At 38.5% G+C, this 134,798-nt stretch overlaps 4 protein-coding genes across 5 annotated transcripts; 3 read left to right on the forward strand and 1 right to left on the reverse strand.

Moving 5' to 3' along the window:
• The first annotated feature begins 45,574 nt into the window (after positions 1-45,574).
• On the forward strand, positions 45,575-78,705 carry LOC110942474. The gene is made up of 2 exons (XM_022184250.1): positions 45,575-46,294; positions 78,592-78,705. The coding sequence occupies exons 1-2, from the start codon at positions 45,575-45,577 to the stop codon at positions 78,703-78,705; spliced, it is 834 nt and encodes a 277-aa protein (XP_022039942.1).
• A 395-nt stretch (positions 78,706-79,100) lies between these two features.
• Positions 79,101-80,750, forward strand: LOC110939708 (50S ribosomal protein 5, chloroplastic). The gene is made up of 2 exons (XM_022181283.2): positions 79,101-79,275; positions 80,247-80,750. Exons 1-2 carry the CDS (start codon positions 79,185-79,187, stop codon positions 80,600-80,602), a joined length of 447 nt encoding a protein of 148 aa, XP_022036975.2. The 5' UTR covers positions 79,101-79,184; the 3' UTR covers positions 80,603-80,750.
• A 1,531-nt stretch (positions 80,751-82,281) lies between these two features.
• On the reverse strand, positions 82,282-88,467 carry LOC110939706 (alpha-L-arabinofuranosidase 1). Of its 2 annotated transcripts, none has more exons than XM_022181282.2 (18): positions 88,194-88,467; positions 87,616-87,785; positions 87,466-87,520; positions 86,723-86,922; positions 86,485-86,606; positions 85,783-85,930; positions 85,351-85,420; positions 84,815-84,960; positions 84,694-84,739; positions 84,565-84,617; positions 84,345-84,489; positions 84,151-84,269; positions 83,983-84,054; positions 83,788-83,891; positions 83,655-83,711; positions 83,173-83,371; positions 82,797-82,940; positions 82,282-82,636 (listed from the first exon to the last, which is right to left on the reverse strand). In XM_022181282.2, the coding sequence occupies exons 2-18, from the start codon at positions 87,775-87,777 to the stop codon at positions 82,481-82,483; spliced, it is 1,998 nt and encodes a 665-aa protein (XP_022036974.1). In that variant the 5' UTR covers positions 87,778-87,785; positions 88,194-88,467; the 3' UTR covers positions 82,282-82,480. The 2 variants fall into 2 exon arrangements, with proteins under 2 accessions (XP_022036974.1, XP_035831557.1); XM_035975664.1 differs by having other exon boundaries at positions 87,616-87,812.
• An 18,173-nt stretch (positions 88,468-106,640) lies between these two features.
• Positions 106,641-107,154, forward strand: LOC110942472. The gene is made up of 2 exons (XM_022184249.2): positions 106,641-106,733; positions 106,810-107,154. The coding sequence occupies exons 1-2, from the start codon at positions 106,704-106,706 to the stop codon at positions 107,152-107,154; spliced, it is 375 nt and encodes a 124-aa protein (XP_022039941.2). The 5' UTR covers positions 106,641-106,703.
• The last annotated feature ends 27,644 nt before the right edge of the window (positions 107,155-134,798 follow it).

Below are 134,798 nucleotides of genomic sequence, written 5' to 3' on the forward strand. Positions count from 1 at the left end.
TCATCAAGAACGGCGATGAAGCTTGTGTGTATAAGAAAGCTAGTGGGAGCACTGTCACTTTCTTAGTATTGTATGTCGATGACATTCTACTATTTGGAAATGACATTCCAACCATGGAAGGTGTAAAAGCATGGCTTGGAAGATTTTTTCCATTAAAGATCTTGGAGAAGCTGCCTATATTTTGGGAATAAAGATCTATAGGGATAGATCAAGGCGCTTGATAGGTTTAAACCAAAGTGCATACATTGACAAAGTCTTGAAAAGGTTCAAGATGGAAAACTCTAAGAAAGGTTTGGTACCTATTCAAAAGGGGACAATATTGAATGTAACTCAATGTCCAAGCTCAAAGGATGAGCAAGAAAGAATGAAAGGAATCCCATATGCGTCTGCTATTGGATCCATAATGTATGCAATGATATGTACTAGACCGGACGTGTCATGCGCTTTAAGCATGACAAGCAGATACCAGCAAAATCCAGGTAACAGTCATTGGATGGCTGTTAAGAGCATATTGAAATACCTTAGAAGGACTAAGGATATGTTTCTAATTTATGGATCTGGTGAAGAGGAACTCGTTGTAAAAGGTTACACGGATGCGAGTTTCCAAACTGATCGAGATGGTTCACGATCACAATCTGGGTATGTCTTCATTTTGAATGGAGCTGCAGTCTCTTGGAAGAGCTCGAAGCAGGATGTTGTAGCATTGTCCACTACAGAATCAGAATACATCGCCGCCTCATTGGCAGCACAAGAAGCTGCGTGGTTAAAGAAGTTCATTGCCGACCTAGGGGTAGTCCCTACCATTCAAGACCCCCTAGAGATCTTTTGTGATAACGAGGGTGCAATTGCTCAAATCAAGGAACCTCGTGCACATCAAAAGACTAGGCACATTGAGCGGAGATTCAACTACATAAGGGATGAAGTTGAAAAGGGAAAGATATGTATTCGCAAAGTTCACACCGATCAAAACATTGCGGATCCACTCACGAAGCTCCTTGAACGGCCAAAACATGAGGGTCATACTTGTGCCTTAGGACTTCGATATTCTAGTGATTGGATTTGATCTATTTTGTATTTGGATATTGGAACAATTGTTATTTTAACTCTTTATGGTATTTTGAGTTATGTTCCATTTTAGCATGTTTAAATCCGTGAATAAATTAATTATTCTAAATGTCCGTAGTCGATCATACTTGTGGGAACAAATATGAATGTAAGACTATTATGAACTTGGATTGGTGGATATTCATTAGGTATGAATATAGAGCAAAGTGTTGCTGCCAAAGTTCATAGATATTTGTGGGATACAAATATTGGACTGACCCGCTCTCAAATGTTACTGCATGGAATCATTCGTGATTGATCATAAGTAAATTTGAGCAAAGGCGAATATCATAGTATCCTCTGACCTGAGATACATATTGGGTCTTGATATTCACTAAATATTGTACCTTGACTTAGTTCTTAGCTGTCTGTAATAAGACAGTACACAAGGCTAAGCTCAGGTGTGGTACGAGGTGATTGTGAGAGACGTATGTAGTCAAGAAGGGATTTGTTCCTCTTATTCGTTGAGAGTAAGATGTCTAAGGCCTGTTAAAGTTAAATCAACAGAGAATGATCATACTGTGTCTCTGGATTTGACATGACATCTGTAACGAAAGGATAAATGATAGATTCACCTAAATCATTTTCAAGTAAGGGACTTGAAGGGGATGATGTTATTGAATGGCACTTCGTCATACGTATTAGGGGTAGTGAACCGTTGTTAGGCGTTATTTACTACTTGCATCAATCTTCTATGTATCTTGTGCAAGTGGGAGATTGTTGGACTCTGTATGCCCAAGACACATATTAAATTGATGTGGCTAGTACGTTATGATCCAAGTCGGGTCATACCCAATAACAAGCTAGACAAACACCTATAATATTTGTTTATGATATGATCGAACAAATGAATATTAACACTTACAATATTTAGAAATCGGTTTTCTAAATAATTGCACTTGAGAAAGCAATAAATTATATGGATAATTTATTTTTGAGAGAATATTTATTTTGTTATTTAATGGGTTAAATAACATTATAAAAGCTATAATTTGTTGCATAAAATCTTATAAAGATGTCATGTAATGTTTTATAAAAGTTATAAAACTAAACAAGAGACATAAAAATAAATAAGAAAAATTTTGATTGGATGAAGTGGGAGGTGGCTTTGGCCGCCCACTTTGGGTCTTCCCAAGGTGATCTTCCACCAATAAAATTGCATGCAATCTTTTCAAAGAACAAGGCACTTGATTTTCCTTTTAAATGTTTGCAACATCTTCTCTCATAGTCACTACTAATTTTCAAGTTGTAAGAACTCAAATAAAAACTCCTCAAAATTTCGGCCAAGGTGGGTTGATCAAGAGGGTGTTTCATTTTGAGTTTCAAGTGTAGAAATCCTAGCAACATAAGGTGTTCGTTGGAAGCTTGGGGTATGCAAGCTTGAGGTCTTCTCCTTTGAAGATTTCCATTCAAGAATATCATCTTCTTCATATCACCTTGCTCTTGGAAAGGTAGTATTCTAAAACACCCTATGGTTGTATTTTGATAGCATGCATTTCATATATGGATCCGATTTTGGGTTTTGCATTTAAAAATGGTTTTAAATCTTACAAAGTAACATGTTTTAAATCCTTATTCCGCTGCGTTTTAATTTTATTTGGATAAAATTACTTTGATAAACATGTGAAAAACCCAACATTAATTAGGGTTTTCTTAGTGGTTAATGATTTTAAATTTATGGGCATTACAACTATTACCCCCTTAAAAGAAATTTCGTCCTCGAAATTTTTCAAATAAGAATATAACCTATTGCATAAGTAACAGAAACGAAACTTTCGTAGCAGGGTTACTAACTTATATAATCAGAATCTCCTAACCACATATGTGTATCTGAAATTTATAACTAAGGTCATGACTATACTGGTCAACTATCTTATATATGTGCCCTAATGGTCCTTTTATAACTTATCTTAATAAAATATCTTACCATACGAAAAGTCAATAGAGACTTACAGATACTTAGAGTGACTATTAGTACTGACATTTTCTACATAGATAGCTAAAATATCTTCTCATAAGGTAAAGCATAAATGACCGTAAACAGAAACAAATGAACATATCTCAAATAGCAAGATTTACCGTTACTCGACTAAAATTCTATTGCGAGAATAGAATAGGGTATAGAGAACGAATTGATTCTTCAGATTCCCATGTTGCTTCGTGTTCAGAGTGATTTTTCCAAAGGACTTTAACAAACGGAATTACTTTCCTACGCAAAACTCTTTCTTGTTGATCTAAAATGGCTTCTGGTTCCTCTTCGTAGGACAAATCTTCGTGAATTGTAAGTAACGGATAACTAATGACGTGGAGTGGATGATAATTATATCCTCTTAAAGAGGATACATGAAAAACGTTATGAACATGAGAGAGTTGAGGAGGTAAAGCTAGTCGATATGACACTTCCCCAATTCTTTCAAGGATTTCAAACGGACCGATGAAACGGGGACTAAGTTTCCCTTTAATTCCAAATCTACGAACACCACGCCAAGGTGATACCTTTAAGAATACGTGGTCACCAATTTTAAATTCGAGGGGTCGTCTATCTTGATCTGCATAGCTCTTTTGTCTACTCTGAGCTTCTTTCAGTTTTTCTCGGGCCATAGTGACTTTTTCATTTGTAATCTGAATTAATTCTGGCCCTTCAATAATCTTTTCTCCGACTTCATCCCAGCATAATGGTGTGCGACATTTCCGACCGTACAAAAGCTCAAAAGGTGCCATGCCAATACTTGCTTGCCAACTATTGTTGTAAGCGAACTCAACAAGACATAAATATTCATTCCAGTTTCCAGACCATTCAAGTGCGCATGCTCGGAGCATGTCTTCCAAGGTCTGAATCGTACGTCCTGACTGCCCATCTGTTTGTGGATGGAAAGCTGTACTAAACTTTAGTCGTGTCCCCCAAGCTGCCTGAAAACCTTTCCAAAATCGTGAGGTGAAACGTGGGTCTCTATCGGAAACAATGGAAGATGGTGTGCCATGGAGTCGAATAATTTCTTGAAGAAATATTTCGGATAACTTATTAACCGAAAATACTTGCTGAATTGGTAGAAAATGTGCTGACTTTGATAATCTATCGACAACAACCCATACAACATCATTCTTCTTGAATGTCTTAGGTAAACCAGTAACAAAATCCATTGTGATCTCATCCCACTTCCAAATGGGAATATCCAATGGCTGCAACAGACCGCTTGCTCGTTTGTGTTCAATTTTCACTTGTTGGCAAGTGAGACATTTACTTACGTATCGAGCAACGTCTTCCTTCATGCCATTCCACCAGAAGTTCTGTCTTAAATCTCTATACATCTTGGTAGATCCTGGGTGAATCGAAAATGGTGAGCTGTGAGCTTCGGCTAACAATGACTCACGAAGGGTGGAGTCATCGGGTACACAAAGTCTTTTGCCGCACCAAATCACCCCCTGATGGTCTATACTAAATTCAGATTGCTTACCCACCTCGAGATTTTGCACAATTGCCCAAAGTTCTCCATCTTGCTTTTGTGCTTCTTTGATCCGGGATATGAGGTCGGGTTCAATCTGCATTCTAGCTAGATATCCATCAGATTTACTAACCTGAAGCCAAATGTCCATCCTTTCGAGATCCCTCCTAATATGAGGTTGAATTTGTAGGCAAGATATAGTCCCGGAGTTCTTTCGGCTTAATGCGTCAGCTACAACATTGGCTTTGCCTGGATGGTATTGAATATTTGCGTCATAATCTTTTAAAAGTTCTAACCACCTTCTTTGCCTCATATTTAGCTCCTTCTGCGTAAATATATACTTGAGGCTCTTGTGGTCGGTAAAGATGTCACAACTTTCACCATACAGATAATGTCACCAAATCTTAAGTGCAAAGACGACTGCGGCTAGTTCTAAATCATGTGTAGGATAGTTAACTTCATAAGGCTTCAACTGACGGGAGGCATAAGCGATAACCTTCCCATGTTGCATTAGCACACAACCTAATCCTTTCTTTGAGGCATCACTGTAGACTTGGTAACCTCCTGATCCAGAAGGGAGAGCGAGTATCGGAGAGGATACAAGTCGTTTCTTTAATTCTTCGAAGCTTTTCTCTTGTTCCTCATTCCATGAGTACTTCACCCCTTTCCTTAGGAGTTTTGTGAGTGGTAAAGCAATTACCGAGAATCTTTCAACAAATCTTCGGTAATAGCCAGCAAGACCCAAGAATCTTCGTATTTCGGTAACAGAAGTGGGTCTTGGCCATTTTGTAATAGCTTCAACCTTTGTTGGGTCTACCATAATTCCCTCTGCTGATATGACATGACCTAGAAATGACACTTGGCTAAGCCAAAAGTCACATTTGGAAAACTTCGCGTACAACTTCTCATGTCGCAAGGTTCCAAGTACTACATGTAGATGTGCTTCATGCTCTTCGCGACTCTTAGAATATACCAGAATGTCATCGATAAAGACAATAACGAATTTGTCTAGGAATTTGTGAAATACGCGATTCATCAAATCCATAAAGACTGCGGGTGCATTAGTTAGCCCAAAGGGCATAACCAAAAATTCGTAATGACCATATCGAGTACGAAAAGCGGTCTTGGGAACATCATCATTCTTGACCTTTAACTGATGGTACCCAGACCTTAGGTCGATTTTTGAGAAGAACTGAGCCCCTTGAAGTTGATCAAAGAGATCATCAATGCGAGGCAGAGGATACTGATTACGAATAGTAATCTTGTTCAGCTCTCGGTAGTCAATACATAAACGCATACTACCGTCTTTTTTCACAAATAAGACCGGAGCACCCCAAGGTGAAACACTGGGTCTTATGAATCCTAAATCTAACAATTCTTGCAATTGTTCCTTCAACTCCTTCAGTTCCATCGGGGCCATACGGTATGGAGCTTTAGAAATAGGTTCGGCACCAGGGATCAAGTCGATGGTGAATTCCAACTGACGGTCGGGTGGTAATCCCGGGAGTTCATCCGGAAATACATCAGGATATTCACGAACAACGGAGTGGCTATCGATACTCTTAATACTAGCAGAAGTATCCTTAATCGATGCTAGGAATCCAGCACAGCCGTTTGATATGGATTTTCGAGCCTTAAGTGCAGAGATAATTTTAAGAGATTTATGGGCTTGAGTTCCCTGATATATAATATCAGGATGATGAAGATCACCGAAAATAACTCGGCGAGAATGACAATCTATAGTTACACGATGTCTAGACAACCAATCTATTCCTAGAATAACATCAAAGTCACACATATGTATTGGAAATAGGTCTGCCTTACACACAATAGATTCAATACGGATCGGACAATCTTTATATACGTAAGTGATTATGGATGAAGTTCCTATGGGAGTGGAAATGGTGAAAGTGTGATCTAAGAGAGTTGGTCTTATCGGAAGATACTTAGTAAACGAGTGGGATACTAAAGAATGGGTCGCTCCTGTCTCGAATAACACATAGATACTACGTTCACCAATCTGAAGGGTTCCAGATACAGTACCTGGAATATTAGCAGCGTCAGTAGCAGAAAGTGCGAAAATTCTTCCTCCAACATTGGGTTGATTATTCTTCTTAGTATCTTTCTTAGGACATTCCTTGATCATGTGTCCAGTTTGGCCACATCTAAAACATGCTCCTGTACTTCGGTGACATACGCCCTGATGTCTCTTACCACAAGTATTACATAGAGGATATGTAATCTGATTCGGGTTTACTTGTTGATTCAGTGGTTGAGCTCTAATAGGTTCTGCATACAACTGAATCTGGTTTTGAGCAGGCCTCGGGTTTTGAAGTCTAGGTTGCCATGGACGTGCTTGATTTCCAGAGTTTTGATTTCCTTGCACTTTACGATCTTGATGCTGTGGCGTAGTGGATGATTGGCCGATTTCTTGCTTAAATTGGCCTTCTCTATTTCTCTTCTTATTATCCCCAGTTCGAGATAGGAATTCTTTCCTATCGAATTCAAAAGTTTTGATTGCATCAGCAACTTCGGTGATATCCTTAAATTTCATGTACATGATCGATTTCCGAATTCGATCATTAACTGCCCACTTGCATTTTTCTGCCTGGACTTCTGCTGATCCTGCAACATCTCCTACAATACTAGCCAACCTTGAAAATCGAGTAATGAACTCAGAGGCTGGTTCATCACTCCCCTGTCGAATTATTGCATACTCCCTGATATAAGCTTCTTTATCAGCGGTCGAAAAATACTTATCGTAAAAGATATTACGAAAGTCGACCCATGAAATATTAGCGTCAAAATCATCCCCTCCTTTGACTTGCTTATATCCTTCCCACCAAGTTTGTGCGTCATCTTCAAATTTGTAGGTAGCCAGTCTAACTTTGTATTGCTCCGGAACTCCAAGAACTCCGAAGATCTTTTCAACATGAGCTATCCAGTTTCTTGCTTCGACTGGATGAGTAGCGTGACTAAAGGATTTCGGCTTTTGTTATTGGAATTTACTAATCCATATGTCTATAGTATAAGTAATATTGTTAGTGGTATTCTCACGAGTTTCACCACCAGAGGTTGGATTAGTGTTAGTGCGTTCTGGATGAAGAGTTTGTTGAATAACGGCCTCAGCTGTTTGAGCAACCAGGTTTGGAAGCAACCCAGCAACAGCCTGGTTGATAGCATTAATTATGTTTGGATCAACTGGAGTCTCATTCGAAGAAGTGTTGTTACGTTCATGGTTAGTACGAGTATTCCTACGTGGCGGACGACGAGGAGGCATCTATAAGAATAGACATAGGAGTTAAACCAAATAAGAGATCAAGTTGAATCCTATCATAGATATCTACCCATTCCTCACAGGTCTTAATTACTATCTTCAAGTTTTCTACAGGAAAGAGCCTTTGCTCTGATACCATAGCTGTAACACCCCAACCCGGAAGGGCTGACGTGTCACAATAACGGTAACATAAACAAAATTCATAATTCCATTTATTTATTTGATAAGGATACAACCACACGACTATTAAAATTAAGATTAATATACAAGCGGAGACATTCATCTTAATTAACTAACATCTTCAGATTTATTCCTAGGCTTTATTCTTCTCTTTTTTCCCCTCCCAAAGTAACCTGTGGACCTGTATATACAAAAAGTTTACGGAATGAGCCGAATGCTCAGTACGGAATTTTAGGCTCAAATAACAAATAATGCTTTATATGAAATCTTATCCGGATGGAACCTTATGCGAAAATGATACGATGCAAGAACATAATTTCATAATCATATCTTACGGATGTACCCATGAGCAAACTTAAAACGTGACAATACACAGGTAGCTACTCCTGCATAATTATCATATGAGATGGCGAATTGGCATACCCGTTATCCACCTCCTTATACTTAAATCCTAGGATCGATCCATACGCCTCCTAATAGCCTTATGTACCACACTTGTACTTAAGAGACGCCGTGAACTGATCTCTCCGTCACGGATGGAGCACATGATGTCGATGCCACAACAACATGCTTGTGGGACACTCCACGAGAAGCGATACTCAGGGTATCAGAGTACAAATGGTCTTATTCACATAACTTATAAAACTTATTTTCATAACAAAACGGAACATATATTGGAACATGCGATAATGAGTATAACAACATAATACTATCGCATGACATGAAAGTTAAATCAAATGATAGGAATCGAACGGACTGTCAAATGAATCGATAATCAAAGACGTGAGGATTTTTTAAAAGATATAGTAACTTAGTGGTTTATAACAATTTGAATATGAAGCAATAAAGAGTGGGGTAAGGATCCGTACCTTAATAATTCCAAAGTGAAGCTATCTTGAGCTAATATTTTAGATTTATACGGGCAGAGTTTAGACTACTGATTAATCTTTTAACCTAATTTAAATAACATGCACACAAACTAGGTTAGTAACTTAATACAGCATTTACGTCAATTCACGAGATCAAACCCTCACAACTATTACCAAGTGCAATACTTAATAATTTAATCGGATTCACAACGAATAACAGAGCATAGTCCGAATTCGAACAGCACTCAAATATTCAAGTTGAAATCACGACGAATCTTCAAAGTACAAGCTCAATTTGAGCAGCACTCGGACAATCGTTGGATAGTTATAATCGATCGGACATTGAATCGTAATAGCGATCGAGTTATTACCCTGATTGCGGCAGCAATTCGAGATCGGTGTGTGTTTTAATAGTATATAGAGTATAACTTCGTAGGTAATTCGACTTTTAACGTCGATTTTGTGCCAGAAATCAAGTCCCAGACCCGACTATTTATAGCTGGAAAATGTACTCCTTCGCGCCACGCGAAAGAGACATGTGTACCCGTCGCGTGGCGCGACGGGTCTATTTTCTAGCCTAGGTTGCTTCATGTCTAAGTAGCTTAGCTGAGTTGGTTTCGCAGGAAATTTTAATTCAGACAACGAATTATAAAGATAATCGTCAACTAGGTTTTACCCCCCCCCCTGAGTTTTAGGGGCCTTGATCCTGATTCCGATTGTTTCGAAAATTTTAGGGTTAGTGCAGAATTACTTGGGTGTCTTAATTAGGGTTTTCTTAGTGGTTAATGATTTTAAATTTATGGGCATTACATAATCGTTAAGACCCTGGATTATAAAGTACTATTCCAAAGTTAAAGAGACCCCTTGGGAGGTCTAGTTGAAAAGATTGATTCGTCAATCTAGTTAAAGATGTCATGTGATGATGTAGTTGAACAGACTCTTTAATGGTCTATTTAAAGAGATCATTTGTTGATCTAATTAAAGGGATCCTATGGTGGTCTAGTCACAGTCATCACAGGTTTATTCATTTAATTTTCTTTCCCTACACATTATAAAATGTACTGTGCGAACTGTGCAAGGAATTACGTAATTATGGATGCATACATAATTATGGAATTCAATGCACAGAAACCACATCAAGTTTTGTCATGTGTAAGAACCTATAGTGAGAAGAAAAACGAAACTGAACAATGTAATAAGGGCATGGTAGATACATCGATGGTACTTCCTATGTATATATAAGTGTCGCTTATTACATTGCAAGCGTGATGTTATTTAAGTTACTAGAAGCTCATAACCTTGACCAATGTTGTTTTATCTCTCCGACTTCAAGTTTCGAGCACACACAAGTTTCCTATAATAATCTTCATAAGAAACATTCTCTCTATCCGTTGTTCGAAACTCCAACTTCTTGTCGAATTCACACGCTCTCTACATTTTACTACAACAAGGACATCATTTTGACAATTTCATGGCACTCTTGAGGTTCGGTACAATCATACACAAACTTATTAGAATGGAGTTTAAATCTTCGTATCTAAACTCTTCCCTATAAACAAAAGACAGGTACGTATAACAAAGTTCGATGGAAATCCTAACATGGCCCAAAGTTTTACTTAGGGAACGAAGGATTTATTTAGAAAAACATCCACATGTATTCTCACAAGTTTCCTCTAAATAAATTTCAGGACGAAATTTCCTAAAGTAGGGGAGACTGTGACATCTGTGCTTGTGTAATCATTATACAAACTCTGAACAGTTCAATTATCAATAAAAAAATGTAATTTGATCCCAATATTGTTTATTTATGTTTCACATTTTGCACGTTTAGATTTTGTTCGATTTTAAACTCTAAATCGCTTTCTAGAAAGTTATACGCAAACTGATGCGTAAACATAATCAGTTTAACGCGACATGCACTCCAAAATAGGAACATAAGCTTAACATACCTTAAATAACCTTTACATAACTTAGAAATAAGTTTTGAAGGGTTTGGTATGGCAAAAACAAGTTTATTTGATCACAGGGACTATTTGCGACAAACTGTGAAAGTCTATCGATTCGTATAGAAACGTACATTCCGGAACATGATCATGAGCTAAACATACCATAAATATCCTTTATATAGCTTAGAAATAAGCTTTGAGGGGTTCGGTATGTGAAAATGCGCTTACTTGATCAATAGGGACTAAAAGCATCAAAAAGTGCATAAGTTTGCATATACGCGCATATCTTACGTTTTGAACATATCCTGACATCCAAAAATTTTTGTAATCATTAAATTATTTCATTTTAATGATAGGAATGCAAAAATACCATTCGTCGCACAATTTGGATCGCTTTTCGCGTCCGTTCGCGTTTCGTCATAATTAACCGAATAACGTGACCGTACGACCAAACGAACCGACATCCGAGATATTTCCAAGCATATTTCAATTCCCCTATACTTTAACATCCTTGTAGAGCTTTGAAATTGGGTTAACGGGGGTTAAACACATCGAAAAACAAGTTTATAGTATGCAGGGGCCTGTTCTGCCAAAGTTTGAAAGTTCTGGACAGGAGGTCCTGGCGGGGTGCGAAGCCTGAAGGCTCTGCCTTTGCAGGCGCGACAGCTGGTGCTGGCAGAAAACTTGTTTTCTTCAAATCAGCCTGTTTCCATGGTTTTTAATCCTAGTTTTTCAATACTTGGAGCTGGTTTAAGTGTTCCCCAAGCCCTCTAATCAGTGTACAACAAGTGTAGGGAGAAGATCATCCTTTGATTAACTCACAAACACTTGGCAAGATCAAATTCAACCTTGATTCCTATAAATACCCATGAATTCTCTCATTCCAACTTGCTCATTCCATTTTTCTTTCACCTTAGATCTGATTGAAGCTATCCCACTTCGTTGAAGGCTTCAAACTTCAGTTTTCTTTTATCTTTTTCCAAGCTTAGACCTCTTGTAAGTGTTCTTTCATGCTTGGTTATGTATTTCAAGCATGAAAGTCAAACAGTGTTTGACTTTCTACTTTGACCATGATTTGGTCAAGACAAAGTTCGTTTGAACTTTGCAACGTGAGCGTAATCACGATGATTATAGTCCCTTGTGACTATACCTACTGATTATCACGTTGATTAGTCGAAGTGACGAGTCAAAGTTTCAGTCAAAATGAACGTTTATGTGTATTTTGCGACGGAACTATTTTCGGGTATCAAAACACATTGTTTTGATATCAAACCTGTTTTCTAACTTAGTTAAACATGTTTTAACATGTTTAACTCGTCACTTTTAGTTTAGTGCTTATTTAGGGTCGTAAGTTAAGCGGTCAAAACAACCGCTTAGACTTTCGAACCCGAGCCGTTTGGTCGATCATTAGGATCCGACCAAACATATTTTGTGACCATAGTTGTATAGGGAATAACCTTCCGAGGTTATACCTTATGGTCACTTAGTTTAATTAGTTATATGATAGGTAGTTTATATGCCTTAGGAAAATGACCAAAATAACCTTTTTATGCATAATTTAAATTTAAGCATATGTAACTTAATTTTTGACACTTAAACTGATTATGCAATGTTATTAGACATATTAAGGCATATAATACTTGTCATAGGACTAGTTAGGCGGTCCAAACGCGCTTTTGCGCGAACGACATGTTAAAGTAGCGTAAACCACCTTAACGAGTCATAACGGGTCATAAGCACTTAGGATAGGTTCCAACTTAGAATGTAGGCTTTGTTAAATCATATCATTTGAGTTCCAATACTCATTTGGTTTACGAGACCTCATTCTATCCGATCTTCCGATTTAGGTTCGGTTTATTAACATAGTTACCTATATTAGGTGCCGTTTGATTCCGTGATCCTTCGAACATTACTTGGTTGTTATTCCAAGACTATTAAGCAATATCAAGTGAGTACATAGTCCCCTCTTTTACCGCTTTCAAATATTTTGGGGTGATACACATGTGCCTACTTGTTACTTTTATGCTTTTCATGCTTTTCATGACATATAATTGCTATGTCCATCTAGTACACATATAGTACATGATTTCTATTATGCTTTGCTATGTATGTTGACTGAGCATGCTAGCACATTGATTTCATAAACATTTTTGTTACATATGTTTACTCAGCATATGGAGACATTGATTTACATTACATTTCTACTTTGTATGTTTACTTAGCATACTTAGTACATGGTTTTTACATGACATGCTTACATTTTGTATGACATTTGGTATGTTTAACGGGACAAAAATATTTTCATTAACATTGATCGCGCCGCTCGGTAGTATGTAGTGGTACCATAGGACTTGACAAATCCCGTTCCCAGCTTCATAGGTTTGTTTGGAAGTAGGGAATGACAGAATCCGATATACATAATTGATAAACCTTTAACTTGTTAAGGGTTTGTCCGACAGTCGCAAGGCTTGAATTATGTGATAAACATTAGTGTATAAATGTTCTTATCAATAAAAACATTGGTTTTTCAAAACATAACCTTTGACTCAAACATTTGTTTATTCAAAAGACATTGTTTTGTGCATGACATTTGGTTTTACATGACATTTGATTATACATTGACATACACATGTGGTCTGAGTAAATACTTTTTATTCACCATACAAGACATTGTTGTTACTTGACATTTGCTATACAAGACATGATTTACACATGACATTTAGACATTAAACATTGTTATACATGAACATTTGACATTAGTTAAACAACACATTTTGGTGGTTATTGGTAAGTGATTTAAATAACAAGGCGTGTGTAATATGATAAAAGCATGGTGGATACGCCGCTGGTACTTCCTATATATAAGTGCTTTTATGATATTATATATCGTAGCGTTACTTAAACCATTTCACAAAGACATGATACATTTTATACAAATGATATATTTTCACAAGACATTGTTTTACAAACGACATATTTTATACAAACTCATTTTTACTTGGCTATTCACTTAGCCATACACCTTTCCTTTATATAATTTGATTTTCATATCGATTTTCATATGATTTCATAAACGAAAACATGTTATAAGGTTCATGACTACTTTTTGTTAGATATTTCTTTTAACTACAAGTCATGAATCCTTCATAAACAAAACCTATGTATCTCACAGACATTTTTATGCTGACGTACCTATTTTCACATGTGTTTCAGGTGCTATTGTTAGATGATCAAGATGCAAAACATAGGATTGGACGAGGGCCTTAGTGACATAAAACAAGAAAGACAATGTGCTATTGTGAGATGGTTTATGATGAAAGTAATGATTTTCTGACATCGGGCACGCATCCCAGGCCTGATCAGGTAGGGGCAAGCACCTCTCATACAAGGTTCTCCAATGGATAGAGTTCTGTTGGAACAGGCTAGGGGGTTGCTTCTTGGGGGCAACTTCATTTTTGATGATGGTGGATGAAGATTTATTTTCTTAGTTTTTTGTCTTGTCTACTAGTTTGTCATTTTCATGATTGTAGTAGACTAGGTTGATAGGGTATATTGGTTGTTTTGACATTTTGTTTACATATATGGGGCCTGTCCTGTATATGAACTAGTGAGGAACTCATCCTCACTACTTGTACTTATTTGGCGGTTGTCTATAATAGAATCACCGGGGTAACCCTTTACCCAAAAAAAAACTCGTTTACTTCACTTTAAGACTATGTCAAACAATTATTAACTCAATAAAACAAAACTTCAATTACCATGTGTTGTGAAGTAATGATTCTGTTAATCCACTCCCCGACATTTCCGCCGCGGTTTGTTGTATTACGCGGTCGAGGTGTGACACGAAACATAAGTTTTCGGTGATGCGTTGCAACCCCCACAACTTGTCCGTTTTTGAACCGACAAGCTAATAAATAATATTTCCGACGCCAAAACAACTAAACGGAGGACACAGCAAACTAGTTAAGCTTATTTTGGGACTTGGAATCACTTCATGCATCGCTTGATGGTGGAATAAAAACTTGGAAAAACTTCGTCGGTGCGGCGCAAAAGTGCCGTAAACTAGCCGACGACCAAACGGAAAGCATCCGAAGTATCAAAATACAATTTCTACTAGTTTAGCGGACTAGTTAAGGTCAATTAACCATCCGAATCCCTAATGACCCCATAATGGTGTAATTAACCCCTAATCACCATACTTAACATAATCACCAAAATATCTAAGTTTTAATCATTTTTATAAAAATATATATATATATATAATACCCCCCCCCCCCCGCCGTCTAGGTGGGTCCCACCCACAAGATTCATGTTGAAAATATGAAGATTTGGAGGATGGCACTTGATGGAAGTTGTTGATGAAAATTATAACTTACACCATTTTTACTATACTTGAAAATATCTTACATCTACCATTCTTTCACAAACATTTTGGAACCAAAACTCCTCTCAAACCCTTCCAAATTTTCGGCCAAAGAAGAAGACCACATAAACCCACCTTAAACTTTCACTAAACACCCTAAATTACACATATTCTAGCCATTACAAGATCACCTACACATGGATTAAGCATGACGAGCATTTAGGGGAGTCTTTGAAGCCTAAATCACCTCTTAATCACCTTGTTTAGCTTGTGCAAAATTGTAAGCATTCTTTAACCATATTTAAGCTTCTTATTATATGTAGATTTAAGAAGTACAAGTTGATTATCTTGAAGATTAAGAAAAACATAATCAAAAACCCTAATCTCAAACTTAATAATCTACTAATCATGATTATTTATGTGATTATTTGTGTAGATTAGTGTAGTTATTTGATGCAATCTTGATGATTATGTTAGTTTTGTTAAGATTAGTGGTTTAAAGTTTATGTTTATGATGATCGTGTGATTAACTTTATGTAGTATTTTAGATTAGTGTTAATCTAGCCATGATACACTTAAAAATGTAATTTAAACATATGTATGTTTAAATAACACAGGATCATCAACTTCAAAGATTATGAGTATTTGTATGTAAACTTGATTAAGTGATTCTAGAAAGATTAAACCAAGAATAATCATGTGATAAGGCTTTTAAAAGCACTAATGAACTTGATTTTTAACATAAAGCAAGCTTATGAAATTTTATTTTAAAAAGTGTGATATAAAAAGTCTTGAAAATTTTTACATAAAAATGTGGGAATCTTTAAGAGTGAAAAACAAATATAATCAAGTTTATATAAGTAATTAACTAAAAAACATGTTAACTTTAAAGTATGAAAAGTTTAATCAAAGTAATGCTCATAATAAGCTTTGAAGGACTAAGTATGATTATGGATGTAAATGTGATCTTTATTGATACTTGGAAATTGTGGTGATTTTTGGAAAATTGATTGATGATTTAAACGCGTTTTGTAAACATGGGAAACGTCATAGTTTAGCGGAAACTATGGCGAAATTTTCTAAAATCATAATCATGGTTAAATAGAGGTTAAAGTGTGATGAACATGGCTAATCACACTTAAGGATTTTAGTCATGATTAAATAAACTTTTTGGGGAAAAGTTTAAGTATTAAACATATAAAGTTTCTAAATTACTTATAATGGTTTTTATAAGTCAAAAATGAAACTTATAAATATACATATTTTTAGGGAAATATATATATTTAGAAAACTCCTCAATGTGTATATATGTTATGTGATAAGTGTATGTATTTAGACATGTTAGGGTAATCTAAATAATACACAAAGGATACCAAGAGAATACTTGAAAGATAACAAGTATAAATACACAATATCCCCAATCTACCAATAAATGCTAAATTAAACGGATTAAACGGACGAGCGGATAATACGGACGACGAAACCAAAAATTCCAAGAAAATATTCCTAGGAAATAAAAATATTTCAATCAACCAAAAATAATGACATATAAACAAAACGGTCGGGAATACATGACAGTCAACGACAGTTGGGTGTATCGCCATCGCGAGGAAACTGCTACGACGACGAGTCTAAAAATAACATATTTTTAGACACCTAACGAATACATATATACATTACCGATAACAAAATCCGGAAAGTTGAAAATGTAAAAATTACTAAGTATTTTATACGGACATGAACACATGTAAAAGTCCTATACTTAGAAAAAATTTATAAAAATGCTAGATTATTAAATGGACTCACAAAAACTTATTATGGGCTAGGCCCAAATTACTTGAATACATGGGCATGGCCTAATAACAAAATACATGGGCTAAGGCCCTATAAAAATACATGGGCCAGGGCCCAATAACAAAAATACATAGGCTAGGGCCCAATAACAAAATGCATGGGCTAGGGCCCAATAACATTAAGACATGGGCTCGGCCCAATGACATAAAACACGGGTTAGGCCCAATGACATAAAACATGGGTTAGTCCCAATAACATAAAGGACATGGGCTCGGCCCAATGACATAAAACGTGGGCTAGGCCCAATGACATGGGCTAGGCCCAAAGGCATGGGCTCGACCCAATGATACGCGTGCGAAGCATGAGGACGTGTGAAGGGCGAAGCCCGTTCACACATAATTCAATACATATAAAATATATGTATACATTATGAAATCAATCTATGTCACAATCGAACGAACAAACTACCAACACTCAAAAATACAAAGTTGTTCCAAATATGACAAGTGAAAACATAATAAGACTTCAAGATTAACAACTTGTACGAGGTCCAATAAGACCTAGTGTCTAATAAAGTTAGTACACATGTAGGTTACTCATGCGTACGGACGCTCACTTACGGTATTACAATACACGAAACGCACACTTGTGAGTTCATGTCCCACCTTTCACTGATTTTAATGTTTTGTTTTTTAAAACATCGAGGGGAAATACATGTTAAGCAAACGGTATGTTAGCTTTGGGTTTAGATGAAACATAATCGATGTACATAAGTAGGATGATAACATTAGTAACCATTACTCACTTAGTGACCATGGTGCAAAAGGTGTAGATCTATAGAGCTTGAGACACGCTCCACTCCTGGTTGGTGCCATAGGAGTGCTTTTGTGATCCCAATGATGTCAAAGTAGTCTCGGGTTGGTTACTTACTTATGGTACATAATGTCAGTGTGTTCGCGACACTCTGATAGATCCTATAAACTCCATGAATGCTAATAACATACCATAATTACATTAGAAGAATACAAACATGAAGATTTCATATGATAACAATAACTGCATGAACTCGCTCAACTTTGTTGACTTTTTAAAACTACATGTATTTAAGGAAACAAGACATGAGCCGGTGATAGACCACGGGAAACGGGAATGACATAACAACGAATACTTTTTATGACAATAACAATCTTTGTTCGAAGTGTAATGAAATGCAATAAGTATATTTTGGGTAACATTGTAAATTTTTGTTTCAAATAAAAACATATGGCGTCGTTGTTAACTTATATGTGTTTTCACATTTGGATGCAATGATTATCTTTCTTACGTCACACACAATACGCTTCCGCTACTAGCAGGGTGTGACATAAAAAGCGCTACATGTCACACCCTAATATTTACAGCTCAGCCCGGTGGGCCCGGTGGGGAGTATCGTGACGTAAGATTGATATCGTCATAGTCAAACATACACAGAATAGCACAGCGGAAGTCATGGAATACAAAATATTATTACAAACCAAATTGTCAGAAAATACTGAAAAGATAATTACATTCGAACTTGTAATATTAAATCCACAGGAGGATCTAAATCGAATACACAACATGTTCAGCAGACATAAGGCATTACGAACTTGCAAGATCCTCTACTTCACGCCCAGGAGCTTCCAGCCAATTACGTATAGTACCTGTCACTTAGTCTTTTGAAAATACATCAGTTTACATTGGTAAATACAATTAACCGATTCATTTGAAAAACATTTATGAAAATTGACTTAAATGCACAAGGCACAAATATTCTTTTATAACTTGGGATAATTATATAAAATAATCTTGTATACAGATTTATATGTTTGTCGTACATTCAGGGCCCGGGATAGAAGCCGAGACATGATTAATAGACACACCACTAATATAGTCCACAAGGAGTTATCCTCACATGTGGTTATATCTTATATCTTAATTCCCTTTGGGGGAAAAGAAACCGTATCGCAACTGCCAGGTGTATGCCTACACCCCGTGCTTAGGTCGTGGCCATTTGCATTTAAATGATGCCAAGGATATCCAGGACACGGTCGTTAACCCCCAAATGTTTATATATCAAAGACAGATTAAAACAGGTTATGTCAATGAATTAACCACTAATGGATTAAATATTCCACACCCGACCAAGCGGTAATAATTTACCGTCTCCCAAGCCCGTTTGAGGGAAAATAAGCTAAAAGTATTTACCTGAGCTTAAAATGCAAGATTTGTCTACTCAGCCGTATGTTCTATTCAAACTAGTGCAAGTAGCTTTTATCGGGGCTCCTAATCTGGAACGAAGGTTTTATTAACTTATTAGATTACTAACGTGTAATCACCCAAAATTTAAAATTTTAATAATGTTACTTTTCCAATAAACGTGATTTTTCTTGTTATAAAAGAAACAAAATATAAGAGAAATGAAAATCATTTATGTGGTTTATATATTCATTGTTCTCAATACAGTTATTGAAAAAAAAAAACTCGATCCATGTCCAATCTCAAAATTCCTTTTATCTCATTAATTATTTTTTTTCTTCATAACAAAGGCATTTCACCTATAAAATGGGATCTAACCCCTACTTCTGACACTTCAAAAACCATGTCCAATCTCAAAATTCCTTTTATCTTTCTACTCTAATTTTTCTTCTTGGCAATTGTGTTCAGAAAAATTGGCGAACCACTCAGGTAACTTAAATATTTTATACTTTTTAATTCTTAAAATAAGTGTTGTCACCATCTCTTATACCTTATTTAATATTTCTATCAAAGAAAATGAAAATTTAAATACTATAAATAACTATTAGTTTAGTTTTGTTTTACTGATATTGAGTTCATCTTTGAGATACATATAGATATTATTATTATTATTAAAGGTAAGTAGTTTTTGTTGTACCAAAAATTTAAAGCATCTAACTCTTTTATGAAAGGATTATGAAATATAAAAATGACTATTTTGTTAAATATTATGAAACGTTTGTTTTTTTTTCAATATTTAAAAGTAATAAGTTGTGATAATACTAATAAATACTGATTTTGATTTTGTGAGTTATTAGAATCATATAAAAATAATATCTATATTTTCAAACAGTTGGTAAATAAATCTATTATATATGAAATATCCATAGAAATTAATAAAGAACTTAAACAAAGTATCAAACATAAGTTAATGTGTCTAAATAAAATTACAACTATGTTGTAGGATTTGGTGATCGTATAGCAATATTTTGTTATCTCAGTTTCGTGTTCATCGCTTAAGGTACGGATTCCTCCCCACATATGTGTACGGATTTAGATTTCCACTACCTCGTAGTTGAAAATTTAGATTTGTTATTGTATGCTTTTGTGATCTTTAAGATTTTGTGCTATTATATTTAAATTTATAGTTATATTGTTTTAGCAAATATTCAAGTATGATGCACTGAACTACTGATTGTGTCGCACCGAAAGGTGACGCACTGAAAAACTGAATGTGAACTACTGAATGTGATTATGTGACGCACTGAATGTGAACTGACTACGCATTGAACTACTGAATGTGACGCACTGAAGGTGACTACCTGAATGTGTTATATATATTGTTTGATAGATATTATTAAGAAAATATATATTGCGTTGTTGTTGTCCCACTGAGTAAACCCCGTTTACTCAGGCGTACATTTGCCTTCTTATGTTCGTTAGGTTGCAAGGACTGTCGGGAAGACTTGGATGGATGGTTCGAGGGATTAAAGACGCACATGGATTTTTTTAAAGTTTAAAATGTTTTGTACAATATTTCGAATTTTTGAAATAATGTAAAAGTTTTATAATTGATGGAATGATGTTCTGACCTCTGACGTACTGTATAAGTGACACGTCAGCCCAAGTCGGGTTGGGGTGTTACGGTTATGGTATCAGAGCTTAGGCTCCTTCCTGTCGATAAACATTTAAAAAAAAACCTGTGCGGTAATGGGTAGACATCAAACTAGAATTTTATCCCTCTAGAAATCTGTTATCATCCTTCTCTTTTCTATGTTCTCATAGATGTCTCCGGTCAAAAGAACTAACCGACGCAGTTTACGTAGCTCTGGCACGACTTCTAGATGTCGTAAGATTAATGACGCAGTCCAACGTGCGGTTGAGGGGTTACTCCCAAATCTGATTCAAACTGTCACCCAACAAATGCACACTGAAGTACTCCCTGATTTCATGCAAATGGTTAGCAGCAAATGAGTGACGCAAGGAGCACCCAATCACCTCCCACTCCTCCTCGTTCCCCAACTCCTCCTCGTTTTCCAACTCCCCCACCTTTACCACCAAAAGGCAAGAATGTGAAGGATCTAATTACACCGCCCACTGTTGACATTCACAAATGGTTGTCTAGATTTCAAAAACAACAACCAAGATCCTTCAGTGTTGCAGCTACACCAATAGAAGCACAAAATTGGATTGCTCACATTGAGAAGATCTTCGAAGTTCTAGGAGTGGGCGATGAATTTAAAACAAGGTTGGCTGCGTACAAACTGGAAGATAACGCCCAAACCTGGTGGCGTACTGTGAAACATGCCAGAGGCGGTGATACGTTCGCTGCTACACTTCCATGGGACGGTTTCAAAACACTGTTCTTCCAGCAATATTTTCCGGTTGCCTTCCGTGATGAATACATTCGAGAATTTGCATCCATCAAACAAAGGGAGGACGAACCTATGACTGAGTTCATGGAGCGTTTCACGAGGCTTGCTATCTTCGTCGGACCCAATGTTGGATCCCCAGCTGCGCAAGCCGGGAAATTTAAATGGGCATTGTGTGAACGGATTAAGTGGTTGGTTGTTAACCAAGACTTTAAAGACATCACTGAAGTAGCTAATGCAGTCCAAAATCTGGAAATAGCAAACAGAACTATGAAGCCTCAGTATGGTGGAGACCTCTTGAAAAATCTGGCTTTAACAAATGGACAAACTTCCACCCAAATCCCACTCACCGGAAACCAGAAGTCAAATTCTAATCGGAACTCCCCACCTACACCCCAGAATAGCCAAGCGATCGTTGCACAAACCCAGAATCAACCCCGTAAACCATGTTCCACATGCGGAAAGACCCATGGTGGAGTATGCCTTAAACTCACAGGGGGTTGTTTCAGGTGTAAACAAACTGGACATACAATCCAGAATTGCCCGTTTCTACCGAATGATACTGAAAAGAAGATTTCCACTGGAGCAAACGCTATACCAGCTAATAGAGGCGGAACGGTTTTCGCTTTAACCGTTGACAATAAACCAACTGAACACCATGGGTATGATGTGATTGGCCGTGAACCTTAATGAGATGAAGGAATTCCCGTTGTTTAAATTCCAGTCTTGTGATTATGAACCTTGTCTTCCGAATATATATAACTTTTATAAGTATCGAATAAACGGGTTGTCTTTTTATATAAGTTTTTGTTTCTTCCATTGATAACTAATGTCTTATTATGCAAATTTCGAGGACGAAATTTTCTTTAAAGGGGATAGTATTGTAATCACCCAAAATTTAAAATTTTAATAGTAATGTTACTTTTCCAATAAACGTGATTTTTCTTGTTATAAAAGAAACAAAATATAAGAGAAATGAAAAGCATTTATGTGGTTTATATATTCATTGTTCTCAATACAGTTATTGAAAAAAAAATTCGATCCATATCCTCAAAAGCATAGCTGTCCTTGTCTAAAGTGCCACTCTCTTTTAAGCATGCCATGTACCAATTTTTATTATCTCATTAATTATTTTTTTTCTTCATAACAAAGGCATTTTCACCTATTAAATGGGATCTAACCCCTACTTCTGACACTTCAAAAACCATGTCCAATCTCAAAATTCCTTTTATCTTTCTACTCTAATTTTTGTTCTTGGCAATTGTGTTCAGAAAAATTGACGAACCACTCAGGTAACTTAAATATTTTATACTTTTTAATTCTTAAAATAAGTGTTGTCACCATCTCTTATACCTTATTTAATATTTCTATCAAAGAAAATGAAAATTTAAATACTATAAATAACTATTAGTTTAGTTTTGTTTTACTGATATTGAGTTCATCTTTGAGATACATATAGATATTATTATTATTATTATTATTATTATTATTATTATTATTATTATTATTATTATTATTATTATTATTATTATTATTAAAGGTAAGTAGTTTTTGTTGTACCAAAAATTTAAAGCATCTAACTCTTTTATGAAAGGATTATGAAATATAAAAATGACTATTTTGTTAAATATTATGAAACATTTGTTTTTTTTCAATATTTAAAAGTAATAAGTTGTGATAATACTAATAAATACTGATTTTGATTTTGTGAGTTATTAGAATCATATAAAAATAATATCTGTATTTTCAAACAGTTGGTAAATAAATCTATTATATATGAAATATCCATAGAAATTAATAAAGAACTTAACAAAGTATCAAACATAAGTTAATGTGTCTAAATAAAATTACAACTATGTTGTAGGATTTGGTGATCGTATAGCAATATTTTGTTATCTCAGTTTCGTGTTCATCGCTTAAGGTACGGATTCCTCCCCACATATGTGTACGGATTTAGATTTCCACTACCTCGTAGTTGAAAATTTAGATTTGTTATTGTACGCTTTTGTGATCTTTAAGATTTTGTGCTATTATATTTAAATTTATAGTTATATTGTTTTAGCAAATATTCAATTATGATGCACTGAACTACTGATTGTGTCGCACCGAAAGGTGACGCACTGAAAAACTAAATGTGAACTACTGAATGTGATTATGTGACGCACTGAATGTGAACTGACTACGTATTGAACTACTGAATATGACGCACTGAAGGTGACTAACTGAATGTGTTATATATATTGTTTGATAGATATTATTAAGAAAATATATATTGCGTTGTTGTTGTCCCACTGAGTAAATCCCGTTTACTCAGGCGTACATTAGCCTTCTTATGTACGTTAGGTTGCAAGGACTGTCGGGAAGACTTGGATGGATGGTTCGAGGGATTAAAGACGCGCATGGATTTTTTTTTAAAGTTTAAACTGTTTTGTACAATATTTCGAATTTTCGAAATAATGTAAAAGTTTTATAATTGATGGAATGATGTTCTGACCTCTAACGTACTGTATAAGTGACACGTCAGCCCAAGTCGGGTTGGGGTGTTACATAACGGGTCTTATTTAAGTTGTAACTTAGACCGGTTAGTTTAAAGAAAGATTTATGGCACGAAACGCTAGATTAAGCGATGACCGGATTGGAATGTGATTTAGACCCAACAAGTATGGAGAGTTGTATAAAATGGGTAAACTAAATACATTCTGGATTTTGAAGTTAAAATGATAAGGTTTGACCCGTTTCGGCTAATTTATGCAAACTAGTTACATAAACCGTACCGAACACGTATATGCATAGCGGGTAGCCGGATGAGTCATGTACAAGTTCCATAAGTTATTATGCTTTAAATATGTTATGATATCAGTAGGATATCAACAATTATGCCCAAAAAGATTTTTAAACCAAATAAGTCTCGTAAGGGCATTTTGCTCATTTTAAGATTTATAAAAGAGGTTTTAAAGCAAACTGATGTTCTGGTCTAAAACATTCTGTAAAAACATTTATTTTATGATGTTATAACAGTAGGATATCATACATATGTGTGGTTTACCATTTATGGCCAAACTATGCCTCGAAAGGGTATTTTGGTCATTTCACATATGCCTTTAGGGAAAAAAATTGGAAGTCTGAGTTCGTGACTTATACCTACTGTTAAAATATTAAAAATTATTCATAATTTCAGTAGGTAACAAGTCTTGGGTGCCAAATATGGTTTTAAACCATACTATGCACCTAATTAGCGTAAAAATCGATAATTGACGATATTTGCGATGTTTATATGATTCTGAGGTTTTGACCAGCCTTGAATGATTAAAATATTCTATTTTACATATTAAATCAGTAGGAAAAGGTTTGGCATGTTAATCATTTGTTAATCTCATTTTATTAACAAAAAGGGCACTATCGTCATTTATTGAATTTATACAAGAACTCAATGATATGGTCAGTTTATAATCTAACCCAACATTCCAAAAATCCCTAAAAATAATATCATAATAGTATGTAATGAGTTTGGTGCCAAAATTTGGGTTTAAACATTATTTATGCACAAAAGCGTAATTTAATGAATAAAAAGTTAAGTTTTACGATATCTTGCATAACTTTAGTTTGAGACCAGAAAATGACGTCAAAATAATTTGACATGTTTATATATCAGTAACAAAGTTATTTATATGACCATATATTCAAAAATCTCATTTTTAAGCTATAAGGGCATACTAGTCAAAGTTAAGCATAATAACGGAAACAAGCAAATAACTCAGATTTCTAGTATGATCGTGTAATATAACCTTATAGGGTTATGCTACATTAAATTATGATCATAACAGAACCTAAAATCAGTAGCAAACTAATCTAATTCGGTTCATAATCAAAATTCGATGCAGAAGTCAAACTTCGCGACTTTCGGTTGCGAACAGACCCTAAAACTGGAATTGACGAGCCGAACATGTCTTCACATGTTCTAATAATTATTACCAAGTTGTTTATGTGATAAAACGTATTTTAGAACATTTCTAAACTCATATCGCAATTATTTCAAAAACTGTCCCGTTGACTTTTTAAAACAAGATTACGTTGACTCATCAATTGACCAAGCAAACGTGATTATTAGGAGGTGCCCATTTGAAGGTTTAACACCTACCTAATTATGATCACGTAGCCATGTTCATTGCGAACAATGGCTTGACCGTTTACGGTCTAACTAAAAGTCAAAGCGTTTATCGTAAACGCTTGACTTTTCGGCTTTTTAAGCCAAATAAAATAAACTAGTCACGAAAGGACACTTGTGTCACACCCCCAAAATCCACACGCGGAGTATCACCGCCTGGAGGCGTGACATGACCAGGATCAAGCCACCAATCATATTGAACAATGTAAGTAGTAAATGTAATTCAATCTACAATATGAAAGGTGTTCAAAACACAAGTATAGTTCAATGTTTAGCGAAAGCATAATTGTAAAACCCATCATAAGTATAAGTTTGAAATGTCATAAATGTTTAACATGGTATCCACGATCCATGTCCCACAACAACTGCGCCTCCCTATGCAAGCTCCATGATTACCTATTGACCTGCAAGGCATGTAACAACGAGTCAACAACAAAGTTGAGCGAGTTCATAGTGGGTTGTTTAGTTATCATGTTCGTTTCGTAAATTATGAGTTCGTTTTGTAATCCATGTATCGTATTAATTCATATCGCGGTCTCCCAGACATGTGTGCGAAGATTAATGGGGGCTTCCCATGTGTTACTAGACCGAGTGTATCGACTGCTACAAAAATGTAAGAGGTGCCCTAAGTCAATGTCTATCAGCATTGACCCTTTGCCCATAGTCCATTAGTACACGCCCGTCCGACTGGCACGGTGTGAGGTTTGTTAAACCGAATAGCGCTATTAACTAATGACCCGCTCGCCATAGGCCTCGGCGATTAAGTCGATATGATGAGGGACTTAAATGATAGAGGTTTGGTCCAGTGTGTAATCTTGGCATCCTACTCCCAGAGGATGGTAGTAATTTTTGTTTGGTTCGCTTACCCATTCCCAACCCTTGGGAATCCCATGCCTTGGAGAGAGTGTGAACTCACCTTGGTTTGCTCAGCAGATACACGAAATGGTTACTTGAGCTATAAATGGTCAACCACGTCCTATCATGGTTACCGTACAAGTCAGGTCTAGGTTTTACGTAGTGCCCATAAGTTTTCACGGAACTAACAGGTTATGTACATGTATTAATCATGGTAACACGTTAACAGTCATGTAACAAATCCAACTTGTGCGGTTCATCCAAAGAAGCCCAAATAAAACCCGGCCCAACAATTAAGAAGCCCAACAGTATACTCGGCCCAAGCACTGATCTTGTGCGACCCGGACGACTTGTGCGACTCAGTCGGGTTGTGCGGTTGGGTTAGCCCGTGTGACAAGATATTGGGCTTCAAGGCCCAATAGTTCAAACGCTCGTGTGTGGCCCAAGCCTTGTGCGATCGGCACCATCTTGTGCGATCCACAAGGTCTTGTGCGATCATGCATACGCTGTGTTGTACACTGTGCTCTATGTGAGGTACCTAACTTGTGCGACTGCACTTGTGCGTCTGGTACTTGTGCGATCAGTCGCCTTGTGCAATTGAACTCTTGTGCGATTCAAGAGCTTATGCGACCAGTTAACAAACTTCCTTAATTCATGAAATCAGTTACATTGTTTCCATTTTCTGATTTAGTCAACAATCAATTAGTTAAATGGTTTCCATTTATGAGATTATTAATCGACATCTAACAATTTTCCAAGATCAAACAGAGCAATTATCACCAAATCATATGAACCCTAAAATCATTTATCACATAATTATCAACCACACCTTCACATATTAACAGATTCATGGCTTGATTACTAACATGCACCCTTCATAACAACACAACAATCATCCGATTAATAACACATCACAACCGATTATTATGTGTTCGGTTCTAACTATAGATCATGCAATCCGAATCGTATGAATATCATCAAGTACACATGTGAGCCGTTTATTATGAACATCAAACATCAACAGTTTACATCACCATCAATCATATATCACCCCTAAATCATCATGTAGAGCATATATATATATATATCACAACATCATTCAACATACAATCAATACTAAAAACACTAACCGGTTAGAGAAGGGAACAAGGATTGATCCGAACACAAAAGCTTCGGTGGAGAGGGGATGTGCTGCCGTCGGCTTCGAGAAGAGAGAATGAGAGGGTAGGGTTTATGTGTGTTGTGTGTTTTGCAACTAATGAGGAGTATACCCCCTCCTCCTAAGGTTATGCGTGAAAAGGAAGTGGGTCGAAACCATCATGGGCCGCCTTTGTGGTTCTAGTGCAAAGAGTATGGTCCGAGTGGGCTTGTGCGATCGAGTGGTTGTTGTGCGATTCGGATCATACAAGTACATACACATTCACATGTAAAAACACATATCATTTCATTAAACAATCAACCAATCAACCAAGTTTCACATAATCACATAACGTTCCCACTGGTTACATCAAAGTACAAATAGAGGTCTGAAATACGAGTTGTCACATTATCCCCAAATTAAAAGAAATTTCGTCCCGAAATTTGGTACGTACTCACTGAGGAAGCTAGTTAAGTTGCATGGTTTTCCTGGGGTGTCACATCCTTCCCCTGTTGGTTTGGAATTTCGTCCCGAAATTCCGTGGTAGCTTCAGCCTCAGTAGTGGTTGTACTGTTTGCGAACAATTGGGGATACTTTTGTTTCATCTGATCTTTGCGTTCCTAGGTGAACTCTGGGCCACGACGGGAGTTCCAACGAACTCGTACAAGAGGTATTCTGGTGTGCTTGAGGACCTTAACATCCCGGTCCATGATTTCAACTGGTTCTTCGACGAATCACAACTGATCGTCGATAGTGAGTTCCTTAAGAGGAACTATGAGGGTCTCATCTGACAGACACTTCTTCAGATTTGACACGTGAAAAACGTTGTGAACTCCACCGAGTTCTGCTTGTAGGTTCGGTTTGTAGGCCACTTTCCCTATTCTTTCTATGATTTCGAACGGTCTGACATACCGCGGATTGAGCTTGCCTCGTTTGCCAAAACGAACCACACCATTCCAAGGTGAGACTTTGAGTAGCACTCAATCCCCAACCTGGAACTCGAGTGGTTTCCTGCGCTTATCAGCGTAGCTTTTCTGACGGTCACGAGCTGCCGCCATGCGTTGTCGTATCTGAGCAATTCTTTCGGTTGCGTCAACTACAAGTTCTGGACCCGTGATCTGACTGTCACCCACCTCTGCCCAACAAAGAGGTGATCGACATTTACGCCCGTACAATGCCTCAAATGGAGCGGCTTGAATGCTGGTGTGGTAACTGTTGTTGTACGAAAACTCCACTAACGGGAGATGTTTTTCCCAGCTGTTGCCGAAATCGATTACACATGCACGCAGCATGTCTTCCAGAGTTTGAATAGTGCGCTCAGACTGCCCATCCGTCTGAGGGTGATAAGCTGTGCTCATGTCCAATCGTGAGCCAAAAGATTTCTGCATCGCTTGCCACAGTTCTGAAGTAAATCGTGCATCACGATTGAAAATAATGGAGGTTGGCACCCCGTGCCTCGAAACCACTTCCTTTAAGTAAATGTCTGCTAAGGTAGAGAACTTGTCTGTTTCCTTAATAGCCAAGAAGTGTGCAGACTTTGTGAGTCGATCCACGATCACCCAAATAGTACCATTACCTCGTTGAGATCTAGGCAGGCCAGTAACAAAATCCATGGAAATTTCCTCCCATTTCCATTGTGGTATCTTTGGTTACTGAAGTAGGCCTGATGGTTTCTGATACTCCGTCTTGACTCTCGCACAAGTCAAACATTTGCTAACGTAGGTTGCTATGTGGGCTTTCATGCTAGGCCACCAATACGTAGTTCTGAGATCGTGGTACATCTTATTCGAACTAGGATATACCGAGTAGCGAGACTTATGGGCTTCATCCATTACAAGCTCGCGTAAGTTGCCAAAAAGTGGGACCCAGATGCGTCCTGATACGTAGTAGGCGCCGTCTTCCTTTTGTTCTAACCGTTGCCTTGAGCCGCGTAGGGCTTTAGTCTTGACGTTTTCTAGTTTCAATGCTTCTACCTGAGCATCCTGTATCTGTGCCGAAAGACTAGACTGGATGGTAAGTTGAAGTGCTCGTACACGCCTAGGTGTAGTGTCCATTCGACTGAGGGCGTCAGCCACAACATTGGCTTTGCCTGGATGGTACTTGATTGCGCATTCGTAATCATTCAACAGCTCGACCCATCGTCGTTGTCGCATGTTCAACTCCTTTTGCTTGAAGATAAGCTCGAGACTCCTGTGATCGGTGTAGATGGTGCACTTGGTACCGTACAGGTGATGTCTCCATATCTTAAGCGCGAAAACCACAGCTCCCAGCTCTAAATCGTGTGTAGTATAGTTTCGTTCATGAACTTTAAGTTGGCGTGATGCGTAGGCTATGACCTTGTCACGTTGCATCAACACACACCCAAGACCCTGAATGGATGCGTTGCAATAAACCACAAAATCGTTTGTGCCTTCAGGCAATGAGAGGATAGGTGCGCTACAAAGTCTATCCTTTAGGTGTTGAAAAGCTACTTCCTGTGTATTACCCCAATGATAAGTAACGCCGTTCTGCGTTAGTAGTGTAAGCGGCTGTGCAATCTTTGAGAAGTCTTTGATGAACCTTCTGTAGTAGCCTACCAAACCCAAGAATTGGCGGATTTCCGTTGGTGTACGAGGTGCAGGCCAGTTCTTAATCGAGTCTACCTTGGATGGATCAACATGAATCCCATCCTTGTTGACCACGTGGCCTAGAAAATGGACTTCACAAAGCCAGAAGTCGCATTTTGAGAACTTGGCATACAATTGTTCTGTTTGAAGGAGTCCCAATATAAGCCGTAGATGATGCCCGTGTTCCTCCTGACTCTTAGAATAGATCAGGATGTCGTCGATGAATACTATGATGAACTTATCTAAGTAAGGCTTGCACACTCTGTTCATAAGGTCCATGAAGACCGCAGGTGCGTTTGTCAATCCGAAAGGCATAACCAGGAACTCGTAATATCCATAGCGAGTCCTGAATGCTGTCTTAGAGATGTCCTCGTCGCGGACTCTCAGTTGATGGTAGCCTGACCTCAGGTCAATCTTCGAATAGTAGCTCGACCCTTGCAATTGGTCGAACAAGTCGTCAATGCGCGGAAGAGGATAGCGATTCTTCACGGTTACCTTGTTGAGTTCACGATAGTCAATGCACATTCTGAAGGTACCGTCTTTCTTTTTCACAAATAAAACTAGAGCTCCCCAGGGCGAAGAGCTAGGATGAATGAAACCCTTTTCCAAGAGTTCTTGTAGTTGCTTGGACAGTTCTTCCAGTTCTGATGGAGCTAAACTATAAGGTGCTCGAGCTATGGGTGCTGCTCCCAGAGCTAGCTTGATTTGGAATTCGACCTGGCGATGAGGCGGTAGCCCAGGTAATTCCTCAGGGAACACTTAAGGAAAGTCACGTACTACAGGAATATCCTCGATATTCTTCTCTTTCGCTGATGTGTCAGTAACGAGGGCTAGTATAGCAGTGTGGTCCTTCCGCAAACACTTCTGGGCCTTTAGGAAAGAGATGATGCCCACCACAGCACCACTCTTGTCGCCTTGAATCACGAGAGGTTCCTGACTGGAACGAGGAATACGAACAATCTTCTCTTTGCATAGGATCTCTGCTTGCTGTTGGGATAACCAATCCATCCCAATGTCGATGTCAAAACTACCCAGAACTATAGGAATGAGATCGATAGAGAAGGTCTAACCAGCTAAAACGATGTTACAACCCTTGACTATGTGCGTGGCTTCTAAACTCTTACCATTAGCTAACTCTACGACATACTTGGTGTTTAAAGGAGTTGGTGTACGTTTAAGCATTTGACTAACTTTTAAAGACACATAACTGGTATCCGCACCTGAATCAAATAATACAATAACATAAAAGTCGTCGAGAGGGAACTTACCCATCACTACGTTAGGATCATTCCTTGCATCACCCTGACCCAGCACGAACGCACGACCCCTAGCACCGTTGTTTCCATCATTGTTTCCCACGTTGTTGTTCCCATTGCTCTGATCATTGTTGTTGTTGTTCTGGTTTCGGTTTAACTAGGGGCAGTCTCGCTTGAAGTGGCCTTCAGCACCACATTGAAAGCATCCCCTGTTGCCTCGCTGCTGTTGCTGCTGCTGGTTCTGTGGAGCTGGTGGTTGTTGTTGCTGGTTCTGATTCGTAGGTCGTGAGCTCCTGCAATCGTTAGCTTCATGACCCATCTTGAGATACCTCTGACAACGACCCTTGTTGCACTGACCACTGTGGTGCCTATTGCATCTGTTGCACCTTGGGTGATTTCCTCGGTATCCACCCTGCCCGTGACTACCAGAAGACTGCTGACTGGGGCTCTGGTAGTCATCTGTCTTTTGCTGCTGCGCCTGGGACTAAACCAAAGTTGAACCCTTGCTAGAGGTTCCATCCCATTTTTGCTTGTTGTCACTGGGAGTAGCAGTAGTGGTAGCGGCAGTGGTAGTACTGATACGTTTAGGCAGTCTGTTCTGTTCCACTGCCTGGTCTGTGAGACGATGAGCTAGACGAGTAATATCCTGGATGGTAGCAAGGTTGGCCGATGTCACATGACTTTGAATTTCTGGTACTAAGCCTCTAGGGTACAGCTCTATACGCTTGATGGGAGGGTTCACCATAGTTGGACACAAGATGGCCAGCTCGTTTGACCGTTTCGTATACGCCTCTATTTCTGACCCCGTCATCTTCAGGTTAAAGAACTCCACTTCCAGCTTGTGGATGTCATCACGAATACAATATTCCCGCTTGATCAGTTCCTTTAAATCGTTCCATGGGGTGGCATTGGCAGCCGCCAACCCCAGCATCTGAACTTGCGCATTCCACCAAGTCAGCGCGATGCCTTCGAGAGTACCAGTGGCATACTTCACCCTTCGTGCCTCAGGGCATTCACACATTTCGAAGACTGACTCGAGCTTCTCGAACCAGTGGAGGAGTCCAACTGCTCCTTCTGTGCCACTGAAAGTGCTAGGACGACAGTCCATGAAAGTTTTGAACGTGCATGCAGGCTGCTGAGCAAACTGGCCTGTTGTGTAGACAAGAGGGAATAAAAATTAAACACGAGAGTTGGTTTGAGAGAGTAGGATCTGAAGATCCTAGAGTAAGTTGCCATAGCAGGTTATACCTCCTGCCTGAGCGGCTGCGAGTGCCTCAGCAACTCGTTCATTGATCAAAGCCGTCAACTGGGCTTGAGTTAGGTTAACGCGTCCAGCCATGATCTTCATACCAAAGAAAATATGGGTAAGGAAAGGTTCGCGAAAGTGCGATGACAGAAGAGAGTAAGCACATATGTGTTCTCAAGCAATAGTTGTTACGTTTGTCTAAGCATACCATGAGCAAAGTTTCCATGTAATCTAACAAGTAGGCAATGTAAACATAAGTCATATCACCTAGAATGTTGAGTCTTGCACGTGGAGCGAAGCGTCGTTGTGGATCGTTGAGCACTGTACATGTTATAGTCTGGTTTTAACAAAAACTTTTTCCCCTTATTAAAACCAAGTTCACTATAAACCTGGCTCTGATACCAATCTGTCACACCCCCAAAATCCACACGTGGAGTATCACCGCCTGGAGGCGTGACATGACCTGGATCAAGCCATCAATCATATTGAACAATGTAAGTAGTAAATGTAATTCAAGCTACAATATGAAAGGTGTTCAAAACACAAGTATAGTTCAATGTTTAGCGGAAGCATAATTGTAAAACCCATCGTAAGTATAAGTTTGAAATGTCATAAATGTTTAACATGGTATCCACGATCCCTGTCCCACAACGACTGCGCCTCCCTGTGCAAGCTCCGTGAGTACCTATTGACCTGCAAGGCATGTAACAACGAGTCAACAACAAAGTTGAGCGAGTTCACAGTGGGTTGTTTAGTTATCGTGTTCGTTTCGTAAATCATGAGTTCGTTTTGTAATCCATGTATCGTATTAATTCGTATCGCGGTCTCCCAGACATGTATGCGAAGATTAGTGGGGGCTTCCCATGTGTTACTAGACCGAGTGTATCGACTGCTACGAAAATGTAAGAGGTGCCCTAAGTCAATGTCTATCAGCATTGACCCTTTGCCCATAGTCCATTAGTACACGCCCATCCGACTGGCACGGTGTGAGGTTTGTTAAACCTAATAGCGCTATTAACTAATGACCCGCTCGCCATAGGCCTCGGCGATTAAGTCGATATGATGAGGGACTTAAATGATAGAGGTTTGGTCCAGTGTGTAATCTTAGCATCCTACTCCCAGAGGATGGTAGTAATTTTTGTTTGGTTCGCTTACCCATTCCCAACCCTTGGGAATCCCATGCCTTGGAGAGAGTGTGAACTCACCTTGGTTTGCTCGGCAGATACACGAAATGGTTACTTGAGCTATAAGTGGTCAACCACGTCCTATCATGGTTACCGTACAAGTCAGGTCTAGGTTTTACGTAGTGCACATAAGTTTTCACAGAAGTAACAGGTTATGTACACGTATTAATCATGGTAACACGTTAACAGTCATGTAACAAAGCCAACTTGTGCGATTCATCCAAAGAAGCCCAAATAAAACCCGGCCCAACAATTAAGAAGTCCAACAGTATACTCAGCCCAAGCAGTGATCTTGTGCGACCCGGATGACTTGTGCGATTCAGTCGGGTTGTGCGGTTGGGTTAGCCCGTGTGACAAGATATTGGGCTTTAAGGCCCAATAGTCCAAACGCTCGTGTGTGGCCCAAGCCTTGTGCGATCGGCACCATCTTGTACGATCCACAAGGTCTTGTGCAATCATGCATACGCTGTGTTGTACACTGTGCTCTATGTGAGGTACCTAACTTGTGCGACTGCACTTGTGCGTCTGGTACTTGTGCGATCAGTCGCCTTGTGCGATTGAGCTCTTGTGCGATTCAAGAGCTTGTGCGACCAGTTAACAAACTTCCTTAATTCATGAAATCAGTTACATTGTTTCCATTTTCCGATTTAGTCAACAATCAATTAGTTACATGGTTTCCATTTATGAGATTATCAATCGACATCTAACAGTTTTCCAAGATCAAACAGAGCAATTATCACCAAATCATATGAACCCTAAAATCATTCATCACATAATTATCAACCACACCTTCACACATTAACAGATTCATGGCTTGATTACTAACATGCACCCTTCATAACAACACAACAATCATCCGATTAATAACACATCACAGCTGATTATTATGTGTTCGGTTCTAACTCTAGATCATGCAATCCGAATCGTATGAATATCATCAAGTACACATGTGAGCCGATTATTATGAACATCAAACATCAACAGTTTACATCACCATCAATCATATATCACCCCTAAATCATCATGTAGAGCATATATATATATATATCACAACATCATTCAACATACAATCAATACTAAAAACACTAACCGGTTAGAGAAGGGAACACGGATTGATCCGAACACAAAAGCTTCGGTGGAGAGGGGATGTGATGTCGTCGGCTTCGAGAGGAGAGAATGAGAGGGTAGGGTTTGTGTGTGTTGTGTGTTTTGCAACTAATGAGGAGTATACCCCCTCCTCCTAAGGTTATGCATGCAAAGGAAGTGGGCCGAACCCATCATGGGCCGCCTTTGTGGTTCTAGTGCAAAGAGTATGGTCCGAGTGGGCTTGTGCGATCGAGTGGTTCTTGTGCGATTCGGATCATACAAGTACATACACATTCACATGTAAAAACACATATCATTTCATTAAACAATCAACCAATCAACCAAGTTTCACATAATCACATAACGTTCCCACTGGTTACATCAAAGTACAAATAGAAGTTTGAAATACGAGTTGTCACAACTTACATATGGTCCTATGGACTGAATAGAACTCAAGGGAGGTTCCAAAATGTTCAGGATCCTCTAGAATTGATAGAAAGAGCAAGAAGGGAATGAAGGTGTGAATTTCGAAATGAATTCAACACCCCTTTTATAGAGTTTAGAGGATGATTGGATGATCAACAAGTGTCTTAGGGAGTTCTAGGATTAAAACAAGTGTAATTCTGGTTTTATAAACAGTAGACAAGCCCCTAGATTCAGTTAAATGGTTTAGAGATGAGAGAAGATCAAACAAGAACCTAAAAACAGCAACTTAAAACAACATGCAGCTGTTGTTTGGGCTTTGGGAGCCCGCGAACGAGACCAGCCCAGGCCTACGCGACTCGCGAGTCGGCCGAGTCCGGCAACAAGTTTGGCAGTTTGGTGCGTTTGGTCCCTGTAGTCTTATTTGCAGCTTTTAATTGTTTGTAGATCATGGAGAGTATAAACCAACAACTACAGTACTATTATGTTGCTGCTGATATGCAGCTTGGTGGCCCGAGAGAGCAGGCCCGGACTTGGGTCACGACCCGTGACAAGGGTCAGCCCAGCCAAAGAAATCAGCTTTAGCTGATTGGCGGATTTGGTCCCTTCAATGTTTTAGTTATTTTAGGTAGGAATGATGATCGAGTAATAAGCGATCCAACATTTTTAAGAAAACAATTTGTTGCTGCTGATATACAACATGGCAGCCCATGAAGACAGTTTTAGTCAGGCACCAGTTTCATTTCTTGTCAAAAACAACCCTTCATTACATGAGCTTCTTTTATTGTATTGACACTTTTGGCACATAAGTTTCTAAATCCATCATAATATGTTAATACAGGGTGACTAACCGTAGGCACTCTAAGGAGTGCGGCCGAGCATTACGGAGTTCCCGGTTCGTTCAAAAGATCACCCTAAAGTGTAGTTTCGCGTGTTAACGCTTTTAACCCCTTAATTCGCGAATTCGCGTGCATTAACGCGAAACGGCATAAAAGTCTTACATGGCCAGTATTAAATACTCCAAAGTGTATGAACGAACATCGCGGAGTTTTTAGTTCGCTTAAATGGTCACTCAAAGGTGTAGTTTTAGAAGTTGACGCTTTTGGTCTCTTTAACGCACAAACTTGTGTGTATTATCGTTTAATGGAATCAAAGCCCTATGTAGCCCACATTAGACATTCATGTAAGTATTATCAAACATTAAACATGTTGACGCTTTTAACCCCTTTAACTTGCAACCTTGCGCGTAACATCACTTATTGGCATAAAAGCCTTAGATGGCCAATATTAGGCATTCCCGATAGTATGATCGAACATCATGAAGCTCTTGGTTTGTTGAAAGGTCACCCAGAGGTAAGAGTTAACAAGTTGACACTTTTAACCCTTCGACGCGCAAAACTTCAAATAATTACGCAAACGGCTCCTCTCGACCAACAATTGGCTCATTTGCGAATACGAATACCGTGTAAGGTTATTCAGACGCTTAGTTTAAGCATGTTGACACTTTTAGTCCTTTCGCATTCAAAGTTTTTGATTTTTCACAAAATTAGTCCTTTATAGTCAACGTTTGACTTCATTAGGGTTTAGTACACATGTCAACACATCATTGGTCATGATTTTATGAGGTGTTGATCCTCACCCCCTTAAAAGAAATCTCGACCTCGAGATTTGCTCAGAAGATGGAAGTACTTTCTGTCATATAATGGACTTAACTTCTGCAACATATTTGGGGCCTCTACGGCATCTCAGTTGACCTATACAATAGGTACATACTTTCTTTTCAGAGCTTCTTAACCTGTCGATCCTTAATCGATATGGGTTTCTCAATAAACCATAAGTTCTCATTAATCTACATATCAATATGTGATGATGTTATTGACTTAACGGCTAGCCATATCCTGAAATCACAAATGTGGCACACATTGTGAATACCATCAAGTTCCTCAGGTAAGTTTTAGCTTATAGGCTACCGATCTTGACGTATCCGATTTTCTCGAATGGTCCTATATATTTAGAGTTTAACTTTTCCGTTACATCAAAATGCAGCACACCTTTCTAGGGTGGTACTTTCTGCTGAATCTTGTTCCTTATTGAGAACTCAAGAGGTTTGCGACTCTTATCAACATTGATTTTCTGCCGATTACTGGCAGCTTTCAGACGATCACAGATTTGTATGATCTTATCCATTGTCTCCAGGGTAACTTCAGATCTTGATAATTGGACTTACCAAACTTCTGTCCATCAAACGGGCGTTTGACATTCCATCTATACAAGGTCTCCAAAGGAGCAACCTTGATACTTATATAACAACTATTAGTCGTAGGAGAACTTAATTATAGTGAGATAGTCACTCTAATTATTACCTAATTCAATCTTAAAGAATAGCTACTCTCATTGTTAGTCGAACAAATCGACGATCCTGGGCATCTGATAGTAACTCTTAATCGTTACCTAGTTAGGGTTGTGGAAATCAATGCATATGCGCATTGAACCGTCTTTCTTAAATAATAATATTGGAGCTCTAAGAATGATGAGCTAGGCTTTATGAAATCTTCTCTAAAAGCTTTTCTGATTGACTCTTAGTTATTCCATTTTCGTTGTACTAACCGATATGGAGCTTTTACAATAAATGCAGCCCTAAGCGAGATGTTAATCTTAACTCTACTTGCCTCTCAAGAGGTAAACAGGGTAGTTCCTTGGAGAAGATAATCAATAAACACATAAATTAAAGAGATATTCTAAATCTCATGCTTCAGTTCATCTATCATTACCTGTGTCAGATAAATGACACATTTACTTTACGAATGCATGGATGCCTTAATTAGTGACACTTACAAGGACATTTCTATTCTGGATATCTTCTTTGTATACCATTAGCTGACTTTAGTACAATATGACCATTGGGATATCTTAGTGGTTCCATGCATTAAACCTCCATACTGATCAGGCATGGAAGCAATCTATGGAACACATTAAGATACACCAATCCTCATATGGTGCTTTTATCATACAGTCTGGTATTCGCAGTTGATAGAAATCAATGAGATAATAAAATAAAATAACATATATTGTCGTACTCCATTTGGGGAGAGAGTACTCTAGATTTTACGAATGAAGATTTCTGACAAGAATAGAAGAAATGGTTCCTATGATTTCCGTCGGTAAGTTTTACCTTATACTAATATCTGGAGTTCTTATGGGAAAATTCTAAAAGTTTGCTAAGCTTATGATCTATGAAAGACTTAGCAGTACCTGAATCAAAACATAATTCTTAGCAATAATATCATTGATTCACAATAAGGGATGTACCCGGTGTCATTATTGATATGAACTGCCTCTGGCATTCATTAGGAGGGTTTAGGCGCCTCCATTCTTAGTCTCTCTATACTTAGCTATACCTCGCTTGACAGTCTTAGGGCATCTAGACCTGATGTGGCCTTTCTCGCCATAGCCGAAACAGACTGCATTCTTTATGTTCCTACATTCGTGGGACTTATGACCAGTTCTTTTACAGACGCCACACTGCTTTGGTCTTTTTTTCCAATCGACACTGTCCCCAGTGTCTTTTATAGCAGGTCTTGCATACAGGCTTCTTATTGGACTTTTGTTGGTTCTTATTGAGCTCAAACTTCTCCTTTTTCTTAGATTTATGGGAGTTGTCCTCCTCCCTTTTCCTTTTTGGTTTATTCTTTGCATTCGAGACATGAACAAAATTCTTCTCATGAGCAAAGGAGTGTGGTTTTAAATGGGATTTGGAGCAAGTAGCCTCGGGCTCTTTGAACTTTTTCATGACCTTTCCCATAGTTTTCCAACAGCTGCGCCAATCACAGCTTGGAGATTAACTTCGTTAACATTGAGGTTCACATTTGTAGCATCATTAGCACATGTCACATCATTAATATCGCGTCTATTAGTTGTCTTATCTGAGTTTTCCATACTCCAGACTTGGTCCTAAACACCAAATGAAACAATTACTTAGTTGCATTACAATAGCTAGTCATCATCCTGACGACGTAACTACATTAGCCATGGTATCATTAAGCCATATAGGCTAATAGAGTATGAACATTCCTAATGAATGTTATTTGAGTGTTTATCAATTACAATTAGCCTAGGTCACAAAAGGACCATTAATGGCATTTATGGTTTGGACCGAGTCCATTACCTTTGACAGGGAAAACATAATGTCATAACTGTCTTTGTCTTATTGACGATTCTGGATTGCTGGAAAGCTCGTCACAAGGACTTCTAAAATATGGAACATAAGTCCGTTATGAAGGACGTATAAATGTAGCACATAGGCTTGTCACAAAGGACTTATAATGTGGCACATAGACACAGGCACGAAGGCCTTGTCGCAAAGGACATATAGGATATGGCACAAAAGGCCTGTCACGGAGGACATTTAAATATATAAGTCGCAATCTTATTTGATCAGAGACTATAAGGTTTGAACATAGTTCATCACCTTTGGGCAGAGAGTCATACACTACATCTGTCATTGCTTTGAAAGACGATTTATTTTGCCACAAAGGCCAATCAATGGACATTACTAATGGATGTTTATACATACATATATATATATATATAATTATCATAATTTAGGATATTAGTCATGATCTTATCGATCTTATAGACTATAAGACTTGGGCATTGCCCATCACCTTGGATGGTTAACCATAACGGCCACATTTGTCAATGTCACTATTGGACAATATGGTATATAGCCCGTAGGTGAAACATCACTAAGGGATGTTAAATAATGTGATCATCGTATTAGATGATATTTTTCATGATCATAGTGATCTTTTAGACTATGAGGCTTGGACATAGTCCAGCATTTTTAGACAGGGGGTCGTAGACCACAACTGTCGTTGTCTTATTGGACAACAAGTTTAGCCCGTAGGCACTCCATCACTAATGGATGTTTATATTTCGATTCATCGCATTGATGATACTCGCCATGATCTAATTCGATCATATAGGCAGCTTGGACATACTCCAAATACCTTGACGGCTGGTGCGGTTTCTCAGGTCACACTGCCAGGAGTGTTAACATGTTCTTAGATGTTATCAAGGATTAATTGTCTTAAGAGGGTTTTACCATCATAGCATGTCTGTATTGACATATTGGCTATGTTATACCATTAAGAAGATCTTTTGAAATTATTTAGCAAATCAATAAAGTTCGAATCAAATTGATACTATTGTTTGATAAAGGACGAAATGAATACCTATTTAAAATTTTCAAAACTTTCCATAAATCATTAAGAATTCTACAATAGTGCCTTTATCAGGACTTTTAGTATTTTATTTGTCCACAGAGGACTAAAAGAAAAATATAAGTCCGTATAAGGACTATAAAATATTATAAGTCCGTATAGGGACTATATTAAAATAGTTTGCCCATGAAGGGACTATAATGAAATGTCATGTCCGCTAAGGGACTATAGTGAAATCTCGTGTCCCTAAAGGAACTATATCGAAATTGCATATCCCCAAGGGATTTTTTAATGAAATAATGCGTCCATAAAAGGACTTTATTGGTATATTTAAAGGACTTAAATCGAAATATATGTTCATTAGGGAATTATAATAAACAAATGTCCACACAGGGACTATACAGAAGAGATAGGTCCCTTATAAGGACTTCAAAGTAATACTAGTCCACGTGGGAACGGAAAGGAAAATATAAGTCCATATAGGGACTATAAGTTATGTTAACATTGGGATTATAGTGAGACGATATGTCCTCGAAAGGACTATGATGAATTATTATATTCGCCAGGGGATTTTAATGAAATAACATGTTTACAAAAGGATTTTAATGAAATAACATGTCCATGTAAGGACTATAATGGAGTATAAAATCCATGAAAGGACTATTTTGAAGTATAATGCCCACGAAGGGACTATTATTGAAATATAATGTCCTCGAAAGGACTATATTGAAATATAATGTCCTTAAAGGGACTATAATAGATAAATGTATATATACAGGGTCTTTTCAGGAGAGGTAGGTCCACAAGGACTATGATGAAATAATATGTCCACAAAGGACTTCAATAATTAAATGCCCATATAGGGAAAGGGAAAAATGAAATATAGTGGAAGAAGGGTTTTCTAATGTCTTCCTTGCTTTATTCTGATTGTTTCTTCTTCTTTATTTATCGTACGCAGTAGCAACTCTGAAGATCTTAGTGAATAAATGTAAACAATTCAATTCAGGATCCGTTGCAAAAATAGAATCCAAGGATTCAATGGTTAAAGAAATGACATGGATCACGGATTAGGTTTTGACTGGTATAGTCCAAGTCTGGAATTCCAAAACTCAGAGATAGGAAATAGGGATTAATAGCATCCACATGTATCATCTTCAATATGGGAGCCTCAGGGACCTTCTGGTATGGACTCTGAAGTCTGGTTAAGAGTTTATATAGGTTTGATTTTGGGAATAGGTCCACAAAGGTCTTTCCTCCAACTGGTTGCACGTTAATCTTAGCCGTGGTACGAAGCTTAGCATTTCTAGGCTTCGGATGTGGAGAATTTCCATCAACAGCTTCTTTGCCTGGCGTCATATTCAAAACACATAAAATCGAAACAATGTTTACTTAATAGGGATGAGAGAATTTCTGTGTTAAGTCTAGACTCGGAAGGTCTAAGGAATATGCTACTGTGTCATTTGAGATTAAACACTAAAGGTAAGTGTTTAATTCACTCAAACGTTGGCTCTGATACCAACCTGTCACCCCCGATATTTACAGCTCAGCCCGGTGGGGAGTATTGTGACGTAAGATTGATATCATCATAGTCAAACATACATAGAATAGCACAGTGGAAATCTTGGAATATAAAATATTATTACAAACCCAGTTGTCAGAAAATACTGAAAAGAAATTACATTCGAACTTGTAATATTAAATCCACAGGCGGATCTAAATCGAATACACAACATGTTCAGCAGAAATAAGGCATTACGGACTTGCAAGATCCTCTACTTAACGCCCAGGAGCTTCCAGCCAATTACGTATAGTACATGTCACTTAGTCTTTTTGAAAATACGTTAGTTTACACTGGTAAATACAATTAACCGACTCATTTGAAAAACATTTATGAAAATAGATTTAAATGCACAAGGCACAAATATTCTTTTATAACTTGGGATAATTATATAAAATAATCTTGTATACAGATTTATATGTTTGTCGTACGTTCAGGGCCCAGGATAGAAGCCGAGACATGATTAATAGACACACCACTAATATAGTCCACAAGGAGTTATCCTCACGTGTGGTTATATCTTATATCTTAATTCCCTTTTGGGGGAAAAGAAACCATATCGCAACTGTCAGGTGTATGCCTACACCCCGTGCTTAGGTCGTGGCCATTTGCATTTAAATGATGCCAAGGATATCCAGGACACGGTAGTTAACCCCCAAATGTTTATATATCAAACAACACAGATTAAAACGGGTTATGTTAATGAATTAACCACTAATCGATTAAATATTCCACAACCGACCAAGCGGTAATAATTTACCGTATCCCAAGCCCGTATAAGGGAAAATAAGTTAAAAGTATTTACCTGAGCTTAAAATGCAAGATTTGTCTACTCAGCTGTATATTCTATTCAAAATAGTGCAAGTAGCTTTTACCGGGGCTCCTAATCTGGAACGAAGGTTTTATTAATCTATTAGATTACTAACGGGTCTTATTTAAGTTGTAAACTTAAACCGGTTAGTTTAAAGAAAGGTTTACGACACGAAACGCTAGATTAAGCGATGACCGGATTGGAATGTGATTTAGACCCAACAAGTATGGAGAGTTGTATAAAATGGGTAAACTAAATACATTCTGGATTTTGAAGTTAAAATGATAAGTTTTGACACGTTTCGGCTAATTTATGCAAACTAGTTACATAAACCATACCGAACGCGCAGCCGGATGAGTCATGTACAAGTTCCATAAGTTATTATGCTTTAAATATGTTATGATATCAGTAGGATATCAACAATTATACCCAAAAAGATTTTTAAACCAAATTAAGTCCCGTAAGGGCATTTTGGTCATTTTAAGATTTATAAAATAGGTTTTAAAGCAAACTGATGTTCTGGTCTAAAACATTCTATAAAATCATTCATTTTATGATGTTATAACAATAGAATATCATACATATGTGTAGTTTACCAATTATGGCCAAACTATGCCTCAAAAGGGTATTTTTGGTCATTTCACATATGCCTTTAGGGAAAAAAAATTGGAAGTCTGAGTTCATGACTTATACCTACTGTAAAAATATTAAAAATTATTTATAATTTTAATAGGTAACAAGTCTTGGGTGCTAAATATGGTTTTAAACCATACTATGCACCTAATTAGCGTAAAAATCGATAATTGACGATATTTGCGATGTTTATGTGATTCTAAGGTTTTGACCAGCCTTGAATGATTAAAATATTTTATTTTACATATTAAATCAGTAGGAAATGGTTTGGCATGTTAATCATATGTTAATCTCATTTTATTAACAAAAAGGGCACTATCATCATTTATCGAATTTATACAAGAACTCAATGATATTGTCAGTTTATAATCTGACCCAACATTCCAAAATCCCTAAAAATAATATCATAATAGTAGGTAATGAGTTTGGTGCCAAAATTTGGGTTTAAACATGATTTATGTACAAAATCGTAATTTAATTAATAATAAGTTAAGTTTTACGATATCTTGCATAACTTTAGTTTGAGACCAGAAAATGACGTCAAAATAATTTGACATGTTTGTGTATCAGTAACAAAGTTATTTATATGACCATATATTCAAAAATCTCATTTTTAAGCTATAAGGGCATAATAGTCAAAGTTAAGCATAATAACGGAAACAAGCAAATAACTCAGATTTCTAGTATGATCATGTAATATAACCTTATAGGGTTATGCTACATTAAATTACGATCATAATGGAACCTAAAATCAGTAGCAAACTAATCTAATTCGGTCCATAATCGAAAGTCAACGCATAAGTCAAACTTCGCGACTTTCGGTTGCAAACAGACCCTAAAACTGGAATTGACGGGCCGAACATGTTTACACATGTTCTAATAATTATTACCAAGTTGTTTAAGTGATAAAACGTATTTTAGAAAATTTCTAAACTCATATCACAATTATTTAAAAAACTGCCCCCTTGAGTTTTAAAAACAAGATTACGTTGACTCGTCAATTGACCAAGCAAACGTGAACAATGGCTTGACCGTTTACGGTCTAACTAAAAGTCAAAGCGTTTATCGTAAACGCTTGACTTTTCGGCTTTGTAAGCCAAATAAAATAAACTAGTCATGAAAGGACACTTACATATGGTCCTATGGACTAAACAGAACTCAAGGGAGGTGTAACACCTCGAAAATTCACGTCCTATAATGTATTGACACGTGTCATAAGTTTGAACGTATGAAAGTATACTCTATAGGGACTAAAGTTGACAAACGAAGAAAGTATGTGAATATAAGGGTTCAAAGTGTCAACAAAGGATAAATATACTTTACAGTAACCCTACAGGATGCTCATACCTTCAAACGAATAAATCATGGATCATACGAAGCTAAATATGAAAGAAAGTGAGAGATTACAAACTGCAGGGGTTAAATGTGTCAACATGTTTAATGTATACCTCTGAATGACCTTTTAGCAAACCCTAAGCTTCGATTAATTATGCTCACTAGAATAAGTGATTAAAATTTCACAAAGTTTCGATGAAGGATGAGGAAGTTATGACAATATTCGTATACGAGGGGTTAAAAGCGTCAACGTTGAAAATTATGACTTTTCGGGTAACATGAAGTGACCAAGAGCTTAACAAAGTGGGTATAAGTCATGAACCCCTTATAAGTCAATAAGAGGGGCTCAAAATGCAAGAAACAAAGCTCGATCTTCGGGGCCTGCAGATCCTGTTTCCTTTGCTCACATTGTAAAGAATACAAAGGAGAAGGTTAAAGTGAATTTTCGGGCGATGGAATCTGCCGAGAAAGTTGATGGTGCTGATGTTGTTATTCCATTGTCTTCGGTTCAACAAGTTACTGATAGGTATGCTAACACTTTGTTTGGATATTTTCTGGGTAAACGGTTGGCATTTCCTGTGGTCGATTATTTTGCGAAGAACAACTGGGCTAAATATGGTCTTTCCCGGCTCATGATGAATGCAAACGGGTTATTTTTCTTTAAGTTTACTTCTAAGGAAGGGATGAATCAAATGCTAGAGGATGGGCCTTGGCTAATCAGAAGTGTTCCCATTATTTTGAAGGAGTGGTCGCCCTCTATCAAGATGGAAAAAGAGGACATTAAAGTGGTTCCAGTTTGGGTCAAAATGCATGGTGTACCGTTAGCGGCATTTACTGAGGATGGGCTCAGCTTGGTTGCCTCTATGATTGGGATACCTAAGATTGTGGATACGTATACTGCCTCGATGTGTGCTGAATCTTGGGGAAGGAGTAGCTATGCTAGAGCGCTTATTGAAGTGCAAGCGGGGGCTGAGTTAAAAAAGAGTGTTACTGTTGCTATCCCATCAATGGATGGTAGTAGGTATTCAAAGGTGGAGGTCAAGATTGAATATGATTGGGAGCCTCTAAGGTGCTCCTCTTGTTGTGTGTTTGGTCATGATGACAGCTCGTGCCCGAAGAACCCTCAGGTTTCCTCTAGTGGAGATGCTGAAAAGAATAATGATGAATTTCAGGTTGTAGGGGCCAAGAAGAAGAAAGTGAACAACCAAGGCATCCATATGAAAAATCAGAAGCCTAAGGTAGTCTACAGGCCAGTCGTCAACCCTAAACCAAAATCGTCCTCAAAGAGTCCGATGCAGAATCAGGTTTCAACGTCTAACCCGTTTGACATTCTGAAGGATGATACTGGTAATCAGGGAGGTACCACTGTGGGTCGAGTGGAGAAGAAACCATCGAATGACAGGCAGGATTCGGATGAGGAGGTGGTTGAAGAAGTCTACAATGAAACTAGTGCATTTATGACATCGGGTACTCATCCTTTCTCTTCGAAAGCAGGGGCAAGCACCTCTTCTACCAAGTTCTCTAATGGATAGGCTTTCTGCTTTTCGTCTGAAGGGGCTGCTGTTTTGTGGCTACTTTATCTTTGATGATGGTGGTTGAGGATTTTGTTTTGTGGTTTGCATTGTTTGTCTACTAGATGTCGTGTCATGATGTATAGTAGACTAGGTTATGGGGTGTTATAGGTCTTTGGTTCTTGTTTTGTTTTACATATATGGGGCATGTCCTGTATATGAACTAGTGTGGAACACATCCTCACTACTTGTACTTATTTGCGGTTGCATTTTAATAGAATCACCGGGGTAACCCTTTACCCAAAAAAAATGCAAGAAACAAAGTGTGGTTGACCTTTCGAAGAACCAAGAGCCAAGGGTGCAAACTGAAAAACTTGTGTATCCTCACTACCACCCTCAAGCGGGCCGCGTAAGCCCAGGGAGACACTTACGCGGGCCGCCTGGCACGCCCAGATGCAGAAAATCGTTTCTGTTGCCTGTTCAGCCCATGTAAACGACATATATGGCACTTAAACACTTCCAAGAGCTGCCTAAACTAATCCTTAGGCCTTAGGGACACTTGTTAATCATCAAGGATCATGTATAGCCTTATGTGTCATGATCTTAAGCAATCAAAATCACTATAAAAAGGCCTTTGGGTGCAACTTGGTGATCATTCATTCCATCTGCTTTCTTGGAGCTTCCTGGAGCATAAGAGCAGACCCAAGCTATCTCTAATAGTTCATTAGACTTCAGTAAGTATGCTTAACCTTTCTTAGTTGAGTTTTTACTTAGTTTTAGCTTAAAAGTCAAACCGTCGTAATTAACGGTTGACTTAGCGATTAATCATTAATGGTCCAGTGATTAGTCGAATCAAAGGTAGAGTTATAAGTTGCGAATTATGTGGGCATTAAACCCTCTAAAGGGCACCCTCTGATTCCCACTCTAACTAGATCAAATGTCGGGTCAAAGTTGATTAGAAAAAGTCAACAGAATGCTAATCTTAGAATTAGCGCATAATTAACAATGTAGAAGGCATGTAACCTATTTTATCATTCATTTAACTTGGTAATAAGTATAAGAACTGGTCTAAGCTTGTTTGATCCGATGATTTTCTGTTTAGACCCGGTTTGGAATCGAAAGTCGCAAAAATTTGACTTTTGCTTTGACTTCAGTTTTGATCCGTTTTACTAGAGTTTAGAAATGCCTTAGGACTTCCTTAGGACCAGGTTACATGATAGTATAACCCTCTGTGACTGGTTCGTTGATTGTCCGAGTCGTTGCACATTTCCGTTAAATGCTTAAAAGTTGACCATAATACCCTTTTGATCATAAACGAGAATTTTGGGAATGTGAGAGAGCAAAAATCTTTGTTACTGATTTATAAACATGTTCCTAAAGTTTCATAACGGTTCGAGGTCCAGAATAGGAGTTATGCTAAATAGCACAATTAAGAAGCTTTTGTTAATTAAACGGCGCACTTAGCATAAAGCCTATCTAAAACCCAATTTCGACACCAAACCTTTTACACACTGATGTAATATAATATTTTGAGATTTTTAAATATTTTTAATTATTTTTTAACCTGCTCATAACCTAAGGTTATGGCATTGATTCGGTAAATACCGATTATACCCTTTTCAGGCATAAAATGAGTTCTACATAGTATTTTGACACAAATCCAATTGCTACTGATTTTATTTAATAAATAAAGTATTTTGAACTATGTAACCTGATCAGAAAACTCAGATTTCCTGTTTAACCCGGAAATCGCTTAAAATGGCTTTTTACGCGTATTAAACGCCTAGTATAGCTTTAAAACCATTTTGTCATATAAAGACTTATTACCTACTGATGTAATTTGTAAAAGTAAGTGGTTTTACTGATCACTTCAGACCCGAACATCAGAATTATAAATGATCTCTTTTATAATTTTTAAAATGACCAAAATACCCCTTCGGGGCTTATATTGAGATTAAACTCGTTTTGGGCATAATGGAAGATATCCTACTGATATCACAACATATTTAGGGCATATTGACTTAGGAAACCTGTAAGTGACTCTCATGATTACCCGTTACGCTTTCTGCGCGTTCGGTTCGGTTTATGTAACTAATTTACATAAATTAGCCGAAACGGGTCAAACCTTATCGTTTTTATCTCAAAATCCAGAAGGTGTTTAGTTCACCCATATTATACAAGTCTTTAAACTTGTCGGGACTAAAACACATTCTATTCCGGTCTTCGCCTAATCATGCGTTATGAACTATGAATCGTTCCTTAAAACTAACCGGTCTAAGTTACGACTTAAATAAGACCCGTTAGGAATCTAATAGGTTAATAAAACCTTCGTTCCAGATTGTGAGCCCCAGTAGAAGTACTTGCACTTGCTGATTTGAATATACGGCTGAGTATAAATTGCATTGCTAGCTCAGGTGAATACTTTTAACTTATTTTCCCTATACGGGCTTGGGATACGGTATTATAATAATACCGCTTGGTCGGGTATTGAATGTTTAGTCGTATTGTGATTAAATTATTGAGGTAACCCGCTTTAATCAGTATTGTTTGAAATAAAAGCCTTTAGGGGTTAATGACCATGTCCCGAATATCTTTGACATCATTGTATTATAAAATGGCCACGTCTTATGCACGAGGTGTAGGCATACCCCTGACAGTGCATAAGGGAAACGGTATCTCACTATCTTGTGGGCCTATACTTGTGGCGTGTCTGTTAATCTTGACTCGGTTTCTACATCGGGCCCTAAACGTACAACGAACATGTAAATATGTATACAAGATTATAATATAATTGTCCCAAGTTATAAAAGATATGTTGTGCCTGGTGCATCCAAATCAATTTTTATTAAACCTTTTCAAATGAGTCGGTTAATTGTATTTACCAGTGTAAACTGACGTATTTTCCAAAAAGGTTAAGTGACAGGTACTGAACGTAATTGGCTGGAAGCCCAGGGCGTTAATAAGGAATCTTGCAAGTTCTAGGCGTCTAAAGTCTGTTGAACAATGTTTAAGTTTTAAGATCCACCTGTGGATCCTTTACTTTCCGTTCTAATACTTGATATTACTTTATATTCGGATTGTGATACATTTATCTTTTGCTTCCGCTGTACATTTATATATTGTGTTGTTTGACTATGATGATCTCAACTACGTCACGATACTCCCCACCGGGCCCACCGGTAATACGTGGAAATATCGGGGTGTGACAGGAGGTTCCAAAATGTTCAGGATCCTCCAGAATTGATAGAAAGAGCAAGAATGGAATGAAGGTGTGAATTTCGAAATGAATTCAACACCCCTTTTATAGAGTTTAGAGGATGATTGGACGATCAATAAGTGTCTTAGGGAGTTATAGGATTAAAACAAGTGTAATTCTGGTTTTATAAACAGTAGACAAGCCCCTAGATTCAGTTAAATGGTTTAGAGATGAGAGAAGATCAAACAAGAACCTGAAAACAGCAACTTAAAACAACATGCAGCTGCTGTTTGGGCTTTGGCGGCCCGCTAACGAGACCAGCCCAGGCCTACGCGACCCGCAAACGAGACCAGTCCGGCAACAAGTTTGGCAGTTTGCTGCGTTTGGTCCTGTAGTCTTATTTTCAACTTTTAATTGTTTGTAGATCATGGAGAGTATAAACCAACAACTACAGTACTATTATGTTGTTGCTGATATGCAGCTTGGTGGCCCGAGAGAGCAGGCTCGGACTTGGGTCACGACCCGTGACAAGGGTCAGCCCAGCCAAAGAAATTATCTTTAGTTGATTGACAGATTTGGTCCCTTTAATGTTTTAGTTATTTTAGTTAGGAATGATGATCGAGTAATAAGCGATCCAACATTTTTAAGAAAACAATTTGTTGTTGCTGATATGCAGCCTAGCAGCCCACGAAGACCGGCTTAGTCAGGCACCAGTTTCATTTCTTGTCAAAAACAACCCTTCATTACATGAGCTTCTTTTATTGTATTGACACTTTTGGCACATAAGTTTCTAAATCCATCATAATATGTTAATACAGGGTACAAAACCTCTAACAGTCAACCTTAGGCACTCTCAGGAGTGCGGTGGAACATTACAGAGTTCCCGGTTCGTTTAAAAGACCACCCTAAAGTGTAGTTTCGCGTGATGACGCTTTTAACCCCTTAATTCGCGAATTCGCGCGCATTAACGCGAAACGGTATAAAAGTCTTACATGGCCAATATTAAATACTCCAGAGTGTATGAATGAACATCGCGTAATTTTTAGTTCGCTTAAATGGTCACTCAAAGGTGTAGTTATAGAAGTTTACGCTTTTGGTCCCTTTAACGCACAAACTTGTGTGTATAATCGTTTAATGGCATCAAAGCCCTATGTAGCCCACATTAGACATTCATGTAAGTATTATCAAACATTACGATGCTTCGGGTTCGTTAAAAGGTAACTCAGAGGTATAATTAAACATGTTGACGCCTTTAACCCCTTTAACTTGCAAACTTGCGCGTAACATCACTTATTGGCATAAAAGCCTTAGATGGCCAATATTAGGCATTCCTGATAGTATTCTCGAACATCATGAAGTTCTCGGTTTGTTAAAAGGTCACCCAGAGGTAAGAATTAACAAGTTGACACTTTTAACCCTTCGACGCGCAAAACTTCAAATAATTACGCAAACGGCTCCTCTCGGCCAACAAGTGGCTCATTTGCGAATACAAATACCGTGTAAGGTTATTCAGAGGCTTAGTTTAAGCATGTTGACACTTTTAGTCCTTTCGCATTCAAAGTTTTTGATTTTTCGCAAAATTAGTCCTTTATAGTCAATGTTTGACTTCACTAGGGTTTAGTACATGTATCAACACATCATTGGTCGTGATTTTACGAGGTGTTACACTATATATTGCATCCCTCGTTGACTTCTCTGTTAGTATTACCGTTTGAATGAGGGTGAATTGTCCATTTTGCCCCTGCTCTTATAATCACTTCCCAACTGAGCCATAATTTCATCCAAAGCACTTCTTAAACTTGATTACGTGAAGGTTTTCTGGGATAAAAAAACAAACAAGTCTCTAAAAAAGTAAGAAATCACCTAACTTTCCTTTTATACTTCATACTATTTTGTTTTCCCCTTTCTACTTTCTTGATTTCTTGATCTTATATGAATCTTTGATACAAGATTCCATTTTTACTCTCTTGGATTCTTGATTTTGAGTTTTTTTAGCTTATTGTTATTGGTTTGTTTATTTATTGGAAATTTGGGATGAAACTTGGGTTTACTATCATTTTTTACTAATTTGGAGTTGAGGATTGAGATCAAGATTAGGGTTCTTGTTATTCTGCTTTATCATGTTTGATTTTTAATTAGCTTTTTCCACATGGGTTTATGATGTTTGCCTAATTTGTTGACTTGGGTTATTGACTATATTGTTGTTTGTGAAATCTCGCTGCAACAAGGTTGTGACAATCCGAGTTTTCAAGGTCTCTACTTGACTTATAACTGTTCACAAAGTGTTGTTTTTATATTTATATTTGGTGTGCATTATAAGTGTGCATATGATATATGTTTTGTATTAGTGACATGCTTTGTATAATTAATAAGAACACAATGTAACCTTGGCCGAAAACACCCCTGACGAAATCCCTACCCCATGAAAACCCCCACCCACCTAACGAAAACACATGTTGAACGAAAACACCTGTTTTCGCCACCCCTCCCAACGAAAACCTTGTGTTTTCGTCGCCTTCATCGTTTTCGCCAGGAATGGGCTTTGGCCCAAGGGTGTTCGGCCGGCCCAAAGTGAGTATACGTTATAACTCTAGTATCGAATATGAACCCTAGAGCACCTCTTTAACTGTGTGACGGCAACTGCAAGCCTTTGGAGCCTTCTCTTTCCGATCAAACCATTAGTTTTCTATCTCGGTTAGTGTTTAATCCGCACGTGATTGATTGTTTGATATCACCTTTAAATGTGTAATTGAAATCATGATTCTGTGATAATAGGTAATGCCTGAATTACTGTTGGATGAGGAGTTGTTCATTATAGATTACTAGGTTATCGAATACGGTTCCGCATATTAAACGTGATCGGTTGATGACATAATGGTGAATGGATAGGTTTGATGTTTCTGTCATGAATCTTGTAGAGTAGATCGGTTGTTGTGAAGGCATTCGTTTAGGTCTCGATGCATGCCCAACTTAATGTTTGATGATCATGATAATTTGATGTTGAATGATTATGCATAACTGTTACTTGCATGGATTCCATTGATGCTGATTCGTATGATAAAAATGATGATTTAATCATGTAACTGTTAGAATGTATTTAGGGTTTTGGGAATACGTAACTGCTGTTGATGATGATATGATTAGGGGTTACCAGATGATTATGCTTAACAGTTACCTCTCCCAGATGAAAATGCAAGAACCAACGAAAACACAGGACCAGAAGAAAACACTAGGTGTTTTCGTCACACCCTAAGCTGACGAAAACCCTTGGATTTCGTCGCCTGGGGTTTTCGTCCAAAGTGATTTCGCCCAAGTGTTTTCGCCAAGAATGGGATTTCGTCACATGTGTTTTAGTCCAGTGTTCTAGACAGTAACCCTGTTAGTTATTAAACTCTGTTAGTTGTTAAACCCTGTTAAGTTGTTAACTCTGTTTAGTATGTAACTCTGTTAAGTTTATTAACTCTGTTAGTTTATTAACTCCGCTAGTTTATTAATCCAGTTAAATATGTTAATTCTGTTAAGCCTGCTAACTCTATTAAGTATGTTAATGGGTAATCATGTTAGAATAAACTGAGAAAGACATTTATGTGAAGCATGAATGGTATGAATGTGATTAACTGTTTACGTGGTACATGATGTTAACTGCCAAACACACTTTGTGACATAGATTGCATGTGAAACGTTACGAACGAAAACTGATTGTGTATACGTGCATACTATAGGACTTGACTGATTACTTGTAAGCACATAGTTTAGCATACCGAGCAAACCAATGTGAGTTCACACTTTCACAAGGCATGGGATTCCCAAGGGTTGGGAATGGGTAAAGGATTTAAACTAACACCGCGTGATATCCTAGTTTGGAACAAGTACACACCCTCTTAATTGAAGGGTGACAACATGTGATAAGGATTTAATTGGAAACTGCGTGATCTCCTGGTTTGGAACACGTACACACCCTCTATACTGAAGGGTGACAACATGGATTCTAGACCAAAACTCTATCATTAAGTCCCTCATTTTTATATCGACTTAATCGTCAGGCCAATGGCGAGCGGGTCATTAGTTAGATAGCGTTATTTAGGTTTGACAAGCCTCACACCGTGCCGCAGAGGATGGGCGTGAACTAACGGATCTGGGAACTAGTCAATGATGATAGACATTGACGTCAGGGCACCAACTTATTTTAGTCAGTGGTCGATATGGTAAACAGGTCTAGTGGTTAACATGGGGAAACCCCCACCAACTATGGATATGTTTGGGAAACAGGGTAAACTGATTAACTTACAACTTACAAATGAACTCCTGGTTTTGAAACAACTTAACAATGAACACCAACTGTGAACTCGCTCAGCTTTGTTGTTGACTCGTTGTTACATGCCTTGCAGGTCGTTAGGTACTTCTGGAGCTTGCACGGGGAGGCGTGATCGTTGTGGGATATGGACTGTTATGTCCTATGCTTAACATTTGAACTTTGAACTATGTTTTGGGTTATTTAAACATTACTATGCTTTCGCTGAATTTCTTAAACATGTTTGGTTTATTTTGAAACACCAATTATATTGGGTTTGGTTTTTAATTACTTGATTGTTATGTTCAATATGATTGGTGGCTTGATCCTGGTCAGTCACGCCTCCAAGCGGTGATACTCCGCGAGTGGATTTTGGGGGTGTGACAGATTGGTATCAGAGCCATTGGTTATAGTGAAGTTGGTTTTAAAAAGGGGAAAAGCTTTTTGATAAAGCCAGACTATAACCTGTACAGTGCTCAACGATCCACAACGACGCTTCGCTCCACGTGCAAGGCTCAACACTATAGGTGATATGATTTATGTTTATATTGCCTATTTGCTAGTTACATAGTACATTGCTCGTGGTAGGCTTGGATAAACGTAAGAACTATTGTTTAAAACACATGTGTGCTTACTCTCTTCTGTCATCGCACTTTCGCGAACCTCTCTCACTCATGTTTCCTTTGGTATGAAGATCATGGGTGGACGTGTTAACCTAACTCAAGCTCGGCTGACAGCTCTAATCAATGAATAAGTTACTGCAGCACTCGCAGCCGCTCAGGCAGGAGGTATAACCTGCCATTGCAACTTACCCTAGGATTTTAGATCCTACTCGCAGCCGCTCAGGCAGGAGGTATAACCAACACTTGTGCTTAACATTGTTTCTTCTTACACACACGACAGGTCAACATGCTCAGCCTCCTGTGTGTAATTTCAAAACTTTTATGGACGGTCGACCTACTACATTCAACGGCACTGAAGGAGCTGTAGGCCTCCTCCACTAGTTCGAGAAGCTCGAGTCTGTTTTCGAGATGTGTGAATGCCCTGAGGCTCGTAGGGTGAAGTATGCTACTGGTACTCTTGAGGGTGTAGCGCTCACGTGGTGGAACGCTCAGGTTCAAATGTTGGGGATAGTTGCTGCTAATGCCACCCCATGGAATGACTTCAAGGATTTGATTAAGTAAGAGTACTGCAACCGTGATGACATCCACAAGTTGGAAGTAGAGTTCTTCAACTTGAAGATGACGGGGACAGAAATCGAAGCGTATACGAAAAGATCTAATGAGCTGGCAATCTTGTGTCCTACTATGGTAGAGCCTCCTATCAAGCGTATCGAGCTATACCTTTAAGGGTTAGTGCCAGAAATTCAGAGTCACGTGACCTTAGCTAATCTTGGCACCATCCAGCAGATCATCCGTTTGGCTCATCGTCTCACTGATCAGGCAGTCGAGCAGAACAGGCTACCCAAGCGTATTGGTACTACTACTACTACTTCTGATGCCCCCAACGACAACAAGCGCAAATGGGATGGAGTTTCAAGCAAGGGTTCGACATCAGCTCAGTCTCAGTCTCAGCAGCGAAAGACTGATGACTACAAGAGCCCTGGTCAGCAATCTTCTGGAAGTCAAGGGCAGAGTGGGTACAAGGGGAACCACCCCAAGTGTAATCGTTGTGGTTTCCATCATAGCGGACCGTGTACTAGGGGCACTTGTCAGAGGTGTAACAAACCTGGCCATGCGGCCAAGGATTGCAGGAGTCTCTACTCTGCAAATCAGCGACGACAGAACCAGCAGCAAGCTCCACAGAATCAGCGTCAGCAGCAACAACAACAACAACAGGGTATCAACAAAGGATGCTTTCAGTGTGGTGCTGAAGGCCACTTCAAAAGAGACTGCCCCCAGATAAATCAGAGACAGAACAACAACAACAACCAGGGAAACGGAAACAACAATGGGGGAAACAATGATGGCAATGGTGCCAGGGGACGTGCGTTCGTGATTGGGCAAGGTGATGCAAGAAACGATCCCAACGTGGTGATGGGTAAGTTTCTTGTGGATGATTTCTTTGTTACTATTTTATTTGATTCGGGTGCCGATACTAATTATGTGTCCCTAAAAGTTAGTCAAATGCTTAAGCGCGTCCCAACACTTTTGAACACCAAGCACATGGTAGAACTAGCAAACGGTAAAAGTCTTGAAGCCACACACATAGTTAAGGGTTGTAATCTCATCTTAGCTGGTCAGACCTTCTCTATCGATCTTATTCCCATCGTCCTTTGTAGTTTCGACATTGTTATTGGTATGGATTGGCTATCTCAACATCGAGCAGAGATTCTTTGCAAGGAGAAGATCGTCCGTATTCCTCGTTCTGGTGAAGAACCTTTAGTGATTCATGGTGACAAGAGTGGTGCTGTGGTGGGCATCATTTCTTTTCTTAAGGCCCAAAAGTGTTTACGAAAGGGCCACACTGCTATCTAGCCCTCGTTACTGACAGCTCAACGAAAGAGAAGAAGATAGAAGATATTCCGATTGTACGCGACTTTCCTGAGGTATTTCCTGAGGAATTACCTGGTCTTCCGCCTCATCGTCAGGTTGAGTTTCAAATCGAGCTAGCTCCTGGAGCAGCGCCTATAGCTCGTGCACCTTATCGTTTAGCTCCATCAGAACTTGAAGAACTGTCCACGCAACTACAAGAACTCTTGGAAAAGGGTCTCATACGTCCTAGCTTTTCGCCTTGGGGAGCTCCAGTGTTATTTGTGAAAAAGAAAGACGGTACCTTCATAATGTGCATTGACTACCGCGAACTCAATAAGGTGACCGTGAAGAATCGCTATCCACTTCCACGCATTGATGACTTGTTTGATCAGCTGCAAGGGTCGAGCTACTACTCGAAGATTGACCTGAGGTTAGGTTACCATCAACTGAGAGTCCGAGATGAGGATATCTCTAAGACAGCGTTCAGAACTCGTTATGGGCACTACGAGTTTCTGGTTATGCCTTTTGGATTGACGAATGCACCTGCGGTATTCATGGATCTTATGAACAGAGTGTGCAAGCCTTACCTGGATAAGTTTGTTATTGTTTTTATCGACGACATCCTGATCTATTCGAAGAGTCAGGAGGAGCACGAGCATCACCTGAGACTTATTTTGGAACTCCTCCGAACAGAACAGTTGTACGCTAAGTTTTCGAAATGCGACTTTTGGCTTCGCGAAGTCCACTTTCTAGGCCACGTGGTAAACAAGGATGGGATTCATGTTGATCCATCTAAGGTAGACTCGATCAAGAACTGGCCTGCACCCCGTACACCAACGGAAATTCGCCAATTCTTGGGTTTGGCGGGCTACTACAGAAGGTTCATCAAGGACTTCTCCAAGATTGCGCAACCCCTCACCTCACTAACTCAGAAAGGCGTTACCTATCGTTGGGGTAATGCACAGGAATCAGCATTTCAGCACTTAAAGGATGGACTTTGTAGCGCAGCTATTCTCTCATTGCCAGAGGGCACAGACGATTTCGTGGTTTATTGTGACGTGTCAATACAGGGTCTGGGTTGCGTGTTGATGCAACGGGATAAGGTCATTGCTTATGCGTCGCGCCAACTCAAAGTTCACGAAAAGAATTACACTACACACGATCTGGAGCTGGGAGCTGTTGTTTTCGCACTCAAGATATGGAGAAATTACCTGTACGGTACCAAGTGCACCATTTACACCGATCACAGGAGTCTCGAGCATATCTTCAAGCAAAAGGAATTAAACATGCGACAACATCGATGGGTCGAGCTCTTGAATGATTACGAATGCGCGATCAAGTACCATCCGGGCAAAGCCAATGTTGTGGCTGACGCCGTCAGTCGAAAGGATACTACACCTAAACGTGTGCGTGCATTACAACTTACCATCCAATCTAGTCTTCCTACTCAGATACGAGATGCTCAGGTTGAAGCATTGAAGGCAGAGAACGTCAGGGCGGAGTCCCTACGTGGATCAAGGAAACGACTAGAACAAAAGGAAGACGGCGCTTACTACGTTACAGGGCGCATTTGGGTCCCACACTATGGAAACTTACGCGAGCTGGTGATGGATGAAGCACATAAGTCTCGTTATTTAGTACATCCTGGTTCGGATAAGATGTACCATGACTTGAAGACTACGTACTGGTGGCCTAGCATGAAAGCCCACATAGCAACTTAAGTTAGCAAATGTTTAACTTGTGCCAGGGTCAAGTCTGAATATCAGAAACCATCGGGCCTACTTCAACAACCAGAGATTCCGAAATGGAAATGGGAGCAAATTTCCATGGATTTCGTTACTGGCCTACCTAGATCTCAACGCAGAAATGACACTATTTGGGTGATAGTGGATCGATTAACTAAGTCTGCACACTTTTTCGCTATCAAAGAAACAGACAAGTTCTCTACTCTAGCAGACATTTACTTAAAGGAAGTGGTTTCGAGGCATGGGGTGCCAACCTCCATTATTTCCGATCGTGATGCGCGTTTTACTTCTGAATTGTGGCAAGCAATGCACAAGTCCTTTGGCTCACGTCTAGGCATGAGCACAACGTATCATCCGCAGACGGATGGACAGTCTGAACGCACCATCCAAACCCTTGAAGACATGCTTAGGGCATGTGTGATCGATTTTGGCAACGGCTGGGAAAAACATCTACCGTTAGTGGAATTTTCATATAACAACAGTTACCACACCAGTATTCAAGCCGCTCCATTTGAGGCATTGTACGGACGTAAATGTCGATCACCTCTTTGCTGGGCAGAAGTTGGTGACAACCAAATCATGGGTCCAGAACTTGTAGTGGACACAATGGAAAGGATAGCCTAGATACGACAACGAATGGCGGCAGCTCGTGACCGTCAGAAAATCTACGCTGATAAGCGCAGGAAACCACTCGAGTTCCAGGTTGGGGATCGGGTGCTACTCAAAGTCTCACCTTGGAAGGGTGTAGTTCGTTTTGGCAAACGAGGCAAACTTAACTCGCGATACGTTGGACCTTTCGAAATCATAGAGAAAATAGGCAAAGTGGCCTACAAACTAAACCTACCCGCAGAACCCAGTGGAGTTCACAACGTATTTCACGTGTCAAATCTGAAGAAGTGTCTGTCAGATGAGACCCTCATAGTTCCTTTGAAGGAGCTCACTATCGACGATCAATTGCGATTCGTCGAGGAACCAGTTGAAATCATAGACCCAGACGTTAAGGTTCTCAAGCACACCAGAATACCTCTTGTTCGAGTTCGTTGGAACTCCCGTCGTGGCCTAGAGTTCACCTGGGAACGAGAAGACCAAATGAAACTCAAGTATCCCCAGTTGTTCGGGAACAGTGCAACCACTACTGAGGCTGAAGTTACTGCGGAATTTCGGGACGAAATTCCAAACCAACGGGGGGATGATGTGACACCCCAGGAAAACTAGGAATAACACAACACAACTAGCTTCCTCAGTAACCACGTGCTAAATTTCGGGACGAAATTTCTTTCAAGTTGGGGATAATGTGACAACCCGAGTTTTCAAGGTCTCTACTTGACTTATAACTGTTCACAAAGTGTTGTTTTTATATTTATATTTGGTGTGCATTATAAGTGTGCATATGATATATGTTTTGTACTAGTGACATGCTTTGTATAATTAAAACATAATGTAACCTTGGCCGAAAACACCCCGGACGAAATCCCTACCCCACGAAAACCCCCACCCACCCAACGAAAACACTGTTGGACGAAAACACATGTTTTCGCCACCCCTCCCAACGAAAACCCTGTGTTTTCGTCTCCTTCATCGTTTTCGCCAGGAATGGACTTTGGCCCAAGGGTGTTCAGCCGGCCCAAAGTGAGTTTACGTTATAACTCTGGTATCGAATACGATAGAACACTTCGAGAACCCTAGAGCACCTCTTTAACTGTGTGACGGCAACTGCAAGCCATTGGAGCCTACTCTTTTCCGATCAAACCATTAGTTTTCTATCTCGGTTAGTGTTTAATCCGCACGTGATTGATTGTTTGATATCACCGTTAAATGTGTAATTGAAATCATGATTCTGTGATGATATGTAATGCCTGAATTAGTGTTGGATGAGGAGTTGTTCATTACAGATTACTAGGTTATCGAATACGGTTCCGCATATTAAACGTGATCGGTTGATGACATGATGGTGAATGGATAGGTTTGATGTTTCTGTCATGAATCTTGTAGAGTAGATCGGTTGTTGTGAAGGCATTCGTTTAGGTCTCGATGCATGCCCAACTTAATGTTTGATGATCATGATAATTTGATGTTGAATGATTATGCATAACTGTTACTTGAATGGATTCCATTGATGCTGATTCGTATGATAAAAATGATGATTTAATCATGTAACTGTTAGAATGTATTTAGGGTTTTGGGAATACGTAACTGCTGTTGATGATGATATGATCAGGGGTTACTAGATGATTATGCTTAACTGTTACCTCTCCCAGACGAAAACGCAAGAACCAACGAAAACATAGGACCAGACGAAAACATTAGGTGTTTTCGTCACACCCTAAGCTGACGAAAACCCTTGGATTTCGTCGCCTGGGGTTTTCGTCCAAAGTGATTTAGTCCAGTGTTCTAGACAGTAACCCTGTTAGTCATTAACCCTGTTAGTTATTAACTCTGTTAGTTGTTAAACCCTGTTAAGTTGTTAACTCTGTTTAGTATGTAACTCTGTTAAGTTTATTAACTCTGTTAGTTTATTAACTCCGCTAGTTTATTAATCCAGTTAAATATGTTAATTCTGTTAAGCCTGCTAACTCTGTTAAGTATGTTAATGGGTAATCATGTTAGAATAAACTGAGAAAGACATTTATGTGAAGCATGAATGGTATGAATGTGATTAACTATTTACGTGGTACATGATGTTAACTGCCAAACACACTTTGTGACTGTAACACCTCGAAATTTTGCGTCCTATAATGTATTGACACGTGTCATAAGTTCACACGTGGATATAGATACTAAATAAGGACTAATGTTGACAAACATTGAAAGTATGTGAATCCGAGGGTTTAAAATGTCAACGAGGGATAAATATACTATACAGTAACCCTAAATGATGCTCGTACCATCAGACGAAAGAATCATGGATCGTACGGGACGAAATGCGGAAGAAAGTGAGAGATTACAAACTACAGGGGTTAAATGTGTCAACATGTTTAAGTTATACCTCTGAGTGACCCTTTAACAAACCTGAGACTTTGTAATTGTAAATTACGCTCACTAGAATGTACAATATAAATTTCGCGAAGTAACGCTTTAAAACGAGAAAGTTATGATCGAATTCGTTAAAAAGGGTTAAAAGCGTCAAATATAGAAAATTATGACTTTTCGGGTAATAATAAATTAACCAAGGGTTAGTAAGTTGGGTAAAAGTTCCGAGGCCCTTATTCGTAAATAAACGAGGCCCAAAACGCAAAGTTACCCCTTCGAAACCCAAAGGCCAAGTGCAATAATTAAAAAGATTTGAAAATCTTGAAAAACAAGTCTCAGGCGGGCCGCGTTAAAGAATCAAAGGATCTTACGCGGGCCGCATTGTCAGTAAAGATATGGGCTCTGACGTATGGATTCAGGCGACCCGCGTAAAGGTTGCATGATCCTTAACGCGGGCCGCGTCAGTCCCCCAGATGCAGAAAAGTCGGACAGGAGCACTGTTTGCTGTTTTAACCGACTTGTGAAGCAATTATGAGAGCATCGGCGCCCCGTAAACGTCCCCTAGCACTCAGGGACACTTGGTGATCATCCAAGAACACTTGTAGCCTTAGTTGTCAATGATCTAAGGTGTGAAGTTTACTATAAAAGGCCATTTAGTGCACCATTTTTCTTCACACCTTCAAACAACTCTTCTGATCATCTCTGGAGCTCAAGCATTCTCTCTAAGCTTCACAAGTCGTGCATAGGACTCTTGTAAGTGTGTTTAACCCTTTGAGGTTTAGTTTTTGCATAGTTATAGCTTAAAAGTCAATCCGTCGTAACTAACGATTGACTTAACGGTTAATCACAAATGGTCCAGTGATTAATCGAAGTAAAGATAGTTATATGTTGGTAATCATGTGGGCTTTAAACCCCTAAAAGGGCACCCTCTGATTCCCACTCTAACTAGTCCGAATGTCGAGTCAAACTTGCTTAGAAAAAGTCAACAGAATGCTAATTTACAATTTTATGCATAATCAGTAATGTAGATGGCGTGTAACCTGTTTTGACACTCATATAACATGATAATAAGTATATTAACTAGTCTAAGCTTGTTTGATCCGACCATTTACTATTTTGACCCGGTTCGGAACCGAAAGTCGCAAAGCTTTGACTTTTGCTTTGACTTCAGTTCTGACCCGTTATGGTATGATTTAGATATGCCTTAGGACTCTCTTAGGACCAGGTTACATGATGGTATAACCCTCTGTGACCGGTTCGTTGTTTGTCCGAGTCGTTCACACATTTCCGTTAAAAGCTCAAAAGTTGACCATAACGCCCTTTTTACTTTAAAACGAGAATTTTGGACATGTGAAAGGACAATAACCTTAGTTACTGATTTCTAAGCATGTCCCTAAAATTTCACGTGAATCCGAGGTCTAGAATAGGAGTTATGCTAAATAGCGCAATTACGGAAACTTTAGTAATTAATCGGCGCAATTAGCATAAAGCCTATCTAAACCCAAATTTCGACACCAAACCTTTTACACACTGATGTAAAATAATATTTTGAGATTTTAAAGATTTTTAATTATTTTTAACCTGCACATAACCTGCGGTTATGGCATCGATTCGGTAAATACCGAATATACCCTTTTCGGACATAACTTGAGTTCTACATGGTATTTTGACCCGATTCCAGTTGCTACTGATTTAAAATAATAAATAAAGTACTTTGGACTTTATAAACTGTTCGGAAAACTCAGATTTCCTATAGAACTCGGAAACCTCTTTTATAATCTTTAAAATGACCAAAATACCTCTACGGGGCGTATATTGGATTTAAACTCATTACGGGCATTATGGAAGGTATCCTACTGATACCACAACCTCCTTAGAATATATTAACTTAGGAAACTTGTGTAGGACTCTTACGGTTATCCGTTACGCCTTTTTCGCGCACGGTTCGGTTTATGTAACTAATTTACATAAACTAGCCGAAACGGGTCAAACCTTATCGTTTTTACTTCAAAATCCAGAGTGTGGTTATATTACCCATATAAAACAAGTCTTCAAACCTGTTGGGTCCAAACCACATTCCATTCCCGGTTTTCGCCTTTCACGCGATTAAACCGTAATTATCCTTTGAAACTGACCGGTCTAAGCTAAGGCTAAATTAAAGACCCGTTAGGATTCTAATAGGTTGTTATAAACCTTCATTCCAGAATAGGAGACCAGTAAAAGATACTTGCATTTGTTTGATTGAGGTTATTACTTGCTCAGGTAATACTTTTAACTTATTTTCCGTTATACGGGCTTGGGTTACGATATATAAAAATACCGCTTGGTCGGGCAATTGACCCCAACTCATTAGTAGTTGGGTATTATCAATGTGACCCGTTTAAAAATTTGTTTTGTTGGCTTTACGCCTTTGGGAGCTTAATGACCATGTCCCGGATATCCCTGGCATCATTTTATGAAATGGCCACGACCTCGACACACGGGTGTAGGCGTACACCCGACAATGTGTCTATATTTATAAAGGTATAACCGTTGGTTTTCACGCCACGGCTTTATGCTCTGTGGCGTGTCTATTAACCTTAAACCCGGCACGACCCGGGCGACTGAACGCATAGTGAACATGTAATTCTTTTACAAGATTAAATTGATTAATTATCCCAAGTTATAAAGAGTTTGTGCCTTGTGCATTCAAATCAATTTTATTAAACATTTTACAAAAGTGTCGGTTGAATGTATTTACCAGTGTAAACTGACGTATTTTCCCCAAAAGATTAAATGCAGGATCTACACGAAATAGGCTGGCCACTCCTTAAGCATCGTTAGAGTCTCGCAAGCTTGGGATGCCATATCTGTTGAACAATATTTATATTTTTATTTTGATCCCCTGTGGATTTATTTCGACTATTCGTGATACTTGGATATTACAATCGATGGTTGAAATATAATCTATCATTATGCTTCCGTTGTGCATTTAAATATTGTGTGGTTTGACTATATTGTTGCCAACTACGTCACGGTAATCCCCCACCGGGCCCACCGGTGAAACTCGTGGAAATCGGGGTGTGACAGGTTGGTATTAGAGCCAACGTTGAGTGAATTAAACACTATCCTTATGTGTTTAATCTCAATGACACAATTGCACATACTTGAGTCTAGACAAGAACATAGGACAAATTCGAATTGTCATTCTAGTTTGTCTTTTATTGTTTATTGTGATTTAAAAATTTGTTAAGCAGGAAATATGCCACCAGTAATTAGAAGAGGAGGAAGAGGCAAAGGGCCGATCACTACTCACAATGATCACGAGGCCGGACCTTCACATATGCGAGCTCCTTCCAGCACAAGGAGTGAAGAACCTCAGAGGCATAGACGAAACCTCTTTGAGCCTGCAAGACGGTCTACCTCACATAGTTCGACACCTTCATACCGTCACTCTTTTGGACCAAATTCGGAGAATGAGCCTAGTAACCCTCAACCTTCGTTTATACCTCTCCAGCGTTCTGTTTCTCACCGTTCCTATGGCGATCCTACTCCTTTCTTCCAAGGCCAGTTCAACCCGGCTGATTATGTCCAAGAACCAATAGGTTATAACCCTTTAGGACCCGAAGATCATTTCTCCGAAGATAATGCGGTAGATATGGACGAGGACACGGATCCCATAGAACCTGCACGAGGTACTCCCAACCATCCTATCGAGATCTCTGATGGGTCATCCTTTCATGGAACACCCTATCAAGGTCTCGACAGCTACCAGGCGAGGTTTATGTGACAACCCGTATTTCGAACTCATTCTTGTGTAACGTTACGTGCTTATGTGAGCTATATTATTTGATTTAATGAATGATATATTTGTTACGTGTGTTGTGTAAATGTATGTATGTATATGAATGGCCCAAATCGCACAACACTACACATGACCGCACAAGCCCACTTGGGGGCCGTACCATTTGTACTCGGTTTAGGGGCAGCCCAAGTAAGGGTCGGCCCGCTCCTCTTAAACGTGTAAACACCCATCGTTGGGGTTTGTTCTCTCATTTGTTACAATCACCTCACACACACAAAACCCTAGCTTTCCTCTCTCTCTCTCTCTCGCTCAAACCCGACGGCCATCACCTCGAAGACTTTCTTGTTCGTTGTACGGATCACCTACTTCCAATCGGTTAGTGTGTTTATGATTGTGTTCATGATTGATTGATGTTATGATTCATATGTGTAATTGCTCATGTTCATGCAAATCGGATTGTTCTTGATGTATGTATACCGAATGATTTTAATCGGCTGTATGATTATCATGATTGATTATGTTGTTGAAAGATAGTGTTCTTGATAATCGGATCACATGTATACTTGATAATGTTCATACGATTTGGATTGCATGACCTAGAGTTAGAACCGAACACCTAGTAATCGGCTGTGATATGATATAAAACGGATGTATGTTAATGATTGTGTTTGGTGTTCATGTTATGATTAGGTTTAGGGTTCTTATGAATTGCTAGTAAATGGTTTGGTTTGATCGATCATTAGTTTGGATAGAATCTTTGATTGTGTTAATTGATGAATTGTAAGTTTGGAAACTGTTAAAAGCTTGTAACCGATTTGCTAAATTACGGGATCTCATAACTGATTTCATAAAGTTCCAATTATGCAAGTCAATCGCACAAACATGTGAGATCGTACAAGATTCACCTCAGATCGCACAAGGGATGAATCGCACGAGTACCAGTCGCACAAGAATAGTGCAACAGATTATACACATGGTACTGCTTAGCTTTGCATGATCGCACAACACCCTGTTGATCGCACAAGTTAGTGCCGATCGCACAAGGGGTTGGGCCACACACTGTTATGGAATTATGTTACACTACTGGGCCGAGCAGCCCAATCTCCAATCGTACAATCCAATCCGGATCGCACAAGGCCTTTACATGGGCCGAGTATTTTATGTTTGGACTCCTCTTATGTTGGGCTTAATTATAATTGGGCCGTGTATGCTATTGGACTACTTATGTAGTTGGGCCGGGATTTGTTGGATCGCACAACATGTTGTGAATCGCACAACATGTTGGGCCGATTTCTTTTGGGCTTATTTTAAATCGTACAAGTCGAAGTTGTTACATAACTATTAAAATGCTGCCATGTTCTATACGTGCTCGAAACGTGTTAACTTGTGTGAAACCTATACGTGCATTACTTGAAGTCAAAACCTGACTTGTGTGGTAACCCTGTTAGGACGTGGTTGACCACCCTTAGTTCAAGAACCTTTTTGTGTATCTGCCGAGCAAACCAAGGTGAGTTCACACAGCCAAGGCATGGGATTCCCGGGTTGGGAATTGGGTTGGAATATTTGAAATGGATAATTACTCGTACTTACGCAATCACTAGACTATAGACCATCGTCCTCAGGCTAGTCAGGACACTTACGTAAAACCTACGTAAACTAGTATCTTCCATTGTCTCCCGGGTCGGGAGGACACTTACGTAAAACCTACGTAAACTAATACCTACTACTGTCTTCCGGGTCGGAAGGACACTTACGTAAATCCTACGTAAACCCCACACGTACCACTGTCCTCGGGGAAGGGCACTCACGTAAATCCTACGTGACCTTGTACGTATTCCTGTTCTCGGTTTAAGAAGAACACATGGTTGCAAATAGTCTAGTAAATACAACATGGGAAGCCCCCATTAGTAAGGATACACGTGGGAATCCCCCACTAGTAATATATATGACCATGGGAAACCCCCACCATTAGTAAATACAACATGGGAAGCCCCCATTAGTAAGGATACACGTGGGAATCCCCTACTAGTAATATATATGACCATGGGAAACCCCCACCATTAGTAAATACAACATGGGAAGCCCCCACTAGATGAACTTACGCATTACTGTTATGAACTTACTTTCTGTGAACTCGCTCAACTAGTTGTTGACTCTCTGCTGCATGCCTTGTAGGACCTTAGGTATTTATGGAGCTTGCACAAGGAGGAGCGGGTCGTCGTGGACAAGGATTCGTGAATGCTTGATAAACACTTATGGCATTTCATACATTAAAACTTATGTTGGGTTTTTACGTTAATGCTTCCGCTACACTTAATTATGTTGGTTTTGATTAACACCCTTCGTATTGATGGATAACTGTTACTACTTATTTATATGTTCAATATGATTGGTGGCTTGATCCTGGTCATGTCACGCCTCCAAGCGGTGGCACTCCGCGGGTGGATTTTGGGGGTGTGACAGTTTAACCAGTGCGAGTGATACTTTACACCCTCTCACCATTCATCACCTCACCAGCAGCAGCAGCAGCAACAGGATCCTTCCGAGGATTCGCGTTTCGTGGCAGTTACGCCACTGCCTCCACTGCTACCAGTTCAACAAGCACCTCCAGATCCGCCAAGGCGTAGGAGATCAGGTGCGCGGATGTCCACCCGAGGAGGGGAATTCCACTTTAGCACCCCTCGCCACTCGAGTGCAAGTCATTTTCCACCATTTCCTGAAGAACCACAAATGGGTGAACCTTCGAGCCACCCTGAAGAGGTGAATTCTGCACCAGTTACACCACCTCCGCCACCATTTGGGTATGATAACCCGATACCTGCATACGCCAGTTCCGCAGCGTACAACCCGTTTGAGCAGCCAGCTCACATGCGCTACAACTATAATTATGCGGATGCCGACCCATACGTGGTAGCGGCCAATTACAACGCCCTCCATCCCAAAGGACCTTATGGGGATCCTTGGGGATTAGGATACGCAGCTCATGGGTATCCAGCGCCTGCTAGACCTCCGGTTCAACAACCGTTGTAGCAGCCACGTTTTTCCCCACCGGAGCAGGAAGAAATCCTTCACCGTTTAAATAGGGTAGAACGAGACTTTGAGCAAGAACGTAAGAACAATCGTGGATTCCTTAAAGGCTTAGCAAACCTGCTAAAGGGGAAGAAGAAGCGAGATCATTAGTCTTTATATGTTCTATTGTATTTCCTATTTTAATCAAGTCCCTGTGTGGACATCTATTTGTTTTAGTCCCTGCGTGGACATTTATTGTGTTAGTCCCTGCGTGGACAATTGCCTTTCAGTCCCTACGTGGACTTATCTTTTTGTCCCTGTGCGGACACCTATCCTTGTATTTGGTCCCTGCGTGGACTTGTTTTCTGTAAACCTCTGCGTAGGTATTTGTCTATTAAAAGTCCCGTTTAGGGCAGTGTGTAATCATTATTATGATTAATGGAATGTTAAGTTTATAAATTTCACTTTGTCATTTTTATACATTATTATATGAAATAAATTAAAAATCATTCCTTTTAATTAAGTCCGCCTAAATAAAGAATCTTAATGGTGAGACCTAGCCTGGTGTCGTTTTAAGACCCGGCCAAGATGGTGAGACCTGAGTAAAAGGTTCAGATTCCTGTTAACCTCTGTAAACATGTTAACATTCTTCGCAGTTGTGATTCGTTAAAATCACACGCGTCATTCTTATATAAGAATCCTTCAGAGGATTCCAAGACCTAAGTTAATGATTTATAAATCATGGGTTAAATCATCCATTGGTGATGTAGTGCCTACGGGCCATACTTATTGTCATATAAGACAAAAGACAGTTGTAGTCTATGACTCCCTGTCAGAAAAGGTAAAAGAACCCTGGTTCAAACCTTCATTCCTTGATTCTCTGAAATCCTGGCTAATAATATATAAAACGTCCTTGTGACTAGGCTTTTGTGCAACTAACAATATTGTTTGTAATTAGGATAAGTTATATTCAAATCCTAAATAAAAGTGAGTAGCAAATTAACCGAATATGGTCTATGTTTACCATGGTTAACGAATTGCCATAAAAGACAATTCCATAACAAACTCCTAAATAAAATTCTGTCATATTCCTTGTAGCAGATCAAGATCGCGATGGCTGACCCAAATGGAGTTAATAGTCAATCAAAGGAGGATGAAAATGATAACGCCCAAATTAATATAACGGGCGCAGAATTAAAAGCTTTAGTAGACGGTGCTGTTAAGGCGGCCTTAGATCGGCAGTACGAAGAGTATACCGAGTCTCGAAGCAGGACCCGATCTGCACCACACTCTAAACCAAAAACCCATTCTGAACATCACAGCAAACCACCCTCGAACCAGTCTAAACCTAAGAAGGATGACGATCGACACTCATCAAATGAGAATAGTGTCCGTCCTAAGAAGATAGTGGTCGATGATGCACCTCGCGCCAGGGGTTGCACGTATAAGTATTTCGTTTCCTGCAAACCCCGAGATTTTACAGGGGAAAAAGGCGCGGTGGATTGTATGACCTGGCTAGACGAAATGGACACCGTGGTGGACATAGTGGTTGTGCTGAGAGGGATGTGGTGAAGTTTGTATCCCAGTCATTTAAGGGTGAAGCCCTAGCGTGGTGGAGATCATTGGTTCAAGCCTCTGGGAAGGCTGTTTTGTATAGCATGTCATGGGAAGAATTTATTGCTCTCATTAAAGAAAACTACTGCCCTCAGCACGAGGTTGAGAAGATAGAATCTGATTTCCTATCGTTGGTCATGAAGAACCTGGATTGCCAGGCATATCTCACCAGTTTCAACACCCTGTCAAGGTTGGTTCCGTACCTTGTGACCTCGGAACCCAAACGGATCGCGCGTTTCATTGGGGGTTTGGCCCCAGAGATAAAGGCTAGCGTGAAGGCTTCTAGGCCTGCTACATTTAGATCCGTGGCGGACATATCTCTGTCTCTCACGCTGGATGCAGTGAGGCAGAGATCTCTGAGAAATGCAGACGGTGAGAAAAGGAAACGTGAAGATGATGATTCACGTAAGTCAAGCAAGAAGCATCGGGGGAACGTGACCATAAGAAGGGATCGGAGACCAAGAAAAATGATCGACAGTCGGGCGATAGGCCCAAGTGCAATGTTTGCAAGAAGCACCACTTCGGAAATTGCAGATTTGAACAGAAATCCCAGCCGAAAGCATGTGGGATTTGCAAGTCCTCTGAACATAGGACTCTTGAGTGTAAGAAACTCAAGGATGCAACTTGTTATAGTTGCAACGAAAAAGGGCACATCAAGACTAACTGCCCGAAGATAGTGAAGAAGGCTGATGAAGGGAAAAAGACCAATGCGAGGGTCTTTCAGATAAATGTTCAAGAGGCTATCCAGAACGACAACGTCATAACCGGTACGTTTCTTATCAATGATGTATTCGCAAGAGTGTTATTTGATTCTGGAGTAGATAAATCCTTTGTGGATGATAAGTTCTGTGAGTTGTTAAGATTGCCTGTTAAAACCTTGAATGTGAAATATGAAGTAGAACTAGCTGAAGGGACTATGGGAACAATCTCGACTGTTTTAGATGGATGTGTTATATCCATTAGGAATCACTCATTTCCTTTATCCCTGTTACCCTTTAAACTAGCTGGTTTCGACGTAGTATTGGGTATGGATTGGTTATCGCATAACCAAGCCCAAATTATGTGCAACAAGAAGCAAGTGGTAATCAAGACTTCGTCTGGAGAACCACTTACCATTCAGGGAGATACTCGACATGGATTGCCTGCACAAGTATCTATGCTAAAGGCATCCAGATGTTTGAAGAAAGGATGTGTCATTTATATGGCACAGGTGACTATCGGTGAGGAGAAACCCAATATTGAAGATATCCCAGTCATCTCTGACTATCCTGAAGTTTTCCCGGAAGAACTGCCTGGTTTGCCACCAGACAGGCAAGTGGAATTCAGTATCGACATCATTCCAGGAGCCGCGCCTATTGCAAGAGCACCTTATAGATTGGCACCCACGGAAATGAAAGAATTGAGGACACAGCTAGATGATCTGCTAGCCAAAGTTTTTGTTAGACCAAGTTCATCTCCTTGGGGAGCACCAATCCTGTTCGTCAAAAAGAAAGATGGTTTGATGCGTCTATGCATCGATTACCGTGAGCTGAATAAAGTTACAATCAAGAATAGGTATCCTTTGCCCAGGATCGACGATCTGTTCGATCAGTTGCAAGGAGCAAGCTACTTTTCCAAAATTGATCTAAGGTCAGGCTACCATCAATTGAAGGTTAAGGATGAAGATGTGCACAAGACTGCATTTAGAACTCGCTATGGTCATTTCGAGTTCCTAGTGATGCCTTTTGGGCTCACTAATGCACCTGCCGCATTCATGGATCTCATGAATCGCGTTTGTAAACCTTATTTGTATAAATTTGTCATTGTCTTCATCGATGACATCCTCATCTACTCAAAAAGTCAAGCTGGCCACGAGAAGCATCTTCGATGTATTCTCAAATTGCTTCATCAAGAAAAGCTTTACGCCAAATTCTCTAAATGTGAATTTTGGTTACGAGAAGTCCAATTCCTTGGACATGTAGTCAGCGAGCGTGGTATCCAAGTGGATCCCGCTAAAGTTGAAGCCGTCATGAATTGGCAGGAGCCGAAGACACCTACGGAGATTCGCAGTTTCCTAGGTCTAGCAGGATACTACAGACGCTTCATCGAAAATTTTTCAAGAATTGCTGCACCCCTAACTTCTTTAACTAGAAAGAGTATAAAGTTTAATTGGGGCCCTAAGCAGCAAGAAGCTTTTGATATCCTCAAACAAAAGCTGAGCAATACTCCAGTGTTGACATTGCCAGAAGGAATGGAAGAATTTGTCGTATATTGTGATGCATCGCACACCGGTATGGGTTGTGTGCTTATGCAGAGGGGCAAGGTGATTGCCTATGCGTCACGACAATTAAAGGTGCATGAAAAGAATTACACCACCCATGACTTGGAGTTGGGTGCCGTTGTATTTGCACTAAAGCTTTGGAGACATTACTTGTATGGCATTAAATTTGTGATCTATTCAGATCACAAAAGCCTTCAGCACCTGTTCAATCAGAAAGATTTGAATATGAGGCAGCGACGTTGGATGGAAACTCTGAACGATTATGACTGTGAAATAAGATACCATCCAGGCAAGGCCAACGTAGTCGCAGATGCCTTAAGCAGGAAAGAACGAGTGAAACCAATAAGGATCAATGCCAAGAGCATTGAAATCAAGAACAGTCTGAACGAGAAATTGTTAGCTGCACAGAAGGAAGCTGTGTCCGAAGCTAACTATCCAAACGAGAAGCTAGGAGTAACTGAAGAACAGTTATCCTATGGCAAGGATGGAATTCTGAGATTGAATGGAAGGATATGGGTTCCTGTTTATGGAGGTCTTCGAGACGTTATCCTTCAGGAAGCCCACAGTTCCCGATATTCCGTTCATCCTGGAGCTGATAAAATGTACCAGGACTTAAAGGCAAACTTTTGGTGGATAGGCTTGAAGAAGTCTATAGGCACCTATGTAGCAAAGTGTTTGACTTGTGCGCAAGTAAAAGCTGAACATCAAAAGCCATCAGGCTTGCTACAACAGCCTGAACTTCCCGAGTGGAAATGGGAAATGGTGACGATGGATTTCATCACCAAGTTACCAAAGACAAAGAAGGGAAACGATACAATATGGGTAATAGTTGATAGACTGACTAAGTCAGCACATTTCCTACCCATAAAGGAGACTCATAGCTCCGATATACTAGCCCAGTTATTTGTAGATAAGATTGTAGCCCTTCATGGAGTGCCTGTGTCTATCATCTCTGATAGAGATACCAGATACTGATCACACTTTTGGAAAAGTTTTCAACAATCTTTGGGCACACGTTTGAATTTCAGTACGGCTTACCACCCTCAGACAGATGGACAGAGTGAGCGTACAATCCAAACGTTGGAAGACATGCTTCGTGCATGTGCGATCGACTTAGGTGGTAGTTGGGATAACCACCTACCCTTGGTCGAATTCTCCTACAACAACAGCTACCATACGAGCATTAAGGCTGCACCTTTTGAAGCTCTATATGGTAGAAAGTGTAGAACGCCCCGTTTGTTGGGCAGAAGTTGGAGATGTCCAGATGACAGGACCTGATATAATATTTGAAACAACGGACAAGATTGTCCAAATTCGTGATCGATTGAAAGCTGCCCGAGACAGGCAGAAGAGCTACGCAGATTTGAAGCGTAAGCCTTTCAATTTCGAAGTAGGCGATAAGGTATTGCTTAAGGTATCACCCTGGAAGGGGGTGATGCGATTCGGTAAGAAAGGCAAGTTAAGCCCGAGATATATTGGACCTTTCAAGGTAATCGAACGTGTCGGATCGGTTGCCTATAAATTAAACTTACCGGAAGAGCTTAGTGGTATCCACAATGTGTTCCACATCTGTAATCTGAAAAAGTGTTTCGCTGACGAATCACTGGTTATACCACATACAGATGTACACATCGACGAGAGCTTAAAGTTCATTGAAAAACCTGTGTCGATCGAGGATCGACAGGTTAAGAAACTTCGCAGGAAGTATATACCGATTGTGAAGGTAAAATGGGATGCCCGTAGAGGTCCCGAGTACACGTGGGAGGTAGAGTCCACGATGAAAGAAAAATACCCTCATTTATTTCAATAAATCTCGAGGTCGAGATTTCTTTTAAGGGGGTGAGGATGTAACACCTCGAAATTTTGCGTCCTATAATGTATTGACACGTGTCATAAGTTCACACGTGGATATAGATACTAAATAAGGACTAATGTTGACAAACATTGAAAGTATGTGAATCCGAGGGTTTAAAATGTCAACGAGGGATAAATATACTGTACAGCAACCCTAAATGATGCTCGTACCTTCAGACGAATGAATCATGGATCGTACGAGACGAAATGCGGAAGTAAGTGAGAGATTACAAACTACAGGGGTTAAATGTGTCAACATGTTTAAGTTATACCTCTGAGTGACCCTTTAACAAACCCGAGACTTTGTAACAGTAAATTACGCTCACTAGAATGTACGATATAAATTTCGCGAAGTTCCGTTTTAAAACGAGAAAGTTATGATCGAATTCGTTAAAAGGGGTTAAAAGCGTCAAACATAGAAAGTTATGACTTTTCGGGTAATAATAAATTAACCAAGGGTTAATAAGTTGGGTAAAAGTTCCGAGGCCCTTATTCGTAAATAAACGAGGCCCAAAACGCAAAGTTACCCCTTCGAAACCCAAAGGCCAAGTGCAATAATTAAAAAGATTTGAAAATCTTGAAAAACAAGTCTCAGGCGGGCCGCGTTAAAGAATCAAAGGATCTTACGCGGGCCGCATTGTCAGTAAAGATATGGGCTCTGACGTATGGATTCAGGCGACCCGCGTAAAGGTTGCATGATCCTTAACGCGTCCCGCGTCAGCCCCCCAGATGCAGAAAAGTCGGACAGGAGCACTGTTTGCTGTTTTAACCGACTTGTGAAGCAATTATGAGAGCATGGGCGCCCCCTAAACGTCCCCTAGCACTCAGGGACACTTGGTGATCATCCAAGAACACTTGTAGCCTTAGTTGTTAATGATCTAAGGTGTGAAGTTTACTATAAAAGACCATTTAGTGCACCATTGTTCTTCACACCTTCAAACAACTCTTCTGATCATCTCTGGAGCTCAAGCATTCTCTCTAAGCTTCACAAGTCGTGCATAGGACTCTTGTAAGTGTGTTTAACCCTTTGTGGTTTAGTTTTTGCATAGTTATAGCTTAAAAGTCAATCTGTCGTAACTAACGATTGACTTAACGGTTAATCACAAATGGTCCAGTGATTAATCGAAGTAAAGGTAGTTATATGTTGGTAATCATGTGGGCTTTAAACCCCGAAAAGGGCACCCTCTGATTCCCACTCTAACTAGTCCGAATGTCGAGTCAAACTTGCCTAGAAAAAGCCAACAGAATGCTAATTTACAATTTTATGCATAATCAGTAATGTAGATGGCGTGTAACCTGTTTTGACACTCATATAACATGATAATAAGTATATTAACTAGTCTAAGCTTGTTTGATCCGACCATTGACTATTTTGACCCGGTTCGGAACCGAAAGTCGCAAAGCTTTGACTTTTTCTTTGACTTCATTTAGATATGCCTTAGGACTCTCTTAGGACCAGGTTACATGATGGTATAACCCTCTGTGACCGGTTCGTTGTTTGTCCGAGTCGTTCACACATTTCCGTTAAAAGCTCAAAAGTTGACCATAACACCCTTTTTACTTTAAAACGAGAATTTTGGACATGTGAAAGGACAATAACCTTAGTTACTGATTTCTAAGCATGTCCCTAAAATTTCACGTCAATCCGAGGTATAGAATAGGAGTTATGCTAAATAGCGCAATTACGGAAACTTTAGTAATTAATCGGCGCAATTAGCATAAAGCCTATCTAAACCCAAATTTCGACACCAAACCTTTTACACACTGATGTAAAATAATATTTTGAGATTTGAAAGATTTTTAATTATTTTTAACCTGCACATAACCTGCGGTTATGGCATCGATTCGGTAAATACCGAATATACCCTTTTCGTACATAACTTGAGTTCTACATGGTATTTTGACCCGATTCCAGTTGCTACTGATTTAAAATAATAAATAAAGTATTTTGGACTTTATAAACTGTTCGGAAAACTCAGATTTCCTGTAGAACTCGGAAACCTCTTTTATAATCTTTAAAATGACCAAAATACCCCTACGGGGCGTATATTGGATTTAAACTCATTACGGGCATTATGGAAGGTATCCTACTGATACCACAACCTCCTTAGAGTATATTAACTTAGGAAACTTGTGTAGGACTCTTACGGTTACCCGTTACGCCTTTTTCGCGCACGGTTCGGTTTATGTAACTAATTTACATAAACTAGCCGAAACGGGTCAAACCTTATCGTTTTTACTTCAAAATCCAGAGTGTGGTTATATTACCCATATAAAACAAGTCTTCAAACCTGTTGGGTCCAAACCACATTCCATTCCCGGTTTTCGCCTTTCACGCGATTAAACCGTAGTTATCCTTTGAAACTGACCGGTCTAAGCTAAGGCTAAATTAAAGACCCGTTAGGATTCTAATAGGTTGTTATAAACCTTCGTTCCAGAATAGGATACCAGTAAAAGATACTTGCATTTGTTTGATTGAGGTTATTACTTGCTCAGCTAAATACTTTTAACTTATTTTCCGTTATACGGGCTTGGGTTACGGTATATAAAAATACCGCTTGGTCGGGAAATTGACCCCAACTCATTAGTAGTTGGGTATTATCAATGTGACCTGTTTAAAAATTTGTTTTGTTGGCTTTACGCCGTTGGGAGCTTAATGACCATGTCCCGGATATCCCTGGCATCATTTTACGAAATGGCCACGACCTCGACACACGGGTGTAGGCGTACACCCGACAATGTGTCTATATTTATAAAGGTATAACCGTTGGTTTTCCCGCCATGGCTTTATGCTTTGTGGCGTGTCTATTAACCTTAAACCCGGCACGACCCGGGCGACTGAACGCATAGTGAACATGTAATTCTTTTACAAGATTAAATTGATTAATTATCCCAAGTTATAAAGAGTTTGTGCCTTGTGCATTCAAATCAATTTTATTAAACATTTTACAAAAGTGTCGGTTGAATGTATTTACCAGTGTAAACTGACGTATTTTCCCCAAAAGATTAAATGCAGGATCTACACGAAATAGGCTGGCCACTCCTTAAGCATCGTTAGAGTCTCGTAAGCTTGGGATGCCATATCTGTTGAACAATATTTATATTTTTATTTTGATCCCCCTGTGGATTTATTTCGACTATTCGTGATACTTGGATATTACAATCGATGGTTGAGATATAATCTATCATTATGCTTCCGCTGTGCATTTAAATATTGTGTGGTTTGACTATATTGTTGCCAACTACGTCACGGTAATCCTCCACCGGGCCCACCGGTGAAACTCGCGGAAATCGGGGTGTGACAGTGACATAGATTGCATGTGAAACGTTATGAACGAAAACTGATTGTGTATACGTGCATACTATAGGACTTGACTGATTACTTGTGAGCACATAGTTTAGCATACCGAGCAAACCAAGGTGAGTTCACACTTTCACAAGGCATGGGATTCCCAAGGGTTGGGAATGGGTAAAGGATTTAAACTAACACCGCGTGATATCCTGGTTTGGAACACGTACACACCCTCTTAATTGAAGGGTGACAACATGTGATAAGGATTTAATTGGAAACTGCGTGATCTCCTGGTTTGGAACACGTACACACCCTCTATACTGAAGGGTGACAACATGGATTCTAGACCAAAACTCTATCATTAAGTCCCTCATTTTTATATCGACTTAATCGTCGGGCCAATGGCGAGCGGGTCATTAGTTAGATAGCGTTATTTAGGTTTGACAAGCCTCACACCGTGCCGCAGAGGACGGGCGTGAACTAATGGATCTGGGAACTAGTCAATGATGATAGACATTGACGTCAGGGCACCAACTTATTTTAGTCAGTGGTCGATATGATAAACAGGTCTAGTGATTAACATGGGGAAACCCCCACCAACTATGGATATGTTTGGGAAACAGGGTAAACTGATTAACTTACAACTTACAAATGAACTCCTGGTTTTGAAACAACTTAACAATGAACACCAACTGTGAACTCGCTCAACTTTGTTGTTGACTCGTTATTACATGCCTTGCAGGTCGTTAGGTACTTCTGGAGCTTGCACGGGGAGGCGTGATCGTTGTGGGATATGGATTGTTATGTCCTATGCTTAACATTTGAACTTTGAACTATGTTTTGGGTCATTTAAACATTACTATGCTTCCGCTGAATTTCTTAAACATGTTTGGTTTATTTTGAAACACCAATTATATTGGGTTTGGTTTTTAGTTACTTGATTGTTATGTTCAATATGATTGGTGGCTTAATCCTGGTCAGTCACGCCTCCAAGCGGTGATACTCCGCGAGTGGATTTTGGGGTGTGACAAAGGTTGTGACTTAGACTCCGAAGTATGTTGTTTCTTGAAACTTAAATTCTTCATAGTTGGTTATCATCTAGGGTTTAGGGTTATGAACTTGATCAACATTTTGTTAAAAAAAAACTAATGATCTAAACTTCTTGTTGTCTAAGGGGCTGTTTGGTAGCCTCTGAATGGTCATTAAGAGGCTACCTCTTAATGGAACCATTAAGAATTTTACCAATGAGAAGGTAGAAGAATGTGACATGTGATAATTTACCATTCAGAGGTTACCTCTTAACCATTTAGACTTTAGGTTACCTCTTATTCATTCAGAGGTTTTAAACCATTAAGAGGTAGCATCTGAATGGTCATTAAGAGGCTACCAAACAGCCCCTAACTTTGTGAAAGTTTACTACACAATGGTGTGAAACTGTGAATTGAGTACAATTTCTTTAAAATTTGCAGGTTGTCATAGAATCTCTATTATGTTGTGTCACCATTCAAGGCCTCATATGTGGTGGTCGTGGTGGTGCTGCGATTAACTGTGGTGGTGGGGTGCGATGGACGATGGTGGGTTAGGGTGGAGAAGGGGTGGTGGGTGCGTTGGAGAAGATTTAGGGTAGCTGAAATATATGGGGACACAGGTTGAATATACAAGAATTTGTGAGAGTATGTAAATGATATAGGGATGTTAATGGTGTGTGAAATGACGTTTTTACCCCATGGCTGTTAGTTTTTAATAGAAAGAATTAACCCAGTTAGCTGTAGGGACTGAATATGTAGTCTTTTATAAGTATAGGGATTCAAGCTTCCAAACATTTCAAGGAGAGACTCAGGTTAATGTTGCCCGCCTCTTAACCATATGGAAGCAAATTACACTTTACTAAAAAAATTTAACTTGTTACAGGAGTTAGTTACAAAAAAAATAATAATAATAAAATAAAATAGTACGGCATGACTAATCCAACCCGATGTTTCACCAATCTTATCCTTTCCTCCTATTTGAAGATCAAGGCTATCCAGAACCAGGAGCTCCTCCTCGACACAACACAAACACAATGGTTGTTCTTCATTTCACTCCGATTCCGCCAACGCTTTGTTGTCAATCACCGTCGTCCCGATTACCCTCTGCTGTTACTCTCAATGCCTGTAAGTTCACCTCAATTTTCTCTTCTTTTTATCTGCAATTTCAATTCTCCCCTTCAAACACAATGCTGATGATTCTGCTTGGTTTTTGTTTTTGTTTTTGTTTTTCATTTCTGTGGTCGCAAAGATGAAGTGGTTGTAAGACAATGTTTATGAGCACCAACTGTTTGATAAAATTCCCCCTTTTCATCGTTTTTTTTATATTTGATTTATTGCACTTGTTCCACATAAACAGTCAGTGGAGGGTTTTCTTTTTCACAATGATTGTTCTAAAAATATTAACAAATTAACAAAATAATAAAGAAAGAACAAGAGGAATATTAATCCTTCTGTTGTCACTTAAGTCTGTTTGTTGCATTCTTGCCATATGCAGTTTCTTGATTGTTGGATTTCATCAGCCTTTTTGTTGCCAAAAGCTACTGTTTTCGTTTCAATTATTATTAAGGCCTGTTTTTCGTTTCAGTTATTCGTAGTTTTTGGTTGACTGAAAGGTAAATGGTGAAATCCTTTGATTTATACGCCCCTTACAGATGCAATGTAAGAGGCAACAGTGACAAATCATAGTAAAACAACATGCTTCAAATTGAGAGTCTCTGAGGAGGGGGCAGTTAAGGTGTAAAATAAATACTATATGCTTCAACTAAACCGAAAATGAAGTCAACCCTAGTAACCGTTTGTGTGTGTTTTTTTTTTTTTTTGTGAAAACTTGTGTGGTTGAGAAAAATATCAAAAGAGGAGGTTGTGTTGTCCAAAAACTTAAGTATGTTTGTGAAATGGTGGCGAATGATGTGCTTCTTTTCTTATTTTTCTAGCATAGATATTTGATATGTAAATTCCCTTTTCAAAAAATGTGGTTGCCGTAATGATATGGTTATTGTAATGATATGCGTAGCACATTAACAATCCATGGATGAAAATAGCGATGTTTTTTTAGTTACAACTGTTTTACTAATGTAGTTAGTTGCATGTGGTAGCTTTAGTGCGTGGGAGGAATTCGGTTAATGTGCAAACCGCACATTTCAATGGGGTGCGCATTGAAGGAATCAAACAAAGAGGTTCAATGGTTGTGAAGGCGTCTGCAGAAATAGACGGTGCAGAGGCCAATGATCTTCCCTCAGAGACAAAGGATGAAAGCAGCAGCAGCAGCAGCAGCTTGTCTGTTGAAGAACTTCCATTGGAGTCGAAACTTGAGCTGAAACTGCAGCAGAAAATGAAGATGAAGCTGGCTAAAAAGATCAGACTTAGACGAAAGAGACTCGTTAGGAAACGCCAGTTGCGGAAAAAGGGTCGGTGGCCGCCTTCTAAGATGAGAAAGAACAAGAATGTATGAATCATCCATCATCTGGGCAGTGTTGTATGTTTCTAGTTTTTTTCTTTTCGCAACTAATAACGATTTTGGACTGTCGTTTGCTTGCTTTTTTGAATACTAGTATTTGCTACTTTTTTATTTAAGGGCAAAAAGTATTTGCTACTATAGATGGAAACCCTTGTGTGGTTTGGTAGTTTGATAAGTGTGAGAACCCTCATTGGGAAACTTACATCCCCCACCAATACCTTTATAGCCTACTGGCAAGTGGCCTTTTAAGGGGTTTATTAGTAACAATGTTTTAAAAACCGGTAAATACCTGCCGGTTATACCTGTATATAAGGTATTACCGTTTTCGGATGTAAATCCGATCCGAAACACCCTGGTAAGTAGGAGAAACGACATCGACTTTGTATCGCCGGTAAAATCCGCTACACCGGTTTGAACCGTTATACCGGTACCAGATTAGGTCTGTTTTTGGGTTAGGATTTTACTTTTTATTGGTCCGTCTCCATTAACCTAACGACTTAATATTTTATCTCCATCGATCAAAATTCAAAACTTGCTTCATCACTCCATCATTCATGACTTGTTCCAGACTTCCATCACTCCATCATTCGATCAAGATTTACATCTTCATCCAATTTTGGATTATTTTTTTGAGTTGATGTTGTAATTTATTGAATTATACAGTTAACTAGTCAACCCGGTTAAACTGTCCGGTTCAACTGGTTAAACCATTTTTGTGCCTAATCCGGTATGATTAAAAAACCGGATTTTAAAACATTGCCAAGTGGTGTTTGGTGTTAGTGGGTGAAAAAGTGCATGCCACGTCAGGGCTATGATGTGGAGCTTTCACTCACTAACCCATTAATTGGGTGTGTGTAGTTCACTGGTTTTAGTTTTTTTGCCAATCGTTAACTAATCATCGTTTATCATTAATTATTATTTACTAGGAAATAATCTCAACTTTGGCCTATTGGCCGAGATTAATTCCAACTCAGAAAATGTTTATAAAGAATCTCAACTTTAACACATTTTCTTCCGACGATCTCTAACCCGGTTAGGTTTTTTTGACGTTAACTACTTATATGACCAAAAAAAACATAAATATCTTTTAAATCTATTTCCTGCCCCACTCCATTTGCGCGCGCATACACACATACAATTGAGAAAATGAATTTATTAAAATTGACATTCAAAATTGTCAGGCGAATATACTTACCCTTATCTACGTTTTAAACAGTTTAGAGAAGATTGTACAAAGGGATGGGAAAAAAAATAGATATTGGTGCTGGAAAATGTTAGCAAGCAAGGATGAGGTTATCTCAAGACATTTGGGTAATTTAAGGCATGTTGTAGTCTATGAACAAAAATGTTATGCCTTCCACGTACCATGTTTTCTTTGTCACATACCACACTTTCCATGGATTTAATCACTATGATCTACCACTTTTTTCTCCTACATTTTGGTAATTACTCACCAACTTTAATAATTATCATTCTTATAGATGAACATCAAGAATTACAAGCTTGTTTTGCTTATACTCTCTAAATTACATATGTTATTACTATATTTTAAGCGTTTTTACACAACTAAATCAAGACTTAGTTGCTTGTCATATTTTAATATATTATTTGAAGGTAACGGAATGACAAAAGAACCGAGTGCATGTAGTACCCATTACACTATACACGATATCAAGTAGCAAGACACCGCCAATAGCTAAGTTGGGATTGTAAGGGATGCATTTGAGTTTGTTGTGGAATGTAAGAACCTATGTCTCACATACTTGTAAAAAACCGGAAAATAGCATGGAGAAAAAAAAAAAAAAAAAGCTTTATTTATGGCTAGGGTTTGACCACCTGGCTCGATTTATTAATACGAAAACGAATACATAGTTACATCGAGGAAATATAGGACTTGTCTTCAGTTGTACTTGTGATCTCTGCAATACCCGATTTCATTAATACGTCAAAACAAGTTAAAGAATGTGGAAGAAGAACCACATCCATATTCCTTCCCGCTTTCTCAACTAGGCTTGTAACCGGTATAATCTGCATGCATCCAATGCCAATCATAAAATATGATTGTGGGCCAAACTGACCCGACTCGTATAAAAGTTTAACTCGTTATGACCCCAACACCAACACGGTTTTACCCAACCCGCCATGTTGCCACCTCTTTGGATAAACGAATGCAAAGTAGGTATGGTACCTTTTTCGGATTTGCAAATGAATTTTCGTCTTTGACGTTTGCTGAAGTGAGAACAGTTTGTGTTCCAGAAGTGTCTAGTAAGTTAGGATCCAACCCATCAATCAATATCTTTAAACTAACTGTGCTGCTCCCAAAGTTTACAGCCTAAAAAAAGATTATATATCACCAATTATTCCCTTAAATACTTGTTGTAAGTAGGATGCAAATTAAACCCAAAACATTCGGGATGGGTTTGTGAGTATTTGACCCGGTAAGGGATTCGTTCTAAAAATTTTTTGCGAGTTTGAAACGGGCATGGTATTAGGCGATACATGCCTGATTTACCAAACCCACGTACCCGCATCGAAACCGGATATATAGACTGCATAAAATCTACCTTGATTCTCAGGTTGTTTTTCTTAGAAAGGGGATCTTGGAACACAATAGCAGAAGCCGCAAGTGTATTTGATGCATTGGCTTGAAGCGTCGAATTAAGAAGAGTTGCACCGTTCGAGTCCTTAAAGAAGTGTTGCATCCAATAACTTGGTGTCCCGTATGATTGTGAAGAATCAAAAACGATTGCATCTGGCTTCCACCTTATTCAAAGAAAACACTTCCATTATCTCAAAATTCAAAGCATTATTATTGCCTCATCCTCCACATAAAAGGTTCAACGTTAGATTAGGTAAATGTGTGCTTTGAATTAAAAGATAATGCATGAGATGAGCCTTTGCGTTTTGAACTCATAATAATCAAATAATGAGTTGTTATATTCTTGTAAAAAATATTATATATTGTTGATAATCATATTCTTGTGAAAAATAATATATTCAAGAAGAAATTAAAAAGGGAGAGACAATTAGGGATAAAAAACCATACCGCTTGTCATTAGTGTTCACAAACAAAGGTGCATAACTAGCCATTTCAACAATATCACTGCAATACAAATAACATCTATTGAAACTTCGGTTCTTGTAAGAGTAACACACACATTATGTTTGAAGTATTGAACCTGTTCTTTTCCAAGCCAATTAAGAATCCAGCTTCAGCAAGTGATGCTAAAAGACTTCCTAAACCAGCGTCATCTCCAGTCACCGCGTACTCGCTCACAAAAGCCTGAAATAACTCTCACCACATGCAATTTCTGATCATGATTTTCACTTGGTGAATTTATTTATTATAAATTAAAGAACACAAAGTAACAAACCTTTGGACCAACACGTGATGTACGATCGAAGGTATTAGCCATAGAAAATACAGTTCTTGCATCACTGTAAATCTAATTAAGCCAGATTATAACAAAAATCATTAGAAAACATTATATATTATTTGGAGTATAAACCCATATAACAGAAAGGTTGACGGTTAATCTTACATGAAAATCGTACATGTCTGCTGGATGATCCAATTTTACACGTGATCCATCGCAGTTAGAGATCATTTTGATGTCTGGGTAAGCTTTTCTTATTGCAGCATAAAACTGGAGGTAATTTTCTGGTTCAATTTGTTCATAATAAATCAGATCAACTTTACAGCTATAGTAATATCAAAGAAATCAAGCATACATACCACGGTAATATTTCTTGCCACAGTCCTCATTCCCAATAGCAACATATTTCAAGTCGAACGGATCTGGGTGGCCCATAGCGGCTCTAACAGATCCCCATGTCGAATTGGAATCACCTCTAGCAAACTCTATCCCATCAAGGGCTTCCTGAGTGATATAACTTATTTGTATATTATTAATCACTTATAGAAAGACAAGGGGGTAATTGTTAAATATACTTACTTGCACAAAAGGCATGATGATAGCGGGATCAACGGACTCCTGATGACTGATTCCTTATGATTCCAAAAGAAAAGAGGCAAAATTATCATTTAATATGCATACACACGTATATCTAGATATCAATATTACCATTGTTGAATACCCAAATTGGTGCTGCACCTAAATCCTCAGCCAACTGCGATGTTTATTGTATTTGATGAGAAAAAAAAATAGTGTTTAAAGAATGGTGTATAGGATGCTAGTTGGTTACCTGGAAGAACTCATAGTGACCAAGGCCATCATCAGTCCAGTAAAACCATACGTCACCGAAGTGACCGGGTCTCTCCTCCCATGCTCCAACAGTTTCTTTCCACCTAAACGCGTTCCTTAGATACTCTCCTTCAACAAAGCATCCACCTAATCCCAAATTATTTCAACCAATTTACTGGGAATGTCGTTTAAACAATGCACATGCACCATCTATGACAAATAATAGGGTTGTTAACTGGGTGGTGACTTGAACCTGAAAACGACACGATATTTATGTGTTGACACGAACACACCTGTTTAAGACAGAAAACTTTTTTTTTTCTTAATTAAGTTTAAACTATAACATCTGAGGTTTCATCTCTTTTAATTATAATTTTTGGCAAAAGATGCCCAATCAGTTTAGGTATGTATGACATAAACACATTTATTAAAAGAATTATAAAAGTAAACGAGTCAGCCCGCAGCTTAGTTTCGTGTTAGCAATTCACACCCTTAACAAAGAATGTTAACAGCTAAAAGCATAACTAAAAAATAAACCTGGAAATCTGATAAATGCAGGCTTCATATCTGCAACCATCTTAAACAGATCATTTCGAAACCCATGACCCTGTTCCAACCAAACATTCCTTTAGAAATAAAAACTGAACATATATATAAACTTAAATGGTCAGCAATTAAGCTTTTGACACCCATAAAAAACTAATCAAATATTGATGATAAAACTGAATGATGATAATAAACATGTAAACACAGATTACCCTTCTTTTGGAGTTAATAAGCAGATAGTTTAATTTATGAAACATGTGGCCCGTGGAGTATAATTACTATAATAGGAAAAAAAAAAACAAAACTATGGGTAGACATCAGCAAAGGAACTTTTGGTAACTTATATTATATTTTATTTTTCAAACATTCAGAAACTTGCAAGTACTAGTGTATAATATATGAAGAGATTAACGGAGATTGCACCTTGTACGTATCGGTGGGCATTAATGAAACTTGATCAAACCATATGACTCCCTTTTTGTCAGTCTTCAACTCTAATCTACCATTACTATTGCTTCCTTTTGCTTCCAATTTCGTTACAATCTTTGTCCAATTTGATACATCATTTTTTCTGCAAATGCTTAATGTTCCTTTGTTAATAAGTGCTAGGGGTGGGTCACAAGTTGAAATGTTTATGGTTAGCTGGATTGACCCGTAAACATAATTTGTTCATTTTTTAAAAGCGTGCTAAAAAGCTAATTTATTACAAAACTAATATTATATTTCAAAGAGTAAATTACGATTTTGGCCCCTATGGTTATATCACTTTTACCCCAAAAAGGAATCTTTTAACATCTGAACCCCCAACGTCTTTTTTTCTAACCCTTTCGGACCCCCAACGTCTTTTTTTTCTAACCCTTGTGGCCCCTAAAAGTAAATGGATGGTGTTAGTGTTAGGGGCCAAAAGGGTTAGAAAAAAAGACGTTGGGGGCTCAGATGTTGAAAGATTCCTTTTTGGGATATAACCACAGGGGCCAAAATCGTAATTTACTCTATTTTAAAACAGAACGATTCAAGAGGCTGTAAGCACATAAAGTACACTTTGGGGATAACCATAACCACCCAAAACCAACCCATTCATAAGTAAATGGGTAGCTATAAATTATGTCGAATAGTACTACTTACATGATGTTTGTAGTAGCTAGTGGTTGCATGCCAGTGGAATCAGTCAGTGACAAAGACATGTTTACCGATCCCAAAGATCGAATATAGAAAACTAAATTGTAGGTCTTCCCCTTTTCAATATTCTGGAAAAGAGTGAATCGGCCACATAAGTAGTGAAGTTAAAAAAAAAAGAAACATATTACTTACAAAAAGGTGAAGCTGCAATCACTAGAAGAAAAGCTATATAAATTAATGTTACCATTCCCCAGTAGCCAGGGTTATATATACCAACACCACCGAGCGGACAATCACCGTCACAAACCACCTCCATCCGAAGTGCCATGGGATTTCTCTTGAAGCATGAGGAAGCTTCTGTTGATACCTTTATCAATGAGTCATTCCCAATTATTGACCATGGATCAATAATTGATGGAGAATGATGTCCTCCCGATTCAAAGCCTAATGAAATATCAACTAAAAGTCAATTAACAAGTAGACTAGAATTTGTAACAACACAAGTCAAAAGTATCTTAGAGAAAAGAAATTGATAATACTGCAAAAGAAAGAAGATATATGAACTCTAAGTGAAGAGCAACTAAGTTTGACGACAGTAAACCTCCATTCACCCTGGGGTATAAAGGGAAACGTTCAAATCATTAGGTCATATGAACTTAGTTCTAGTAATATCGGGTGGCAATCGTGTTTAGTTTACAGGTTCGGGAACACGAACACAACCCATATATACATTCGTGTCAAACACATCAATCTGTAACCCTAACTCAGCTTATGAAAACCACTTATCCAAACTAGTCAAACAGATTGGCAAGTGACCTGCTTAATTTTAGTACAACCCGAACAAGGCGCGTTTAATAAACGGGTTACACATGTCAACCCAAACCACTAACCAACCCAAAACTTGGTATTTTTGTATCGTGTCTGTGTCCTGTTTCGAGGAGTTGCCACCCCTACAACTCAATGTTGCATTTATTTTCAGTAGTATACCTCTGTTGCTTACTAGTTCCGCCCACAGCCCACCTGCACCAGCATGGTTGATCTCCTGCATGACAGAACACATAATAAACAAGCATGGAATTTGAATTTCAAAACTTGACAAAAAAAAAAAAAAAAAAAAGAAGACGACGACGACAAAACCTCAAAGAAAACACCAAAGAGGGTTTCGGGCATCTTCCTTATTGACCCATTTACAACCAGCAATGCATTTGTATCCCACAAAGTAGCAGAGCATCGAAACACAAGACAAAATCCAACTAGAAGCCCAAGCATGAGAACACCAAGATCACTTCTTGTACCCATTGAGTGGCCTATTTAAAAGGATAATTTTAGGAATTCTGTTAAATGTTTAACAACCAACAATCAATCATGATCCTCATCTTTAAAATACTATTTATGGAATCAAAGATAACCATCAAGTTTTCATACCACTAGAAAACAAAACAAAACATGACATAACCAAACATATAGATTTGGTATCTAATTGTCATAAATCATCCCCTTTTCTCTAAACTTAATGAACTCAAATCAAGCTTTTAAAGTCAAAAGGGCAGCAATAAACACCTTAGAGAAAGAAATGAAGGGACAATTCCAAAAGAAAAAAAAAAAAAAAGTCAACCTTGATAAGAAACTAATTTGAATTGGGAAAGTCCAATACACAATCATAAGAAAGATGAATCAATCATTTCATTTAAGGCAAATGGATAGATAGAACTTACTTGAAGGAATGCAGAAAGAGAATTGCAAAGAGGAATGAAGATGGTGGAGCTTAAATAGCAGAGGAATTGAGTGAAGTGGTCGACAGCAGTGGTGTGTTGCTTAACAATGATTTCTGGCTATGATCGGAAAGGGTAAAACGAAGGGGATTGTGAAGAATCCTTCCTATATTTGCATATTTCTTTGCTTCAACGTAAGCAATGTCTATCCCTTAATTTAGCAGAGATGCTTTGGTAAGCCTTGAAAGCGTCACCAATCCATTTTACACGCCTTTTATTTTCGTTTGAGTATTATCTAAAACCGAGACCATAATGGTAAATAGACGGGCAAAAAGTTGCGCTGTTATCTCATTCTGAATAGCAAACATTATCCTATTAAACACAAAATTATGCCCCTTCACATGCATGGTGTTACTGTTTACCATCTGCTGAACCCGCTTAAGGAACCACACCCTAACATATATAATTTTATAGAAAAATTTAAGTTACTTGTATGAATGAGTTTTTTTTCCTAGGTGGAAAAGCTATTTATCAAAATGTGTATGAATGAGTTTTTTTTTTTCCCTTAAACTAGTGTTGGTGGAAAAACTATTTACCAAAATAGTGTTCATTTGAAAACTATTTACCAAAATAGTGTTTCTTATTTATTTTATATTTGTCTTTTCTTTTTTAACCAACATATTAAACTTTTTTTTTTATATTTCTGTTAAATTAATAAAGTGTCTATTCTTTTATTCTTTGAATGATGTTTATATTTTATTATAAAATTAATAAAGTATCTATGTTATTGGAGAAGTGAAGACGTTAAGCCACCTTTGGGTTAAACATCGTTCTAAGCAAACAAGTCTGGATTGGGAAATGTGGAAAGGATTTAATTTAGAGTAAATTTCACTTTTTGTTCTTTATGTATTATCTGAATTTTGAAATGTGCCCTTTAAAAGTTTTAATCTCATTTTATATCCAAAAAACACATGTTTTATATCACTTTAAATCATTTGCACCAAACTGAGTTAAAATACTCAATTAAGTTTATTTAAGGCAAGGGTATTATTGGTATTTCTACAAGAGAAAGAAATGCAGAACTTGAACCCTAATTTTTTTGTCTAAAACAATCAGGAGCTCAGAAGACCTTTCTGAGTTCAAGAAGACATTTTCAATTCAACCAAAACAATCAACAATCAAACTCTCAAACCCTAACATCAGGAGTTCAAGAAGACCTTTCTGAGTTTACCGAATCCCTTACTCGCCAAATCTGGGGCGTCGCCTCCTTTCTCGCCCCTCCACCACCACCACCTCCGCCACCACTACACCACCGTACTCCCACCACAGCCACTGAATCAGATCGGAAACACGAAAATTCTGGCATCGGAGAAGTGTTGGTGTTTACGACAAATGTAGCGCATCATCCGGAAACGGGGCTGGATTTTCTGTTATCGAAAGAAGAAGATAGTGATTATAATTTGATTTGTTATGTAGAATTACAATTTTGAATACTTGATTTTGCCCTAATTTTGATATGATGATGAAGGTGAACAAAAAAGTCATTTAAATCTAAACAAAGGTTTCTTTTTTATGCATTTTCTATCATCACATGAAAGGGGAAACCTTTATATCATTGGCAGTTTTTTTAATAGATTTATGATTCTGTACGTTCTATTCTGTGATGCTTTAAAAGATGATGAGCCAGTGGTCAGATGTTATGACCAGGTTAAAGTATAAGGAAGAAATGCAGAACTTGAACCCTAATTTTTCTTGAGGAAGAAGATGCAGATCTTATAAAGAGGGGATATAAAGGGGTGAGTAATAAAGTAAAAAGATGAAATACCAATAATACCCTTGGCTTAAATAAACCTAACTAAGTAATTTAACTCAGTTTGGTGTAAAGGACTTAAAGTGATATAAAACATGTGTTTTTTGGACATAAAATAAAATTAAAACTTTTAAAGGGCACGTTTCAAAATCAGATAATACATAAAGGAAAAAAAGTGAAATTTACTCTTCAATTTATATAAGATGAGATGGTAGAAATACGATGTAGGCTCTGTTTGTTTGTTTATTTGTTTGTTTGAGCTGGTATATTGTTTTTTTGCTTTATTGTTCCTGGACTACCTACTAGTCTTCTTTTGATTTAATAAAAATATTGTTAGACAAAAAAATTATGCTTAACAAAACTTATAAAAGTGCTAAAACAATAGTATGCTAATTACTAAGCTTCTGTGAATTTGCTTCTTTAATCGAATTGGTGTAAAAATTTAATCATACATAACAAATTCGTGGTTACTTATTTATTTTATTAATTTATATTAAATGTATATACTTGATTAAATTTTAAAAATGTTGAATTGAGAAAAAAATATAAATCATTCAGGAATAAAAAAAAATAGATACTTTATTAATTTAATAGAAATATAAAAAGAGTTTAATATGTTTGTGAAAAAAGAAAAGAGGAATACAAAATAAACAAGGAAGAAACACTACTTTGGTAAATAGTTTTCAAGGAACACCATTTTAATAAATAGTTTTTTCACCAACACTAGTTTAGAAAAAAACTCTAAGATGAATTTATAAAAATTCTCTCCCTCACATATTTACTATTCATTTTTTTCGTGTTTTTTACTTCTTTAATTTTCTTTTACTTTTAATCCTTTTATTTTTTATCTTTTACACTTTTAACCCCAATAGTTTTCATCTTTTACATGAACACATAACCTTTATGGTTTTCATTTGTACACTTTTTACCCCATAGTTTTCATCTTTTTTACATATTTTCATAAACATTTTCTATTTTTAATCCCTAATACTTTTTCATTTTCAACTTTGGTCCTTGTGTTTTACATCTTTTACATATTTGTCACAAATATTTTCTATTGTTAACCCCCAACACTTTTTCACTTTCACTTTTGTCCGTGTACTTTACATCTTTTATAAATTTTTCGTTTTACAATTTGTTCTAAATTTTGCTAGCTAACACGTTGCAATGCGCGTGTGATACAACGTTTTTACGTTTATTTTTAGGTTTAATGGCTCCGTCAAAACTCGCAGATTCTAAGGCGATTTAGCTATTCTTTTCTATGTTTTACTTTTTCGGTCAAATTTTTGCAAGTTAACACGCCATAACATGTGTGCGTGATTCATCATGTTTACTTTACTTTTTGATCAGCTTAATGGACCCGCCGCAAAGCGCGAGTCCTAGATACTAGTTAAAAAATTAGATCACATATGTATATCAGGACTCTAACTAGTGTTTGTGCGCGCTCATTGAGAATATGTTTGAGATCGGAGTACACTAAGGGTATGTGTTGAGCTTGTTTCTTTTTATGGTAGTTCAAGATGAGTTGTTTGGTTCAATTTAAGACACAACTCCATGGTTCATTATTCTCGCAGCTGATATCGTGCTAGTAGTGGAGACTAAACATAGCCTGAATGCAAGGTTAAAGGAGTAGCGAGCAACTTTAGACCGCAAAGGTTTAAGCATTAGCCAATCTAAGATTGAGTACCTTCACTGTGATTTCAGTGGTGCAAACATTGACGATGACACTCAAATCACCATTGACGATCAAACGGTTCCACAGGTAAACAAGTTTAAGTATTTAAGATCGTTTGTAAAAAGGAATGGGGAGATAAATAGTGACGTAGCTCATCGCATCCAAGTTGGTTGGTGTATGTGGTGAGCAACCATTGGAGTATTGTATGACAAGAGGTTTCCAACTAGATTAAAGCATAAATTTATAGGGTTTCAGTTAGACCTGCTATGTCGTATGGGACAGAGTGCTGGGCCATCAAGATAACACAGGGACACAAGATGGATGTAACAGAGATAAGAATGCTGAGGCGGATGTATGGGCACACAATGTTAGATCGGATAAGAAATGACATTTTTAGGAAAATGTTAGGAGTGACTAGTATAATTGATAAGATAAAGGAAAGGAGACTGGGATGGTTTGGACATGTGAATAAGAAGCAGACGACAACACTAGTTAGAGTAGTGGAACACTTCATTGTGGAGGGGAGGAGGAGTAAAGGCATGCTCAATATGACTTGTGACGAGCGGGTTAGGTAGGTGTTACTAAAGTTGCATCTCAGAGGACATGGTCTATGATAAGGGTTTGTGGAGACGTAGATTAATGTTAGGGACTATTAGGTAAGGGATTGTGTTTGACTTTTGTTATAGGGGCTTAGGTTTCTTTAAATGTTAGGAAGACTTTGCATGTGATCATCTTTTTGCATCTATGTCTCTATGTGAATTTATGTATTTAAGAGTTTGTATATATTACATTAAGTTACCCCTACAATATTTAATTTGCTATTTGGTAGGTCTCTGTTTTTATATTTATATGTCTATTGTTCGCCAAATGTTTATTATTGGTGTTGTGTAGAGATAAGGTTTGTCTACATTTAACCCTCCCCCTTCCCACCTAGACCCTAACAGTAACTTTGCTATTTATAGGATTTATTGGGTACAGATGTTGTAGTTGTTGTTTCTCCAACAATTACGTTAATCATTTTTTCCCTTCATGTTTGTCACAAATTTTACTTTTTGTTGCATATGTTGAAAGTTAAAACCAATCATGTACAATGCTTTTGAAAATAGTTTAAATCTTTTACCTTTTAATTAAAAAAAAGTATAAAAACACAAACTAATAACCCTTCCATCACACCAATGATGGAGAATTTTTTAATTTTTTTTCTAATCCAGGAATGTTAAATAGGTCACCTACATGGATTTTACCGATACAATTCAATATTAACCTGAAAATTTCACACCAAAGATAATGTACACAAATATGACATGCTTATTCCAAAGTTAACGTGATTATGACTTTAATAAAAAAGGAAAATAACAAAAATAGCCTTTAAGCGGTCAAATTCAAAATAGCCCTTTGAAACTCCACCATAGCCTTCTTACCAAAATCAAGGCTGTTGTAGCCTCTTTGAAAATCCTCCAACATTAACCAACCAGGTTACACCATGTGTATAAAAATGGCTCTAGTAGCTCAGAGCCGTTTCAGGGCCTTTCAGTTGAGCGGCTCGGCTAAGCTGCTTCAATCGGCTCGTAAATGGCTGAGTTTTTAACGGGTTTAAGAGTTCGCTTAAACAGCTCACACAATTGAGACCCCTCCATGAGTCTCTTCAGCCGGGTTTTTTTTTTTTTTTGTTTTCTTTTTTTAACCTTTGTAAATTTCTAGTACTTTTAATATTTAAAAACAACATAAATTTATCTATAAACAACACCCTCTCACTTTTAGATATTAGATATGGTCTTGTACAAGATGTTCACACTCTCATTACCTTTATGTTTATATCTTTTTCAAGTATATGTTCTTCATGAAAAAAAATATCTCTACATGCTCGTATTGTTACACCATGACGTTTTTCTTTGCTTTAAAATCCGAACCTCATTTTCTCTCTAGGTGATTCGGATCAAAGAAAAAACTATTGTATTTAAAAAAATTTCTTTGATATGAGGTTTAGATTCAACTTTCCCTCCGAAGTTTACCTCTCAGTCCTCTTCGACAAAGATGTAATACTAATTTTTAAGTATATTTTTTATTACGTCATAATATGAGAAAAATATTTGTAAAAAATTGTTCTTTTTTCAACCTTTTATATTTTTAAATTAGTATATTTGTAGTACTTTTAGCACACTCTACATTTCAAGAAATATGATTTTTTTTTACAAGTTGTTCACACTTTCATTACCTCTATATATGTTTCAAATTACATGTATCCCTAGTCGATGTTATATCGGAAGGCAGATGGAAAACATACAATATGTCTATTATTTTATGTCAATCTTCTCCCCCGGAGGGTTAGCTCCTGGTCCTCGTTGACAAAGATGGAATCGAAGAGTGTTGGTGCAGTTGTCTGTCGACTACATCTTAGTTCGAGTCTTAGGCTAGGGCTGATTGTATAGTGAACGGATATCGAGAATATATGTATTAGATAGGTTCGCTTATGTGTCTTATACATAGGTTCGCTCATATGAGCATAAGCATATGAGGTTCGCTTATGTGATCATATGAGGTTCGCTTATATGGACATGTCCATATAAGCGAACCCATAAGTCTATATATAGGGGCCATTATGAGCGGATCTAGTAGAGCAGTTGTGTGTGTACGGCGAAGCCCTGCCAATTTGTCTCCAGAGCTTGTAATTGTTAGCTGATCAATAAACGAGACGTTAAATAGTGAAATCAAGCTATACGAAGACCGAATCAATGAATTCCGCCTCTGATTCTGTCTAAGTACTCTTCTAATCGACTCGTCAGGTCGTATAACGATCCTAAAAGTGGTATCAGAGCTCAGGAGGAAGAGTTCTTACCGTTTAGCTCGTTTTTCGCTCAAAATTCTGATATCTACACCTTCTTTTATCAGTTCAGGGAGTTTTACCAGTTAAAATTGGATCAAAATCTCACAGGTTGTGTGTTACTGGACATAGACAAACCCTTGAAAGTTTTGGACTAAATTACAGAATAAAAATGGGTGAAAACATGTTCGAAATGAGATCCGCTTGTATGAACAGTCAATAGATTCGCTTATTGGACTGATTCAGGTTCGCTTTTTGAACATATTGACAGCAGGTTCGCTCCAAATTTCAGTAAAGATCCGCTTCAAACTGCATTTAGGTTCGCTTTTGAGTTCATCTAAGTGAGGTTCGCTCTTAAGGTTGATCTGGTTCGCTCATTGGGTTGATATCTGGTTCGCTCATTGGGTTGATATAAGGTTCGCTTATTGAGTATTGATCTGGTTCGCTCATTGGGTTGTTATCAGATTCGCTCATAGGACTGTTTCTGGTTCGCTCTTAGGATTGTAATCAGGTTCGCTCTTGAGATTGTTTTCTGGTTCGCTCAAAGTGATTAATTCTGGTTCGCTTATTGGGCATTGGTCTGGTTCGTTCATAGTTGTTGATCTGGTCCGCTCATTGGACTAATTGTGTTTCGCTTATTGAACATAAGTTGGTCCGCTTTTGTTGATTTGACTAGATTCGCTTCTGTGAACAATAAAGACGTGTCGGGATTTTTGTTGACAGATGGACAAAATGTTTGATGAAGAAGAGAATAAGTTTGTTGAAAGTTTAAATAGATTTGGAAGGCATCGTACAAGTCTGTATGATCAAGATGATAAGAGGATTTGGATTCTTAGACTTGAAAACTTTGTTTGTCAACAGAATGAAAGCTTGAAAGAGATGGAAAAAAGATTTGATTACTTGATGGACAAGTTAAAATCGTTTGGAATAAATTTGACAGATACTGAAAAGATATCAAAGTTGGAAGCTGCTTTACCTGTCGAATGGGATGATGTTCTAAAGAAATTAAAACAAAAGCCTAATTCTCGAAATTACATCCATCTGATTTCATCAGTAAACTTCCAAAGCGTCATTATGAAAATTTTGAAAAGAAGAAAATATTGGTGAATAAAATTAAAGAGAATCTAGATAAACTGAATCTGAGAAATCTGGATAAAATCAATTTGGATGTAATTACTGAGATTAATAAAAGAATTTGTATATGTTTTGGTGCAAAACAAAACATGAAGTATGATTATAAAAGAGGATGTTATATTGATGAAAATTTAAAACCTCTTGACTTTGTTAAAATTGTCTGTGCAGGAACATACAAGGTAGAAATAAATGAAACGTCAATGAATGAAGAATCTGTGAAGAATGAAGTTTCAAATTCTGCATCAGTGTGCTCCAAATGTGACAGCTTCAAGACCGAGAATGACAAACTCTTGAAAGATGCGGAAAGTTTGACATCGGAAGTCAAGAAGTTGGAAGACGAGAAGCAAACTGATATTAAACAGATTCTTATATTTCAGGAAATGTGTGAGAAACTGAAGGTTGAAAATGACAAACTGTTAAGTAATTTGAACAGTTTGACATTTGGAAACAAGAAGTTGAAAGAAAAAGAAAAAGTTTTTGAAGAGAAAATTAAGGATTTTGAAATTGAAAAATCAAGAAGTGAAAAAGAATTTCAAAATCAAATGAAAATTCTTGAAGATGGGAGAAATGTTTTTAGTCAAAACAACATTGAAAAGCAAAAATTGATCAATTCCCATCTTCAGAAAATTATTAAACTTGAAAAAGAAAGTGAATGTGCTAGAAAGAAAATTGAAGAGTTGGAACTTCAGAAGATGAGGATTTCTGGATTAAGCTGGAAAACAAGAATCTGAAAGCAAATGAAGCGAAATTTCAAGAACAGATAAAAGTTTTGGAAAATGAAAAATCTGTTCTTGAAAACATGAAAAATGAGAATGAAAATTCAGTCAAGTCTCATCTTGAAAGAATATCTCAGTTTGAAAAAGAAGCTGAGAATTCCAGAAGCAAGATTGATGAACTTGAGAAGAAATTGATAGGTTTTGTGACTGCATCAGACAGTGTGAATTTTCCCTGTCCAAAACCGATCAATTCTGTTCCAGTAAGTGACAATGTCACAAACTTTGACAATGTCAAAGTTGAAGATTGCGATGAGAAATTTGATGATGTAAATGAAAAAATAGAAAAACAAAAATTGTTTTTGAAATTAAAAGAAAAATTTCAGAAAACTGTTCTACAATCGACTGAAAAGGGAGAATGCTCTAAGCAAAAACCTTTGAAGAAGAAAGTGGAACAAAAACAAAACGATAAAAATTTGAAAAATGTTCAAAAAGATAATAAAAGTTCATCAGATCGATCATCCAATCGTAATGAAAAATTACAAAAAGTAAAAAATGAAAACTCAAAAACTGTTGGTAATAAGTGGTGCAGGTTGAACCACAGTGCTGAAAAGTCAAAACTAGCAAACTTGAGAAAGGAATACCACCAAGCCAAACAATGTTATGATCTGAGTATTTGGTGTGAAAAAGGTGGTCCATGGTATGATAACAGAGTGTGTTATCGATGCGGCTATCAAGGACACATTGCTGTTAACTGCCAGGGTTGGAATTATGAGACGAGAAGATGCTTTAACTGTCAGATCAAAGGTCACATAGCCAGAGATTGCCCAAGGAGATCAAGTGAAAGATTGAGGGCTAAGTCTCAGAAATTGGCAAAGATTTCAGTCAAAGTCAAGCCCCATGAACAGAAGGTTCTAAAACCTAAAGTTCAAGAATAGACAATTCAAGAAAAGAAAGTTAAACTTTCATAGGGGCAGAAAGACAGACTGAGGAAAAAGAGGAAGAAGGCAAGAAAGTATTTGGAGAAGATTTTGTCCTTGGGTTCATCTGTTGAAAAAAATAAAGTTCTGATGAATCGATTCCTTCGAATGCCAAGTCAAGCCAGGCGAATTCATCAGATACAAATCTGAGGACGAAAGGGGAAAAGAAGAAGATGAAAGGTGTCGGCGATGAATCTGGCTCATCTAAGTCAGACAAGCCACACTCAGGCAATGATTCTGGTTCGTCAAAACCAGAGGAGCCAGTGGTTGAGGTAAAAAAGGAGAATTCAGATTTAACAATGGATGATGCAAATTTTCCACCATTGTTGAATAAGAATTCGAAATCACCTAAGGACTGTCAGGCTTGGGTGAATCTGTTTAAATGAAAAACCTGACTTGCCGGAGTTCCCAGGTTGGTAAGCGTGGAACATGAATCGGCACATTTCTTGAGAAATCTCACTCTGGTGATTTTTCGCCTTACATGTAGTAAATCAGGGACATTAAGTTGTACTTGATTTTCTACAAATGGTGTTTGAGATCTAAAACTGAAGTTGTCAAATCTGTCATTTGTATGAAGAAAACAAGGTGATGAAGTAACCCCGAACCTACAAATGTTTGGTAAACAAACTAATTTTTCCGGAAAAACCATTTTGATTAAAAAAAACTTAAGTGTTTTGAGATCATAATGGGAAAATAGTTTGTTGAGAGGGGGAGTTCTGATTGTTTACGCCATGTGGATGGAGAATTGATGCGATTCTCATCAAGTAGTCAAACTTTGTACTGTTATGTTTCAAATTTTCCCAGAAAATCAAAATTGAAACATATTTTGATTTTAGGGGGAGTAAAATTTTTAAAAAATTAGAAAATTTGAAAATGTCAAAAACATTGAAAAATTAAAAATGAGTTTTAGTGCAAATAGGGGAAATGATAGTACATCAGCTAGACTGGCACAGTACGCTAAAGATTTGTAATGTATAAATGCAATTAAGCAGTCTCACTAAAGATGTGTCGGTAGGTTTTCACAGAATTAGTAGATCAGTTTGGGATATTAACATAAATTTTACTTGCGTCTACATGGGGAACACCTCCAGGATATATAAGTAACCCCTGAAATCCTGTTTGAAGGGTCTCGTATTCTGAGATACTAGGTCTTTATGCTCAGTGATATCTGGGGTATTATCCAGGGACTTCTGTTGTATGGAAGTACTGACCTAGTCCCCGGATAATACTTTCTGCAAAAAGCTTTGAAATACAAGCTCGCCCTCAGCAATTTGATTAAACAATAAAATTGATAATCTTTGCTGTTGAAAATAAAAGATCCTCTAAAGGGGACCCACCAAAAGTCGAAGCCGTCATCTCTCTGCGTATACGGAAGTATCGACCTGGGCTCTCACGGCCCTCGCACATTACCCCTTAACAGATATCAGTTGTGGTATACTCACCTGTAAGACTGAATACTGGGGTCTGGATACGGGAGTATATACTGAAGTGGGACACATGTAGATGTTCAAGTTCTAAAAACACTAAATCTGTATCCCGAACGAGTTGAACATTTTGTGAGAATTTAAGTAGATCAGAATATTGGCAATCTACGCGAATTGTTTAAAAGCTTAAAATGAAATAACAGCTTAACGGTGCTAGTGTTTAGTCAGCAGCTGATATGATCCTCTTGCACGAACTCACAAAAATATGTTTGTATATATTTCATTTTTGCATTTTAATTGATGTTATTGCATTTGTGTTTCATATTTGAAAAATTCAAAAAGATTTTCGACAACTGATGTTGGAGAGCTGAAATTCAAAATTTCAAAGGCTAAACAAGATGAACAGTTGGTTTGGTCAAAATGATTTGAAATGATTAATCAGATTTTGGAAAGTTTAATAAATTGTTAAATGTGAAAAATTCTTGAATATTCTTTAATGATTAGTTGATTCATTAAGTTGAATCACAATTGTGTTTGTTTGTGATAGATTGTTTGAGTTGTGCAGGTTTCTGATCCTGTTGCTAGGGAAAGCCAGGAGATACATCAGAACCTGAGAAGAAGTTTAAACTGATAAAGCCAGGAGTTGATTTCAATGGTGATAACGATTTCCAGACGGCGATCCCAGCATGATGATAGGGGGAGTCCGATGAAAGTTAGAGCCAGAGAAAGATCCAGGTACTTTATTCCAGGAAGAGTTCCTGAAGAAGACCGATCAAGATTGAAGAGCTGTCAATGTTTGAAGACTCTCACTGAAGATTCCGTCAACATTCAAGGGGGAGTCTGTTGGTGCAGTTGTCTGTCGACTACATCTTAGTTTGAGTCTTAGGTTAGGGCTGATTGTATAGTGAACGGATATCGAGAATATATGTATTAGATAGGTTCGCTTATGTGTCTTATACATAGGTTCGCTCATATGAGCATAAGCATATGAGGTTCGCTTATGTGATCATATGAGGTTCGCTTATATGGACATGTCCATATAAGCGAACCCATAAGTCTATATATAGGGGCCATTATGAGCGGATCTAGTAGAGCAGTTGTGTGTGTGTACGGCGAAGCCCTGCCAATTTGTCTCCAGAGCTTGTAATTGTTAGCTGATCAATAAACGAGACGTTAAATAGTGAAATCAAGCTATACGAAGACCGAATCAATGAATTCCGCCTCTGATTCTGTCTAAGTACTCTTCTGATCGACTCGTCAGGTCGTATAACGATCCTACAAAGAGTTTAAAGCTTTCTTATTACAATAACTTTTTGATTTAATAACAATTTTATTTTGTTATTGTATTCCTGTATTGTTTTGATAACTTTTTGTTTTGTAATTGTATTCTTCGTTGACGAAGATAACACCGAAGACTTTAAAGCTTTCTTATTATAAACTTGTTTCACTTTTTGTGTTGATAACTTAAATTTGAGCATAAGAATACATATTAAACATTATAAACATTACATGATAAGGCTTTAAGTTGTTTCATTTAAAAGGCTCTAAAGAATATCTTGTAACGACTTGGGGAAATTGGAAACGACTCTAAGCCATTTCACCTTGAAACATCTCAACAATCTGAGCCGAGGGACAAGCCTATACGAGCTGATTGGGGAGCCAATTGAAGCGGCTTAGTTGAGCCGCTACAACTGAAAGGCGGCGTTGGCGCAACCTGGTTGGTTAATGCAGAGAGGATTTTCAAATAGGCTACAACAACCTTGATTTCGGTGAGAAGGCTCATGGTGGGGACTAAATGGGCTAATTTAGAAAAGTTGACCAGTTAAGGGCTATTTTCGTTATTTTCCTAATAAAAATCAATAGGGTAAAATACACTTTTCGTCCTTTATGTTTGTATCGAATTGTAATGGATCACCTTAAAATGTCATTTAAGCTTCTTTTTTCATCTCCCTTTAAACCCCTTTAATAACCAACACCACCATATCTCACCCTTCTCTCTTTATCCCACCCACCACCACCCACCGCCGCCACCACCACCACCACCGTGTAGCCACCACCTCCAACCTCCAGATCCACCACCACCAACCCACCACTACCACACATCAACATTGTATGACAGGAGAACATAGCTCAAATTGTAGATTCATTCATTTGAAAACCCTTACTCATGTTTCAATTTCATTTGAAAACCCTCACCCAGATTCAACTTTTAATTTCACATTCAGTTCATTTGAAAACTCTCACTCAATTGCAATCTGAACTTTGATTATCTCACAAATCACAATTGACCAGACACAGAATCAAACAAATTGTAGCAATGTGTTCTAATAAGACCTCTGTGGCTACATCTTCAACCTCACGGTGGTCAAACCATGGGTCTTGGTGGTTTTCCATCTTAAATGGGCTCCGTTTATCCTGGTTCCAGTGGTCAACCTGCATATCAGAGTAATACCTACAGGGTATTGAACCTTAGGTTTCTTCAGCTCCGGTTCCACGAGTAGCTCAAGCTACCACGACTTCAAGTCTCTATCAACCACTACAGGTTCAATCTATTCCACCCTAAATGCTTCAACATGTGCTCTTGTTATTCCTCAAGAACCAGCCAAATTTGAGACCAAATCCATTGTTTGGGGCGATACATTGAATTCCAGTTTGTTGGAACATGTGGTTTGTTGTTGGTGGTGGTTATTGGTGGTGGGTGGTAGTAGTGGGTTGTTGGTGGTGAGTTTGGGGGTAATGGATGAGAGAGAAAGAGAGAAGTATATATATATATATATATATATATATATATATATATATATATATAGGGGAAGGATAAATCGAAAACTCACTCTAGTTGACTAAACCCTGAAAACCCAATAACAACCATTGATCATACTTGATGGATGGCTATGATTCACTTTTGCCCATAAGTTGCTTTTGTGTACTTTTGTCTCAATTTTATAATATATTTCATGTCCTGAAGGGTAATCTTGGAATATTAATTCAATTTCTCTTACAAAAGTCTGCATGTTGTAAGGCTACTTTTCTTCTCTTACAAAAGTCTGCAAGTTGTAAGACTACTTTTCAATCTATTTTTGTACGTATATTTTTATAATATATTTTTGGACGTATATTTTTTTTTGGTTTTGTTACATGTGTATATGACAATCTATTTTTGTAACATATTTTTTTTTGGTTTTGTTACATGTGTTACATAGAAACGTAACATATAACCTGGAAAAAATGTAACAACACACTTTATTTTTTACAGTAATTTAAAAAAAGTGTAACAATGCACTTTATTTTCTTTAACGTGCATTATGGATCTGGAGGATCTTTTAGATCTGGAACATCATGTTCAACATCGAAAATCTTTTGGATCATCTTCAACATCGAATCGTTATATGGAATATCATCTTCAACATCGAACATCTTCAACCGGATCTGGAGCATCTTTTGGATCTGGTAACATCTTGGAACTGGAACGTCTTTTTGGATTTCGGATCTGAACCAGATCTAAGTCTGATGTTGTATGGAACACGGTTCGATCTTCTGATCTTTCTCCGATCTTCACTGCCTCTCTCACCGATCCTCATTGCCTCTCTCTCTCTCCGATCTTCTCTCTCTAACCATCTATCTCTCTAGATTTTTGGGAAGTAAAATATGTTCTTCATTTGAGAAATGCTTCATTAAACACAAAAAGACTCTGTTTGGGAGAAATGAGATGTGAGAGATTTGATTTTTGATCTTGTTTCATCTATATTGGAACAAGAGAGAGAGGATGATTTATGTCACACCCCCAAAATCCACCATGCGGAGTACCACCGCTTGGAGGCGTGACGTGACCAGGATCGAGCCACCAATCATATCGAACAACATAATTAAGTAATTAAAACCAAACACAATACGCTTGGTGACCAAAAGGAAGTAAACCGATTTTAGTTAAACAGCGGAAGCATAAAACGTAAGTTCAAAACATAGTCCATAGTTCATAAGTTTAAAGTCCAAAACGTAGGTTTAATAAGTTCATAAAGTTTATTTATTAAATACGGGACATATCAGTTCGCATCCCACAACGACCACCTCCATATGCAAGCTCCAAGCATTTAGCGACCTGTAAGGCATGTAACAACGAGTCAACAACAAAGTTGAGTGAGTTCACGTTTGGTTGTTTAGTTATAGCATTCGTTTTGTAAATCATCTGTTCGTTTTGAAAACCATGTATCGTATGAGTTTGCATCGCGGTCTTTCTGACATGTTTGCGAAGATTAGTGGGGGTTTCCCATGTGTTACTAGACCACGCGTATCGACTGCTACGAAAATATAAGAGGTGCCCTAAGTCAATGTCTATCAGCATTGACCCTTTGCCCAGAGTCCATTAGTACATGCCCGTCCGACTGGCACGGTGTGAGGTTTGTTAAACCTAATAGCGCTATTAACTAATGACCCGCTCACCATAGGCCTCGGCGATTAAGTCGATAAATGAGGGACTTAAAGTGATAGAGTTGATGGTCTTATGATCGTGTACGTAGGTTTTACGTACGTGCCCTTCAATCCGAGGACAGTAAAAAGTAGTTTAATAGTAATGATAGTACAAGTAGTTAATCAATCCCATTCCCAAACTCCTGGGAATCCCATGCCTTAGAAAGAGTGTGAACTCACCTCGGTTTGCTCGGTTAGATTCTCAATATAGCTAACAGTCAAGGTCGGTCAATCACGTCCTAATATAATTTACCAGTTAGTCATTTAGTGGCTTTCAAATAGAACACAAAGTTCCTACACGTATCTATCACACAACATGCATCGTTTTAACGGTTTATGCCCCTCTAAGTTTCCCATCCATTCCCCACTCAAAATCAAACATACGATAATGCACATAACATATATAACATGTTAGATCATTCACGGATAGCATACTCGACATTTAGACACGCAAGTCACAACTTATCTCAATTCAGCATTTATATTCAAAACCGGCTGTTTTCGGACGTTTTAATAAAATAGTTAAATTATTCCAAAAATTCCCAAATTTTTACAGGATGTCTTAAACGTTCCATATTTTATTGTGTAAATATACCGGGGTCCGGTTAATTACCAATATTTTATAAAAATTCATGTTCCGGACTGAACTCAGATTTGTGTATTTCTGACAACAGTCCACGGAACAATTTATTAAAAATTCTTCGAGTGTCCGATTTACGAAATTCTAGTGGGGTAATTACATATGCACCGGTTGTCATCTACTGTACAAATTTCATGGTCCGATTCATCACAAAACTCAGGTTATGACTGAAAGTACGACACCCATTTATTGCTGTCAAAATTCAGCTTAAGTTGCTGTTACAGATTAATACTTTAAAAATAGTAAACGATGTCCAAAAATTACGATTCCGGTGCCATTAGAACCGTATTTCCTAATATCACATTTTAGACTCAAAATATCAGTTTTTCGTTGAGTTTATGACCTGTTTACAGCCAACTGAAGTTGGCTGTAAAACTTGGACAGATTCTGTTTTCTTTCTTTAATCTTCTAAGACGCGTTCGATTGATTCCGTTAGCATGTTTAGTGATCATAACAACATCAAACATCAATAATAACAAGTAACTCAGCAAGAAATTAGCAAGAATCATAACAACATCATTCTAACATCATTTACACACATAGCTTATCTTCTTTATCCAACTTATTCATCTTTTGTCCAAGACTTTATGTTTGGTTCTTTAGTGTTTCAATTTTCAGCCATTTAATCAACTATTAACCACTTAAATAACATAAAGAATGAACGGATCTAAGTTCTTACCACTAGCTCAAGGCTAGGAGAGTTCGAGTGTAGAAAAGTGGTGGTTAAAAGAAGATGGGAGTGGTCCTTCAACTTCCGAACACACCAAGCTTGTTTGTATGATCACTAACACCCTTGGAAGTATGTAGATTGCATGAATGAGCTTGGATGATGATGATGGTGGGTGTGGTGGCTCACGGCCGAACTAGAGGGAGGAGGAAGAGAGAAGTTTGAGTGTGGAATGTGTTGTAGGTGATGAAGAATGATAGTCTTGAGGTTATATAAAAAATCCACCAACATCCTTTTATCCATTAGTTTTAGTGTTCCCTAAGTACCATACATACATATTAAACTAATCAACAAATCAAGTGGGTGTCCTTCTTGTCTCCTAACCGGTTTGAGGGAAGGGGTTTGGTTTAGTTGGGATGCAATGGAAATTAGTTTAACTAGTTAGAAGTTTAGGTGATGTAGTTGGTGGTTTAAGTGTTATGTAATATATAGTGTGTTAGGGTGTTCGGGGACCCTAACTAGCTTAGAAAAATAAAAACAACGCTTCTAGCATTATTTTGGTGTTCCGGGTTATGTCCGGTTGTTCGGTTGGGTGCCGGTTCGTTAAAGTGCTTAATTAATCCGTAAGGTGTCTTATATATATATTTTTGTAATACTTTTAATTTTTAACACTGAGGGAAACACACAGGACTATTTAGTAACTTTTATGTATACTATTAGTAGGTTAACAAGCACATGTAAGCATAACACAGATATCAGAAAGCAGTTAAGTAATTCCACACAGTCGTCAAGCACTTTAATTATCAAAAATAAATTTTACGGAATACATTGAATTTTGAGGGTTGTCACAATTTATGTACAACTTTTAATTGTTTTCACTCCTCTCTGGTTTGAATAAATGATGTGAGATGATGAGAGATATGTATTAATGAAAAGGATGAGAAGTAAAAGGAAAGTTGTGAGAGAAAGATGTGAGAGAAAAAGCAAACTTGAAAAGTCTACACAAGTACAATTTTAATTAATTAAAAAGATGACAAGAAGAAGCAAATATGACAAGTCTGCGTGTGCAGACACATCACCAGCCCATCACCATAAATCTCAAAAATGTAAGAAAGAAAATGACCATCATGCCCTTACTCCTCTCAATCTAAATTCAAACATGGATCAATCCTAGCCACATGTTAGAGTTTTCAGGGTTTAGTCAACTGGAGTGAGTTTTCTCCTTATAATTAGCCTATATATATATATATATATATATATATATATATATATATATATATATATATATATATATATATATCTATATAAACTTTGTTTTTGCTTTATTTACAAAAAACTATTTTTAATTGGATTGGTAAAATGACTAAACTACCCTTATCTAATCAAATATAACTTGAAATTTTAACTTGGTTAGCGTTAAAAGACAGAAGACGTAATGAGTTTTCTAAATAAATGATTGTGACTGTAATTATTGAAGTTAAAGGTCAACATAAAGTAGAAAAAGTGTCATTTACCAAAAACAATACTTTACTTTTTTTGAATTTTGACCTTTTAAAATCTTAAAGTTGCAACATATGTATATTTACAAAACAATTAAGTTTAAACCATAAAACCCGATAATCATTTATCTTTGAAATTTTGGTATAAAATGGCTTGAATTTTTGACATAAATCATGTTGAATTATAAATAATATAAAGAGAAAAATGTTCGGATAGTTCTTGTGGTTTCGCCTTTTTTCACCTCTAGTCCTCAACTTTCTAAAATTACCTGAATAGTCCCCAAGTTTTCATTTTTTATTCCCGGATAGTCCCTGTGTCTAACTTCGGTTTGTTTTCTCTGTTAAAATGATGTGAAATGACAAAAATACCCTTACTAAAAAACAAAATAACTTAATCTATTTAATAGATTTATTTTTATGTGGGACCCACTACTTTATAAATAAAAATAAAACAACCCCAACCCCACCCCACCCCCACCCCCACCTTCATCGTAGACCAACCATCATCTCCGGTCATCTTCTCCGACCAACCTGCAACATCCACCGAAGCTGTCATCCCTGTCAGTTTTATGTAGCATCCTAGAACATGTTCATGACTGATAATGTTAATTTAAATTTTGACAGATATTCTTAATCAGCAATATAAGTTGTACTCATCCCTGTCACAAACCCTTTCTGATGTTCGAATGGTCCAGTCACTCATACCAATTTGGGAGGTCTTGTTCCGTTGTTCGATCTTTCTTCCACGCAGCCATAAGTTATTATGTTTCACTTTGTTTTTCACTGTTACAGGAATTTGAGAGAACTGGAATGCATACGGAAACCATATCGTCTGATCCCGAAAAACCGAGCCCGCAGAATGGTTTGAGTGCATTATCGAATAAAATAGAGTTTGAAAACAAGCTATCGGAATTGTGTGATGCAGGAAATTCCTTACCTTGTACTCCTGTCAATAATGATCAAATGTTATCACAATCTGTAAGATCTTCAAGTGATGGCAAAGACGTGATTGAAAGTAGCAAACATGTACAGTCATCAAACAAAATGGATATTGTGTCATCACAGTGCCGCTATAGGCAGAAGATCTTCAAGTTTCATCATCATCACTTCCGTCGATCTTCCGTCGATCACCATTAATCTCCAACGACCTGCAACTCATGACGGAAGATCGACGAAACCATTAATCTCCAACGACCTGCAACTCATGACGGAAGATTGACGGAAGTGATGATGATGAAACTGTTGATGAACTGAGAAGATGAACAGAGTGTGCAGGGTGGTGTGCGGTTTTGAAAGGTGATGTGGTGTGCGGGGTTGTGGTGTGCGGGGTTGTGGTGTACGGTGATGTGGTGTGCGGGATTTTGTGAATGACGATGACGGCAGCGGTGAATGCTGCAGGTTGGTCGGAGAAGATGACCGGAGATGATGGTTGGTCTACGATGAAGGTGGGGGTGGGGGTGGGGTGGGGCTGGGTTGTTTTTTTTTTTATTTATAAAGTAGTGGGTCCCACATAAAAATAAATCTATTAAATAGATTAAGTTATTTTTTTTAGTAAGGGTATTTTTGTCATTTCACATCATTTTAACAGAGAAAACAAACTGAAGTTAGACCCAGGGACTATCCGGGAACAAAAAATGAAAACTTAGGGACTATTCGGGTAATTTTAAAAAGTTGGGGACTATAGGTGAAAAAAGACGAAACACAGGGACTATCCGGGCATTTTTCTCTAATATAAAACTAAATTAGGTCAATCGGTAAACCTGTCATATTGACCCGAACCTAACTAAACATGTTTTTGTGTTTCAATCTGAAATTGTCCTAAACATGTTTAACACTAAACCCAATTAGATAAATTTGATGTTATATTTGTCTTATGTCTAAAACTCACACTTCATATCATTTTATGCATATTTAATTGTATCTTATATTTTATATCTTTGAATATAGCAATTAAAATCGTTATTTTGATTGTTGTAGAATGAATAAGGTCTCTACCTAGAATTTTTTTTTAAACTAGTATTGGTGGAAAAACTATTTATCAAAATAGTGTTCCTTAAAAAATATTTACAAAAATGGTGTTTATCCCTTATTTTGTACTAAGATTTCATGTTTTATACATCTTAGAGTTTTTTCCTAAAGTAGTGTCGGTGGAAAAAGCTATTTACCAAAATAGTGTTCTTTGAAAATTATTTACCAAAATAGTGTTTATCACTTATTTTGTACTAAGGTTTCATGTTTTAACCAGCATATTAAACTTCTTATTTATACTTTTATTCAATCAATCCATTATCTGTTTTTTTGCTTTATTATACTTTTTTGTGTTTTTATTCTATCAATTCAATGAAAAATTGTTTATTTCTTTCTTCGTCAACTCATAAGAGCATTCACATCCAAAGAACTAAATTGTGAGTGTGAGGTTTTTAAATATAAAGAGTATAAAAAATGGTTGTGAGTGGAGGAGAGAGAAAATGTTACTGTTCATCTGTATATTTGGGGGGACACTGTTCACCCACTATAATTTTTTAATATATATTGAAAGTGATTGTGAGTTAAGGAGAGAGAAAAATGTAATAATAAAGTTATAAAAATATTATTTAACTGAAAAGGAGAGAGAAAAAGTATTTGTTTTTAGTGGAAATATATTGATATAGGAGTTGTTTTTTAGTGGAATGTATGTAGGGCTGTTCAAACTGCTCGACGATCGCTCGAAAAATGCTCGTTCGATTCCCGCTCAGTTTGTAAATGAGCCGATCGGATCGGTTCGATTCAAATTCAATCCGAGCATGAGCATACCTCCGCTCGCTCGTCGATCGCTCGGTTTCGCTCGAATTATTTTTATTAGTAATTAATATATATTTTTATATTATAGATTTTATAGATTAAACACCCAAAAAAAAATAAATAGCCCAAAAAAACTAAAAGCCCAAATAACATTCAACCCAACCCAACTTAATATTTAATATATATTTTTTTGAACAACTTTATAATTCTTTTTTTTTGAACGGCAAATTTGGATCACTGACGGACCACTAGAGTATCATCGTGCCACCAACAGAACCACCCAATCATATCTATCTCCACTAGGCAATATAATGTCTATACACCAATTCAGAAGGAAACCCAATATATCTATCTGGGAAAAATCCCATTTGTGGGAATCGAACCCATGACCTAATGGTCATAAGCCTTATCCCACCACCAAGATACCACTAGGCTATAATGCCATGGGTAATATTTAATATATAAATCTAGTATCTAACCCTAAATCTATTCCTAAAAGATAATTACCTAATCAGTCGTATATTCAATCGCCGCTCTCTATTCTCCCTAATCAGAGCATAAGCATCACTTTGCGATCGGTTTTACAAATTTGATCCGCTCGGATCGGATCGGTTATAATTCAATCCGAGCATGAGCATCACTTTTGCGATCGGTTTTACAAATTTGATCCGCTCGGATCGGATCGGTTGTAATTCAATCCGAGCATGAGCAGACCCTCGATCGGATTGGATCGGATCATGAACACCCCTAAATGTATGTATAATTTTAGGGGGCTGGATGTGAATGCTCTAACAGTTTTCCCAAACTCATTATATTTATTTATATTTTTTTTCAATGAACTCTAGCTATGTAAATAAACCTAAACGTTTAGTAATCCATTTAAGAACAGTTTAACAAAAAGATTTCCATGTAAGAAAATGTAAATGAGCGAAAATAAATGAACATTCATGTGTATAAATGAGTACGAACATTATATTTATTTATGCTCGCTCATCTACTTATACTACCCGGTATGGTGACGGGCGTCGTGGGAGGACGGGATGAAGATGGGGGCGGCGGCGTGGGAGGACGGGCGTCGCAGGGGGGGCCCACCTGTTTGCTCCGTCGCAAACGGCGAACAGAGGACGGGACGGAGGGGGGGCGTGGAGGGACGGTGACACGGTGGCGGCGCCGGGTGGAGGACGGGACGATACCGTCCAGCCTTAAACTAATAGAAAGTTGTGTAACTTCTTCCAAATATAACTAAAAAAACATCATAATGGAATGTTCGTGAATAATTCGGAACGAACTGCACTTATATTTGTGCATTTAATAAACGAATGAATATGAACACAACTTTTTGATAATTTAAGTAGACGAGCAAACATAAACACATAATTTGTTTATTTGCTTATACTCAATTAAATAAACAAAATTAATTCAAATTTATTTATTATTGATATTAATTCACTATTAATATATGTTTTGCTCGTATTTTAAGACAAAACGAACTAAAGATTATTAATATATGACAGTGAAACTAATTAATTTTTGGAAGAATAATATCACCTGCACATCTTCCGCTCTTGAAAAAATTACATCCCATACATCCCACGGATACGTTTTCAAATGAAGTAAAAAAATTTAAATATTTTATGTTCATGAAAACAAAGAAAAAAATACATATAATGGACATGTGCAAATTAATTTTTTTCAAGAGCTGAACATGTGCAGATGATATTATTCTTCCAAAATTAATTAGTTTCACTTTCATATATTTATAATCTTTAGTTTGTTTTGTCTTAAAATATGAACGAAACATGTATTAATAGTGAATTAATATCAATAATAAATAAATATGAATAAATTTTATTTATTGAATTGAATATAAGCAAATAAACAAATGATATGTTCATGTTCGTCCGTCTACTTAAATTAACAAAAAGTTGTGTTCATGTTTATTCGTTTATTAAACGTACAGATATAAGAGCACTATATGAACACAACTTTCTATTAGTTTAAGTAGACGATCGAGCATGAACAAATATAATGTTCGTACTCATTTATGCACATGAATGTTCATTTATTTTCGTTCATTTACATTTTCTTCCGTAACAATCTTTTTGTTGAACTGTTCTTAAATGGTTTACTAAATGTTTAGGTTTATTTACATAGCTAGAGTTCATTGAAAAAATATAAATAAATATAATGAGTTGGAGAAAAATCTGTAATGAGTTGACGAAGAAAGAAATAAACAATTTTTCGTTGAATTGATTGAAAAAAACACACAAAAAAGTATAATAAAGAAAAAAACAGATAATGGATTGATAGAATGAAAGTACAAATAAGAAGTTTAATATGATGGTTAAAATATGAAACCTTAATACAAAATAAGTGATAAACACTATTTTGGTAAATAATTTTCAAGGAATACTATTTTGATAATTAGTTTTTTCACCAACACTAAAAAACCTCTCTCAACCTAATAATACTTATGTATCAATAGCATTCTTAATACGTATCTGATTATTTTGTTAAACTAGTATTGTCGTTATCATCAACCCACATGTCTTGTCTCTTAGTATTGGTATTTATAGAAAAGCAACTTTTGAGTGCATAATCTATTGTAGGCCTATTCATAGCTCGTCACTAGGTATTATAAGTTATATATCAATTTTAGTTAATCTTTTCGAAGTTGGAAGTAAATAGGGATGACCAAATTCCAATCCTAACAAATCACCCTAACAGAAATGTATTTTGCCTAGTCTTCGGTTAGTTAGCGGATAGAGAAATTTAAAACCTTTGGGTATGAGTTTTATATGAAAAAAGTTCATGGTTTTGAGACGTGTATTGTGACACCCGCTATTTTGAGCCTGTACCGTACTAGTGTGACACATATTATGAATAAATAAAGGAAATATTTTATTAAATTTGGTGTTAATATATAGTATTTGATGTGTTGGTAAATCCAAACTTTGTTAAAAATTATGCTGGCATTTATAAGATAAACGATTATAGCGTAACGAACAAAATGTGAAACGAACGTTGGTGACCACCTGATTAATGTTAAAATCCTAAAAATATTCTGTTATGGTTAAAATGCTATTTTTAATCATATATGTGAGGAAAAATTAATTAAAACGCTTAAAATCTGTATTTTGCGAATTTAAGCGCAACTGGGCGATCTTATATAATACAAACGACGCAGCCAGTCGAGGCAAATAAAATATTGTTTAACAATATTACGGCGAGTAATTTTTTATAGAACAATAAAAATAATTTTAAACGCCTGAAAACGCGATAAACCGCGAGATAATGTGACAACCCGAGATTTCAAGTCCTTTCATTTACGTATCTCCTGTGTGACAATTCTGTTTTGATAAATTGTCTTGTGTTATGTGATGTGTTACTGTTTGAAAGACTAGAGTTGTGATGATCATTGAATTATTATGTTTGTGTGAATGAACAGATTAAACTGTGTACAACTAAAACCATACATGACGAAACACTTAAGAGTTTCGCCATAAACTATGTCCACGAAACTTAGAAGTTTCGCCACACACACCACGACAAAACATGAAGTTTCGTGGTGTGGGCTCGTGGCCCAGGTGAGGCCCAACACACATCAGTTATTTATACCCTTTTATTCGCACATCCTTACGTAAGATCACAACCGGCGAACCCTAGGCTCTTTTCTCCCCTTTGCACCCGACGATAAGCACTATTCCTCCCGAAACCCTAGCTAGTTCATCTCGTAACCGGTAAGTATGCGATTATCTGATTAAATCTACTTGTTTCTGTCACACCCCCAAAATCCACACGCGGAGTACCACCGCTTGGAGGCGTGACATGACCAGGATCAAGCCACCAATCATATTGAACATGTAAATAATAAGTAAGTGCGAATGTAATTCATCACAATACAATTGGTGTTCATTTCAAAACCATGTATAAGTAGCGAAGCATAGTATGTAAAATCCAACACAAGTGTTAAGTTTAAAGAGTCATAATGTTTTCATCGAAACACCCATAATCCATGTCCACAACGACCGCGCCTCCCGTGCAAGCTCCATGAGTACCTATGGTCCTGCAAGGCATGTAACAGAAAATCAACAACTAGTAGAGCGAGTTCACAGTAAATAAGTTCGTAGTAGTAAGTTCGTTGCATCACCATGCGTTATTAACTAAGTCAATTGTATGTTCATTTAGTGGGGGCTTCCCATGTGTGTATGTACTAGACTAGAGGTAACCATAAGTGTTCTTCTTAACCCGAGAACAGTAGTACGTACGAGGTTTACGTAGGTTTTACGTAAGTGTCCTTCTTATCCCGAGGACAGTGGTACGCGGGGGTTTACGTAGGTTTTACGTAAGTGTCCTTCATAACCCTAGGACAATAGTATGTATGAGTTTACGTAGGTTTTACGTAAGTGTCCCTCGAACCCTGAGGACAGTAGTAAGCACAAGTATTACGTAGGTTTTACGTAAGGGTCCTTCGCAATCGAGGACGATGGTAGATAGTCTAGTAACAGTGTAAATCCAAATAATTCATCAATCCTTTTCCTTCAATCCCATTCCCTACCCACCGGGAATCCCATGCCTTGGTAAGAGTGTGAACTCACCTTGGTTTGCTCGGTTTGTTATTGTGCTTCTAGTGTTAATTAATGGTTAGGTCCGTTACACGCGACCTTAGATTGATTCTAGATGGATTGAAAGATCAAGATTGATGCAGGAGAACTTGTGTAGCCAACAATGATAGCCAAGAATGATGAGAGAAATGGTCGTAGAGAGAATGATTTGAACTGCCGTATGATTAGAATTGGTGAGAATGATTAGGGTTGAGGGGTTTTGTTTTATTTTCATTATTACCACTAAACACCCCTAAGTATCATCCTTTACATAAAACACACACACCACATATAATTTACAGTTAAGGCACAAAGTTCTCATGTAAGTCAAATAATGCACAAAGTAATGTATAGTTCCATGAAATGCTAAAGATTGTGAGACCAACTTAATTGTGTTAAGTTAAAGCATTAACCTGAAGTTACGGGTTGTCACATTATCCCCAACTTGAAAGAAATTTCGTCCCGAAATTTAGCATGCGGTTACTGAGGAAGCTAGTTAAGTTGTATCGTTTACTGGTTTCCCTGGGGTGTCACATCATCCCCCCATTGATTTGGAATTTCGTCCCGAAATTCTGTAGTAGCTTCAGCCTCAGTAGTGGTTGCACGGTTTTCGAATAACTGGGGATACTTGAGTTTCATTTGGTCTTCTCGTTCCCAGGTGAACTCTGGGCCACGACGGGAGTTCCAACGAACTCGTACAAGAGGTATTCTAGTGTGCTTGAGGACCTTAACATCCCGGTCCGTGATTTCTACTGGTTCCTCGATGAATCGCAACTGCTTGTCGATAGTGAGCTCCTTCAAAGGAACTATGAGGGTCTCATCTGACAGACACTTCTTCAGATTCGACACATGGAAAACGTTGTGAACTGCACCGAGTTCAGCTGGTAGGTTTAGTCTGTAGGCTACTTTGCCTATTCTTTCAGTGATTTCGAACGGTCCGACATACCGCGGATTTAGTTTGCCTCATTTGCCAAAACGAACCACACCCTTCCAGGGTGAGACTTTAAGTAGCACTCGATCCCCAACTTGGAACTCGAGCGGTTTTCTGCGTTTATCAGCGTAGCTCTTCTGACGGTCACGAGCTGCCGCCATGCGTTGTCGTATCTGTGCAATTCGTTCAGTAGCATCCACTACAAGTTCTGGACCTATGATTTGACTATCCCCCACCTCTGCCCAACAGAGAGGTGACCGACATTTACGTCCGTACAATGCCTCGAAGGGAGCGGCTTGAATGCTGGTGTGGTAACTGTTATTGTACGAAAACTCCACTAAAGGGAGATGCTTTTCCCAGCTGTTGCCGAAATCAATAACACATGCCCGAAGCATGTCTTCTAGGGTTTGAATCGTGCGCTCAGACTGCCCATCCGTCTGAGGGTGATATGCTGTGCTCATGTCTAGCCGTGAGCCAAAAGCTTTGTGCATTGCTTGCCATAGTTCTGAAGTGAATCGTGCATCACGATCAGAGATAATAGAAGTTGGCACTCCGTGCCTTGAAACAACTTCCTTAAGATATACGTCTGCGAGAGTGGAGAACTTATCCGTTTCCTTAATAGCCAGGAAGTGTGCAGACTTTGTGAGTCGATCCACGATCACCCAAATGGTATCGTTTCCACGCTGGGATCTAGGTAGGCCAGTAACAAAATCCATGAAAATTTCCTCCCATTTCCACTGCGGTATCTTGGGTTGCTGAAGTAGGCCTGATGGTTTCTGATATTCAACTTTGACCCTTGCACAGGTCAAACATTTGCTGACGTAGGTTGCTATGAGGGCTTTCATGCTTGGCCACCAATACGTAGTTTTAAGATCGTGGTACATCTTATCCGAACCTGGATGTACCGAGTAGCGAGATTTGTGTGCTTCATCCATCACAAGTTCTCGTAAACCGCCATATAGTGGGACCCAAATACGCCCCGTTACATAGTAGGCGCCGTCTTCCTTTTGTTCTAATCGCTGCCTTGAACCGCGTAAGGCTGACATTTTCTGGTTTCAATGCTTCTACCTGAGCATCTCGTATCTGAGCAGGAAGACTGGACTGGATAGTGAGCTGCAAGGCTCGTACACGCCTAGGTGTAGTATCTTTCCGACTGAGGGCGTCAGCCACAACATTGGCTTTGCCTGGATGGTACTTGATGGCACATTCGTAATCGTTCAGTAGTTCAACCCACCGACGTTGACGCATGTTCAATTCCTTCTGCTTGAGGATATGCTCGAGACTCCTATGATTGGTGTAGATAGTGCACTTGGTACCGTACAGGTAGTGTCGCCATATCTTAAGCGCGAAAACAACAGCTCCCAGCTCTAAATCGTGCGTCGTGTAGTTCCGTTCGTGAACTTTGAGTTGGCGCGAAGCATAAGCAATAACCTTGTCACGTTGCATTAACACACATCCAAGACCCTGGATGGATGCGTCGCAATAAACCACAAAATCGTCTGTGCCCTCGGGCAGTGAGAGAATAGGTGCGCTGCAGAGCCTGTCCTTTAAGTGCTGAAAAGCGGTTTCCTGGGGATTACCCCAACGATAGGTGACACCCTTTTGTGTCTGTAGAGTAACCGGCTGCGCAATCTTTTAGAAGTCTTTAATGAATCGTCTGTAATAACCCGCCAAACCCAAGAATTGGCGTATTTCCGTTGGTGTACGCGGTGCAGGCCAGTTCTTGATCGAATCTACCTTGGATGGATCAACATGAATCTCATCCTTGTTTACCACGTGGCCTAGAAAGTGAACTTCACGAAGCCAGAAGTCGCATTTTGAAAACATGGCGTACAGTTGTTCCTTTCGAAGAAGTTCCAAGATAAGTCGCAAATGCTGCTCGTGTTCCTCTTGACTCTTGGAATAGATCAGGATGTCGTTGATGAAGACAATCACAAACTTGTCTAAATAAGGCTTGCACACTCTGTTCATAAGATTCATGAAAACTGCCGGTGCGTTCTGTCACACCCCTAATTTCCACGTGTCACCGATGGGCCCGGTGGGGAGTATAGTGACGTAGTTGGCATCATCATAGACAAACAACACAATATAATAATGCACAGCGGAAGCAAAGATAGATTCATTTCAACTTTAATAAAATGTAATATTAAATATCACTGATAGTTGAAACGGATCCACAGGCGGATCAAAATAAAATAAGATATTGTTCAACAGTTTTATTGTCGTCCAAGCTTGCGAGACTTATTGTGGACGCTCTAGAAGACAGCCAGCCTATTACGTGTAGTACCTGCACTTAACCTTTTGGGAAAATACGTCAGTTTACACTGGTAAATACAATTTAACTGACTCATTTTGAAAATGATTGAAAATTGATTTAAATGCACATGGCATAAAAATATTTTTATAACTTGGGATAATTATGCAATATAATCTTGTAATGGATTTACATGTTACTCCGCGTTCAGTAGCCCGATCCGTAGACCGGGTTAAAGATTAATAGACACACCACAATATAGAGTTATACACTGACGGGTGTACGCCTACACCCCGTGCTCAGGTCGTGGCCATCTCGTAAGATGATGCCAAGGATATCCGGGACATGGTCATTAACCCCCCAAAGGCTTTAAGTAATAAAACACATTCAAAACAAGGTCATCTCAATGAATTTAACCACTATACGATTAAAGAATTCGATGCCGGACCAAGCGGTATTTTATATACCTTACCCCAAGCCCGTATAGGGAAAATAAGTTAAAAGTATTTACCTTGGTAAGTATTGATCACAATTAGGAAGTGAAGGTAGCTTTTACTGGGCCTCCTATTCTGGAACAAAGGTTTATAATAACCTATTAGATTTCTAACGGGTCTTTATTTAAGCCTAAGCTTAGACCGGTTAGTTTTTTTTTTTTTAAGGACGATACGGTTCAAGCGCACGATTAAGCGAAGACCGGATAGAATGTGATTTAGACCCGACAAGTTTGAATACTTGTATAATTTGGGTATGCTAAATACATTCTGGATTTTGAGACAAAAATGATAACGTTTGACCCGTTTCGGTCAATTTATGCAAACTAGTTACATAAACCGAACCGAATGCTAAAAGAGCGTTATGGGTAACCACAAGAGTCATATGCAAGTTCCCTGAGATATTATGCTTTAAATATGTTATAATATCAGTAAGATAGCTTCTATTTTTGCCTCATACGGATTTAAACTCAATTTACGCCTCATAAGGGTATTTTGGTCATTTAAAAGATTATAAAAGAGTTAAATTGGAAATCTGAGTTACAGGTCTGATTTATTCTGTAAATATACTTAATTTGACATATTATATCAGTAGGGTATGACCCATATACAAAACTTATCATTTAAAACCAAACTATGCACCTTAGGGGTATTTTGGTAATTTCACAAGGGCTTAAACGGTCAAAACTGGAAAACTGAGGTCAAAAACTTATACTTACTGTTATTATATAAAAATATGCTAAATACATCAGTAGGTATAATCCTTATATGTTTAATATGGTTATAGTACATACTATGCGTTAAAAACGCTTAAAAAGGCGATTTAGAGCCGTTTCCGGGTTTTCAAAGGAAAGCTGATATTTTTATATTTCCAGAATGCTCAAAATATTTTATTTAACAAATAAAATCAGTAGAAAAAGGTTTGGGGTCAAAAAGATTTATAAAACTCATTTTATGGCTTAAAAGGTCAAAATCGGTATTAACCGAATTAAACTTAGAGACCTATGATACGATCAGCCAAAAATTAAATAAAAATCTTCAAAAATCCCAAAATATTATATAACATCAGTTGGTAAAAAGTTTGGTATCAAAAAGTGGGCTTAAATAGGTTATACGCTAATTACGCCGTTTATTTAACATAAAGCTTTAGATTTACGATATCGGACATAACTCTAAATCTGGACCTCCAACTGATATCAAATTTTCGGTGCAAGTTTATAAATCAGTAATAAAGGTTTCTACTCTTTCACTTTTCCAAAAATCACGTTTTATAGTAAAAAGGGCAAAATAGTCATATTTAAGCATAATCGGTAACATGCATATGAATCGGACAAGCATGGAGTCAAGTTGTAAAATTCCAGAGAGTTGCACATAAATAAAAATGGTCCAAAATAAGCTCTAATGCAGATCTCAAACATGCATGCACGGATCCGAATCGAGAGTCAAAGAAAAAGTCATTTTATAAGACTTTCGGTTCCGATCCAAGTTTATACCCAAGATCGTCGAGTTGATTATGATAAAACATATTCTTACATTCATTATAAAGTTATTTTGATGATCAAACTGATTGCATGTCATCTACATTACTATTTATGCTAGATTTTGCAAAAACAAGTTCTGTTGACTTTTTAAGAACAACTTTGACTCGACAATAATCATGCTTAGAGTGGGAATCAGAAAATACCCTTTTGAGGGTTTGTTTCCCACATAAATACCAACTTGTAGGTACTTTCAATTTGAGAAATGACTGAGCCATTTTCGTTTAATCGAAAAGTCAAACTAAAGTTACGATGGATTGACTTTCGGCTAATAATCTAAGCTAGAACGAATTAGAGAAGGTTATGAATGCTTACAAGAGTCCTAATGAAGCTTAGATATCACTATGAAGCAGCCTTGTCGTCCAGAAAGCTCCAGATTAGCTCTTGTGAATTTTTGAAAGTTGTAAGTGTTCTTGGTTACTACTCAAGACCCCAATTGTGATGATTTTGATCTGAATTTAAGGTGTTTCAGGAGTTGTAAGAGGGCTACAGGTGTCCTTACATGCATGGGAGTTGATTGGAGGGTTTGGGAGGTGGTATTAGCTGTAAACAACTCATAAAACGAACCCAAATAGCTGCTGCTCGCGAATTCTGGTGCTGGGCGTGGGTCGCGGCCCGCTTAAGGCTGCCCAGGCGGGCCGCCTGGGGTCTGCTGATCCACAAAAGTTTTCAATTGTTTGCAGTTTGGTCCCTGGTCTTCGTATACGAGGTTTTGGCCATTTATTTTGACCCTTAGACCCTCAAACTTGATTTTTAGGAACCTTGGGACATTTACCAACATGGTAATGTCCTCGGTTAACTTTGCGCTCACCCGAAAAGTCATGAAATTCGACGTTGACGCTTTTAACCCTTCATGTACGGTTTTGGCCATAACTTTCTCATACGATAACGAAACTTCATGAAATTTTTACCACATATTCTAGTGAGTATATTTTATCATTACAAAGCTTCGGGTTTGCCAAAAGATCACTCAGAGGTATAAATTCAGCATGCTGACACTTTTAGTCCCTGTAGTTTGTAATTCCTCACTTTCGTGCACTTTCCGCTTCGTATGATCCATGATCTATCCGTTTAGGGTTATAAACACCATGTAGGGTTATTGTAGAGTCTATTTATCCATTGTTGACACTTTGGACCCTTATATTCCATAGTTTTCACAGTTTGTCAACTTTAGTCCCTCTAAAGTATGTTTCTTCATGTTCAAAGCCCATGACACGTGTCAATGCATTATTGGACGTAAATTTTCGAGGTGTTACATCCTCACCCCCTTAAAAGAAATCTCGACCTCGAGATTTACGGGAACAAATGAGGGTATTTTTCTTTCATTGCGGATTCTACCTCCCAGGTGTATTCGGGACCTCTACGGGCATCCCACTTGACCTTAACAATAGGTATGTACTTTCTTCGGAGCTTCTTCACTTGTCGATCCTCAATCGACAATGGTTTTTCCACAATCTTCAAGCTTTCATCAATGTGTATATCTGTATGCGGTATGACCAGTGATTCGTCAGCGAAACACTTCTTCAGATTACAGATGTGGAACACATTATGTATGCTACTAAGCTCTTCACGTAGGTTTAGCTTATAGGCAACTGATCCGACGCGTTCGATAACCTCAAAAGGTCCTATGTATCTCGGGCTCAGCTTTCCTTTCTTACCAAATCGCATCACCCCCTTCCAGGGCGATACTTTAAGCAACACTTTATCACCTACATCGAAGTGAAAATCTTTGCGCTTAGGATCCGCATAACTCTTCTGCCTATCCCTGGCAGCTTTCAAACGATCGCGAATCTGAACGATCTTGTCCGTCGTCTCAAAAACAATTTCTGGTCCTGATAGTTGGACATCTCCAACTTCCGCCCAACAAATAGGCGATCTACACTTTCTACCATATAAGGCCTCAAAAGGCGCAGCTTTTATGCTGGAGTGGTAGCTATTGTTGTAAGAGAATTCAATTAGTGGTAGGTTCTTATCCCAACTACCACCCAAATCGATCACACATGCACGCAGCATGTCTTCCAAAGTTTGAATAGTACGCTCACTCTGACCATCGGTCTGAGGATGATAAGCCGTACTAAAATTCAAACGAGTGCCCAAAGATTGTTGGAAACTCTTCCAAAAATGTGACGTATATCTAGTATCTCTATCGGAGATAATAGACACAGGTATACCATGCAGCGCTACAATCTTATCAACATACAATTGAGCTAACATGTCAGAGCTATAAGTTTCCTTAATGGGAAGAAAATGTGCTGACTTGGTTAGCCTATCTACTATAACCCATATAGTATCATTTCCCTTTCTCGTCTTTGGCAGCTTGGTGATGAAATCCATTGTCACCATTTCCCATTTCCACGTGGGAATTTCAGGTTGTTGAAGCAAACCTGACGGCTTCTGATGCTCAGCTTTGACTTGCGCACAAGTCAAACATTTAGCTACATGCTCAGCTACGGACTTTTTCAAACCAATCCACCAGTAGTTTGCCTTTAGATCCTGGTACATCTTATCGGCTCCAGGATGAACGGAATATTTGGAGCTGTGGGCTTCCTGGAGGATAACATCCCGAAGTCCTCCATAAACTGGAACCCATATTCGTCCATTCACTCTTTCTTTCCTGCTTAAGGCGTCAGCAACTACATTTGCCTTGCCTGGATGGTATCTTATCTCAAAGTCGTAGTCATTTAAAGTTTCCATCCATCGCCTTTGTCGCATGTTCAATTCCTTCTGATTGAACCAATGTTGAAGGCTCTTGTGATCCGAATAGATTACACACTTGGTTCCATACAAGTAGTGTCTCCAAAGTTTCAGTGCAAATACAACGGCACCCAGTTCCAAGTCGTGGGTGGTGTAGTTCTTTCCGTGCACCTTTAGCTATCGTGAAGCGTAGGCAATGACCTTGCCTCTCTGCATGAGTACATAGCCCATACCAGTGTGTGACGCATCGCAATACACCACGAATTCTTCTATACCATCAGGCAATGTTAGCACTGGTGCATTGCTCAACTTCTTCTTCAAAATGTCAAAGGATTCCTGCTGCTTAGGGCCCCAATCAAACTTAATCTTCTTACGAGTCAACGAAGTTAGGGGTGCAGCAATCCTTGAAAAATTTTCGATGAATCGCCTATAGTATCCTGCTAATCCTAGGAAACTGCGAATTTCGGTAGGAGTCTTTGGCTCTTGCCAATTCATAACTGCCTCTACTTTGGCGGGATCTACTTGGATACCACGCTCACTTACCACATGTCCAAGGAATTGGACTTCTCGAAGCCAAAATTCGCACTTTGAAAATTTGGCATAGAGTTTCTCATGATGTAGAAGTTTGAGAATACAACGAAGGTGTTTCTCGTGGTCAGCCTGGTTCTTTGAGTAGATAAGGATGTCGTCAATAAAGACGATGACGAATTTATCTAGATAAGGCTTGCAGACGCGATTCATGAGATCCATGAATGCGGCTGGTGCGTTAGTGAGCCCAAAAGGCATCACTAGGAACTCATAATGTCCATAACGAGTCCTAAACGCTGTCTTGTGCACATCTGCATCCTTGACCTTCAACTGGTGATAGCCTGACCTCAAGTCGATCTTTGAAAAATAGCTTGCCCCTTGCAACTGATCGAACAGGTCGTCGATCCTAGGCAAAGGATACCGATTCTTAATGGTGACTTTATTAAGCTCGCGGTAATCGATGCACAGACGCATCGATCCATCCTTCTTCTTGACAAACAAAATCGGCGCTCCCCAAGGAGACGAGCTAGGTCTAATAAAACCCTTAGCTAACAGATCATCTAACTGCGTCCTTAACTCCTTCATCTCCATTGGTGCCAACCTATATGGTGCTCTCGCTACTGGAGCCGCACCCGGAATGATGTCAATTCGAAATTCCACTTGCCTATCCGGTGGTAAACCAGGTAGTTCTTCAGGGAATACTTCAGAGTATTCTGAGATGACAGGGATGTCTTCAATCCTTGGCTTTGGCTCATCAATAGTAACTTGTGCCATATAAATGACACAACCCTTCTGCAGGCATCTGGATGCCTTGAGCATGGACACTTGCTCCGGCAATCCATGCTGGGTATCTCCTTGGATAGTGAGTGACTCACCAGACGGAGTTTTAACCACTACTTGCTTTCTGTTGCACACAATCTGGGCTTGGTTACGCGATAACCAATCCATACCTACCACTATATCGAATCCGGCTAGCTTAAAGGGAAGCAAGGATAATGGGAAAGAATGATTCCTAATGGATATAACACATCCATCTAAAACAGTTGAGGCGGTTTCTATGGTTCCATCGGCTAATTCCACCTCATACTTCACATTTAAGGTTTTAACAGGTAGGTTTAACAACTTACAGAACTTATCATCTACAAATGACTCATCGGCTCCTGAATCAAATAGTACTCTAGCAAAAACATCATTTACAAGAAAAGTACCTGTAATGACGTTGTCATTTTGGACTGCTTCCTTAGCGTCCATCTTGAAGACTCTTGCATTGGTCTTCTTTCCATCATCTGATTTCTTAGCGTTCTTTGGGCAATTGGACTTGATGTGCCCTTTCTCGTTGCAACCGTAACATGTTGCATCCTTCAGACCTTTGCACTTCAAAGTCGTATGATCCGTAGATTTGCAGATTCCACAGGTTCTCATTTGGGACTGCGATTTCGACTCTAAGCGACACTTCCCAAAATGGTTTTTCTTACAGGTTTTGCATTTGGGCTTATCCCCTGATGGTTGCCAATCTCTCTTAAATCCCGACCCTTTCCTGTGGTCGTTATTCCCTCGGTGTCTCTTCTCCGATCTTCGTGAGGTATCGTCCTCACGCTTCCTCTTGTTCTCCTCCGAGTTCTTAGGAGCTCTCAACCTGACTACGTCCTGGGTGAGAGAGAGAGAGATAGATCAGCTACTGATCTGAACGTCGTAGGCCTCGATGCCTTAACACTCGCCTTAATCTCAGGTGCCAAACCCCCAATAAAACGGGCAATCCTTCTCGGCTCTGGGGTTACCAAGTATGGCACTAATCGAGATAGAGTATTGAAAGTGGTGAGATATGCCTGGCAGTCTAGATTCTTCATCACCAAGGACACGAAGTCTGACTCGATCCTTTCAACTTCGTGTTGTGGGCAAAAGTTTTCTTTAATGAGGGCTACGAATTGATCCCATGACATACTGTAGAGTGTGGCCTTACCGGCAGCTTGCAAGAGGGATTTCCACCACGCCAGTGCGTCTCCCTTGAATGATTGGGATACGTACTTCACTACATCCCGATCAGCACACCCGCTGGTATCTACAACTGTATCCATTTCATCTAACCAGGTCATGCAGTCGACCGCTCCTTTCTCCCCAGTAAAGTCCCGGGGTTTGCATGAAACGAAATATTTGTACGTACAGGACTTGCTGTGCGATTCATGTTTCTGCTTGATCTCCTTTTTCGGGATACTGCTATGATTAGAGGAGTGATTATCCTCGTCATTCTTCTTTGGCTCATCTTTCTTTGATATATCTTTCTTAGAAGGCGGTTTGCTATGAGCCTCCGACTGAGTCTTGGATTTGGCATGTGATACGGTTCGGGTCCTACTTCGGGTCCCGCTTGATTCCCTAAATTGCCTATCAATGGCCTTGGCAACAGCATTTTCTACCAGTGCTTGTAGCTCCGCACCAGTTACATGAATCTTAGTATTATCTGGGTTTTCCTCAGAATGACTGTTTGTTTCTTCCGACTTGGCCATGTAGCTTTAGGAGCTACATAAAAGTAAGGACAAGGTCTATTTAGAAACCTAACAGTATTATCGTTCTTGACGATTTATTAACCATGGTAATAAAAGCCATATTAGTTAATTTAATCAATTTCATTAGGACTTTTTATTAGCAACTTTATCCTAGAATGAAATATATATATTGGCACCATAGGCCTAGTCACTTGGACAAATTTCTAAATTTTGAATTTAGGTTTTTATAGGATTAGAATTTGTATAATTAAAACAATTAAATCCTTTGCTTGGCAGGGAGTCTATAAACCACGGCTGCCTTTTTGTTTTATATGACATTAGTTATAACCCGTAGGCATGATGTCATAATCAGATATGTATACAATAAAATTTTTGGATACTTTGTTAAAAGGGTGACATGTGTGATTTTGCGGATCACGCTTGCCAAGAATGTTAACATGTTTACAGATGTTAACAGAGATTGAATCTTTTAAATAGGTTTCACCATAATGGCCAGGTCTTTAATATGACATTCAAGCTAGGTTTTACCTTTTTAAGATTCTTATTATTAAAATGGTAAATCAAAATAAAAATCACTACTTTTCATTTATTTATTTTCATGCATATAGATTAAAATAAAAACTTAAATTAACCATTTTAAATAAAATTAACTAGTACGAGTTTGCCCTAAACGGGACTTTTACACAAAACACATGCCCACGCAGGAGCTAAATAAACAACAAACAAACAAACCAACAAACCCACGCAGGGGTCAAACAGAAACAAGCATACCCACGCAGGGGTAGAACAGGAAAGAAATATACCCACGCAGGGGTAGAATACAGGAATAAATGTCCTCGCAGGGACATGAGTAAATAAGCTAACAAACAAAGGATTTAATAATCCTTCTTGCTTTTTCCCTTGATCAAATCTACCATCTTCTTAAACATGCCATGATTATGCCGACGATCTTCCCGCAATTCATGCCGTAATTCACGTCGCACATCGTTTATCCCCTGGAGGATTTCTTGAACTTGTGGCGGCGACATCATCGGTGCCGGTGGTGGCATCTGATATTGCGGTGGTTGAGGAGGCTGCGGCTGCTGATACCCATAGGATGGGTATCCATAGGTCGACTGTCCCGTAGTCCAGGGACCTCCAAAAGTACCCTCCGGATTGAGAGAGTTGTAGTTCGCGGCTACCCAGTAGGGATCCTCTGTATAGTTATAACCTGGGGGAAAAGTCGGCTCGAAGGGGTTATATGCGGCCGCGCTAGTATAAGCGGGGATTGGGTTCCCAAAATCCTGTGGTGGTGGTGGCGCGATTGGCGCAGATGTTACTTCTGAGACGGGATGCGAAGATTCTCCCATCTCTGGCTCTTCGTGAAGAGGCGAGTAGCGGCTGCTACCTGAATGTGGAGGGGTGCCGATGCGTATCCCTCCTCGTGTGGACATCCGGGCGTTCCTTCCCCTTCGCCTCTGAGGCGGAGGAGGCAAAACCGGAGGTGGTGGCGGCGGCGGAGTGACCACGTCGCGCCAGAAACCCTCAGAAGGGTCTTGTTGCTGCTGAAGCTGCTGCTGGGAGTGCAAGGGAGAGCTGTGATGCGACTGGTGTAAGGGAGAGTTGTGGTAACTGGGGGTAAACACCCAGTCATGCTGCTTGAATCTCTCCTCATAACTGTCGAGACCATGGTAAGGTGATCCCACAAACGGTGACCCATCTGAAATCTCGATGGGGTGGTTCGGTGTTCCGGACGGTGGCATGGAAGGATCGGTATCCTCATCGATATCCATCTCGTTGCCACCCGGAAAGTGGTCTTCAGGTCCAAGTGGGTTATGACCCATTGGTTCTCCCAAGTAATCATCAGGGTTAAACAGGCCCTGAAAGACAGGTGCTGGGTAATCAAAAGGTGATTGGTGGTTCTGGAGAGGTATGTAGGATTGATGGGAGTTGTGGGGCTCATTTTCTGAATGAGGCCCAAAGGAGTGTGGGAGAGAAGGTGAGGTACTCAGTGAGTGCCTTGCGGGTTCAGCGAACGATCTCCAAAGGTTTCGAGCATCTGCGTTAAGGGATCCTGAAGGGGTTCGCCTATGCGAAGGGCCGGCTTCATGATCATGTGCGGTTGCGAATGCTCCTTGTCCCCTTCCTCTTCCTCTTACACGTGGCGGCATCTTGAACCTGTCAAAAATCAAACAAGTGGCACAACAAAATATATATAAGACAAAGTTAGAAAATAAAACAAATTTTGAATATTTCCTAAGTTCTTTGTCTAGACTCGAGAATCGAGGAATGTGCAATTGTGTAACTGAGATTAAACACAGAAGGCTAGTGTTTAATTCCCTCAGCGTTGGCTCTGATACCAACCTGTCACACCCCTAATTTCCACGTGTCACCGGTGGGCCCGGTGGGGAGTATAGTGACGTAGTTGGCATCATCATAGACAAACAACACAATATAATAATGCACAGCGGAAGCAAAGATAGATTCATTTCAACTTTAATAAAATGTAATATTAAATATCACTGATAGTTAAAACGGATCCACAGGCGGATCAAAATAAAATAAGATATTGTTCAACAGTTTTATTGTCGTCCAAGCTTGCGAGACTTATTGTGGACGCTCTAGAAGACAGCCAGCCTATTACGTGTAGTACCTGCACTTAACCTTTTGGGAAAATACGTCAGTTTACACTGGTAAATACAATTTAACTAACTCATTTTGAAAATGATTGAAAATTGATTTAAATGCACATGGCATAAAAATATTTTTATAACTTGGGATAATTATGCAATATAATCTTGTAATGGATTTACATGTTACTCCGCGTTCAGTAGCCCGATCCGTAGACCGGGTTAAAGATTAATAGACACACCACAATATAGAGTTATACACTGACGGGTGTACGCCTACACCCCGTGCTCAGGTCGTGGCCATCTCGTAAGATGATGCCAAGGATATCCGGGACATGGTCATTAACCCCCCAAAGGCTTTAAGTAATAAAACACATTCAAAACAAGGTCATCTCAATGAATTTAACCACTATACGATTAAAGAATTCGATGCCGGACCAAGCGGTATTTTATATACCTTACCCCAAGCCCGTATAGGGAAAATAAGTTAAAAGTATTTACCTTGGTAAGTATTGATCACAATTAGCAAGTGAAGGTAGCTTTTACTGGGCCTCCTATTCTGGAACAAAGGTTTATAATAACCTATTAGATTTCTAACGGGTCTTTATTTAAGCCTAAGCTTAGACCGGTTAGTTTTTTTTTTTAAGGACGATACGGTTCAAGCGCACGATTAAGCGAAGACCGGATAGAATGTGATTTAGACCCGACAAGTTTGAATACTTGTATAATTTGGGTATGCTAAATACATTCTGGATTTTGAGACAAAAATGATAACGTTTGACCCGTTTCGGTCAATTTATGCAAACTAGTTACATAAACCGAACCGAATGCTAAAAGAGCGTTACGGGTAACCACAAGAGTCATATGCAAGTTCCCTGAGATATTATGCTTTAAATATGTTATAATATCAGTAAGATAGCTTCTATTTTTGCCTCATACGGATTTAAACTCAATTTACGCCTCATAAGGGTATTTTGGTCATTTAAAAGATTATAAAAGAGTTAAATTGGAAATCTGAGTTACAGGTCTGATTTATTCTGTAAATATACTTAATTTGACATATTATATCAGTAGGGTATGACCCATATACAAAACTTATCATTTAAAACCAAACTATGCACCTTAGGGGTATTTTGGTAATTTCACAAGGGCTTAAACGGTCAAAACTGGAAAACTGAGTTCAAAAACTTATACTTACTGTTATTATATAAAAATATGCTAAATACATCAGTAGGTATAATCCTTATATGTTTAATATGGTTATAGTACATACTATGCGTTAAAAACGCTTAAAAGGCGATTTAGAGCCGTTTCCGGGTTTTCAAAGGAAAGCTGATATTTTTATATTTCCAGAATGCTCAAAATATTTTATTTAACAAATAAAATCAGTAGAAAAAGGTTTGGGGTCAAAAAGATTTATAAAACTCATTTTATGGCTTAAAAGGTCAAAATCGGTATTAACCGAATTAAACTTAGAGACCTATGATACGATCAGCCAAAAATTAAATAAAAATCTTCAAAAATCCCAAAATATTATATAACATCAGTTGGTAAAAAGTTTGGTATCAAAAAGTGGGCTTAAATAGGTTATACGCTAATTACGCCGTTTATTTAACATAAAGCTTTAGATTTACGATATCAGACATAACTCTAAATCTGGACCTCCAACTGATATCAAATTTTCGGTGCAAGTTTATAAATCAGTAATAAAGGTTTCTACTCTTTCACTTTTCCAAAAATCACGTTTTATAGCAAAAATGGCAAAATAGTCATATTTAAGCATAATCGGTAACATGCATATGAATCGGACAAGCATGGAGTCAAGTTGTAAAATTCCAGAGAGTTGCACATAAATAAAAATGGTCCAAAATAAGCTCTAATGCAGATCTCAAATATGCATGCACGGATCCGAATCGAGAGTCAAAGAAAAAGTCATTTTATAAGACTTTCGGTTCCGATCCGAGTTTATACCCAAGATTGTCGAGTTGATTATGATAAAACATATTCTTACATTCATTATAAAGTTATTTTGATGATCAAACTGATTGCATGTCATCTACATTACTATTTATGCTAGATTTTGCAAAAACAAGTTCTGTTGACTTTTTAAGAACAACTTTGACTCGACAATAATCATGCTTAGAGTGGGAATCAGAAAATACCCTTTTGAGGGTTTGTTTCCCACATAAATACCAACTTGTAGGTACTTTCAATTTGAGAAATGACTGAGCCATTTTCGTTTAATCGAAAAGTCAAACTAAAGTTACGATGGATTGACTTTCGGCTAATAATCTAAGCTAGAACGAATTAGAGAAGGTTATGAATGCTTACAAGAGTCCTAATGAAGCTTAGATATCACTATGAAGCAGCCTTGTCGTCCAGAAAGCTCCAGATTAGCTCTTGTGAATTTTTGAAAGTTGTAAGTGTTCTTGGTTACTACTCAAGACCCCAATTGTGATGATTTTGATCTGAATTTAAGGTGTTTCAGGAGTTGTAAGAGGGCTACAGGTGTCCTTACATGCATGAGAGTTCATTGGAGGGTTTGGGAGGTGGTATTAGCTGTAAACAACTCATAAAACGGACCCAAATAGCTGCTGCTCGCGAATTCTGGTGCTGGGCGTGGGTCGCGGCCCGCTTAAGGCTGCCCAGGCGGGCCGCCTGGGGTCTGCTGATCCACAAAAGTTTTCAATTGTTTGCAGTTTGGTCCCTGGTCTTCGTATACGAGGTTTTGGACATTTATTTTGACCCTTAGACCCTCAAACTTGATTTTTAGGAACCTTGGGACATTTAACAACATGGTAATGTCCTCGGTTAACTTTGCGCTCACCCGAAAAGTCATGAAATTCGACGTTGACGCTTTTAACCCTTCATGTACGGTTTTGGCCATAACTTTCTCATACGATAACGAAACTTCATGAAATTTTTACCACATATTCTAGTGAGTATATTTTATCATTACAAAGCTTCGGGTTTGCCAAAAGATCACTCAGAGGTATAAATTCAACATGTTGACACTTTTAGTCCCTGTAGTTTGTAATTCCTCACTTTTGTGCACTTTCCGCTTCGTATGATCCATGATCTATCCGTTTAGGGTTATAAACACCATGTAGGGTTATTGTAGAGTCTATTTATCCATTGTTGACACTTTGGACCCTTATATTCCATAGTTTTCACAGTTTGTCAACTTTAGTCCCTCTAAAGTATGTTTCTTCATGTTCAAAGCCCATGACACGTGTCAATGCATTATTGGACGTAAATTTTCGAGGTGTTACACGTTCGTTAGCCCGAATGGCATGACTAGAAGCTCGTAGTGGCCATAGCGAGTTCTGAATGCTGTCTTAGAGACGTCCTCATCCCGGACTCTCAGCTGATGGTAACCTGACCTCAGGTCAATCTTGGAGTAGTAGCTCGACCCTTGCAACTGGTCGAATAAGTCATCAATACGTGGCAGAGGGTAGCGGTTCTTCACTGTCACCTTGTTGAGTTCGCGGTAATCTATGCACATCCTGAAGGTACCGTCCTTCTTTTTCACGAATAACACTGGAGCTCCCCAAGGCGAAGAGCTAGGACGAATAAAGCCCTTATCCAAGAGCTCTTGCAATTGCTTAGACAGTTCTTCCAGTTTGGTTGGAGCTAAACGATACGGTGCGCGAGCTATAGGTGCTGCTCCTGGAGCTAGCTCGATTTGAAACTCGACTTGGCGATGAGGCGGTAGACCAGGTAAATCTTCAGGGAACACCTGAGGATAGTCGCGTACAACTGGAATATCTGCCAATTTCTTTTCTTTTGCTGATGCATCAGTAACAAGTGCCAAAATGGCAGTGTGACCTTTTTGTAACCATTTCTGAGCCTTCAGGAAAGAGATGATGCCAACCACAGCACCACTCTTGTCGCCTTGAACTTCGAGAGGTTCTTTGCCAGAACGGGGAATACGAACTATCTTTTCCTTGCATAAGATCTCTGCTTGCTGTTGGGATAACCAATCCATACCAATAACGATGTCGAAACTACCCAGAACTATAGGGATAAGATCGATAGAGAAAGTCTGACCAGCGAGGATAAGATTACAACCCTGAACTATGTGCGTGGCCTCTAGACTCTTACCATTAGCTAATCCTACAACATGTTTGGTGTTTAAGGGAGTTGGTGCACGTTTTAACATTTGACCGACTTTTAGAGACATATAACTTGTATCCGCACCCGAATCAAACAATACAGTAACATAAAAGTCGTCAAGAAGAAACTTACCCATAACTACGTTGGGATCATTCCTGGCATCACCCTGCCCCAGCACAAATGCACGTCCCCTAGCTTCGTTGCCGTTGTTGTTCCCACCGTTGTTGTTTCCGTTGCCTTGGTTATTGTTGTTGTTGTTGTTGTTCTGGTTTCGGTTTAACTGAGGGCAGTGTCTTTTAAAGTGACCTTCAGCGCCACAATGAAAACATCCCTTGTTGCCCTGTTGCTGATTCTACGATGTTTGTTGCTGCTGCTGATTCTGAGTTACAGGTCGTGGGCTCCTACAATCCTTGGCCTCATGACCCATCTTGAGACACCTCTGACAACGACCCTTGTTGCACTGGCCACTGTGGTGTCTGTTACAGTTGTTGCACCTGGGGTGATTTCCGCGATAAACTCTCTGCCCGCGACTACCAGAAGACTGCTGACTGGGACTCTGGTAGTGGTCAGTCTTTTGCTGCTGAACCTGAGACTGAACTGAAGCTGAACCTTTGCTGGAATTCCCCTCCATTTTCTCTTGTTGTCACTGGGAGTAGCAGGAGTAGCAGAAATGGTAACGGTAGCAGTAGCGCTGATGCGCTTAGGTAGCCTGTTTTGTTCCACTGCCTGATCCGTGAGGCGATGAGCAAGTCGTTGAATATCCTGGATATTATTAAGGTTAGCCGATGTCATATGGCTCTGAATTTCTGGTGCTAACCCCTTGAGGTATAACTCAACGCGCTTGACTGGAGGGTCCACCATAGTTGGACACAAGATGGCCAGCTCGTTTGACCCTTTCGTATAAGCTTCAATTTCTGACCCTGTCATTTTCAGATGATAGAGCTCCACTTCCAACTTGTAGATGTCATCACGTGTGCAGTATTCTCGTTTGATGAGTTCCTTGAAATCATTCCAAGGGGTGGCGTTAGCAGCTGCCAGCCCTAAAATCTGAACTTGCGCGTTCCACCAAGTCAGCGCAATTCCTTCTAGAGTACCAGTGGCGTACTTCACCCTGCGAGCCTCAGGGCATTCACACATTTCAAATACCGACTCGAGCTTCTCAAACCAATGGAGGAGTCCAACTGCTCCTTCAGTGCCACTAAATGTGCTTGGGCGACAGTCCATGAAGTTCTTGAAAGTGCAAACAGGTGGCTGAGCGTGTTGACCTCCTGTGTGTGCAGCTGCAAGTGCCGTAGCAACTTGTTCGTTGATGAGAGTCGTCAACTGGGCTTGAGTCAAGTTAATACGTCCGGCCATGATCTTCATAGCAAATGTAACATAAGTGAGAGAGGTTCGCGAATAGTGCGATGACAGAAGAGAGTAAGCACACACGTGTTCTCAAGCAATAACGAATAGTAGGCAATGTAATCTAGGCATACCACGAGCAAAGTTCTATGCAATTCTAGCATGTAGGCAATAAACATAAAGCATATTACCTAGGATGTTGAGTCTTGCATGTGGAGCGAGGCGTCGTTGTGGATCGTTGAGCACTGTACTGGTTATAGTCTGGTTTTAATAAAAACGTTTCCCCCATATTAAAACCAAGTTCTCTATAACCAATGGCTCTGATACCAATCTGTCACACCCCCAAAATCCACACGCGGAGTACCACCGCTTGGAGGCGTGACATGACCAGGATCAAGCCACCAATCATATTGAACATGTAAATAATAAGTAAGTGCGAATGTAATTCATCACAATACAATTGGTGTTCATTTCAAAACAATGTATAAGTAGCGGAAGCATAGTATGTAAAATCCAACACAAGTGTTAAGTTTAAAGAGTCATAATGTTTTCATCGAAACACCCACAATCCATGTCCACAACGACCGCGCCTCCCGTGCAAGCTCCATGAGTACCTATGGTCCTGCAAGGCATGTAACAGAAAGTCAACAACTAGTTGAGCGAGTTCACAGTAAATAAGTTCGTAGTAGTAAGTTCGTTGCATCACCATGCGTTATTAACTAAGTCAATTGTATGTTCATTTAGTGGGGGCTTCCCATGTGTGTATGTACTAGACTAGAGGTAACCATAAGTGTTCTTCTTAACCCGAGAACAGTAGTACGTACGAGGTTTACGTAGGTTTTACGTAAGTGTCCTTCTTATCCCGAGGACAGTGGTACGCGGGGGTTTACGTAGGTTTTACGTAAGTGTCCTTCATAACCCTAGGACAGTAGTATGTATGTGTTTACGTAGGTTTTACGTAAGTGTCCCTCGAACCCTGAGGACAGTAGTAAGCACAAGGTATTACGTAGGTTTTACGTAAGGGTCCTTCGCAACCGAGGACGATGGTAGATAGTCTAGTAACAGTGTAAATCCAAATAATTCATCAATCCTTTTCCTTCAATCCCATTCCCTACCCACCGGGAATCCCATGCCTTGGTAAGAGTGTGAACTCACCTTGGTTTGCTCAGTTTGTTATTGTGCTTCTAGTGTTAATTAATGGTTAGGTCCGTTACACGCGACCTTAGATTGATTCTATATGGATTGAAAGATCAAGATTGATGCAAGAGAACTTGTGTAGCCAAGAATGATAGCCAAGAATGATGAGAGAAATGGTTGTAGAGAGAATGATTTGAACTGCCGTATGATTGGAATTGATTAGAATGATTAGGGTTGAGGGGTTTTGTTTTATTTTCATTATTACCACTAAACACCCCTAAGTATCATCCTTTACATAAAACACACACACCACATATAAGTTACAGTTAAGGCACAAAGTTCTCATGTAAGTCAAATAATGCACAAAGTAATGTATAGTTCCATGAAATGCTAAAGATTGTGAGACCAACTTAATTGTGTTAAGTTAAAGCATTAACCTGAAGTTACGGGTTGTCACAGTTTCTCTGTGTGATTGTTTTGTGTGATGTTTGAGGAACACTGTGGATTCAGGGTTTTGAAGAGGCTGTGTCCTCATAGGTTGTCAATTAGGGTTTTGATGTTCTATTGCAAATTAATTAGTCTAGAAACTGCAGGATGATCACTCAATGAACTGTATTCATTCATGTTCACTAATCAGAGTCCATGCTTCTGTTTGATGTTTGTATTGTGTGTTAACAATTGTTTATGAATGATAAGTGAATGTGTGATTTTAATTCGTACATGATGATGATTTGGTATTATAGAGTTCACAATTAGTTGAGGATTTGGAATGATTAGGCGATGATTGCAACTGATCATTTTGACATGAATGGAATGACGGCAGTTAGGGTTTCTGTGGTACATGGTTAATTGGTAACATGATGAAACTGCCCTGTAGACGAAACCCTGGATGTTTCGTCTCTCGCATTAACGACGAAACCCCTTAGAGTTTCGCCACATAACATCCTGACGAAACAATATATGTTTCGCCACATAACATCTCGACGAAACACTACATGTTTTGCCGTATGGAGTTTCACCACCCTGTGAGTGATTTACAACAGACTGTAGTTTAGAACACTCAAGACAATGAATAACTATGATGTTATCTGTTAATGATGATAATAAAGACTGAGGAACATGAAACTAGCTTTATGAATGGCACAGTTAACTATTAGGTGTTGTTATGAGTCATAGATGTGAAGTATGGTCTTGCATGAGCTTGCATAACTGTTATGTGTTACTTAGTGATTGTGATTCTAAATGCACACTGT

The sequence above is a fragment of the Helianthus annuus genome, chromosome 7 (genome assembly GCF_002127325.2).
Source record: "Helianthus annuus cultivar XRQ/B chromosome 7, HanXRQr2.0-SUNRISE, whole genome shotgun sequence".
In the NCBI taxonomy this organism is placed as follows: Eukaryota; Viridiplantae; Streptophyta; class Magnoliopsida; order Asterales; family Asteraceae; genus Helianthus; species Helianthus annuus.

Coding starts and splice junctions, on each gene's coding strand:
- LOC110942474 (XM_022184250.1), top strand. CDS start 45,575: ATGGAATCTGCCGAGAAAGTTGATGGTGCTGATGTTGTTATTCCATTG. Junction 46,295..78,591: donor AGAATAATGATGAATTTCAG/GTTGTAGGGGCC, acceptor TAAAATTTGCAG/GTTGTCATAGAATCTCTATT.
- LOC110939708 (XM_022181283.2), top strand. CDS start 79,185: ATGGTTGTTCTTCATTTCACTCCGATTCCGCCAACGCTTTGTTGTCAA. Junction 79,276..80,246: donor TGCTGTTACTCTCAATGCCT/GTAAGTTCACCT, acceptor TGCATGTGGTAG/CTTTAGTGCGTGGGAGGAAT.
- LOC110939706 (XM_022181282.2), bottom strand. CDS start 87,777: ATGGGTACAAGAAGTGATCTTGGTGTTCTCATGCTTGGGCTTCTAGTT. Junction 85,421..85,782: donor TGCCCACCGATACGTACAAG/GTGCAATCTCCG, acceptor TGGTTGGAACAG/GGTCATGGGTTTCGAAATGA. Junction 84,055..84,150: donor CAGACATGTACGATTTTCAT/GTAAGATTAACC, acceptor TGGCTTAATTAG/ATTTACAGTGATGCAAGAAC.
- LOC110942472 (XM_022184249.2), top strand. CDS start 106,704: ATGGTCCAGTCACTCATACCAATTTGGGAG. Junction 106,734..106,809: donor CACTCATACCAATTTGGGAG/GTCTTGTTCCGT, acceptor TCACTGTTACAG/GAATTTGAGAGAACTGGAAT.